Genomic DNA, 144,179 nt, shown 5'->3' on the forward strand with positions numbered 1-144,179 from the left:
CACGGCAGACGGAACGGTAAATGCCGAGCCAAAAGAAGCGATGTCGAACACGGTCACACGTCCTAGAGACTCCGAGGTGTCCTGCTATAGGAGTGTCATGTAGCTGTGTGAGGACAGTTTGACGCATGTGTGTAGGAATAACGAAGATCAGTTCAGGACCGTCAGGGTGCATGTTGTAACGGTACAAGACGCCATCCTGCAGCAAAAATGTACGCAGAGAAGGAGAAGGTGTCTCAGAAGTCAGCCGGAGAATGACGTCTCGCAAGTAGTTCTATTAACCACGGCGTTGCTTATCTCCGATGTTCCAAAATGCCGTAAGCGACAGCACGCAGGTATACTCGCAACTGTCGGGAAGTTCCGGTGGGTCAAATGGCTGGTGCGACAAGCAATCAGCATCTTCATGCAATCGGCCGCTCTCATGCACAACTGTGTATGAGTACTCTTGGAGTCGTAGCGCCCACCGACCAAGACGGCCAGTAGGATCCTTTAGGGATGAAAGCCAGCATAAGGCATGATGGTCTGTGATAACTCTGAACGGCCGGCCGTACAAGTAGGGCGAAATTTACCCACTGCCCGAACGAGGGCAAGGCATTCGCGTTAAGTAATGGAATATTTACGCTCCGCTTGGGACAAAAGACGGCTAGCGTACGCAATAACCCGGTCGCAACCTTGCTGTCGCTGAGCCAAAACAGCGCCGATTCCATGACCGCTGGCATCGGTTGGAACTTCCGCTGGAGCAGTCACTTCAGAATGGGCTAGAGCTGGCGGTGAAGTGAGCCGCACGGTAAGCTCAGCGAACGCAGAAGCTTCTTCCGGGCCCCAGACAAAAACCGCATCTTTCTTGAGAAGTTCCGTGAGAGGACGTGCAGCGTTAGCGAAATTGCGTACGAAAGGCGGAAGTATGAGCAGAGGCCCACTAAGCTTCGAACGTCGTTGGCACAGGTGAGCACGGGGAAATTCTTGACGGCGCGAACTTTTTCTGCATCGGGGCGGACGCCGGAGGAATCTACGAGGTGTCCGAGCACAGTCAGTTGCCGGCGGCCGAACTGGCGTTTTGATGAGTTAAGCTGAAGCCCAGCTTTGCGGAAAACAGAAAGAATTGTCGAAAGAGGCCCGAGGTGCGTGGCGAAAGTTAGTGAAAAGAAATTACGTCATCGAGGTAGCACAGGCAGATTGACCCCTTAAAACCGTGAAAGAGAGCGTCCTTCATACGTTCAAATGTAGCCTCGGCATTACATAACCCGAACGGCATCACTTTAAACTGATAGAGGCCATCAGGTGTATTAAAAGCGGTCTTTTCACGGTTCACGTCACCAACTGCAATCCGACAGTACCCGGAGCGATGGTCTATATATGAAGGATATTTTGCACCATGTAAACAATCAAGGGCGTCATCTATCCGCTGCAGGGGATACACGTCTTTTTTATTGTGATATCAATTATATGAACACTCAAAGATGATTTCTGCCGTCGGCGTCGTCGCCGTGAGGCTGCGTGTGACGTCAACGGCGATGAAATCGTCACCGCGCGCGGGACGCTGTATGTGCGAGTGAAAGGTCGCGAGGGACGCGCGCTTTCACGGGGAGCGAACGCACGGCGGAGAACAAACGCGCGTTCGGAGCCGTGCTCCCTGAAGGGCCGCAGAATTAGGCGTAGTAGTGATTTTATTGAAGAAGAAAGTGACGCTTATTTCTGCTGCCCAATAGGGAGCACGGTGCAGCGTCAGGGGAAGGGGAAAAAGGAGATAAAGATGTTGAAAGGAAGGGAAGAGAAGAAGAAGCAGCAAGAGTCTCATCCGATCATGGAGGAGGCTGGTGATGGAGGCGGTGGCCTGCTAGGGACGAGCGATTAGCGATGGGCGGAGATTCCGTTCGTCTCTTTCCTCCTTTACAATCAACATATATATATATATATATATAGAGAGAGAGAGAGAGAGAGAGAGGGAAGGAGAGCAAAGGCGACTTCTTCCATCGCGCGAAAGGCCGTGGGGGGACGGGAGGGAGGGAGGGGAGGCGACGTTTAGCTGCTGCACCAAATGCGTATTTATATAAAAAACATTGCGAGGCGAGAAGGTGGTAACGACTTCCGACCCTGCTTGACGAGTTTCCCGTTATGATCTCGTCGAAAACCTCCGAGCCGTCCCCAGAGGACCTGGCAACAGTCACCAACGCCGCGCGCGTTCTGCGTGAACGCGAGCAAAACGGCGACGGCATCGACAACAGTTCTGCGCGTTGCTGGTGCTGCTGCATGTCCAAGTTTATACACCTGATAAAACTACTCTTCTTACTCCGAATATCTCTCTACTAATTTGCTATCGCCATTGATGCTTCGCCGTTCGGGCGAAACTTTGTTGAGATGGCGACAGTCGACGCTGAAGCGCCAGCTGTGATCCTTCTTTCGCATGAGCACGACCGTAGAAGCCTAAGGGCTGCTAGATGGCTCAATGATATCTCGGGCAAGCTTCTTGTCGACTTCCTTCTGTATGACTCAGCGCTCAGTAGGGGAGACACGGTAGGGCCGTCGGTGTATCGCGCTAGCGTCGCCGGTGTGCGTCCGATGTTTCACAATGGACGTTTGACCTAGTGGCCGGTTATCGCGATCGAAAATGTTCCGGTACGAGGCGAGAAGGCATCGAAGTGCGTCCGCATGGTGGGCAGGGAGGTCAGGAGCGATCATTGTCGCGAAAGGTTCTAAAAATCTGGTTATAGGGCCAGAAACAGCAGAGGGAGTCGACGCAGTATCACCAGATAAGGCAGAAATATGGTAATCGGCAGCCGGGGCCAAGGTTGCAAGAGGTATGCCCTGAGGTAGCACTTGAGAATAGAGGCCAAAATTGACCACAGGAAGACAGATGGCATTATCTTTTATGCGGACAACTGTGTGGGAGAATGCGACGTTCTGCAATGGAAGGACGGTGGCTTTGGGCAACACGATGAAATGGCCGTCGGCGACATGTGGATCGGGTGAAACTGCAATATATGTAACGGCTCGGCGAGGTAGGCGAACGTAATCGGTGGAACATAGTCAACTGGGCATAGGATCAGGAGAGTCAACGGCATACGGTAGGGCGAGTTGGAAAACACCTGCAGAGCAGTCAATAACGGCCGAATGTGTCGACAGAAAATCATGGCCGAAGATGATTTTGTGTGGGCACTTCTCCAAGACATAAAATTGGTGTGGTTTAGCTTTGGTTAACCGTAGCTGATAGCGAAAGCTTCACTCCCCTCGCAAGGCCCATTGTCGATCTGTGGCCGAGGTGTGGTTTCGCAATAATGTACAGACATGTTTCCAATGAATACAGTGTTTATTCATAATATTTTATACCTATGAAGACACTGCGGTGATCAGTAAAGTAGTTAGACTTGGTTGCAACTCGCAGACGGGTCCAACTCTACCCTGGCAACGGCGGCAATGTCTCCTTTCAGGGTTCCGTAAAGGCTTTAGCAAGGTAGTGCGTTGGGCGAGTTGGTGCATAGCTAAACAAATGAGTTGTGGCGCAAGGAAAGAAGAAGGAAAACCAAGGGCAGACAGGATAGGGCACCAAACTAGTTTTATTCCCAGCACCATCACCCAAATATATACATTTCCAAAAATGCGCAAAGGGTGGTGCTTGGTTGAAAGTAAGAGGAGACAGGAAAGGGCCCACTGTAGAAGAAATATGCTTTAGCAAGGTTGTGCGTTGGGCGAGTTGCTGCATAGCTAAACAAATGAGTTGTGGCGCAAAAAGGGTGGTGCTTGGTTGAAAGGAAGAAATGGAAATAAGAAATTTTTTGGAAATGTATATATTTGGGTGATGTGCTGGGAATAAAACTAGTTGAAAGTTTGGCGACCTATCCTGTCTCCCCTTGGTTTTCCTTCTTCTTTCCTTGCGCCACAACTCATTTGTTTTTCCGTAAAGGCCTAAATATAGTCCGACGTTGCGTGAACGCGCGCACACGTTATGCATGTTGGCGACTACAACAACGGCTGTAGTTCGACTGATGGTTCGACGTACTGGCGCCGCCAATGTAACCGAGCGCGCGGGGAATGCGCTCCGATGCACCCGGCGTCTGATAATGCTCAGCCGCGTGCCGATAACGTCGGAGTAAAAAAAATACCGCATATCCACGGGGTGAATGATGATGAGTGGGCGAAGCTCCGGAGGGAATAATCGGTAAACCGTGAATCTTCCGCCTAATTCGCCCAGTCTCGCCGCACTAAATCGAACGATTGACTTCCACCAATGACACGCGCCATATGTGACGTCATTCCTATTTTATAACAGCGCCCTTCATTATAATTGCACCATCTCCCGCTTAAGGGGACGCTAGCACAAACGCGTTAGAAACGTGCAGTACTCTCTAGTAAGGGGGAGAGGCCACAGCGTCTTACGCAGCCGTTTACACATGCCGGAACGTGCACCGCGTTTGCCGACGCCATCACATGACTGCTGAGAGAGTATAACCCCCGTATTCATAAACGCTCCTCGACTTGAACTTGACTTGCCACTGCCTTCAACGCATTTCGAACGCGCTGCCCAAGGCGGTGGCAAGTTGGCGCTGAGCCGTGCTCCCTCAAGGGCTGCAGAAGATAGCGCCAACCTTTCCCTTTCCCTCAAGAACCACTTATCATCATCAGGCGGTGGCAAGTCAAGTTCAAGTCGAGGAGCGTTTATGAATACGGGGGTAAGGCGGAGAGGCCACATAGTCTTACACCAGCTTCTTACACGGGCCGTAACGCGCTAGCACAAACGCGTTAGAAACGCGCAGTCTTTCGTTAATGTTGGGTATTTACTGTCATCGTGGTGCGTGCGTTCATGTGCGCTTCGTGGCGTAGTGGTTAGCGCCGCGCGTTCGGAAGCGAGGGGTCCCTGGTTCGCTTCCGCGCTACGGACACAACTTTCGAAATTTTTTTTTCTCATAAGAGTAGACGTGGCTACCAACTACGACGACGACGACTACTACGACGACGACGACTTCTACTACTACTACTACATACTACAGAGGAGGGACAGACCCACACCCTAAGGAGCTTCGCCCCTAAAAGCGCCTTGATGCTCTCTTGTGGTTTGATCTCCAGCTCTCAAGGTGAGAACTGTTAAGTCGGCCACGGCTGCACGAGGTAGCGTAATGAAGCTTTCGCTTCAAAACAACAGACGTATGGTGTCTGGCTACAGTGACACGGGCGGCACACATCCCAGTGACAGCTGGAGTTCCGCCGTCGGCTACGTGGACGACGGCGAGCGGGGCAGGAGTTAGGAATTTCTTTAGGTACGTACGCAGGTTCGAGTTCATAACCGATATGTGAGCTCCTGTGCGAATAAGTGCTGGTTCACGTATACCATCCACGTCCACGTTGATGAGGTTATGATGGCCAGGCAGCGTAAGCACAGAAATTTCGGGTTGTGTCGTCATGGCAGGCTCACTACTCGGAGCTGCGCCCGTTAGTTTTCGGAGGAGCGGCGGGTGTAAGGAGGAGACGGAGAGCACCGAGCCAGAGGCGAGCGGGAAACACGTTGGCGTGGCGAAGGGAAACGGTTTAGTCGTGCGTGCAGAGATGTTGGCGCGTTGTCTTCCTCAATGTGTGTCGGCGGGCGGGGACTGCCAGGCGGGCGCCGGTTATTTCGACAGCTCGGCCAAGGCCGAGGCCAAGTTGCAAGAACGGCGACAGTGGCGAGAAATATGCGCGACGCGTCCACAGCAGAAACAGATAGGCCTGTCATCAAAGGTGCGCCATTCCTTCGGGTTTCGAGAAGGAGGACGAGCGTACGAACTTCGTGGTAGATCGGGTACGCCGGGTGAACGGTAGTCGGGCCTGTGGACTGGGCTAAGTGAGTGGAGTCCGACATTGGACAACTCTTGCCGTACAACAGTCTGAATGAGAGATATTGTAGCGTGGGAATCGTCTGGGGCGCGAATCTGGGAAAGAACTTGAGATGCTGCTTCAATCTGCCGGCGGACGATGCACACAATACTGTCGGATGCAGCCGGCACGGGTGGGAGACGGAGTTCCTCCCAGGTAGATGCTGCAGCCGTACTAGGAAGACGAGAAAAGGTGTGAGCAATATGACGGATTGTAGCTTCTGTGAAGCGCCGGAATTCAGCAATGATGCCATGTATTGTCGAGGAATTCTTGAAAACGAGTCCGCGATGCCTTTGAGGATGTGTTCAACCTTTTCCGCATCCGGCATCTTCTCGTCAACCTTGTGACAATGCGCGAGTACGTCCTGAATATAAGTCACATAGGACTCAGTGAAAGCTTGAACGCGGCAAGCAAGGTCTTTCTGCGTGGCACACCGGCGGCCAGCAGGCTTGCCAAACAAATCAATGAGCTTTTGCTTGCATAAGTCCCAGCTGGTGAGCTCCTCTTCGAGGGTCTCAAACAAGACCCGTGCCGTTTCTCCGAGGTAAAAGAGCAGGTTAGCGAGCATGACGGTCTGGTCCCAGAAATTGCTCGCGCTCAGCCATTCGTATAGTTGAAGCCAGTCTTCGACGTCGGTGTTATCCGTTCCAGAAAAGGTGCCAGGGTCGCGCGGCTGTGCCAGGATGACGGTGGGTGCGGGTGGCGACGAGCCCGAAGCATTCTCGCCTTGAGCTGCCATGGCCGATGCAGCCAAGGAGCGCCCGCTGCGTAAATCCGTTGTGCGTCTGTTATATCCCGCACCTTCCATCAAAATGTTATGGGGGAATAGAGGTTTAAACTATATTTCCAGAATATTTACAAAGCACACACGGCATACAAGGCATACAAGATGCAAAACCAGTCCACGCGACACCAGAGAGCGTCGCCGTCTTCTGTATTGTCCTCAGCGTTGTCTCGAACATTGCTTGGTAATAATATATTTATAGATTGTAGCGAAAGATCCGAAAACCATAGTGGGTCATGCTCTCCAACCCTTTCTGGAGGGTCGATCCCTCCTGCGCTCTCCTCGAGAAACGCCACTCGTGCTGAGAGCTCTGGCCCTGAACTAACGGTCGGTCCGAAAGGGCTGGTGCCTAATAAACGCCTTTACAAGTGGTGGAGAGTGCTTCGGCCTACAGCGTTAATCCTGGAGCTTCGATGCCGTACCCTTCGCTCAACTATGCATGAAGACGCATCCCCACAAGTGCCACCTACCCCATCCCTGCAAGTACCTCATCAGTCTGTCATGTGCTCTGGTGTGCCTCTTAGAAAAATTTCGTTCTTCTTTCGATGGCGAGCAATCTTCCCTAGGCCGAACATCAACTGTTACTCACTGCATCGACACTGGCTCGCAACCGTCATTGCGGCAAAGCCCGTATCGTGTATCTCCCGCAGAGCGTCGTGTAATCAACGAACAATATATATATATATATATATATATATATATATATATATATATATATATATATATATATTGTGAGCGCATTTTGCGCATATCGTCGTCGACATCTGTACAAACGACTCATCATCTTGTGTGAGCGCTATTTGTGCATATCGTCGTCGTCATCTGTACATCCGACTCATCATCATCTTTTGTCTCGTGCGGTGCTTCGTCTCTGACTCGGGCGACTGCTCGAAAATAAAGGCATCGCATCGGTCGACGTCTCACAAGTGATGGAGCGTGCTTCAATTCCCACGTCGTCTTACTTTCCCGATTCCTCTGGAGCTCCGGTCCGTTCGTCGTTTGCTCTCGCCTACCAGGGTGATGGCAGAAACCAACCCATCCACCAGTGCTGCTACCACCTCTGCTCAGCCAGCTGGGCCTACCTGGATGGTGAACACCACACACCGCGATCCTCCCGTCTTTGGCAGCCTCCGCGGCGACGACGTGGACGATTGGCTCGATCACTACAACAGAGCCAGCGACGCCAACCATTGGGACGACACGCACAAATTGCGGTATGTCACCTTTTATCTAACCGAGGTTGCGAAGACGTGGTTTTTTAACCACGAAAGTGACTTTTCGGACTGGCCATCGTTCATCCAGCAATTTCGCCAGATATTCGGCATGTCGTCTGGACGCTCCGAAATCGCGAAACAGAGGCTGGCAACGCGCATACAAGACCAGGACGAGTCCTATACATCCTACATTGAGGACATACTCGCTCTCTGCCGCCGCGCACAGAGTGACATGGCGGAAGCTGACCGCGTTCGCCACATACTGAAGGGCATCAACACAGTCGTCTTTAATGCTCTCGTCATGCAGAGCCCAAACTGCGTTAGTGATATTATCACAGCATGCCAACGTCTAGACACGCTCCAGTCTATTCGCCTGCCACGCGCCTCTTGCGACCATCGTCTCAACAGTGATGCTGAGTTGCGAGCCCTGATACGCACTCTCATCAGGGAGGAACTTCACGGACACCTTTCTGGACCTGCGACGCTTGCGACCGTTCGCCCCGCTCCTAGTGGACTGCGTGACATCATCAAGGACGAACTGGCGTCGATGATAAACGCCCAAATGGAAAAGTCTACTGGACCATTTCGTCCGCCAAGTTATGCCGAAATTGCCTCCCGGCCTCCCTCGACCGTTCAGCCTCCACCTGCCGAAGCTTACCGCAACCCCCTAGCTTCGCTGGCAGCGAATACTCCTGCACAGCCGTACGACTCTCCGTGGCGGTCATCGCGCCCGGTTTGTTTCTACTGCGGTATTCGCGGCCACATTTCTCGCTACTGCCGTCGGCGTCAGCAGGATGAAAGGCGGGGCTGTGCTACCTTTGAGCGACACAGCGCACCTAGGTTTGATTACTACGTTCCCGGGGTCACCCAGGTGAAAGGCGAGGCTACGCCAACTTTGAGCGAGATAGGACACCAGGGCCAGATTCCTACGTTCCCGGACCGTACACAACCTCCTCTGGTCGCTCTCCTTCACCTTCCCAGGACATGGCTCGAGCATCCCGCTCGCCCCGGCGTCGCTCTCCTTCACCTTACCGCCGTTCCTCATCGCCCTTGCGCGCTGCTTCCCATGTTATGGACACCCGCTCGGAAAACTAGAGGCTGCAGTTTTTGGAGGAGAAACTGCCAATTTGCTCTCGGTTTGTGTGGAAGATGTTCCGTCCACGCCCTTGTAGATACTGGAGCCGCTATTTCTGTTATACATCATGAACTGTGCTTTCGTCTGCGAAAAGTGCAAACGCCGTATGTTGGTCCTGGTCCTATGTGGTGCCAATGACGTTCCCATATTTCCTACCGGACAGTGCACAGCTCGTGTTCTGATAGACGGTATTCGTCATCATGTGCAACTTGCGGTGCTTTCGACGTGTGCTCATCAGATTATATTAGGATGGGACTTCCTGTCCGCTGCTTCTGCACTAATTTCGTGCGGCGACCCAAGGATTCACATCAGCGACACTGAGACTTATCCAGTTTTCGATTCCCCGTGTCCCAACCTTCTTGCAGCAGCGGATTTTCTTATCCCACCAGACGAATAACGTACTCTTACCGTTGGGTCAACAGACATTGCCGACGGAGACGCAGTGGTTGTACCTTCTCAGCGTTGCATTTCTCGAGGACTCGCGATCGCTTCTTGCTTGGTCCGGTTCTCGAGTGGCTATGCCAGCCTCACAGCCTTTAATACGACTCCTGAGCCACTACTACTGCCTAAAGGGTCTACTGTCGCCAAGCTCGCCGACGCTGCGCCGGTATGTGTCGTCAGTGTTTCGCCTGCCACATCCTCCGCGCATTGTACGCCCGCAGAAGGCGACACTAGTGCTATTAAGGCCACCTTGAGTGCAGATCTCAATCCGGCCCAGACCAATGCACTCGTCACCATTTTAATGAAGCATGAAGCTTGTTTCGACGTTTCTTCGTGAGGCCTGGGTCAGACCACTGTAACTACTCATCGAATTGAAACAGACGGCTCTCGCATCATTCGCCGTCGGCCGTACCGTGTGTCACCTTTGGAGCGAAATGTTATAGAAGAACAAGTGAACGACATGCTGACACGCAACATTATAAGGCCTTCAGCAAGCCCTTGGTCTTATCCTGTTGTGCTTGTTAAAAAAAGGATGCTTCTGTGCGCTTTTGCATTGATTATAGGGCGCTAAACAAAATTACCAGTAAGGATGTTTATCCAATGCCTCGTATTGACGATGCTTTGGATACCTTACAAGGTGCCGAGTATGTCTCGAGCCTCGACTTGCGCTCCGGATATTGGCAAATTCTCATGCATGAGCCAGATAAAGAAAAGACTGCGTTTGCTACACCTGATGGCCTTTTCGAATTTAACGTGATGCCTTTTGAACTGTGAAATGCACCAGCTACGTTTGAACGTATGATAGATACAGTACTCCGTGGCTCAAAATGGAAGACCTGCCTTTGTTACTTGGACGACATTGTCATCTTTTCGTCGAGTTTGTGGGTTCTTGGTGTCTCCCAGGAGACCAACCACCGCGGGTTCGAGCTTAGCGAGCCACAGGGCCGCGTCAGCCGTCGCCTCCAGCACCGCTCGTGCTCGAGCTCAGAGGCCGCAAGGGGCTACCGAGTGACGCACGCAAAAACACAGTAAAGCCCTGAGTTGACGGAAACCGTTTACTGAAACCGTCGGCACCAGCACTGTACAAACGCCCGCATGGAGGGGAGCCAAAGGGGTCCCGCACCAGGGCGAAAATACAATAACAGGCGCCTATAGCACGTCGCGGCGAGAGCACAGGCTCAAGCTGGGACACGCCGCTAGGAAAAGTCCCGGCGGCTATGCTACTTGCTCTGGCGATAACCAATGGGTCAACTCGCGAGAGCACGGGCAATATCCTTCGGCTTAGGCTTTCGGCAAGTGCGGCTCGGCGAGGTACAACCTCGCGCGAGCACTAATGGCACCGCTCGTCGGCTTAGCGTCGGGAAAGGAGCAGCACAAAGTACGCGCTCCCCGCACGGGCAAAGGCACCGTGCGCGAGCTCCAGTCCTAGTCACAAAGGTGTCGGCGGACGAGAGGAAAGCATGAACGTACCGTGCGCTGGTCCCGGAGAGAAGTCCACGCTTCCCCGCTAGCAGCCGACAACCGGCCGCGTAGTGACGTCAGCGCTCCGCCCTCACCGCCAACCGCCGCGTGCGCAGCGCCACCGCGGGAACCGGTTAGGCGGCGCGGGCGGAGAAGGAGGCCAGCGGGGAACGATGGCGAGGGATGGCAGAGCAGTGAAGCCCGATTGCCGGCGCAACCCTCAATCCCCACAAGTTTCTCCCAGCACCTACAACGTCTAGACCAAGTTCTCGCGTGTCTAGAAAAAAGCTGGTCTCCAACTCAATACTAAAAAGTGTCGCTTTGCAAGCCGAAGCATTAAAGTATTGGTCCACGTCGTCAGTAAGCATGGCATCCAGCCTGATCCCGATAAAATCGCTGCAGTACTGCAATTTCCGCCCCCAACCGCAGTTAAAGAACTCCGCAGCTTTCTAGGACTGGCCTCCTACTTCCGCCGCTCTGTCCGTGACTTCGCCACCATCGCCGCTCCTCTACACAAACTTCTGACTTTGAGCGCGTCCTTTGTGTGGTCGAACGACTGTGAAGGCGCCTTCCAGACCCTCAAACGAGTTCTCACGTCAGGGCCCGAGCTCCGTCATTTCGATGCAACGGCCCCGACTATTATACACACTGATGCCAGTGGGCATGTAATTGGCGCTGTCCTGCTGCAGCGGAATCAGACGTCCGAAGAGCAAGTCGTGGCTTATGCAAGTCGTGCTCTTTCTCCTGCTGAGCGCAACTACACGATTACAGAACAGGAATGCCTCGCCATCGTGAGGTCAATGCAAAAATTTCGTCCCGATCTCTACAGCCGCCATTTCACAGTTGTGACCGACCATCATGCTCTCTGTTGGTTGTCGTCCCTGAAAAACTTGTCTGGACGCCTCGGCCGTTGGGTACTGTGCTTACAAGAATATGACTTCACTGTCACGTATAGGTCCCGCTAACAACATCCAGATGCCGACGCTTTGTCGCGCTGCCCGCTGTCCCCAAACGCACATGCTTCACCTTCGGTGTGCACGTCACCATCTAGCCACACGTCTCAGCACAAGCCCAGTAGCCCGGGACAGTCAGTTGCCTCAGTTGACTTTCTCCCGTCTACTGACCTCGTCTCACTCCAACGTACTGACCCATACTGCCGTACGCTGATCAACCGACTTACTGGCTTGGCACGACCCCCCCAACAGTCGCTTAAGATGACAACTTTCGCGTTTTAAGCTTCAAGGTGGAGCATTATTTCGATCAATCTACCATCCTTCCGGTAACCGATGGGTACCAGTCATACCTCGCTCACTTCGACTCCAAGTATTAGAAGCATTTCACGACGACGCGACGGCTGGCCACATGGGCTTTCATAAGACCAACGACCGCATCAACACGCGTTGTTTCTGGCCGGGCCTTTCCACCTCTGTCGCCAAATACGTTGGATCCTGCGCGTCATGCCAGCACAGAAAACGCTCTACATCCCTTCCAGCCGGTCCTCTGCAGCCTCTACCATGTCCCGTCCACCCCCTTCGAAATTGTGGGCATAGACTTGTACGGGCCCCTCCCACTCACGCCCGCTGGTCACCGCTAGATCGTTACCGCAGTGGATCATCTAACGCGGTACGCTGAGACAGCTGCTCTTCGCTCTGGAGTCGCCAAGTTTTTCGTGCACAGTATCGGTTGGCGCCACGGCGCACCTCGTGTCCTCCTGAGTGACCGGGACAAGACGTTCCTATCGCATGTCCTACGTGATGTCCTGCAGACCTCGGACACCACCCATAAGACCACATCATCGTACCATCCGCAAACAAATGGTCTTACGGAGCGTTTTCATCGAACTTTGTCCGACATGATGTCAATGTATGTTCGACCCGATTACACCAACTGGAACACCATCTTACCTTTTGTGACCTTTGCGTATAATAGTGCCGTCCAACGTACAACCAATTGCAGTCCCTTCTTCCTTGTGTACGGTCGTGCGCCGGCTTTCGTCTTGGACACTACACTCCTTTCAGCACCTGTTGCTCCATCCGCGTCTCTTCCTGAAGAATTTGCCGCTCGCATCTCCCGGTGCCGTGAAATTGCCCGCGCCAACACCGCTACCATTCAGGACAAAAGGAAAATTCGCTATGATGCGACGCGTCGCGTTGCTTCGTTCCGCCCAGGCGACGAAGTTCTTTTGTGGACACCTGTTCGCGCACCGGGGCTCTGTGAAAAATTTCTACACAGATATCTAGGCCCCTACACCGTTTTGCAACGAACTTCGGCCATTAACTACCGCGTCACTCCTGTCAGCTCAGCTACTGACCGCCGCCACCATACTACGGAAATCGTTCACGTATCTCGCCTGAAACCCTACAGCGCCGTACCTACTTTCTAGCTTGCGGTCTTGCTGACCGCTTTCCTGAAAGGGGGAAGTTAGTATGAGCGCATTTTGCGCATGTCGTCGTCATCTGTACAAACGACTCGTCAGCTTGTGTGAGCGCTATTTGTGCATATCGTCGTCGTCATCTGTAGATACGACTCATCATCATCTTTTGTCTTGCGGTGCTTCGTCTCTGACTCGGGCGACTGCTCGAAAATAAAGGCATCGCATCGGTCGACTTCTCAAAAAAATATATATATATCTATATATATATATATTGCAAGGCCTGTAGTGGAACGGGAACAAAACCAGTCGGTCTCAGGCGAATTTCGTGAGGTGTTGTAGGGTCGTCCAGCAGAGGCAGGTCAAGACGCACAGTACTTGAAGAACAATCGATGAGCGCTGAATGGGCAGAGACGAAGTCGAGGCCTAGTATGAGGTCATGGGGGCATTGGTCAAGCACAGTGAAAAGCACGACAGTATGGCGGCCGGAAATGCTCACGCGTGCAGTACACAATCCGACCACGGCCACCATGCTGCCGTCGGCGATTCGTACGACCCGAGTAACGGCAGGCGTAACAATTTTCCTTAAATGGCGACGAAGGCGGCTGGTCATAATTGATATCTGTGCTCCGGTATCTATGAGTGCTGTGACGGGTGTGCCATCAACGTGGACGTCGAGAAGGTTACGTTTCGTAAACAGCGTCAAAGGAGGATTTTGCGGCGTATTCGACATTGCACCACTACCCCGAGGTGCCGCATTGCCTAGTTTTCCGGCTGGGATGGTCCTGGGTAGGTCGGCGAGGGCGAGCGGTGAAACTGGGGCGGACGTGGCTGGCGACGTTGAGGCGAGGGCGAGCGAGTATAGCGGCGAGGAGAGGTAGCGGCGTCGGAAGCGTCGTAGAAGCGACGGGGTGAAGAACTGCGGGGCGAACTTGTATTCCAGAACGTGTTTCGAGGCGGGGACGACCAACGGCTACGGCAGTGACGGGAAACGTGACCGATTCGGCCGCAGCAGAAACAGATCTGCCTGTCATCAGGTGTACGCCAGTCCGATGGATTCCGGGCACTGTAGGGATAACGGGCACTGGAGGGTGGAGCGCGATAGGACCGAGGCATAGCGGCAGGGCCGGGGTCAGGACGACTCAAGGAGCAGGCGCTGGGGAGACCCATATTAGCAATTTCCTGGCGAACCACAGGATTGAATCAGTGATATCATCTCAGGAGTGTTGGTCCAAGACGTCGGTTGAGGCGAGACAGGAAACGCAGCTTCGAGTTCGCGGCGCACAATGCGGGTCGCGTTTTCACTTGGTGGTGGACACGCTAGATTGGTCGGTTAGGTCAGCGCAAGAAGAGGTCGCTGCAGTATTTGGAAGCCGTGTAAACTGATTATGTATACGGTGGCTCTTCGCCTGCTCGAAACGGCGGCATTCCTTCATGATGGCGTCGATGGTCGATAAGTTTCTGAAGACCAGAAGGTTGAATGCGTCGTCCCCGATACCCTTGATAATGTGGCCAACCTTGTCCTCCTCTGGCATTGACGTGTCGATTTTATGACAGAGGGCGAGGACGTCCTGAATGTAGGAGACGTACGACTCGGTAGTAGTTTGGGCACGCGTTGCGAGTTGTTGCTTGGCGGCTAGCTGTCGACCGGTCGGATTGCCAAAAACGTCGGACAGCTTGTCTTTAAACAACTCCCAGCTGGTGAGCTCTTCCTCGTGTGTATAATACCACGTTCGCGGTGTTCCATCGAGGTAGAACACGACATTGGCCAGCATTATGGTAGGATCCCCCCTGTTCACCTTGCAGACGCGCTCGTACATCTTTAACCATTCTTCTACGTCAACACCATTGAGGTCGTTGAACTTGCCGGGGTCTTGCGGCTGAGGTAGAGCAATGTACTGGGTCTGCGTAGTCGGCGATGCAGCTGCAGACGCAGTGCCTGCCGCTGAATGCATGTTCTCGGGCTGGGTGAGACGTCCGCTGCGGAGCTCCGTGGCGAAGACGCGTACCCCGCACCTCCACCAAAATGTCACGGGTATAAACTATTTACAGAATGTATTTACAGGACATAGACAGCAGCTGAGAACACAGAGAGGCTGTTGCCACTTCGTCCTCTTCTCCTTCGTCGACCTTGTCTGTTTTCCTCACCTTAACAATATATATATATATATATATATATATATATGTGTGTGTGTGTGTGTGTGTGTGTTGTGAAGAAGAAGACGCACCTCCGCCCTGCGGCAGCGCCAACTCTCGGCCTGCTCTGCTCGCGCTGCTGGTCGATGCTGTCTTTGGAGACGGTGCCCCACGCTGCCCCGCCGTTCCTTGAACTCGTAGCGTCGTTGCCGGTCACCGCCACTAAACCTATTCTCAATTGGTGGAGGTTACTGTAATTCTCCTTCGCTTGCACCCGGGAGCTTCGAACTCGAACGCTTCCGCCCATCATGACAGACAACGCAGATCTGCCAGCGCCTGCGCCCCAGTCCGTCATCTGTACCGGGGTTCCTCTGCAACGTGATCCGAATGTCTTCAACGGTACAGATAACTCCATCGTGGAGGACTGGTTTACGTTGCATGAACGGGTGAGCTCGCATAATAAGTGGGACGATGCCGCGAAATGGACCAACGTCATGCTTTATCTTACCGGCGTTGCCCAACTCTGGTTCCATAACCACGAAGTCGACATCCCGACATGGTCAACTTCAGAGACGTCTTTCACTGAAGTGTTTGGTCGACCTGCTGTCCGAAAACTTCGCGCTGAACAGCGCTTGCGAGCCCATGCACAGCAGACTGGCGAAACTTTCGCGAGCTACGCTGAAGATGTCGTCGACCTTTGTAAACGTGTCTATGCTGCCATGCCCGACGCTGATAAACTTCAGCACATCCTTAAAGGCATTGATGACGGCGCATTCCAGACGCTTTTAGCCAGGAATCCGCGCACCGTTTCTAATGCGGCCACGTTATGTCGGAGCTAGGAAGAGTTGAAGAAGCAACGCACCCTGATTCAGCAGCCTCTGTCGAACGCCGACTCGCTCATGAGTCTCGCCGTTTCCGACCACTCTCCAGTGCTTGAGGAGATTGAAGACTTCGTGCGCGAGTAGGTTGCCCGTCAACTTTCCTTGGTTCACTTCACTCAGGAGCCGTCTTGTCGTCAGCCTACAACGCTCCGCACTCTCAATGCCGAAGAGGCCGCTCAAGCTGTTCCCGTCGCTCACCACCAGCCACCTGTGGCCGCGCCTCTTCCCTATGCGGAGACAGTGCAGCCTGTAGCCGGGCCTCTTACGTATGCGCACGCAGCGCACCCTGTAACCGCGCCTCTTACGTATGTGCAGGCCGTGCAGCCTGTTGCCGCGCCTCATATCTATGCGCAGATAGTGCGTAGGCCTCCACCAGCCGCCTTTCTCGATCCTGCAACAGTGTGCACCATCCGCCGCTCCTACTGCTTCTTGGGGCTGGCCGAAAGTCAGCAATCAATGGTTATGCCTGCTGCACGAGAGCACACGTCACTTACTACTGCCGCCGTCACCTTCAAGCTTCCTATGACGCTGCCCGGCCGTTCCCATATTGTAGTCAGCCCATGCACCAATCAGCCCCGGGTCTCTCCCAGCAGTATATTTCTGCTGACCTCCATGAATTTCCGTCGTGCAGCTCCCCATCTCCTCGTCGACGATCACACTCCCCAATCCGTCGCCGACCCGCACCCTCCGACCCGGAAAACTAAGCACCGCAGTTCACGAGGCCAGAACTGCGCCATCTTCGAACTACCCAAGCCCTCGCTCTTCTCCTAGCTGCTGACATGGTCGCAATATCCGTCGAAGATATTTACACTTTTGCGCTTGTGGACACCGGCGCCGCCCTTTCTGTTATAGCCGCCCAACTCTGCCGTTTGCTGCGCAAGGTGACCACGCCGCTCTCTGTACTATCGCTTACCACGGCAAACGCGCCGCACTTCACACCTCTCGCAGCCTGTACTGCCCGTGTGCTTTTAGGAAGGCGTTTTGTACATTGTCGAATTTATTGTTCTTCCTGCCAGGCATGCTTACGCGACCTCATCCTTGGGTGGCACTTCTTGTCCTATCATAATGCAGTCACCGACTGCGCACGAGCTGAAGTTGTTTTCACCGCTGTCGGACGCACCACCCCACGACGCTCTTCATGACATTCCTAAGCTGATCATGCGTGAGGAGACTGACACTCCGCCTGGCTCTTTTGCCCTTGTCCCAGTCGTTTGCGGTTGCCGTAACCGATGCTACGGTCTTGTTTATTGCGAGAGCAATTATATGGACACTCAAAGATGATTTCTGCCTGTCAGCGTCGTCGTCGCCTTGAGGTTCCGTATGACGTCAATAACGATGATGATGATGATGATGATGATGATGATGATAAGTGGTTCTTGAGGGAAAGGTTGGCGCTTTCCCTTTCCCTCAAGAACCACTTATCATCATCATCATCATCATCATCGTTATTGACGTCATACGGAACCTCAAGGCGACTGACGCCGCGCGCCGGAGGAGTGAAAGGGCGCGAGGGACGCGCGCTTTCACGGGGAGCGAACGCACGGCGGAGAACAAACGCGCGTTCTGCGCCTGTGCTCCCTGAAGGGCTGCAGAATGAAGCGTCTCTTTCCTCCTTTACAATCACCATATATATATATATATATATATATATATATATATATATATATATATATATATATAAAGCAAACGCGACTTCTTCCGCCGCGCGTAAGGCCGTGGGGAGACGGGAGGGAGGGAGGGAGGGGAGACAACGTTTAGCTGCGGCACCAAATGCGTATTTATATAAAAAGCAATGAATGCGATAGCAACACAGCAATGTCATACGAAGTAAGGTGAGCGGCTTTGGTAGCAACAACACGCAGAACTGTTGTCGACGCCATCGGCGTTTTGCCCGCGTTAGCTCAAAATGCGTGCGGCGTTGGTGACTGTTGCTGGAGCCTCTGATATAAATAGGCACTTGGTGCCGCAGCTAAACGTCGCCTCCCTTCCCTCCCCCTCCCCCACGGCCTCTCGCGCGTCCGAAGAAGGCGCGTTTGCTCTACATATATGGTGATTGTAAAGGAGGAAAGAGACGCCTACTTCTGCAGCCCTTAAGCAAGCACGGCGCGGAACGCGCGTTTGTTCTCCGCCGTGCGTTCACTCCCCGTGAAAGAGCGCGTCCCTCGCGCCCTTTCACTCGCACATACAGCGTTCGGCGCGCGGCGACGATTTCATCTCCAAATGACGTCATACGGAACCTCACGGCGACGGCGACGGCGACGGCGACGGCGACGCCGACGGCGACGGCGACGCCGACGGCGACGGCGACGCCGACGGCAGAAATCTGCTTTTGAGTGTCCATATAATTGCTATCGCAATAAAACGTTGCAAGGCGAGAATGTGGTAATGACTTCCGACGCTGCTTGACGAGCTTCCCGTTATGATCTCGTCGAAAACCTTCGAGCCGCCCCCAGAGGCCCTGGCAACAGTCACCAACGCCACGCGCGTTCGGTGCGAACGCGGGCAAAACGGCGACGGCGTCGGCAGCGGTTCTGCGCGTTGCTGATGCTGCTGCATGCAAGGTCGATCCACATAGGTCGCGAAGCTTTGGGCGAAAAGCCGTTCAGAACCAATCGTCACCGACATCAGCAAGGGTAGTTATGCGAGCAGCTATTGAAGCGCAACTATGTTTGGAGGGAATTAACACTGGGAAAGAAAACAAGCGTTTTTTAAGTTAAAGCGAGACGCAGTTAGATTCATTCAATAAAATTCCTAATCCATTTTACACACGCATGGCGAGAAAAGAAGATACAAGTCTATTTTACTTGATCATTATAAATAAATATCTTTTTTCAGCGCAACCGTGAGAGCGCCCATCGATAACGGCGGGCGTTGACGCCGCTATCACTTGCAATGCAATGCAGCTCTTGGAGTGCGTGGAAAGGCGCGCTCGTAAAGTTCAGCTGTTACAATACGCTCCCCTCACATGTTGTGTTGTTTTGCATGTTGACATTGGTCTGAATTAGGTGACGCGGGTAGTTTTATTGTTTCTTAACCTCTGCAGTCAAAAGTAGTGAGTTGCGACCGTCAGATACTTGTTTACTTTAGTTGTTTTCGTGCGACAGCGCTGAACGACGGGCTTGGCGTCCGACGAAAGGACGAGCACTCTACTTAATCTACGCCCAAAGCGTTCGTCGGCCTCTAAAGAAAGCATGTTCTGTGCAGCGAAGCGATTTCGACACCCGTATCAAGGTATATGTAAACTGGTAGCGAAGCTTCCATAGAAGCCCATAGGTTCAAAACATGGCGGCTTATCGGCGGTTCATGGGGCTTAGCGCCATCTGTGTGAGGAGGGAACACTTCCGGCGGAAGAAAAAATAATTTGACGTCATATTCGTTAAAAACAGAAGTGACGTCATTTTGTTCTCGTAGGCGCGAAATTTGTTTTCGGAGGCCTGCCATTAGAGCTGTACATTCAAATGCCCCTCCCTTCGACTTGATGGGCGTTCCGAGCTTTCAGCGCGGAAAGCGATGCAGGAAAAGGTCAGCCGTACGGGTGACAACATCGCATCGCTGCACAGAACATACTTTCTTTGGAGGCCGACGAACGCTTTGGGCGTAGATTGCGTAGAGTGCTCGTCCTTTCGTCGGACGCCAAGCCCGTCGGCCAGCGCTGTCGCACGAAAACAACTAAAGTAAACAAGTATCTGACGGTCGCAACTCACTGCTTTTGACTGTGCAGGTTAAGAAACAATAAAACTATCCGCGTCACCTAATTCATACAAACGTCGACATGCAAAACAACACAACATGTAAGGGGGGCGTATTGTAACAGGTGAACTTTACGAGCGTGCCTTTCCACGCACTTCCAATAGCTGCATTGCATTGCAAGTGATAGCGGCGTCAACGCCCGCCGCTATCGATGGGCGCTCTCACGGTGGGTGCTGAAAAAATGTATTTATTAATAATGATCAAGTAAAATAGAGTTGTATCTTCTCACCATGCGTATATAAAATGGATTAGGAATTTTATTCTTGTTGAATAAATATAACTGCGTGTCGATTTAATTAAAAAACGTATTTTTCTTTCCAGTGTTTATTCCCTCCAAACATAGTCGCGCTTCAATCGCTGCTCCCATAACCACCCTTGCTGATGTTGGTGACAATTGGTTCTGAACCGCTTTTTGCCCGAAGCTTCGCGACCTATGTGGATCGACCTTGCCCGTACGGCTGACCTTTTCCTGCATCGCTTTCCGCGCTGAAAACTCGGAACGCCCATCAAGTCGAATTGCCGGGTATATTAATATACAGCTCTAATGGCAGGCCTCCGAAAACAAGTTTCGCGCCTATGAGAACAAAATGACGTCACTTCTGTTTTTAGCGGATATGACGTCAAATTATTTTGTGTTCCACCGGAAGTGTTCCCTCCTCACACAGATGGCGCTAAGCCCCATGAACCGCCGATAAGCCGCCATGTTTTGAACGTATGGGCTTCCATGGAAGCTTCGCTACCAGGTGTAACCTTGCATCATGTCCAAGTTTATACCGCTGTTAAAACTACTATCCCTACTCCGAATAGATCTCTACTAATTTGCTATCGCAATCAATGCTTCGCGTTTTTACAACATCTGACATCTTTATGAGTTGCAAAGCAGTTCCACTGCCTTTTGCAACGCTTGGCATCGCCGCCGGCATCAGCAATATTTTTGTTTACAATGCACTTTCTTCGTCTCTTACGTTGCTCGTCTGCGAATGTCTCGGCCAGGTGGAACACCTTGACTCTTCGTTCGCTGTTAACGTGCCAGACGAGTCTTTCCATCTTGATTCCAACGAACTCCTCGCCGTTTCTACGCTTGAAGAGTCGTCGAGTGGCACTTTCTCCAGTTCAATCGACACTACACTAACCCCTGCCGAACACTCCAAGCTCCTTCATAGAAATTCTTTCGATGTTTCTCAGCCGCAACTGGGCCGAACGTCGCAAATGCAGCACTACATTGATACCGGCTTACTTCAGCCGTTGTGTCAACGACCGTACCGCGTCTCTGCCGATGAGCGTCGGGTCATTAACGACTAAGTCCACGATATGCTATGCCATGGCGTTATGCAACCATACCACAGTCCCTGGGCATTTCCTGTCGTTCTCGTTCGCAAGAAGGACGGGTCTATTTGCTTTTGCCTTGACTGCCGTCGATTAAATAAGGTCACGCGCAAGGACGTCTATCCTTTCACGCGCATCGACGACGCCCTTGGCAGCCTTCAGGGTGCAGAATTCTTTTCGTCCCTGGACTTGCGTTCTGGCTACAGGCAGGTTCCCATGGCTGAAGTCTATCGCCAGAAAACGGCATTTATTACCTCTCACGGCGTATAAGAATTCAACGTGTAGCCCTTTATACTTTGCAACGCACCTGCAACCTGCTGCGTGGCCTCAAGTGGTCTATGTATCTTTGTTACTTCGGCCATGTCGTGGTTTTCTCGCCTGATTTTCCGACCCACCTACTTCGCCTTAGACAAGTTTTGAAGTGTCGCACCAACGCTGGCCTGCAACTCAACCTCAATAAGTGCCGCTTCACTGCGCCGCAGCTGACAATCTTATGCCACACCGTGTCAAAGCAGGGCGTTCTACCGCACCCTGCGAAACTTGGTGCGGTTGCTGAGTTCCCGAGGCCTACTCACGTCAAATAAATTTGCAGTTTTGTGGACCTGTTCTCATATTTCCTGTGCTTTCTCCACAATTTTACATCAATCATGTCGCCCTTGACCCAGCCCCTACGCGGTGGCATGGACCTCTCCTCGAGGCCCCCTGCATGTGACGTCGCGTTTGGTACACTGCGTCATCTTACATTTCCACCTATTTTCGTCATTTCGACCAGACAGCTGCATCTGATGTAAATACAGACGCCAGCTGGGTCGGTCTTCGCGCCGTCCTCGCGCAACGAAAGCCCAGCTATTAAGAATGCGTGGTCGCCTATATGCGAGTCGTACGCTAACAAAAGCAGAGGCCAGTTACATCGTGACTGAAAAATAGTGCTTGGCTCTAGTATGGACGCTTGGTAAGTTCCACCCATACTTATACGGCCACCCATTTGACCTAGTAACGGATCATCACGAACTTTGTTGGCTCGCCACGTTGAAGGCTCCATTTGTCCACTTAGCACGCTGGGCACTCCGAATCCAGTAGTACGATATTCGCGTCGTCTACCACTGCGGTCGCAAGCACACTGACGCAAACGCCCTGCGGAACCACTTGCGCAGAACCCCACTCATCTCTTGACCTTGCCTCGATTGGCACCGAACAATGCCGCGACCCGTATATCAATTCTCTTTTCGCCTGTCTTTCTGGATCATCGAGCACCCCTGTATTCCTCTTTCTCCGACGCGAAGCTCTTAATTTGGCCATTCATGATCACCTGCTCCAGCAACGCAACCACGCACCCGAAGGCCGTAGATGGCTACTATTCATTCCCCGCAGCTTAACATCCCAATTGTCTTCCTCTTTTCACGACGATTCGCAATGTGGCCATGCTGGAGTATTTAAGACTTAAGGACGTATTCGCCATCACTACTACTTGCGGGGAGTGAAGACTTTTATACGAAAGTTCAGTGCTGCCTTAACTGTGAACGTCGCCAACTACTACTTTTACGTGCATCTGGCGCCTTGCAGCCGTTCCCGTGCCCTGCCAAAGCCTTCGATCGCGTCTGCATTGACCTCTACGGCCCCCTTCCCATGACGCCGGATGGCAATCGGTGGATCATAACTGCTGTCAACCATTTAACACGCTACGCCGAAACTACTGCTTTACCGAATGCTACAGCACTGCATATAGCCTCTTTCATCCTACATTCCTTCCTCCTTCGACATGGCGCACTTTGATAACTCCTCAGTGATAGAGTGCGCGCCTTCATCTTCGTAGTCGTCGAAACTCTGCTTTCAGAATGCCACATTATTGATCAAACGAGCACGGCATGCCACCCGCAAATTAACGGGCTCACAGAACGGTTTAACCGCACTCTCGGTGATATGCTAGCGATGTACGTGACAGCTTATCATGGGAACTGGGACCACGTACGTCGTTTTGTAACGTTCGCATGCAAGACCGCGATAGAAGTTCAAGTTACTACGGGAATTTCACCTCTCTTCCTCCTATACAGACGGAATCAATCCAGGGTGGACGGTATGCAAAGCACCCCTACGGGATTTTCACCTCTCTTCCTCCTAATACACGGGAGCAAACCACGGTGGATGGTATGCAAACCAGGGGTGCTTTGCATACCATTGACACTCTCCTTCATACCGTCCTGACGCTTCCGAGCGCCCAGCTGTGTACAAAACTGCCCGACAAGCTGAAGAATGCCGCCAGCTCGGGCGCACCTTTACATCACAAGAACAACAGCGACGAAACGAAGGCGGCGCCGAGTAATTTCCAAATCCCACGTACGCCCCAGGGTCTCTTGTATGACTGGTTGTTCATTGCCAAACTCCTGGGCTTTCCCCGAAACGCGTTCCAATGTACGGAGGGCCTTACCGCGTCTTGAACCGAACGGCCCTGGTGAATTTCCTCATAGAGCCACTTTCTCCATCTGAGGACATGCGCCAGCGTGGACGTGACTTCATCAACGTGGCGCGTCTCAAGCCCTACCGTGACCCTCTGCCTCCAACCTCTTAGGTCGCCAGGATGGCTCTTTTCCTGCGGGAGCGATTGTAAAGAAGATGCGCCTCCGTCCACCGACATCACCAACGCTCGGCCCGCTCTGCTCACGCTACTGGTCGCTGGTGTCTTTGAAGACGGTGCCCAGCGCTGCCTCGCCGTTTCTTGAACTTGTCGCGTCCTTGAAGGATACCGCCACTAAACCTATTCTCAATATATATATATATATATATATATATATATATATATATATATATTGTCACGGTTCTATTCCTCACGAGGAGCGTTGATGAAGAAGACGTTTTTGATCTGGCGCGCTCTCGCCCATATTGTTCAGTGCTTCATCGCCTTGAAAATATATCGTAAATATGTTTTTTGTTGCGTCTGCCTACCCGTAACATCTGGGTGGAAGTGCTGGGGGTCTAATGCAAGACGGAGCTCCACAGCGGCCGCCATATCGCCACGCTCGGCATCTCTACTGGCGGTGAAACTGCGTCACCGGCGGCCGCCATGCCAGCCATCACCCGGGCTCCACCCAGTGACCCTGAGACCTTTTCTGGCACTGATGGCGAGGACGTCAAGGAGTAGATTCGCCTCTATTAATGCCTCAGCGCACATTACAGGCGGGACCCGACCTTGACGCTGGCGAATGTCTTATTTTATCTGAAGGGAACTGCGAAGACCTGGTTTGATAACAATGAAGAGGTCATCATGAGTTGGAGCTTATGTAAGACTCAATTTCGGGAGTTGTTTGGCCAACCTGCAGGCTGCCAGCGTACCGCCGAAAAAGAACTTGCCTCGCGTCTGTAGACGTCTATCGAGTCGTATCTGACGTACATTCAGGATGTGCTGGCCCTTTGCCGAAAAGGTAACGCCAACATGACAGAAGCCGATAAGGTCGGGCACGTGCTGAAAGGGATCGCGGACGATGCGTTTCAGCTGATAGTGTTTAAAAACTCTTCGACAGTCACCGAGATTCTCATTGAATACCGATGCTTCGAAGAAGCTTAAGGCCGACGTATTGCCAACCACTTCGCCCACCTCCCGAACACGGCAGCGGCATCAACATTGGAGGACGTTCGTATGACGACTCAGCCTTCCACGTAGGTGACTACCACCCGAATCGTTCGACGCGAAATCGAAGTCGCATCACCTGCACATTTCATGCGAGCCCACCTGCACATTTAATGGGAGCCCAGTGATACCCAACCGACCATTTCACTTATACAATCCGTTGTTAGTCAAGAACTGGCGAACGTGGGCCTTCAAAACATCTGCTCTGTCAGCTGCCCTACCTTTACCCTTCGGCCAGCTTCAACCCTATCCAACGCCATTGTCCTACTCCAAATTATCGTCATGTGATTGCGTGGAGGGTGCCAGATGATAAGCCAATTTGCTTCCGATGTGGACGTGTTGGACACATTTCACGGTACTGCCGAAATCATTGACCCTGGCCTTCTCGAGCAAAGCTTCTCCAGCTTCCACTATCCACCCCGAAGTCAACTCTAGGTACCGTCCCAAGCTGAACCAGAAACATTTGCTGAGGACACTAGGAACGCCGCCCTGTACAGCCGTTTGCCCTCAACTCGACGCCGACCTTCTCCTTGACCTCCACCACGCCGTTCCCCGTGCCCGTACTACCCTTCGGAAAACTGACGGCTGCAGCTCCTGGAGGTGACGCTGCTGTTAGGACCTGTCCTCAAATTCCTCTGCTGACGCTCCCTACCATTCAGAACCTCATCGACGTTGATGTGGATGGCCTACCTGTTACAGCTTTGATTCACACCGGCGCCCTTATTTCTGTTATGAGCTCTCACCACCGTCAGCAGTGCAAGAAAGTTATGACCCCTGCCGCATCAACTGTTGTACGTGTGGCCGAAGGTGGTACGTCTCTCGTAGCTGGCCTCTGTACCGCACGTGTCAGCGTTACCGGCCGACAAACTTCTATTTTGTTCTCCGTCCTCGCCTGCTGTCCCAGTGACGTCATCCTCGGCCTTGAATATTTATCCGGCCACTTCGCCCTGATCGACTGTTCCGCTGGTACTGTCGATCTTGATCTACCAAGTGGAACTGATCAACCCGGACCAATCATAAGTCGCCTCTGTTCAGCTGAGCACGTATGTTTGCCAGCGCAAGCCGTGACTTGTGTTGCTTTGACGCTCTCTCCCCCAGTACCTGATGGTGACTATGTCCTCGCTCTCATCACTGCCTTTCTGTTGACGCCTAGTGTTGGTTTTCCTCACACTGTTATAACGCTACGGGACAATCTTACTTTTCTTCTTGTGGTGAATTTCGGGCTGTGATCACAAGCACTCCCACAATGCATTTCCCTCGCTTTGCTGACGCCCTCCTACGAGTACATTATCTCCTCCTTGTCACCACCTGATGTTGCTCGCTCGTATACCGCCGATGTCTCGTCTTCTTCACCAGATCTGTCTCCTACCGACCTGAACAAAATGATTGCTCCAGACATTTCGCCCCACCAAGCTGGCGATCTCCTTCACCTCCTCTCCTCTTATCGTGACGTCTTTGACCTTTGTGACCGTCCTCTGGTTCAAACCTGCGCTGTCAAGCACCACGTAAACACTGGCGATGCCCATACGATCCACAGACGACGATACCAAGTATCACCTGTTGAGCGCCACACTATTCAAAAGGAGGTCGACAAGATGCTCGCCAAAGATATAATCGAGCCACCCTGTATCCCTTGGGCTTCTCCTGAAAGACGACAGTTGGAGATTTCGCGTGGACTATCAGCATCTTAACAAGATCACCAAAAAAAGGCGTGTACCCGCTCCCACGCATAGACGACGCCCTGGATTGCCTTCACGGCACCACGTATTTTTCCTCAATCGACCTTCGGTCAGGGTACTGGCAGATAGTCGTCGATGACATGGACCGTGAAAAGACCGCTTTTGTTGCCCCTGACGGCCTTTATCAGTTGAAATTAATGCCCTTCGGCTTCTGCAACACACCGGCCACCTTCGAACGCATGATGGACACTCTCACACGGTTTTAAATGCTCCATTTGCCTCTGTTACCTTGATGACGTCACTGTATTCTCACCGACATTTGAATCGTATCTCGACCGACTTTCCTCTATCCTTTCTGTGTTTCGCAAAGCCAGCCTGCACCTTAATTCATCTAAATTCGGACGTCAGCAACTTATCATGCTGGGTCATCTCGTCGACTCAACCGGTGTTGGCCCCGAGCCTGACAAAGTTCGAGCCGTGCAGAAGTTCCCTATTCCAACTTGCACAAAGGAAGTTAGTAGCTTTCTGGGCCTATGCTCCTACTTCCGTCTTTTTTCCAAGCATTTCGTGGGAATCGCACGCCCTCTCACAAATTTACTGAAGAAAGGCGTCTCATTTTTTGGGGGAGCTGCACAGGCTACAACCTTCCCTACCCTCATCACGTAGCGCACTACACCGCCTGTCCTGGCTCATTTAGACTGCTCCGCTTCAACACAACTCCGCAACGATGCTAGCGGCCACGGAATCGGCGCTGCTTTGGTCCATTATCAAAATGGGCATCGCCGTGTTATCCCCTATGCCAGCCGTCTCCTTTCCCCAGCCGAACAGAACTACTCCACCACGGAACGGTAGTGTCTTGCTCTCGTTTGGGCATTGGGTAAATTCCGCCCTTACTTACATGGCTAGCATTTCACCGTCACTACCGTTCACCATGCACTTTGCTGGCTTTCGACCTTAAGGGGACACTAAAGACAAATACTAAGTCGACGTGTACTGTTTAAATAGCACTCTAGAAACCTCGCAGCGCTTCCTTCATGCAAAGAAAAGACTTAGTTTACGAGAAAATTGCATTTGAAGGGTACGAATACCTTTATGGCAATTCAAATCTCCCACCACTCCAACCGGGGTGTGGTGATGTTCAATACGCCATCACCGCTAATTGCTGTCGTAGGTGAGTAAAATGGCGCCCGACAGACGGCACTACGATGCGCTGTTGCAACTGCTTTTGGTGAAGCGGCGTGGATCGTTAAGGTAGTTCTTGCCACGGTGGTTCGGGCACCCCACGACATCACATTGAAGTGGAATTCTCTGCTACTTACAGTTCTTGCGAGGTTCGCGAGCCAGCAAAACCAGCGCAGCACTACGCGATGACGGAACTACTGAAACGCGGAAGTGCGGGCGGCGCATAGTCAGACGAAAACGAAACCTTTCGACCGCCCGCGTCGTTGTCAACGGTGTAATGTCAATGGGTTCTGTTTTCTAAAAATGAAATAGAACTGGTGAAATAGCATTTTATTTACTATTATAATACAATACAATGATGTTTTTATAACGAGTGGTTGAGTAATAAAGACAGAATTTAAATGAGGAGGGCCTTCGCCATCAGACAAGCACTTGAATGTCCCGGGGGAGTCTCTAATCGTGCCATACATTTACCTCAGTTTCTCGATGATTAAGGCTGTATTCGCTATAATATTGAAGCCTTAGAGATACTTAGCACTAATCCATCGCTTTAGCTTGACTTAGTATTTGCCTTTAGTGTCCCTTTGAAGATCCCACTGGGCGCCTTGGTCGCTGGGCGCTGCGGCTCCAAGAGTACACCTACTCTATTTATTACAAGTCTGGCCGATTGCACAGGGACGCTGACTGCTTGTTCCGCATTCCCGCGGATCCGCCTGAAGTCTCCAATGACACGCCTGCCTGTACCCTCTCGCTCTCCGCATTAAGCCACATCCGTGATGAACAGCTGCGTGATCCTATCTGACGTGAGCTTATTCAAAAGCTCGATTCCGCAGCACCCGATCCGTCTCTTCGCCTATTCGTGCCTAAAGATGGCTCATTATATCGCTACATCGTCTTTCCGGAGGGACGCGAGCTGTTGCTCGTGATTCCTACGCATCTGCGCTTAAGCGTTCTCGGCCAGCTCCTTGACGCCCCGAACGCTGGTCACCTTGGAGTTTCCCGGATCTACGACCGCGTTCGGCGTCGCTTCTTCTGGCCCGGTCTTTACCGCTCCGTTCGTCGCTACGTTGCTGCTTGCGAACGGTCCTTGACGTCCCGTGTGACCCCTTCCTCGGAGTTGGCCTTGACCTCCTCGGTTCTTTCCCTGCCTCTAGTTCTGGAAACAGTTGGATTGCCGTTGCTACTGACCACACCACCCGATGCGCAATTACACGCGCCCTCCCTACCAGTTGTGCTACGGACGTCGCCGATTTCCTGCTACACGATGTCACCTTACATCACGGAGCCCTTTGTCAACTCCTCACCGACCGTAACCACTACTGTCTCTCCAGAGTTATCGATGACTTGCGAACAAAACACAAATTTACGACGGCTTACCGCCCGCAAATCAACGGCTTGACAGAACGCTTCAACCGGACGCTAACTGAAATGCTTTCTATGTATGTCACTCTTCTGACCATCAAGACTGGGACGTTGCGTTGCCCTTCGTTACATTTGCCTACAATTCTTCCCGTCATGATACCGCTGGTTTTTCAACCTTTTATCTTTTGTTTGGCCGCGACCCGAAGTTACCTTTTGACACTATCATCCACAAAGCCGTTATTAATTTCCCCAATGAGTACGCCCGCGAAGCTGACGAGGCCCGCCAAATAGCTCGCCATCGCCTTACTACACCGCAAGGCCACCAAGAGCACCGCTATGACTACTGTCATCGCGACGTTATCTACACTCCGAATCACGAGTCTCTGACTCGTGACTCGGCGTGATGGACTCTCCGAAAAATTGCTTTCCCGGTACTCCGGACCCTACCGTGTCTTAAGGCGTGCAACCGACCACACTTACGAGATTGGACCTTTCGCGTTTTCCTCTCCCTCCGTCTCGCCACCTACAGACGTTGTCCACGTATCCCGCCTTGAACCTTAGCACTCGCCCACAACACACCAAGCACCGTGACGTTGCTTCAGCGGCCGGGGGTCATGTCACGGTACTATTCCTCAAGAGGAGCATTGATGAAGAAGACGTTTTTGATCTGGCGCACTCTCGCCCATATGGTTCAGCACTTCATCGCCTTGTAAATATATTGGAAATACGTTTTCCTGTTGTGCCTGTTTCCCCGTAACAATATATATATATATATATATATATATATATATATATATATATATATATATAAACAGGGTGTTTCAGCGAACACTTTCAAAATTTATTTAAGGTTGCCTGTGGCGGATAGCTCAATTCGAGTTAATGAGCTGGCCTACTCGAAGAGGCGGGCATTACTTGCACGAGAAATTGACATGCATAATGGACTAATTAACAAAAATCACTAATTAGGTTTTTAACTAATTACCTAATGGCCCATGTTGTAATTTACAAATTTTAGCCGTGGAGTTCGCAAGGCGGATCCACTTAGAATTAATTCTCAGGATGACACCAGTTTCGAGATATTAATTCCCGAACTTTGCGGAGAAATGCATTGGCGTTCCAGTTAATTTTGTGCTTCAATGCATAAAGCGACGTTTGCTTAAGAACCGAACTGGAACGCCAATGCATTTCTCCGCAAAGTTCGGGAATTAATATCTGGAAACTGGTGTCATCCCGAGAATTCTTTCCAAGTGTATCCGCGTTGCGAACTCCACGGCTACAATTTGTAAATTGCAATATGGGCCATCAAGTAATTAGTTTAAAACTTAATTAGTGAATTTTTGTTAATTAGTCGATTATGCAGTTCAATTTCTTGTGCAAGTAATGTCTGCCTCTTCGAGTAGACCAGCTCATGAACTAGAATTGTGCTATCTGCCACAGGCAACCTTTAAGAATTCTTGAAAGTGTTCGCTGAAACACCCTGTATATATATATATATATATATATATATATATATATATATATCCTGCCGGCTCGATTGGGACCACGTTTAATAGGTCCGGGAGGTCGTCAACGAACCGGCGCCGCACGTACGCGATGATCATGATCTCATATACAGGCGAAGAAGAGAATACCGAAAGTGTGAGGGTGATGACAATAATATACAGATGAAGAAGATGTGCGTAATAAACGCCCACACTAATCCACCTCACGTGAAAGCGGACATATTGGCCGGCCGTCAAGGTATCAAGGCACGCCGCGTGAAGGGCTTCATGCGCGAGAAGTGGACAACTTCGGTATTGCGGCAACGGCGGTCTGTGGGGACATCAAGAGTAGTTACGCGATAGTTTTGAGGTGAAGACTGTTCAAGGACTATGTACGGCCCGATGAACCGTGGCTGGCATTTCTGACACAAATAAGGGGTGCGAACAGGAGTCAGAAGCAGGACCTCGTCACCAGCTGGAAAAGATACAACGCAATGGCATTCGTCGTAAATACTTTTCCGGTATTGTTGTGTGGCCTCTGTGTTCAGGCGAGCACGCTGACAACTGTGGTCGAGTCGGGAAACGTACTCTTCGCACGATTATAGATATGAATTAGCCTTGGAGGTGAACAATGAAACGTCCAGAAACAAAGTAGGGGAGCGTTCATAAACGAGGTGAAATGGCGAGTAAGCAGTTGTGCGCTGCACGGCCGTATTATAGGCGAAAGTGTCGAATGGTAAAAGGGCATCCCAGTTTTTTTTTTGTCTCGTTGAATATGAACGGCGATCATGTCGGCAAGTGTGCGTTGAAACCACTCGGTCAGGCCATTAGTCTGAAGGTGATAGCTAGAAGCTGTCTTGTGGGCGGTGCCGGAGGCTCCAAGAACTTAATTTAGCAGTAGTGAAAGAAACGCCTTTCCATGGTCACTGAGCAATACACGATAAGTACCATATCGTAGAATTATGGCTTCAAGATTGAAGTGAGCAACTTGCGAAGCAGTCAGTAAGCACAAAAGCTGTCTCAGCGTAGCGCGTCAGATGGTCGACGGCAGTGGCTATCCATCGATTGCCAGCAGCAGTGACCGGAAGCGGCCCATAAGGGTCGATCCTAACAACCTCGAATGGGGCTGTGCGGCACAGAAGTGGCTGTAATTGACCGACAGGAACAGATGTTGGGAGCTGGAGACGCTGGCAGGGAGAGCAGGAACCGACGTATCTCACGACGCTAGCAGAATGGCCAAGCCAATAGAAACGACTTCGAATGCGGTTGTAGGCTTTGTGGAACCCAAGGTGGCCAGCTGTGAAGTCATCAGGAAAGGCGTTGAGGACGCAAAATCGCAGAGAGCGTGGTAGAACTGGCACCCAGCGCTGCCCGTCAGGATGATAAATGTAGCGAAACAGCACGCCATCTTCCAGTTTAAGGTGCGCGAATTGGTGACGGAGGCGCGTGTTAGGTGGACGAGAAGCCCCAGAGAGCTGAGCTATGAAGCGTTGACAGTACGGGTCAGCCAGCTGACGAGACGCGAGTGGCTGATCGTCATCTAAAGGCAGTTGATACATTGAGGCCAGGGAGGAAACCGCAGCAGTGTCGGTCGAACTGTTGACTTGCGAAGCGATTGCAGAGGCGTCGAGCGGGGCCGTAGGAAGTGGACAGCGAGAAAGAACGTCAGCGTCTTGGTGTTTATTTCCAGACTTTTAAATGATTTCGAAATCATACTCTTGGAGGCGTAAAATCCAACGCCCCAGGCGTCCAGACAAGTCCTTGAGTGTGGAAAGCCAGCATAAGGCGTGGTGGCCCGTAACGATGATGAAATGACAGCTGTGGAGATAAGGGCGAAACTTCTGTATCGACCAAACAACAGCCAGGCAATCTTGCTCAGGGATCGTATAATTCTTTTCGGAAGCGGCGAGTACACGGCTGGCGTATGCAGTGACTCTCTCCCGCGAAGAGTTGGCGCGTTGCAGAAGAACAGCAGCTGTACCGCGGCCGCTAGCGTCAGTGTGTATGACAGTCGGTGCGGACTCATCAAAATGGTGAAACACAGGTGCAGACGTGAGGGCGTCGTTCAAGCGTGCAAACACCAATTGGCCTTCCTGGGACCACAGAAAGGCTACAACGGAAGCTAGTAGTGTGTAATGGAGCTGCGATGGAAGCAAAGTTCTGTATAAAACGACGGAAATAAGAGGCAAGGCCAAGCAAACTGCGCAAGTCTTTGGGCCTGTCAGGACGAGGAAAGCGAAGGACTGCAGCAATCTTGTCAGGGTCCGGCTGAAGGCCATCCCTGTTAACGACATGACCCAGGATCTTAATGGCTTTGCTGGCGAAACGGTATTTCTTGGTGTTCAGCCGAAGACCAGCGCGGGCGAGGCGCGTCAAAGCTGTATCCAAGCGTTGTAGGTTCTGAGGAAATGTGGATGAAAAATGACATTGTCGTCCAGATACCAAAGGCAAGTCTACCATTTCAGGCCACGCAGCACGATGTCAATCATGCGTTCAAAGGTCGCGGGCGCGTTGCAGAGCCCGAAAGGCATTACGTTGAACTCGTACAGTCCAGCGGGGGTAGCGAACGCCGTTTGTAGGGGCGAAGCTCCTTAGGGTCGAGCCTTGTCGCTCATCGCGCCGTCGTAGCTACGCTAGCACTCGCCGCTCCTGCTAGAGGCGCAGCTGTGCTCTCTTTCTATCTCGTTCGCGACGCGCTCTCTCTCTCTCTCTCGTCCGTAGCTAGGGGCGCTGCGGTGCACAAGGGCGTTCGTTCCCGAAGCGCCCTCTCTCTCTCTCTCGTCCGTAGCTAGGGGCCCTGCGGTGCTCAAGAGCATTCGTTCCCGACGCGCTCTCTCTTTCTTTCTCGTCCGTAGCTCTGGCTTACCCGAATGATCCCCCGGTGCTTCGCCCACTCATCATCATTCACGTCGTGGATATGCGGTAATTTTTTTCTTTATCGTCTTCGTGCATGGAGATTTCCCTATAGCCGGAACGCCGATCTAGGTTCGAAAAGTATTCCGTTCCTTGGAGGGAAACAAGGACGTCGTCAATGCGCGGCATAGGCATCTTTTCGAGTTATCTTATTGAGCGCCCGGTAGTCGACGCAAAAGCGCACGGCGCCATCTTTTTTACGAACCAAGACAACAGGAGACGACCAAGAACTAGCGGAAGGGCGAATTACCTTGCGTTCCAGTACGTCGGCGACGTTGTCTTCGGTGATTTTCAGCTCGGCTAGAGACACGCGGTACGGGCGGTGCCGCACGATACACGTGTCATCTGTCAGAATGCGATGCTCTGCAACGGTTGTTTGGCCCAAGGTCGACGAATAGACGTCAAAAGAATGAGCGTGCTTTTTCAACAAAGCCAACAGCTGTTACGTCTGCGCGGGTTTGAAGTCAGTGCTGATGACTGCTGCAAGGGCGGTGGCCGACGAAGAATCACCATGAGATGGCTCCTCAGAGGAGACTGCAGGTGCAAGTGGCAAGACGCATACAGGCTCCACATCGGCGACGCATGGAACGGTTGTGCCTTGCAAAAATAGGATTTTTTCGGTTTTTTCGTTCGTGGTAGGGTCCAGTGCAGATACATGGTGGAATCGAACAACTCCTGAGGTAAATGCTATGCCTTTACTAAGGCAACAGGAAGAAGGGAACAGGAAGACGTCACCATGGTCAATGTCATTGGTCAATACATTTACCGAAAAGTAAGGGAACCGAGGGGCCCGATTTTTATTATTCATATCATAAAAAGCCAACAAACAATGACACCAAGGACAACATAGCGGAAATTACTCGTACTTACTAATTCAAATAAAGAAATGATAAATTAATGCTAATGAAAATGGATGAAGCAAATGCCGGCAGATCCCACGCCTTGTGGGAATGGATATTATGCGAAGCAGAGGTCAGATAGCCTACCAAGTTAACGAAACGACAATGATAGCACGAAGACATAGGCGGCTCTTTCATGACCTTCATGACACGCATGTTATGACATTCTTGAGTCGTGAGGAGTCCCTTTAGCTACACCTAGGATACCTTAAGGCGAAAGCCTAAGTCATGACTATGATTTCTAGCAGCATCCTTGTCTGTTTTCTTCACTTTGTGCCCACGTCCGAACCGATTCCAGTGGTTTTTGAGTGTTAATCTTTTTCCCTGAGGCATTGTCACTTTGCTGAGTCATGCTCATGACCATGCCTTCTACCAGCATCCTTTAGTGTTTGCTTCCCTTAATGCCCGTGCGAACCCATTTCAATGTTTTTTGAGTGCTATACTTTTTTCGCTGAGTCATTGTCATTTTGCTGAGTCATGCTCATGACTATGACTTCTACCAGAATCCTGTAGTGTTTCCTTCACTTAGTACGCACATCCGAACCCATTTCAGTGGTTTTTGAGTGCTACACTTTTTTCGCTGAGTCAATGTGATTTTGCTGAGTCATGTTCACGAATATGACTTCTACCAGCCTCCTGTAGTGTTTCCTTTACTTAGTACCCACGTCCGTGTTTCGTTACATATATATAACCAAACGTCGAAAGCACAGCGCATGCGAAGCTACCGGCTCTAGTTGCACTTTTTACACGTTGCAGATCGCTTTAAGGTGCGGCGCCCGCGAGGCCGCACCGTGAGCAGCAGCCGTCGGGGTAGAACGCACGCGGCAGAAGCGGCGAGCTCTCGCTCCAGCTTTCTTCCCCGCGCGCGCCAGATTGAGCAGCGATTCTCGCCTGACCCTCGCAAGCTTTTACTCCCACATAGAGCTCGCGGCGACTATGTTACAGTGTTTGGACTTTATACGCAATAAAAGCGTAGATAAAGAAACGTGATTGACAATGACGTGATTGCAGTTATATGTAGTTGCAATGATATATTTGTATATTAAGCCTTAAAGGAACCTATTATGTTAACCCCAACTGTATGGATGGGCGTGTCGACTTCTATTCGCTGAAACCGTAAAGCGGCTACGTCGACACCTTCATCGTCTGACAAATGTCACAGGTACTAACGTATCGTCTGAAGTCGCTATAGAGTTTGGACCAGTAGTACTTTTATCTCACGGCATCAAATGTTAGTCTGATGACCAAGTGACCACCGTATTTTTCTTCATGCATTTCGCGAAGTGTGTCAGCTTGTTTCTAGAAAGGCAGGTAGAGGAGAAATCTACTCTTAGACGGACCCTGATAAGACACTTTTTCTAAACGATATCACGTAGTGATTGAAAATACCCCATGTTGCCCTACGCGGACTTCGCTAGTGCCGTGCGTCTTGTCCTACGCACTAACATTGCGTTTAAATAGCGAAATAGAATACTTGAATAAGAAGACTGGTAATAATTAAAAAGAGGTGCCAATACAACCGCATTTACCGAGCAATTTTCCTAACTTACTTTCTTGTAACTTCCCTCTCGCGTACGTTCACCAAGACACCTTTATTAGCTAAAATTGCATGTTTAAAGAACTGCTCAAACGTCGTCTAAGGTAATGGTTTGAAGATTGTAATACGATGATAAAAGTGATTTTTTATCGTAATAGCAGAGAGTCCAATGGGTGATTTATTAAGGCTGTGTTCCCAAAGTTTTGATGTCATCAACAGCTTCAGTGAACACGAACCGGCCACGAAAGAAAAACCATCTGTTTAGGCTCTGTTAAAACACTACCAAGTGTCTGTTATTTTAACAGCGAAGCAGTTTAAGTCAGTGGTTGCGCCGTTAGGCGTACGCCGAAAAACCTGGCCGAGCGATTGCATCTCATGCGTCGCCTAGCAACACCTCGCACCAACTGCGCCGAGCCTCGCAACAGCTGCGGAAGCGGAACCATGACGTCCTCGCGCGCGCCGCATCGCTTCGCCATGACGGCATCACTCCGTGCGGATCGGTCGCTGCCGAGGCATCAGGGTCCCGCGGGGTATATATAACTCCGAGTCGCCGCTGCGTCAGCATCGCTGCGGAGGGGAATGGGGCTACTGAAGAAGATCGTCACTCCCTAGGACGAGGACGCGCGGCACGACAGACAGCGCGCCGCTACTCGAAAGCGGATGAGACGACTTTGGGCCGATCCAGACTATCGCGCCGGCGAAGCCATGACTAAACGACAGCGAATGGCAGAAGATCCAGAGTTTCGGGCCCGCGATTGGGAGCAAACCCGTTTCAGCAACCAGACTGGACTGGACTGGAAAAACTTTATTCAGGACCTGCAGAACGCTTCTGGCAACCAGAAGCGTTACTAAAACGATCCGGGCCTGCGAGTACTGGATAATTTCCAGCGGAAAGTACGAAGAGCCACGGGAGGTGTCGACTGACGGTTTGCCTGCGAGTTTCTGAACAGTGAGTTTGGACACAGTTGCCGAGTGCGCGATTGACTGTGGTTCGACATGAACTTGTTTGAAAGCCAACTGTAAAGGGCACGTCCTTGTCCTTGTGTCTCCTTTTCTTCGTCCCTGTTTGTTTGCGCACAGAAACTTAAGAAAATGAATCTGTTCCAACTAGGCCGACTCGCAGTTATGCTTCTGTAAAGGGCAGTTACGAATTTTTTTCTCAGTTCGAAGAGGCTGAAAGGGAAACAGAAACAAATGAACGCTTAGCTCCGTGCGCGACTGCGAAAAGCGAGGGACTGCGCTGCGGATCGTACGTGAAGCGTTTCCCAATGGATCTAGGTGTGGCCACCAGCTTCACTGTTTGCCCAGTTTTCCTCGGTGAAGGGGGCAAATTTCAGGGCTCAGTTGTTGTGTTTAGAAGTTCTCAGTCTTCGCGCCACTAGTGCGAAACGGCCAGAATTTTTTTCATGGCATTTCCCTTCAACGCCAGTTCGATATGCCGTTCTTCGACTCTTATAATGACAGAGCTCCGGCCGGTCACTGCATGGCTAACTTGCTTACGAGGACGGCGTTCATGTTTCGAGTTCCAAGTCAATTCAACTTTTTTGCTTTGACATCAGCCATACTGTAGAATATATTTCAGTCTCTGCATTACAGTGTGGCAAAAATAATATGAGCTGCGCCAATATCGATATACTCTTCAGTTCTTGTGCGTCATCACATGTTTTATCTCTCGCAGTGGCTTTCTCGTGGCTGATAAAGTAATAAGAGAAAGTTCACCATTCCTGTTGAAATCATCTGTGGTCAGTCAGAGAGTGACACTTTCGAAGTGTGATTACCAATGATAGCTTTATCTGGCCCTCACACTGAGAGCAGTTGCTGGCGCTATTAACTTGACCTGATGAAAGAACGGAGCAGGTCCTTGTTAGCTTAGATGGTAGAGCAACCTCCCCGTGAAGGTGTTGGTGCCGGATTCAGATCTGGACCAAGACGTACTTTACTTCAACTGCGAAACTTTCTTTCTCAAAAACTCGTACGGGTTTCCTTTTTATGTTCGTGCTAAGAGGCGGGTGGATGCCATTTCTTCCTTTGAGAAAACTTTCCTCCAACTTGTGGGCTTCTGCAGAACTGATAGACAGGAATTATTTTCTGGACTTCCAGGACAGCTGTATGAAGAAACATGTGAGAGCGAACTCGGAGGCCTTTTGCTTAAGTATGCTTGCCTGCTTCAATATATACAGCTATGGAACACTATTGGGCTTCGCCCAAGTAGACATCATTTAACGGAAGCGAAACTTGTGGATCCATGGGATCAATGTCCCCCATTTATATTGCGCTGGATTGGATGATGTTCTGCAGCGGTGTCCTGAGAAGAGGCTCGCTCTCTGTTTGGCACTCTGCAATGAGATTCTGACAGTGCTGAAAAAGCAAAGTAATCTTGTTGAGTGAGTGCAAAACATATCATAAAGCTCCAATAGGCCGCAGTGAAGTAGCTCATGATAACATGATAACTGAAGGCTGCTTCCTTGAAGAGAAGTCTACACCTTTGTCTAAAAAAATCATAGGTAACACATTGGGCAAAAATAGGAATGAGAACTTGGTGGTTCATGCCAACGCCCTGCTTTAAAGGGGACGCTCATACCATGCATCCAACCCTCGGTACAAATCTCAAATAATACTGCTGCGATTGAATATGTTTCTTGATGTCATATTTTAGAAATCTTTCAGCTTAGAAAGTACCTGTCGCATAGTAATGAATATAATCGTAAATAGCACAGCACATTTAAGGCTTTCATTGCTTTATTGTTTGTAACATTAGAGAAAGCAAGAAAAACATAATTTTTTTTATATTGTATGTAAACAAAAGTACCTGGTGATTGCCGTAAACCCTGTACATTTTTTTCAGCGCCGGGCATTCTTACCTTACAACCACCGCGTCTGCAACGTCTGGATAATTGATTTTATACATCTGCTTCTGCATGACACTTATTATACTTATGCCGTACGTGGAAATCTGCAGCGCCGCTGGACACTTCTAATGCTACTTGACCAAGGCGCTGCAACGCAGCACCTCCTTGATGCTTATGCTACTTGTATTTTATTTATTTCATGTACAATACTGCTGTGCCTAATTCGATACATAGCAGGAGTGGGTACAAGATTTTGGTCCAAACAAAAGAACAATCACTAAGATTATACAAACAGATTAACAGTCAATATGATTAGGCAATTGCTCAATGAACTCTTCAAAAGGCAATGCGAGTAGCGAACCGTCCAAGTTGTTACAAATTTCAACTGTGAGCGGAAAAAAGAAATGCGACTTAGCTCAGCTAACCCTTGATCTGCAAAGCGAAAGCTTGGTTTAGCCTGGTTAAGTCTTGGTTTCACTTGGTTAGCCTTTGATTTAGCTGTAATTATTACACTTAGGTATACACTCGTCGATATAAGCCAGGTATAAATTATAAGCCGACAAGTCCAAGCATGTGGCGAGCCGAACGGCTAGCTCTTCCTCAGTCTCCGACGCTAGCTTTGCGCGCTTGGCATTCCGGACCCTCTCCTGTGAAGCAGTTCGCCGGGCGAAAGACGTGTATCAGACGCCGCTTGCGGCGTTGTGAGACGCCGGTAAGACGCCGCGGGGTGGTCAGACCATAGAGAAAGAAACGTAGCCAGCTGCGGCGGTTGCTAGGCAACGGCTCAGCTCGCGGTGCTGCCACCGGCCACAGCGAAACGTCGAGAGTGCGGCCAGCGTAGCTTTGGCTACAAAAGAAATTTTAAAGCAGTCTATATGTGTCCTGAAAGGAACTATGTTTAGTGCGTGGCTATGTCGAGTTGCGCATGCGCTAGGATATTTGAAAGAGAAGGGTGCTTGAATGCCGGGTGACGTGTTAATGATCTTGTGAAGTGAATAAGACGGAGGTGAAGTAAGATGACCTGTTGCAGCAGGCAGAGGTGATGGTTTACAGAGTAATGCATTCAGTATAAATATCGGTGACAGCTGAGATGGCGCTCTTCCACGATAATTGTAGTGCTTGCATCTAGAATTTTAATATTCTTTCGAGAGGAACAATGTCACGTCATCCAATAAGAGAAGCTAAATGTATCGAACGTGCCCGTATTCTTGCTGAGCGTTTTATGAAGCAAAAGTGATTGTCGACAATCACAACATCAATAACCCGTTCTGCTGTTTGTAGCGGTGTTAAGCAACATGTCAAAGATGTTCAGTTTTCTTTAATGTTGTGTTTGTATATGTTTTAGTGCTTCGCAATGGAGCAGTCGTGGCACCAGGTGTACAGAAACTTCGAGGAAGACCCTTACTTGGGAGGCAAGACCAAGTGCATTAAAGGGACTCACACTGGAGATCTTGTCGGCGATTCAGCGGTGGTGATATTTGAGTACCCACCTGACGGAATCATGTAAGCCACAGTTTCTATTCCTTTGAAACGACGCCTTCCAAATTTATTTCAAGCTTATTTAGGATCTAAGTATTTAGCTATAGTTGTTACAGTATAGGAAAGCTCGAAACTATTATGTCGCTGTTGCTTTAAATCGCCATGCGGAACAGTGGCCGATGCAGTCAACGTGAAGTTACAAGGTGTCTTTGTTGCCACCTAAAAGTAGCACTTATAAATTCACATCTCGTTTTCTCCTGCCTCTATATTTAAGTGTGGTGTATGAGTGTCTCGCCAACTGTACTTTCTTTAACAACACCGGCGTTTTAATTTGCGCTCAATGGTGACGCTAGCTTCACAACAAAATTTTTCATTTTTGTTTAAAATTTGGGTTCAGCGCATGACAGCAAACATATTTTTTAATGAAGCTATCACGCTTGTCTGTGTGTTGTGAAAGAAAGCCTAGCAATCTCTGCTTTGTACGGCTAAAAAAGAATGTTTTGCTTGTCGAAACTGTGGCGCACCAGCTTTTAGCAGCGAAGATTTGACGCTATTTATTGTTTTCAGACTGAATCAAAATAAGAACACGCGTGTTAAAAATGAGTCAACTCCAAGACATCAAAAGCAATATTTTTCACAGTTACATTTTCTGAGGGCTGCTGTAGCGTTCCAATCCTTGGCAACTTATTTGTAGCCTATCCTGGCAGAGAGCGTTCCTGAGAGCTTAAATATACTAATGTACTTGGAATCTTCAGGTATGTCGACAATTATATCGTTATAATTAACTGTGACCAAGATTATTAGCATTCCGACTTTTTACAGCGAAGCTGTTTATGGCTAGGGCTTCGTGGATTATTCGTGTCCGTCAAAAAATGTGCGTGTGCAAAAACTGAGCAGCCGAATTTGATGGAAATTTTATTCTATTCAGATAATCTCGAGGCCGTGAGGCGTTACAGAGAGGAGTGGTAGTGTGAACAAAATAGAATATATACGAACTATATAGGAGAAGATACACTTGGTTTCAAGTTTTCTTCAGTTGCAGCTTTGAAGGAGGAGGCAGGTGATTCCAGTCGATGCTTGTTTTTAGAGCAAAGGATTCGTAATAACGTTTAGTACGGCAATTCGGCACCCTAGCTTTGAGATGATGGTCCACGCGCGATGATACAGAACGAGGGGCTGTGAACAGGAGTTCTTTCAAATTTTCATTGAAATAATAAATTTTGTGAAATACGCATAGTCGGGCTTGGCGGCGTTGTGCAGAAAGATAAAGAATATCTGAGGTGTTTTTCATCTGCAAAACAGTGGAATGGCGTGGATAGTTAGATTGTAGCGTGCAGAACGATTTTGAGGTGATTCTAGCGACGTGCTTAGTGATCTAATTGGGGGATCCCAGACAGATGAAGCATATTCTACCTTGGATCGGGCTAGGATCTTCTACACTGCCAATTTTAAGAATTTCTGGGGCTTTGGAAAAGTTCCGGCGAAGGAAACCAGGCATGCGATTGGTGTTGTTAAGTAATGTATTCGACGTACAAGTTCCACGAAAGATAATTAGTGATGTGAACACCTAGGTACTTGTACGAAGACACCGTAGTTAGAAGGGAACCATTAATAATATATGAACGGGGATTAGAATCGATAGCAGACCACGTTACTCTTATTGATTTACACTTGTTAGGATTAAGTTTCATTTGCCAAGTGTCGCACCAACGAGAAATGTTCTTGAGATCAAAGTGCAATATGTAGGCGTCAGTCTGGTTACTAATTTTCCTGTAATGTACGAAGTCATAAGCAGATAATCTGTGAGAGAGCTGAAGTGGAGAGATCGTTGAAGTAAATGAGGAAAAGAAGGGGCCCGATCACGGAACCCTGAGGAACTCCTGATACCACTGAAGAATAATGGGAATCATGTTCAATAGCTATCACATATTGTCTGCGATTGGGTAAAAAAACACTCTATTTAATAACATTGACATCAATATTAAGCGTGTTAAGTTTGAGGAACTGTAGTTTATGGGACACAGTGTCAAAGACTTTCGCAAAGTCTAAAAGAAATGCAATCTACATCTAGTGAGTCTAAAGCCGATAACAAGTCATAAGTAAACGCTATGGATTGTGTTTCACTAGAATGGTGTTCTCGGAAACCATGCTGAAAACAATAAAAAAGTGGTTATTCTCGACAAAGGTAACTAGATGGCAGTAAATGACGTGCTCTATATGTTTACAAGGCATTGATGTTATAGGTATGAGTTTGGTAGTTTAGGGGCAAAAGACGTCACCCGACTTGTGCACCAGAGTCTCCTTGCCCATGCACCGTCCAGTCACCCGGTATCATGTTGATGTGTAATGACTGAGTGAAAATGGAGGACAGTATAATAAAAGAATATGTTTCAGGGCAATTAAGAAATTTGTATTTAATACTATCAACACCAGCGGATGACGACACTTTTGCATGAGGAATAAACTTTCGTATCCCGACCCAGTCAACAGTATTACGCTTCATTTGAGGAAAAAATGGAGGAATTAACGGCGGAACGGTAGATGATACGTTATGATTAAATGGACAAAAAATTGTTGACAAGGTCACAGCACTCATGTTTTGGCACAAAGAACCACGGTCAGACTTCAGCCGCATATCGTCCACTTTGCGACACTCCAGAACTTGCGAGGGTTAGTATACAACAAATTTGAGAAAGTCCTGTGAAAAACTTGTCTTTAGCATCTCGAAGGGCTTGTTTATACTCTGAGGTGACAGCAAGATAAGCAGACCACCTGTGTGGGTCGATAACAGCTTGGGATTTGATCCCGCGACCTTGGGCTGCTAAGCACGAGGACGCGGGATCGAATCCCGGCCACTGCGGCTACATTTCGATGGGGGCGAAATGCGAAAACACCCGCGTACTTAGATTTAGGTGCACGTTAAAGAACCCCAGGTGATCCAAATTTCCGGTGTCCCCCACTACGGCGTGCGTCATAATCAGATCATGGTTTTGGCACGTAAAACCCCATAATTAAATTGAGAGCGGCTTTGCAACTGCGAAAAACGCGTTTTTTCTTGTTTAAAAGCCGTTTTAAAGATGCATTGAATCACGGCGTTTTCTTTACACTGGGTTTTCTACGAATGTGTATATGTTTGTTTGTAAGTTCGGATAGCGAATTTTTAAATAATAACCAGTTTTCCTCAACGGTTCTTTCCCAGAACCTTGGGAAATACGCGTCTGAAAAAGTTTCTAGCTCAATGTTAATTGTGTGGAAGTCCGCTCTGTTGTAGTTTCGAATAAACTTATATTGTTTGGATAGGCGGGGTGAACACGATGCCATAGTGAAATGTATCACTGAATGGTCACTTAACGCTGGTGAAATCGCTAGACAAGACGGCTTGCTGAGAGGTGGTTATTACTAGATCAAGTATATTAGCTGATGACGATGTAACACGAGTGTGTTTGTTGAGCATTGGGGTCATAATAAATGTGGCAGCCTAATCAACAAAAGCAGAACACTGTGAAAAACCTGTAGTACAAAGTAGTGTAGTAAGAAAAGAGCTGGACCATAAAATTCCAGCAAAATTAAAATCACCGTGAAGGAACAGTAGTGCATTTGAAAATTGATCATATATTTTGTTTAGGCAATCAAGCAAGTCATCGCAAAAAGTAGTAGAAGAGTTTGACGGTCGAGAACAAGCACATGAAATCGTATCTCTGTGATTGAGGCGAATAGGCGTACAGATCAGCTCAATGGCCGATTGCATGGGGATTACGTAAGAATCTAAATCGCGAGATACTGCTATCAAAATCCCGCCACCTGAACGATCACAACGGTCGTGCCTCTAAACTATATAATAATTTGCCCAAGTAAAGAGCTCGCAGCCGTTAATCTTCGCAGATAGCCAGGTTTCGGTCAAGACGACGACATCAGCGCAGGAAATGTTAATAAGTGAGCAAAGGGCGTCTCGTGTTTTTTTTTTTTTTTTTAGATGCGAGAGCAACTAATGCTCGGGGCAGTGTCCGTTCTGCGGCGTCCGCACCCATACTGCGCTTGCGCAACTCTCCCTCATTCTCCTCTCCTACGCAGGTGTGCGCTCTCCTCCTCCCCTCTCCCGCTCTCCGCTACAGGCGCGGCGCAGCAAATCATTGCATATAACCACGGTGGAAGAATATTTAGGTGTTGACACTGCGCGCGAGCGAGCGTCCAGATTATGTTCGGCCGTGCGCGGGCGCACCGAGTGCGCCAATCTGCGCGGGCGCACCAACCGCGCGGCCGCACCAATCTGCTACGAGCAGATAGATGGCGCCGCGGCCAGCGGACCCAGCTTAGCGGCGCCGGCGGCTTGGCATTCCTCTGCCTCCGCTAAATTTTCGTTCATAGTGGCGCCAGTAAAACTCAAAGCGCGAAGGAAATTCGTTATTTCAGATTAAGGTGATAAGTGTACCAGGCTGTATGCTTTGCTAACATGAACGTATATTGTGCAGGGCGTGAATGACGGGAACACGGATCGATCGGGCAGCATTCAACGCCCACTCACATTCCGCTCGCGCGCACATTTTGTTGCGGCCGATCTACTCATGCATACAAGCATAAAAAAATTAAAGCGTAAGCCCGCGTGCTACCCCTCGATCAGAAGAAAATAGTGACTGCATCGGAAAATTAAAACTCAGAAAACCGTTCAAACATCGTCACGCGAATTCAGTGCGGGCGCGATATAATTTAAGAAATGAAACGGCGCATGCTTGCGATATGCAACGCACTAGAGCAAAGTGGGTGTTCATGGCTAGAACCTATGATGAGAAAGCACATAGCTATGTAAAGAAATCTTTGAAAAGATAATTTATCAGGCGGGACGAAGGCAGGCGTTTTATCTTGGATTACAATATCACTAATACAGTTTACCTTGTGAAAATCTCTTTTATTTCAATTCCACTTAACATAGACTGTGTATATTATTCATTTGGCTTTCATCGCTTGGGGAGCGAGTGACTCTTGAAGGATCTAAGAGGTGACTTTATTTTTTCTTAAATTGCATATGAGAATGTGCCAATGTAAGCGTATTTGACAATGCATGCTACAGCCTGTCCACAAATACACTTATACCCAGCACACGATAATCTCAGACTTTTTATTTTTTATTTTGCAAACACAGAATAATTAAAAAATTGTGCATGAAGCAGCTTGATAATTTTAATAGAGGATAGCCTTCCCAGAAGCTTACGCTCTCATACACTCCCACAATGCAAAAATGTTGAATAAAAACATGCAAGCGTGTAATATACACCACACGCGCATTGTAAAAAACATTCAGTATCCAGGATGGCACAAATTTGAAAATCAGACACACATCTGCACAGAAAACAGCAGTATTTTACAGGGTGCACAAAGATTTAAAAACATGTAAATGTCACGTAGCTGAACAGAACCAAGGTAATGTTGTTTTCCGTCCCTTGGAGATACTGAGATTATATTTTTACATTTGGCCTAATTACATGATTAGTCCTAATTAATTAATGAACTTCTCAAATATTATAATTATATTAAAATTTTCAATGAGAAAATTGGAGAGCAACATGAAAGACTCCCGATACAGCTTTCTATTACTCAATACACGCTACGTAGAAGTATTTTTCCGAGCGTGAAAGAAGCCCTCGAATGCACGCAAAGTGCCTCGAGGCAATTTTGAGTCTATTCGCGGGTTTCTTTCACGCTCGGAAAACACTTTTATGTATCACGTATTGAGCAACAAAAAGCTGTATCGGGAATTTTTTATGTTGCTGTGCAATTCTCTCGTTCACACTTTTTCATCTAATTATAGCATTACAAAAGTTGATTAATCAGTTATGAACATAATTATGTAATAAGTCGGAATGCAAAAAATAATCTGAGTATCTCCAAGAGACGACAGAGAACATTGCCGTGGTACTGTCCAGCTATGTGACATTTTCATATTTTTAAACCTTGATGCATGATAGTTAAGACACCCAGTATATATCTTATACATGCAGCAAAATTTGCACAGACTGCTGTGGCACACAACAGTTTTTGTGGCACACAGGAGGTTATCTCTTCCGCAGCTGCTTTCGAGGTTTATTTGACCGTGTGAGGTTCTTTGGACCGTTCGGAAATAAGGTGGGAACTGTATTTGCAGACAGAACAGGGCTCTTTGGCGCGTCAAGTAGCACCATTTTATCGAGCTCCGCGTAATATGCCGTCGATATCATATCCTCTGAAAAATGCTTGGCGCAAACATGGTCGGTAGGCATTAGAGTTCGGTCTGCCCTCAGATTTACACGGCGCCACTGCTCTAGACGACCGCTGTCGGAAGGAACTTTAAATAGAGGCACACGCTCCGCACAAGTTCGGTATCCAGAATTGCTGTTCGTGACAAAGCACTTTCTACCCATTTCAAACTCTCAGAAGGCCGCTTCCACCTTGGTCGAGGGCCCGTGGCGATAATACACAAGCACAAGATGATGAAAGGCGCGTGAACAAAAAGTGTGCCTTCAAAACAGCACGGCCGCACATGCAAGCACAAGGCGCATAGACAGCGAAGCACGCGCCTTCCCGCCGAGGCTGGTGATGATGATGATGATTTATTAGCATCCCCTTTGAACGGGGCGGCGACAAATAGTCACCTAGCCTGCTTGATTTAATCAGGTATACTATACATGTTCTTTATCTAGCATTTTTGTATACCTCTCATTATTTTTCTTTTTCAAAAATTTACCTTGTACCGCTGCCTAGGATTTTAAGAGATCAGGTCGTATCCATCTTTTCCCTGCTTTTTCTCCACCAGTACTCTAATCGTCTCTTGCTGATCTCTACGGCTGATCTGTTTATGTTTCCTTCCACTTTAAACCCAAGCGCTTCTGGGAGTTGCACGTTACCTACGGTTCTCGCTGGGTGGATCCCGTCGCATTCCATTAGGATGTGCTGAGTAGTCTCTGGATCTTTACTGCAGCATACACATGTCTCATCTAGTTCCGAAGATTTGTTCCGATATGTTTTCGTCCTTAGGCAACCGGCTCGAGCCTCAAATAGCAAGGCACTGCCCTTTGTGTTATCGTACAGATTTTCCCTTCTAATTTCTTTCTTGTCATTCTTGTAAATCTCCATTGTCCTTGTCGTTTCAATTCTTTGCATCCAATTCACGGTCTCTATTTCTCTCACTTTCTTTCTGATGACCCCTGGTTGTCTATTTACAGTTTCGATTATCCTGTACTTGGTTCCCAACTTCCTTGACCTCTTCCTCCATTCTGTGTCCACGCTTTTCATGTAGAGATACTTGTGCACTTTAGCCGCCCATTTATTTTCATTCATGTTACTGAGCCTTTCTTCAAAACTAATTTTGCTTTGTGCTTATCTGACTTGAAAAGAGGCCCAACCCATGTCACCATGCACTGCCTCATTTGTCGTATTACCGTCTGCTCCTAAAGCCAACCGGCCTACTGATCTTTTGTTAACTTCGAAACCCGCCAATATATCCGATTTTAAGCATATAATGGCATTTGCGAATGTTAGCGCTGGCACCATTACTCCTTTCCAGATTACACGCACCACCTCATACTTATTGTGGCCCCACAGTGCTCTGTGTTTCATTATTGCTGCATTCCGCTTCCCCTTTATTTTCAGATTATCTTGGTGGTTGCTTGAGTAATTCTTTCCTTCGTTTATGTGTACGCCGAGGTACTTATATTGCTTCACTATGGGTATTACTTGCTGTTGAATTGACACCACGAAGTTACTCGTGTGTTCATTAAAGATCATAATCCCTGATTTCTCTGTTCTAAACTTAAGGTCTAGATTTGTCGCTGCGTTCCCACAGATATTCGCAAGTATCTGTAAATCTTTTTTATTGTCCGCTAGTAGCACAATGTCGTCTGCGTACATCAGTCCAGGGACCTTCTGTTGCACCATTTGTCCATTACGCATGTAGGATAAATAAAAACCTAATTCGCTGTTTTCCAGTCGTCTTTCTATGCCCTTGACGTAAAGCGTGAACAACAATGGTGACACAGGGCATCCTTGCTTCAATCCTTGGTGAATTCCCACCATTTCATTTCCTTTTCGGCCTTCCCATGCCACTTGTACTTGGTTGTCTCGATATATCTCCCTCAGCAGCTCCACGAAATCGTCATCTATGCCTTCGTATTGAAGAATATCCCACAACAATTCCTGGGACCGCATACCGCAGCGCCCTCTACGACGGCGCCGAACCAGCTGCAACCAAGCCGAACATAATCTGGACGCGAGGGAGCGGCGCTTTCGCGCGCGTTGTGGGGAGAGTGTCAGCACCTCTCCTTATTCTTACACCGTGCATATAACTCTCTCTCTCTCACTCTCTCCCTCTCTGTGTAAGGGTACGCCGGTAGGCGGCGCAAGTGTCGCGGCGCAGTATAAAGCGCGTTTCGCTGTGCTTCCCTCAATATCTCTCTGTGCAACGATGTGCGCTTATAATGCGAAACGCCATCAACAACGTCAACGTCGGCGCTAGTTGCAGCGGCAGCGCCACCGCCGCGGAGCAGAGGAAGGCCTCTGGAAGCCGGGGTTGTTGCGTTCGGAGCTTCGGGCACAGCTGCAACGTGTGCGACCGGCTTTGGTTCGACAACAACCTGAGCAAGGTCGGGAGCGTCCAGAACGAACGTCAGCGTCGGGGCAAGTCGTGAACGTTCTGATCGAACTGCAGGAACTCGTGCAATGACTACCCAGGAACGTTCCCGACGACGCGGCGTTCGACGTACATATCAAACGAAAACAACCCCGTACAAACGTCTCCTCTCTTCTCAATACATTCTCTCACTCTAACTTTCATTGGGTTGTGTTGCCAAGTGAAACGAAACGGAAACTCGATACGCAACCCCCGCGATGCTTTCGCATCTCGGGGGTTGCGCGATTTTTTTCCTGGAGTTACACCTCCTAGAACAACCTTCCACTGCTTGAATCAAAGAATAAAAATCATGAATAAACAGAACACAGGCCCTAAGCCGCTTCTAGTATCAAGATTAACGAACACAAACATTATTCGGTCGTGTGCTCTTTTGACTTCAGCTAGGCATTCTTGAGGCAAAGCGTAGAAATCGCCCTTTTCAATATTTTTCAGTGTGCCAAATGAAAAGGAAGCAGTCTTACAAGCATAGAAGCCATATATTTATCACATGTGTAGATCACGAAAGGTTTCACTAAGTTCTAACAGTGTTACTTAATGCCTATAAGGGCCTATGAGTAAAGTTACACCTTTACTGTGTTGTCGAAAAATACCGATGGAAGTACGCCTCTACTACCAAAGAGCTCCTCATTGGTGGTGGTTATAACATCTTTATTGAAAATCATGGCGGGGTTTTAGGGTGGCTCCTGATGGGGGCGTCTCGGACCCCCTCGTCTTAAGTGACGATATTAAGTTGTTACCCGAGATCGGCGGCAGTCCTAACTAAGGCCTCCCAGGTTAGTTTGGAGGGGGCTGGGAAGAGGGTATGTAGGGGAGGAACACCCCTACCTCCCCAGAGGTTGTGGTCTTGTGTTGCCAATTAGTCCATGTTACAATTTTGACATATGGGGTTAAATTCCACACTGGTGACAATCGCCAATCTGTGTGGACTGAGAAAAGAGTCTCTCTGAAGCTGGCGAAAGACGGTGGCCTGCGCTCTGGTAAGGTCCCGATGAGGCGCCGGGTAAGTGCGCCTCATTTCTTTATACAAGTTTGTGATTTCATTATATGTGGTCACCATCTCACCCTAAGAATCCGAGTCGGAGAGGCGCGCCTCCCGGCTTGTTAACCCTTGGGCGATGCGGTGCACCTCCTCGTTCCCAGGATTTCCGGAGTGGGCGGGGACCCATACTAGATTAATAACTCTCTCCGCTTTATAAAAAGTGTGGTAATAATTGTTTAAGATTTGCTGCATAGTTTTGTTAGCAGTGCCTTTACTGTAATTTAAGATCGCGCTTTTGCAATCGCTCACGATTGTATAAACGAGGTCGTTTGTGATGGCTAGAGCGATCCCTGTCTCCTCCACCTGAAGGGCGAAGAAGGCCTCCACCGTCGCCGCGTTTAAAATGCGGCCGCTCTCGGTCACTACGCCCAGAACGTATTTTCGGTTACCCTGCGCTGCCGTATCCACATATGCAACATGGTGGTCGTCCTTATACTTATCCCACAACTGCTTTGCCCTGGCCGTACGACGATTGTCGTGCCTTCCTGGAAGCATGTTTTTAAGAATAGGTGTAACGATGAGTTGTCGTCTTGTGATTTTCGGCGAGGGGGTTCGTCCCACAGAGGCGATTGTGCAATTCAGGCCCAGTTTGTCTAGAATGTACCTGCCCGCCCATGTACTGGACAGGCGGAACATCTGGGCCGATTTGTGCGCCACTGTTAGTTCTTCTATAGTGTTGGTTATTCCTAATCTCATTAGTTTGTCCGTATTGGTAATCTGGTTAGCACCAACGCTGTTTTGTATGCTAGACGGATTAAGGCGTTAATTTTGTCCCTATCTACTCGCCTTAGGTGGTAGTAAGGGAGTGAGTACACGATGCGACTTATCAAAAAGGCCTGCATCAGCCGACATAGGTCCTCCTCCCGTCTTGTTGCGATTCTTGTTATGAATCCGCACATTTGTCGGATCGCGGATTCCAGCCCGGTTAGCCTGTGCGTTGCGGGTATTGTGGTGTAGGAGCATTGCCAGCACCCGGATGGTCAGCACAGGCGTGCCCGGGCCAGATTCCATTCGAATACTTAGTGTGGATGCCTCATTACATACAGAAATTTGCCGCATAGGTAAAATTTGAGCAAAGAAACAAAACTCTGCAAAGACGCCGTAACAGTTATTAAAGGCTATACTACGTTACAATACAATGCTCAATGGACGACAGAAGTTCATCATGAAGCACAATAGAATAAGTCGGCATCTACTGAAAATCCATTACAAACCAAGGAAGTGCTTTTTTTAGAACTCAATGGCTTGTAAATAATTCTTGTACTGACAAACTCATCGTGACACTGTAGCTTATTTAGGGGTGTCAATAAAAAAATGTCTCTGCTTGCAGTCGTCAGGTGCCATTCTGAGTTAATGCCCTAACGACCTCTTTGATTTCACATCCTCATGCAAAAGAAACGGCAAAAAATATCGCAGTTTCGCACGAAAGGCGAAGCATCGATTGCGATAGCAAACTAGTAGACAACTATGCAAACTAAGAATAGTAGTTTTATCGAGCATAGAAACTTCTAAACATTCGCTTACTAACTAAATTAACAAGCACGCTGTAATGCGTGCACAGGCAAACATTAACACATCTCTCTCGATGACCGCAGAAACTCGCCGTCAAAACGCCGGAGTGAGGAGGCGCGCCACAGCAGCGAGCGAATTGACATTCGTTCCGTCTCTCGCTTCAACACGAACTAAACGTCGAAAGCACAGCGCATGCGAAGCTACCGGCTCAAGTTGCACTTTTTACACGTCGCAGATCGCTTTAAGTTGCGGCGCCCGCGAGGCCGCACCGTGAGCAGCAGCCGTCGGAGTAGAACGCACGCGACAGAAGCGGCGAGCTTTCGCTCCAGCTTTCTTCCCCGCGCGCACCAGATTGAGCAGCGTTTCTCGCCTGACCCACGCAAGCTTTTACTCCCACATAGAGCTTGCGGCGACTATGTTACAATGTTTCGGCTTTATACGAATACAAGCGTAGACAAAGAAACGTGATTGACAATAGTTGGAAGCGAAAATGATACAACTCTGCAACACAAAACTCTAAAATCATATAAGGATTTAGCTGCGAGAACTAACACGCGGTAAATTCTCCCATGTTTGTTGACAAATATTTTGTGCCAATTTTGAATGAACGTGTTAGATTCGTACATTGGCAAGCCCTAGCTATGGAAATACCAAGAACGCCTAGTTGGAACTGTACTATTCTTTCGCGCCGTACGACTTTCACAAACCCTGCGCACCCTGCTAGCCCTGCTCACCCTGAACCCTGTTAAGAAAAGAGAACGATTCACTCACACGTGGCTCGTCCGATACCACGGCGGCAACTGTCGTTTGCCGGCAATCGCGGTCTTCTCTTTTTAACTTGTGCACATTCTATCTGATAGCAGACTTCTCATTCTCTGCCTCTTTAACGGTAGTGACATCGCGACACACAATCTGCTAATCCCGTTCGAAAAGACAAAATTGTGAAGCAATTTTCTGAGTTGTCAAAATAGCGGACTGCTTAGCTGTATTTACAATAGATTTGCAACTAGCCCATCGCACACCTCGCTTCAGTATTTTTGTTAAGGCGGAAAAAAAAATGCTCACAAACATTATCTCTAAACATGCCCATGACATGTTTTAGAATGCCCTACAGAGCTGTCACATGCAATATTGATATTATTTCAAAAGTCACCTAAATATTATAATTTATTCGTATGTTTTTATGGGATGCTCCACGCAAAAAGAATACTCTTAGTTATGCAAGACAGGAATGAAGAAAATTGAAGAGAAACCATTCCCTTAGCATAATCTGCGTTTGGACAACTCGAAATAAGTTGTCTTGAAAGACCCTATGTACTTTATCTAATGCACAAAACAGGTGGAATCATCACAGACCTCATTTATCGCAGGTAGCATGACGGTACAAAGGATTCCTATTCTGTAGACAAAAAAGAAAAACGAAAAAAAATGGCGGGGGGGATCAATGACACGGGCATTGTATTTTCTAAAACAAACCAGTTAAGGTAAATTGATTTGTTTTCTGCTACAAAAGGTTTGGAATGCCTCCCACAGCCCTGGCGCATTTGTTTATTTTATTTTCCAGAAATACAATAATCAAGCTGATGTCTTCGCCTGGGTACACAGCAAAAAACGTTCTCAACGTGCAGCCCGTTGACCGTAAGGAATCTTTCATTGTACCATTTTGTGAATACTTGTGGGAAAACTAAGACGTTAAGCTATTTTTGAAATGTTTATATGCGAAGACATTCAAAAAATATTCCGCAAATTTTGGCGACTCCTTCCTAACCATCAATTCAATTACTGCGACAGTAGCTTGGTCAACGCTGTCTTTCTGAGCTACATTATCCATATAAGGCTGTAGTATAAGGCTGGTAGTCTGGCGGAAGATCCTCTGCAACCTGCTGCTGCATGGCCGAAGACAAAGAGTGGACATGCTCCCCGGTGAGAGGGAGCAGCGAGAGCTGGTGGCCCACCTCTTCACGAATAAAGGCTTTGATTTAATCCTATCTTCCTGAGTCATCATTCGGGTCACTCGGTTGCAGAGAACGATGACGCTCTCGATACAATTAGTGAACTTCTCGCCCGGCTGTTGTGCTCGTTGGCGAAGGCCCTGTTCGGCGCGAAGCATTCGCACGGCCGGACGGCTAAATTCCTCCACGAAGGCAGTCTTAAGCATTCCATGTCGCAATAGTTGCTTTATGGTTTCGGAACCAGAGGTTGACGACATCCGCAAGATAAAAAATAACGTTGGTGAACTTTGTCGGATCGTCCCATTTGTTGTGGTTGCTCACCCGTTCGTAGGATGGCAGCCAATCGTCGATGTCAGTATCAGCGGTGCCACTGAACACAGCTGGGTCTCGTCGACGAACGACACCGCAGGTGACTGGCCCAGTTGATGAAGTGGGCCGCGCAGCGCTGCCGTCTGACATGGTCTTGGGGGTAACGGTGACAGAGTGCGGCTACGGAGTTCCGGGGCTAGTCGTTAGGATACCCAGCACCTCCACTAAATGCTACTGGGTTTATTGGCACATAGCGGGAACCCCAGTCATGTCAGGTTTAGCGATGACAGCACTCAAGGAGTTCCAGCCAAGCGCCAGCGCGAGGAAAGCAGCGACAGCGATCCTTTGATCTTTATCTTCCTCACTTCAGCAGTGATGCGGCCGCAACGACGCTTGTGCTGTCTTCGTCATTACAATTTGAATAAATTATAATAAAAAGGGCACTTTAGCACATACGAATGCTAACATGTACAAGAGTAATAAATCGGAGAAAACAAGACCAACAAAAGTGAGTAAAAAAAAAAACGCTTAACCTTGCACTCGGCCGCGCCATGCTTGAAACAGCGTAGCTGGGCGATCGTAGCCCAGCATAATCCGGAAGTGCGCGCGAACTTTTCATCTTATTACTCATGATGATGATAATTTCTTTGCGCGTCTCGGACTTACGGCCGTCACTGGGCGTTGCATAGCGCAGCTTGCAACACGGACACCGCGTTCAAATGCCGCCACCGCGTTCCAGGAGGCCCGCTCCGTGAATGTGTCTGTCTCTCGCTCTCGTAGCGCGTAAAACCTCTTCAACTCGCAGAGCACAAGCGTATGGACGCGCCACCTGTGCACGAAGACGACGACGCTTCAGCGCAATCATATGGTTTGCATAAATGCATGCTCTGCAGGCGTGGCTGCATAGGCTAGTGGTTACGACGCTCGCTTTAAAACCGGGGGTACGAGGGTTAGAATGCCACCTCGGCAAGAAAGTTTATTTTATTGCGATAGCAATTATATGGACACTCCAAAGCAGATTTCTGCCGTCGGCGTCGCCGTCGCCGTCGCCGTGAGGTTCCGTATGACGTCAATGGAGATGAAATCGTCGCCGCGCGCCGCCGAACGCTGTATGTGCGAGTGAAAGGGCGCGAGGGACGCGCGCTTTCACGGGGAGTGAACGCACGGCGGAGAACAAACGCGCGTTCTGTGCCCTGCTCCCTTAAGGGCTGCAAAAGTAGGCGTCTCTTTCCTCCTTTACAATCACCATATATGTAGAGCAAACGCGCCTTCTTTTGACGCACGAAAGGCCGTTGGGGGGGGGGGGAGCAGGGAAGGGAGGCGACGTTTAGCTGCGGCACCAAGTGCCTATTTATATCAGAGGCTCCGGCAACAGTCACCAACGCCGCACGCATTTTGTGCGAACGCGGGAAAAACGCCGACGGCGTCGACAACAGTGCTGTGTGTTGCCGGTGCTGCTGCATGTCCAAGTTTGTACAGCGGATAAAACTACTATCCTTACTCCGTATAGCTCTCTACTAAGTTGCTATCGCAATTGATGCTTCGCCTTTCGTGTGAAACTGCGACAACTTTTCTTTTCTTTTCTTGGTTGTTTCTTGCTACGCACCACAAATTACGGCTGCCTTAAACTGCTTCGCTGCTAAGAGAAATATTTCACTTCTTTGAAAGCTGTCCTTTCAAGGCCACGGTGCTGCTAGTATGGTCCCAAGTGAGAACGCACGATTGCCCACCAACCCGAGTTTGAAGCTCTGCTGATGCATTTGCTGGGCCCATGTGGGGCACTACAGAGACAAATGCGCAGTATATCAGTACAGTAGTGCCACTCCCAAGTGCACATGGGCAATGCCAGTGGCAGCAGTGGTGGGGGCCGAACTTTCTATTTCTTCTCCTACGGTGAGGCTGAAGCTGAAGTTGAGCGGGTAGTATTACGAAAACTACGAATACTCGACAACGACCATCGTCGGGGCAATAGGAAAAACACATTTACACATAAAACAGAGCTTGGAGCTCTAAAGTGATGTCACAGTAAAAGGCGAGGAAAAGGCACACGAGAAAAGCATGCTGTCAGGCATCGCAGACACACGAAAAAACGACTCTATATGGTCACGTGTTGTGGATCTCAAAGAGGCGTATAGAAGACGAGGCCACGCGATCACGCGCCCATCGTCACACCTAATCAGCCAGTAAAATCACATGGTGGACATGTCATTTGTCTACGGGAAAATTGGTGGAGGGAATGGGTCAGACCCTGTCCAGCCGCCGGAACACGAACCCTACGCTCATGGATACCCCAGTGCATCGGATGATGATGACGATGGTGATTTATTGGCATCCCCTTTGAAACGGGGCGGCGACAAATAGTCACCTAGCATGCTTGATTTAATCCGGTAAACTATACATGTTCTTTATCTAGCATTTTTGTAAACCTCTCATTATTTTTATTTTTCAAAAATTTACCTATGATTTTAAGAGATCAGGTCGTATCCATGTTCTCCCTGCTTTTTTTCCACCAGTACTCTAATAGTATCTTGCTTATCTCTACGGCTGATCAGTTGATGTTTCCTTCCACTTTAAACCCATGCGCTTCTGGGAGTTGCACGTTACCTACGGTTCTCGCTGAGTGGATCCCGTCGCATTCCAATAGGATGTGCTGAGTGGTCTCTGGATCTTTACTGCAGCATACACATGCCTCATCTAGTTCCGAATATTTGTTCGGGTATGTTTTGGTCCTTAGGCATCCGGCTCGAGCCTCAAATAGCAAGGCACGGCCCTTTGTATTATCGTACAAATTTTCCCTTTTAATTTCTTTCTTCTCACAACCCCAGCAATTCCGGACATCGCCTTTAGTTCCCAGCTTTTACACCACGTGGCGTACGGACCTTTAAGATTCGAAATTCGCGCGATGACGCACGAAGTGTACTGGACGATAACAGAATACACGTTTTAACAATAAAATAAAAATAAAAAAGGACCACGCCAACAGCTTTCACCGTCGAGCATGGACGAGCGCGAATCAGGAACAACTGATCTGATAACCGCCGCGCGTATAAGACGAGCGGCCAGCTAGTCTACTGTGAATCAGCAGTTTTGCTGCTATTGATAGTCGTTTAGAGGCTCAGCCCCGCTTCAAGAAAGCGGGTGCAGAATCTTGAAAGAGCGGCCTCCGCCCCCCCCCCCCCCCCCTTCCGTCCATCTTTTCCTCGTCCAACTTTTTGTCCGATCGAATCAAAAAAGCAAAAATGCCCTTTTGTCGCTTCATTTCTCGAAAGCTGATGCTAAAATAATAATGTAAGCTTGCTAAATGGTCGCGATGGGCGCATGTTTCAGGATATGCATTCGCATGATTGACACCCTTAATCTCGGTTGGCCTCAGTTTACGAGTCCATTTGCGCATTTGCGTGCAGGTGCCTGGTCGAGTTATGTTCACTGCCACGGAATTTCTGTTTTTCGAAGGCGAAAGCCTTAGGTGCATGGCTATATTTTCGGTGCCATTGGCAGTGACCTTGGCGAAACTGCGCCATAACGAAAATGGCCGACACCGCAAAGAGTAAAATCACGTCAACAAAAGCTCGGATTGACGTCAGTTTTCTCAGGGAGGTTCCTGTGAACAAAGTAAATTGGTGGCTTTGTAAAGAAAATTTGGTACATTTCAGCCGAACACCTTTTCTAAGTTCTTGGTAAGCGACGGGTGTTAATGCAGAAAATCATCTGTAACTGGTCAGTGTTCGAAGACCTGCTTCCCTGCACAGTGGCATAGCCAGAAATTTTGTTCGGAGAGGGGGGGGCTCACGTTGCAGCGCGGCCTCCTCCTTATAGAATTGGTCGAGGGATCAAATATATCAATAATAACTGCATTGCCATTGCCAATGTCATTGTATATTAGAGGCTGCAAATGAACTACTGAGTGCTACCCACTGTCAAGTAAAATATGTATTTTTTCATAAAAGAATATATTTGTATGTCCCAAAAATTGTGGCAGAAATAACTGATATCAAAGCTTCCGCCTTTTTTGTCTATTTAATCAGTAAAGAAAATATCACACAAACTTTAGAACATCAGAATATCATAGAATTCCAAACCAGCAAAGCAGTGCATACAGCTGGTGCGAAAAACGTAAAGGACATGAAAAGAACAAGTTGGGCACAAATATTTTGATAAATCTTTGTCATTAAAGAACCTTGTTTACTTTTTTGTACAGTCGCGAGCAGAAGTTTGGAGACCATGGCATCAGCAAAAAAATTTAATATATTCAAGCGCAGCTCCACGGCCCCGAATTGGCTTAATACGCTGTATTGGTCCATCACGCGCACGTAGGCTTGCGCTCTTGATTTCAGCCGGAATGCCCAGGCTGCGAAGGAAAAAAAATAAAATCGTGGCAGCAGAGAGACTCGGCCTTTCTGTACCGACGTGGGAGCGGCCCGCTACGTGCTGACGCGCGTTCCGAGGGACCGTAATAAAGCTTTATCATACCATCATACCATACCTTTGGTCCACAAACTTTTGCTCGTGACTGTACATATGCAACGGCCAGGGAAAAACCTCAATGGCGCTGTCCTTCGTTGCAATAGATTGCGCATGAGCAGTTGTTACGGGTCGTGTATTGTAATTACACCGATAATATAGTCGCAGCAGTGAGTACATATAAGAAGCAGGAGTTCTGCAAGATGTAGATTAGAAATGCGAAAATAGAATGGAATATACAAGTGCGAAGATACAAGTTGATAAAGGGCACAAAAGTGTCACTGGTAACAAAATGCACTGTTTGTATACACAAAGCCTCGCAACAAGATGTTTAAATATATGTATAAGTATCCAATAAATTCACGTATTTAAGCAAACGTCACTGTATGTAATGCGTCAAACAAGACAAATAGACATGTTGCGCAGTCACACATAGTAGTAGCTTTACGCATAGAAAGACAGACGATCCCGGCAAGAACAAAACTACGATCGCAGAAATCGTGATATGTTCCAGAAGGACCGCCTGTTGGGCTAGTTGGTCTAACATAGTTACTTTCAGTTTGGCAGAACAGTTTGGTTCTCCTAGAAGCTGACAAGGAAGGTGGATTTGTTGTGATGCCGAAAGGCATGTTCAATGAAAAAGCCCAAGCGGCAGTGGACAAGAACTTTGTGGCTGTTTAAAAAAAGTGCAGTGAGGGTTAAGACTAAGTTCATCAAATTTTGTAAGGACTTGGAATTGAATGATCTTGCTAGTGCTATTAGAAATAGTAAGGGGAACAGTCTGAAGGTTTTCTTTTCTGCAAAAACACATAAGGCAGATGTCCCTTTGAGAACCATTGTGAGCGAAGGGGGGGCTTGGCAAAAGAAGGTTAGTCAGTTTTTACTGAAGAGCCTTATGTAACTCACGGTTGTTGATCCTTTCCGCGTGAGGAAATCTGAAGAAGTCGCTGAATATGTGAAACACAACGAGAGTATAGATTATGGCTTGTCAGTGGACGTTGAGGACTTGTTTTCTTCAGTACCTCAAGATGAGCTTTTAGTTGATGTTAGGAAGTGCATTGAACAGAGTGGCGAATGCGATTTCCAAAACTCCGCTTGCTTGTCGGTTCATAATTTAACGCTTTTAGAATTTTATCTTAGTGTAACATTTACTGTTTTTAACGAGCAGCCTTTTCTGCAACGTAGAGGAATGTGTATTAGGTCTTGCGTGGCTCCGATTCTATGCGACATATTTTTAGCTGATATTGACAGTGCGCTTGATTTGGCTTTTAATGGGGGGAAGGTATTCAAAGTGCTTCGGTACGTCGATGACTTTTTAATTCTTTTAAAGAAAGAGGACGGTTTCACTGCCCTTGGGAGTATTTTAGATGTTTTTATTCAAGCTGGGCAGGGCTTGAGTTTCACTCATGAATTGCTTGGAACTGAGGGGTTACAATTCCTGGATCTCAGGCTAAAATTTAGTGTAGGCCATGTTTGCTGAGAGTACCTCCCACGGGTTAAGAAGTGTCTCCTGCCTTTTGACTCTGCCCACGCTAAAATAGTAAAAAGGGGCATCGCATTACAATGTCTGGATGCTGCGCTCCGTAAGTCATGCCCGCATTCAATGCAGCATAGCTTTCCCAATCAGATTGGTCGCCTTTTAGCAGCGGGATTCCCTGAGTTGCTTGTTGTTCCGGTGGCCGAGTCTATCCTGCAGAGGGTAAAGAAGAGACCTGGAGCGGAAAGGGCTGCGACCCAGCGATGGATGGCTACACCCGTAGCCATGCCTTATATGCATCAGGTCTCGCACAACCTGAAGAAGGTCGCGAACAGGCATCGTATTCCTGTGGTCTTCACGGCTCCTAATAAGCTATCCAGGCTCTGCCATTGAATTTGCGGTGACCGGAAAGACGGTTGCCAAACAAGCCAAGATAGCCGCTTCGTGGGGTGTGCGACAGGAGTGGTATACTCCGTCCCCTTGTTGTGCGGGAAGGTGTACATCGGCCAAACCGAACGGTGCATAAACGACCGGCTCAGGGAGCATGCGCTAAAAGTTAAGGAAAAAGAGGACAAGTATGCACATATGGTTGCCCACATCATTACGTGTGGTTGCGAGGCACGATTTGATGAGACCACTATCTTAGGCAAATCAACAAACTACACGGCTCGAGTGGCTCTAGAAGCATTCTACATCCACAAGAACTCAGATATTTGTATAAGCGAAGCGTCAATTCTTTTGCACAGTGCCGAACTGAACTATTTGAACTCTGTTACCTGAGGGACATAGTACTGTTAACTTTTTTAGATTTCTTTTTGTCACCTCGCATGGGAAAGGGGCGTGACACTGGTGTACGTGGTTCACCTTATAAATCGGAGGGTTTGTTGACGGAAATAAACGGTGGGTAGTAGCGCTCGTCCGCGTCTGTCGTGTCTTCGTGTGTGTTGTGCGTACTTTTTTGCGCTATGTCTGAAAGTAACTCGTGATATGTACTTGGGCCATGCGGCGGTCGCGACAGCACCATATGGGTAGATAATAGAGGAATAATGCAAAAATCAGTACGAAAGTGTGTTATTTAACTGCCTGCAGAGCGGCGACAAATTTTCTGCACCCAAAATTAAGGAAGGGTATTGCTTCGGCTCAAAACAGAAGTAAAAGCGGGTAGCTAAAAAGGAAAGAAAAGACCAAACGAAAGCCACAGATGATGCGGCAAGTTAAACTACCCAATATCCGAGTGTGTTTGTTGGGAAGCGCCGCGAGGGCCGGCTTACAATAAAAAGGTCGGTAAAAATTGGTTATTGATGTCCTCGTAATTTTCGTTTTCACACGATAGCTTTGATCATGGTGCTACCTGTTTGAATAAACGGCGATAATTTCTGCGGTTTTACAAACTAATGAACAGTCATACGTTTTCATAATTACGCGTTTATGGACCTGAAGGAACAGAACCTTTACTTGCATTGATTTTTGCCGCTTCCCAGCTAAAGGACAAACTTCACTCGGCGGGGAAGTTTAGTGAAGCGGTCAATGACTTCGGACACGTTGATGCCGACGTCTCTGTGGACGTCGGCATCCTTGTCGAGCCAGACCTTGTCGTCCGCAAAAAAGAACCACCTCAAAAATAGGCCGTTAACTTTCTTCTGTTTTCTCTTATTTTACTTTGCCTGCCTAACCATGTGTTCCTCAGACATTGTAGAGCGCAAGTAGTTTTTCTAATCTCATGTTAAAAATATACTATCTGCGCTTGAAGTGGTCACTGGAACGGTGGCTAGAATCTGAAGCCGTTTCTACACATTTACATAGAACCTGCAGTCGCAATGAGAGAGGGCATCTTTTCCGGTGCTAAAACCTAAAAGTACTCCTTCGATGTCGTTGGCATCCTTGTTTAGGTACCTTGCACGAACAGTGAACTGTTGGATACCGGAAATATCCGTCGTTTCGTCAGCAAATATGGAGAAGCGGCCTGCACCATTTACTTTTGCATCTAGGCTTTCTTTGATAATTTCACCACAAATTTCTATAATTTGGTTTTGTACATCTGGGCTCAAATGCGAGGTATTACTGGGGCAACATCCAAATGGTTTTTCAGATATGTAGCTCCACAATCAGCTCGCAAATGAAGAAGCGCTCTGAAAATACCAATATTTTCAGAGGGGATTTGCTTACATCTATAGGACCACTGTCCCTATGGCCACGGAGAGCCAGACCTTGTCGTCCGCAAAAAAGAACCGCCTCAAAAATAGGCCGTTAACTTTCTTCTGTTTTCTCTTATTTTACTTTGCCTGCCCTGGTCCAGCTGATTGATCACATCGGGCGCCCTTCCTGAAAATGTTTGGAGAAAATTATCAGCTGCCAGCTGGCAGTCACGGTCATATTTAGTATTTTCGTGTGTGTGGAAGATTGCGAGCGCGGCCTTCCATTTCTGAAACGGCTTGGACACGAGGGCTCCAGTGCGCGCATGTTAGCTCAAGTTTATAAGAACATTAAACCCATAAAGTTCCAGAATTGAAAATCTAAAGCACGCCTTTGGAAATGTCAGTGCACCTTTCGCGTCATAAGTTTATGAGAACTTTATACCCATAAAGTTTCGGAATTGAATTCCATGCGCTCCGTAGATTCCGCGGCCGCTGCGAAATGCCGCAACGCGCCCGCTCGCTATCGAAAAACCATTGACAGTTTGTGCTGGGATGGGGCTCCTTGCGTTATGCGAGTCCAAGTGCCAAGGGCGTTGCGACGAAATCCAGCCCGAGTTCGCAATGTGCGTGCCGAAATCTGTTTTCGAGCGTGAAAAGGACATTGTGGACAAAATCCAGAATTATTCCCGGCGCCGGTGGTTGTTCTGGTCGGCGGTTCATGCCAGCACGAAATAATTTCGGGGGGGGGGGGGGGGGGTCTGAAGTCCCATCAGTGCTACTACTGCTACTACTACCCCTACTGCTACTACTATTACATTATTAATAAATTATTATTATAGAGGAAGTACAACAACAATGAAAGCTTTACATGAGATCCAACGCAGTGTTTTAGCATAAGTGATGCGAATGTTCCATTGCGATTATAGAAAAGTTTTCATGTGTTAAATTTGTCGATTTGATGCAGATTGACAGTGGAATCAACATTCTTTGGCTTACTTATCGTGATTATTTTTTTTTCATTTACCATAAACCACATCTCCACTATTAAATCTCTTAAGCAAACTTTAGTGGACTCTGGGCTTGGGCTCCCGTGTACTGGTGAGGGATAGTGCCCCTGTATACGCAGGGCCTCTCTTTTCCTCGCGCCACCGGCACCGCCGTTGGCCGAGCGTCGTCACGCCGTGACAAGTAATATAAGTCGTTCTACTCGGCACAGAACAGAGAACATGGCGGAAACAGCGCCGGTATACCACTTGCTTCAGCTCTTGTGCCATCCGTATCGGCAAAGGCGCGTTCCCACCACGGCGTCAGGAAGAACATCTGGCCGCTTAGGCCGGAGCAGCGGTCTCACTCCTATCGCGTGCACTCGAGCAGTATACACGCTCCCCCTCGTCGCCGCGCAACAACTATCTGCAGCAACTCTGAGCATGACGGGACGCTGCGCACCGGGGCTGCGCAAATCGCAATGAAAGTGGGAAAGCTGTTTACTCTGCGCCGTACAGACGGACCGTTGTCGTCTACAGTAGTCATTAATGCGAAAGCATTACATGAGCCATGAGGCAGAAAAGCCGGCGTCATCCACAACGAGTGGTATCAAAAGTCAATGTGACTTCATCAGCGTCTTGAATGAAATCAGTAGTAATAGAGAAGATAGTAAGTGGTATGACGACGTTAATTAGTAGTAATTATGGGTAGTTATTGTGAATTAAGGTGAATTACAGTGAAGTGAAATAAAGTTACAAGTTAGAGAAGGGTGACTTAAGGTGGAGTCAAGTGAATTAAGGTGAAGTAAACTAAATTACAATGAATTAAATTTGGTTAAGGTGGATTAAAGTCGATCACCATATCAACTCGTAGCTACTTGGCGATGAGTTCTGAATGGTTGTGGTCTGGTGATTAATGAACGCAGAGAAAAGAAAGCGAAGGAAGGATCGCAAACAGGTTGTAATACTTAAGAAGTCTTTATTGGTAATGACTAAGAGGAGTCATAATGCTTTCGCATTCAAATCACGTAAGCATACTTAAGGTACAATTTTTTTTGCCCATGGGCCACCACAGGGCTATCGCTTTAAACCCCACCGCGCCTCTGCCCGCCATATAACGCTTTGCAGTAAACCTTCTCTGTGATAGCGTTCATGATCCACCAATAAAACCCGCCATGTTTGGCTACGTCATAGTGCACACCTGTCGCTTTAATATCAACAATCTTTTTAATCTTCGGCGCGAACGTCCGTCACATCCAATTATCCTCGCGTTGCAACGGCAGCCCCTGCCACATCCGAGTTTCACCCCACCGCCCGTATATTTCGGCCGGCAGCATGCTGCACTGTCAATGTTTGAAGGGGTCTGCTGCGTCACGGCGGGAAGCTCCCCTCAGTAGAAACCGGCGAAGTTTCTGCGCGCGCTAAGAGTGCATGTTTATTTCCCCTTAAACACTACGATTAGCTACATCTAAGTTTTAAAATTTTAATTAAATTATCGGCTTTTACATGCCAAAACCACGATCTGATTATCAGGCACGCAGTAGTTAGGGACTCCGGAATAATTTGGACCACCTGGGGTTCTTTACCGTGCACCTATATCTAAGTACACGGGTGTTTTCACATTTCGCCCCCATCGAAATGCGGCCGCCGTGGCCGGGATTCGATCCCGCGACCTCGTGCTCAGCAACCCAACACCATAGCCACTCAGAAACCACGGCGGGTCGGAACAGATAGGAAATTGAAATGAATCACATGCATCAAAGTTTGCATTGCGAGTATTATGAAGTACAGTTTTAGTTTTTTTCTTGCAATTTATGATATATGACAGTCTTTGTGATGACTTCAATTTCCTGTTTTACGTTTAGGCTACTGACACTGCACAAACTATATTTTTTGTCATAATACAGAATACAGGCACCAGAGTGCGGCTCATAAACACATCGGTATAATGAGGTGTAATTTGTGGATACATTTCTCGCTATGGGTAATATAGGAGCTCCTTTCTCGCAAATATGTGTCTTGGGTCAGAGCGCTTATGCTGAAAGTGGACTGATTTTCCGCGTTTTCCGTGGAGCTACCGAAGTGACTGTGAAAGCCTTTCGCTGTTTAAAGGTGTAAGCCTTTCGATGCCAGGCGCCTGAATTATACACAAAGAACGCGCTCGTCCGGAACCAGAAAAGTCGCAAGCATCATGCCAAAGTCGGGATTACCCTTCTACGGGTTAGTCGCGTCCTTGACAAAAAAAAAGAAAAACCGGGGAGTGACAAGTCATTTTTAACGACGGGTGGTCGTTCTTATCGTGATCACACATGACAACTTGCGCCAACGTACCGCGTTTTGTCGGGAAGCTGTGATGGTTCATTCTTTAGAAAGGGTATTTATTTTTTCCGCAACGTAACTAACGTCATCGGGGCAGATTTAAAAATATAAAGGTCACGAGTCAGGCAGTGGTACCCTAGGTGAAATGAACGCCCGAGAAAGATGGACTTGTTGTCGCTTTCTTTTGGAAACGCTGATAACGTTGCAGTTTAAACCACAATTGAACTTCGTACAGAGTATTTTTACCAACAGCTTAACAGAAGGCTATTCAGTCGTGATATTAAACTTATAACTTTTTAGCAGAGACACTCTCACATGACTTCAACATATATACAATAAAGGGCTCTGTAATTTCCACCGTGACTTAACCTAGGTACGTTGGCGTACTTCATGTAATCCCGTCAGCCTACTCACATATACCGCATTACTAATCACATCTACCATGGCCTCGGCTACATCCCAAGAAGCAATTGCCTACCTCTTCTCATTGCTAAAGATTCGGTAGGCGTAAGACAGGCCAAAATTAGAATATGAATGCCCTGTATGGAATTAGCATGGAACCTTCAGTGATATAGAACGTATGCATTACACTCGAGTCTGTCCAGAAACGGGCAGTAACATTAATTTACTCTGACTATTCATTTATCATCAGTGTTAATAAACAAAAATCATGCTGAGCTTCTATCGCTAGGTTTGCGTCGTGAAGTCACCTGACCTTGCACAAGTTCTACAATTCTACGCTCTAATATTCCATCATCAAGAGCTCGGCGCTTGTCATCACGTATAAGCTAAAAAGCAGCCTGGCCTTCAGAACGTATAGTCAGCGTCCAAAGCTTTCGCACGCCTCAAGCTGAAAAAATATTATATTTCTACGCCTGAGGCACGCATCGTGGCATTCGGATTTACAGCGTATACTAGTCTAGAGTAAACAAAAGTTTTGCATACTTTTACTGGCTGTGGGCGTAGCTGCGTTGAAAATGAACTTATTCGCAGAATCTCGGCCGCGTAAACTTTTGACGGTGACTGTGCCATTGAACACCTGTATTTTCTTTATTCTGCATATATTTTTTAATGAATGGCCTTCCAAGCAACGTCATGCAATGCTTACACCTGGTTAATTTTCAGGACAGCCATCTCAGACATGATGTATTAAGTATAAGAACTGAACTACTATGTAGTGTCATTATTATCACCAATGAGGTGTAATAAATTTGTAAACAAATAAAGGATAATAAGATTGCCTATGAAATTTTACTAAAATCTCAGGACTACTTCAAAATTTCGCCTGTTCGTCTTGTGTACCTCCCTATGCTTTCTAGGAAACTGAAAGGGCGAAAATCAAGTGTGAAATTGACATGTCCTGTGGCACCATGGCAGAAAAGGGAAGGTTTGGCTTAGTAGGACCATGTGAAAGGTTCAGCTGCCATTGTGCTACTCACACACAAGGAATGACACTTTTGTATTTTATTTATAGGCAGTAGACAAATGATAAATGATGCTCAGTGCACGCTGGCGTGATCATGACAAAACGACCGTACCGATATGGGTCATAAACGATTATAATAAAGGAACATTTCTGCAAACCGTCACGGTCCTTTCTCATGTTTCTTCAATTATTCAAACATGTTAAATTTAGGGTAGGAGAATATTCGCACATAATTACTAAAGAATTGCACCAGTAATCATATCATGGTGCTGTGACCTGATTCAGCAATAGAGTTAGTCAAGAACAGAACAGCAGAATGCTATATGGCAACTTCGGTAATTGTAGCCGAAAACAGTGCACAACTTTGTGGGCATAATTCAAAAAAGGTGTGGTCTGTGATTGGAGTCGTTCTCTATTTTTACACGACAGGCTACATTAACACGTCCCAGAGTCTTTTCGCATAATTTCCAATACTCCTCTGCGTAAGTTGTGGTAAAAGGGTAAAAGGATATGAAGACTTTTAGTATTTCTGGAATTTTGTGAAGGTATATGGGAATGGTTCAAATGATAGGACACGTGCGCTGCATATTGAGGGTAGAATGTTTATGTTTCGAGGTACTGGTTTGTACTAAGCAAACACGCTTGTGCAATAATTCGGATATCCTTCATTTGCACTGAAGGTCAGGTATACGCAAAAATTCTGCTTTGATATAATGCAAATACACTCAGTCAAATAGCTTCAACTGTATTCCTTTGTAAAAATACTACGTCTGGGGCTGCAGCCAACTTTTCTACTTCTGTGTCTTTTAATTGCACACACTGGGCGCTATTTATTTTTGTGGCACGTTTCAAGCCGCACAAGAGTTGCACAAAACACGCCTTTCCCAAGACGTAGCTGAAAAGGCAAAATATTTCTTAGTAATGTCTTCATAAATATCCACCTTAAGAAAGAAATGTACTTTCAAAACACGTTACCTGGGTTTATTTTCCAAAATACAATATACCTAAAGTGCAAAAGATGATTGGAAACACGTTCGCATGTTCTCGAAACCAGCCAGCTATTTTTTTAGGAAGACGTTGGTACAGTAGAAAGAAACTAAACGAGAACCGTAACCAAATGTCCTGCATTTCGGAATATGCCATCGGGTGGAAAACTGCCAAACTAAGCAGCGACAAAGTGATAAGAAGAAGCGCGGCACAGCTGGCTTCGAACCTGCGAACTCACGATCGTGGTTATCAGTGATCTTGATCTGTGGTCGCTCAACACGCTCGGCTACCGCTTCGAAGCGCTGCTGTTGGCGAAAACTAGGTTTATATATGTACCACAATAAATTCCGCGACCTTGTTATGAAAACTGCGATTTTGGAACGACTTCTTTGCCATTTCAAGAGCTGCTGCTGCAACTAGCTGAAAGCTGATTCATTGAAGTTGATAAATCATTGAAGTTGATAAATCCCTAGGAATACGTCAGTCAATGCAATAGGTTCATCGCAAATTGCTGTTTACTGGCCAAAAAAGCCTCCAAAATTTTGGTTTTTGAATAGACTCCCATAATTGAAACTTCGCCCCCAATTTGGAACGAGTTTTCTGCCGTAAGTAATGGTACCACTTGCATGTTATTTCGGGCTAAGCGCCAAGAGCCTATTTCCACGGGAATATTTTAAAACATGGCTTCTGTGATTAGTTATTTGGAAAAAAACGACGCTCTCCCGTAGAAAACGCGTATGTTTTCAGAGGCGGCCGGTAGAGGCGCTGTTCGGCGATGTCCGAAATTCCTGGTAATGTATAACAATTTTACACGCCTTTAATTTCAAAATCTTTTTCTTTTAGGCTCATGGTAACTACTGTATGCTACATACTGGGGCCGGATTCACAAAAACGTTCTCACGCTAAAACTGTTCGCAGAAGCAGGTGTCAGCCAATCGTGGTGCAGCACTTACGATCGAAAAGCTTTGTGAATTCGGCCCCTGGTGCTTTGTTACTCTGTTTTAGATCTTGTTTGGTTTGGGTATCACTTCTTATAATGTTACCTTGAAAAAAGTTTTAATGCGTGTATACATGCTACCCGCTATAATCCTCCTCGAGCGAATATGGGACTGTGTGATAAATAAATGAAAGGCTGTTCCAGTGACTGAATCGTCCTGGTTCTGTTTTCAAGAAGGCTTAAATGTGCGTGCGATGAGGCGAAATTTAGTCACGGTGTTACGCAGGCTAATAACGAAATTGGGCCATGCAGCAATAAAACATATACGTACCGCCGCAAATATACACAGGCTTCAAGCGTTGAGTTGTACGAACAATGCTGAAAATGTGTTTTTATAATAAAGTTTTACCGCATGGCCTGCATATTGGTTCTTGGTTCACTAAAGTCATGTTGTTCTATTGATGGTCTAGTCGTATGCACGCCGTCATATGCAACAGTTGTCGCCTTGCGTCACCCTTGAATCACCTGTTAACAATAAGATTGTCGAACTTAGTGTGTCCTAGTGGTTTTTCCCACATTCCTTTGGTGCGAGATATCATTTTGTAGTTGGATTCATGATCTGTCTCGTTAGCGAATTTATTGTAAGGATAAGACCATGCCGCGTGCAGTTGGGCCTCTTCTCTGTGCTCTATTATGTCTGACTAGCGGCATTTTCAAGCTTAGTACATTAAATAAAAGAAGCAAAACAATGCAGCACTTACACCATAGAACATTCATTTGAAGAGCACAAATTTTTCATGTGCCAAGAAAATGACAACGTAAGGGTGTGTAAATGGTGTCATGCCACCCAAAAAGCGTTTAGCATTTAACGAGAGTGCAGCAATCAGCTGCTCAATATCGTATTTGACCGTTTTTTCTCCCGAATCTCTACACAACGCCGCCACACACGTCGCACTGCGGTAGAAGACGAATACTGTCGAAAATGTTAACTTCCTATTGAGAATGCTTATTGTAACCAGAAAAAAAAATTCTGCCGACTTTTTTCTAGGGCAGTATGGGCTTGAAAGAAAACAAGTGCTAAGATCCAAAGACAAAGAGTTGATAGACTGTCACTATACGCTTTCAAAAGCACAAAGCCAATTTGTCTTGTTTGTGGTAAGGTTATGACTGTTATTTGACCGACTAGGGGGTTGGGACGTTTTTTTGGCGAGAAAACAAAAGTAGTAGCCCTGGCATTGTCCGATAAATGACCATACTCTGACAGTCCACGTCTCGGCCGCACGAGAGTGGAGCCACGTGTGCAACTTTCAATAAAAAACGACTACAGCTCAAAAGCTTGTAATACTCGCCTTCGCGCACTACCGTTAAATGTCGCACGTTTAATAAAAGGAAAAGAAAGATGAAGTAGCACTGTGCTTTTTGATCACCTCGGAAGGGGACTACTTCCAAGAACGCCGAACGCAGATGACTCTACCTACTGCAAAAATGTTTAGGTGTTTCCGTCGAACGAGACAGTGACCTTATGTTAATGTATTGAGACGCTGCCCAAAACAAACAGGAAGAAAACAACAAGAGACGGGAAAGAGCGCACACTACCTAATACCACCATTTTTGGGCACTTGTACTTTGGATTCACTTTTAAAGCAACGGCTTGCGCGAGAGAATATATCCATTTTTCCAACAAGGAATCGACCCACCACCCGAAATTCTCTTTCTGCGTGCTGATATGCGCCATCCAATAGAAAACCGGATTTACAACATGTCTATGCCATCGTATCCGCAGTGGCAGACACCAAGCTGCTTTTTGTAAACGACACGCTGAGCCCCATTTGCTCGAAAAAAATTATCGGCACTCAGTCGCAAGAAGACAGAACTGCGCCTGTATTCGAAACTTGTATGTGTATTGCGCCTGGCTTGAGCGTAATAAGTAATAATAATATTAACTACAATAATATTAACAATAAGGTCAATTTCGCCCGACAGGCGAATCACTGATTGCGACAGAAATTTATTAGACAGCTGTGCAAACTAAGGTTAGTCGTTTTATCAGCTGCATAAACGGCTGTAAACATTCGCTTACTAACTAAATTAACCAAGTAAGGCTAAGCACTACCAAGTCATTCCCAGCATTTTCCGGAATTTATTGATCATTTATCGATTATCGATTAGCTGCTGGTTGACTATCGATTGTCTATCGATGAGAGACTAAGCTTAAGTAGTCCCAACCATGCTTAGCTAGACTTAACCAGGCTCAGCTTCGCCAGTTCACAGAGGTATGTGTCATTGCGCTTGGACCCTTTCTGCACTACCGCCAGGATCGGCCTACAATTTCTGTCCGCAGGTTACGGACTAACGCTCGGTTTAAACAGCTCCGCTGTTAAAAAACCGCGAGAGCTACTCACTCTTATATGACGTGTGCACACTAATTATGCATGTGAGACCGAACAACAGAAAAATATTATTTTTCGATTCTATGCCTTTTTACCATCAGCCATCCGCAATTGGTCAAAAGTTTTCGGGCTGCGTCCACTTCGCCTGTCTGTCACCTGACGTCCAAAAACCGTGAAAAATCACTGCGTCAAGGTGGCTTGTACGCATTAAAGATGCATTATTACGCCGATCAAAACTTAATTTTCTTTTTAATAGCCGGACACTGCCCCGTTCCGACATCAATAGAAGGTGGGTACCCGCCGATCGCTCTGGCACTGGCTAGTCGGAGCTGCCGTGGAGAATGGATTTATTTGCCTATATTAAAAATTTTGCGTGACATTATATGGTTGTCGAGTCCTTTCAGCACGAAAACGACATCGCTATGTCAAATTTTCTTCACTGAAGATTCGTTTTAGCTGCATTGTTACGTTTCCGTTGCACGCCGACGTAATTTTATAGCAGACACCGAAAGCTAAGTAAGAAGAAGCAGGGCAAACGCAGACGCCGGCAACACCCTGCTCATCAGGTTATCTACTTTCACTGCGCTAGCCCGGCCCCACGTTACCCCCTCCACTTCTGCGTGCTCATCGCCCTTGGTCAGCCAATCAGGTAAGAAATATATGTTAAGTTAGGCAATGCTATTCCTTTTGAAAGCAAACAACATGTGACCTCCTACAAAATAGGAGAGCGTTTCAATAGCCTTCTCAAACAATGCTGCGAGTCACCGCCCGATGCTTGCGTTGGCGGTTACGTAAATTGGACATCAGGTGATTAGAAGGAAAACAGATTGGAATAGTTTTACGTTATAGGGTCCCAGCCATCGGCCCGCCTAGACTTTGTACCCAGCGCAGATCGCTTTCTAGATCGGGGCCGCGCGGCCGCGCTCAGCCGCGCCATACGTAGCCGCCACGGGAGTAAAACGTCCCCCACTTTCACTGCGGCCTTGTGCGCGATGGAAGACGGAGCGCTTTTTCCCCGCCTTCCTCCCTTGCGCACGCGAGACTGAGCAACCATTCTTTGCTCACCCTCTCATGCTTTCACTTTACCCATACCATACGGCGCGCAGCCACGATGTTATCGCACTTGGACATTATACGAAACATCACGTCGACGACGACGGCGGAAATGTGCCTGGAGTGTCCATATATTTGCAATCGCAATAAAATTATGTGGATCCGACTCAGTGTGGTAAGCAGAGTAAGCGAAGCTTTCTCTGCTGTTTGCTTTGACTGACGATAGTACGCGGTGATCTTAACAGTGAATGTTTAATTTCTTCAGCATTTAGTGCAACCCGAGAGTGGTGAGTTGATGTTCTGCGTGCACCTGTTTGTCCGTGTAATACACACAATACCCAGCGAGACGTGCTTGCTTGAGGCATTGTTGTGCGCCGTTTTTCATAACCTTCGAGATTGAGCCACCAGGCTTCTAAGATGAATCTGGCACGCTTCCACTCGCACCGGCAACATACGGCATCCGGCCGCGATGTTATCGCAGTCGGACTTCACACGGAACATCGCGGCGACAGCGAAGGCGACGCGGATGACGTCGGCGTAAATGCGCCTGGAGTGTAATAAAAAAAAAAAAAAGTTGTGTACGGGAAATACCGCTGCCATAAACTAGAAGCTTGTTTCCCCACAGTACGACTGAGTTTGTGGAGAAACAAACGCATTGTATGTTTCCTTCGTATTTCCAAGCGATTTGGTGCGACTGCATTTAAAAGCCCGGAATCAGGTTAGTCATGTCCGAACGATCGTCAGACCAGTGTTTTGTTGCGCTACGAGGACATTGTAAGAGTCACCTTACGAGAGGAAATATTCCCGACAAAGCGGGGCTCCGAGAAGTATTCTCAAGAGATTACCAATTTGCTCAGCTAAGCAATCGTGTGGCTCACAGCAGGCCCTACAACAATTGACCCGGTGTAGTTCAGCGGTTGCGGCTCCACTTTCTCAAACCTTCACAACCTTACCTTCGCGTATAACGTGCGAGATTTGCGTACACTTAACAGGCACGCATGATTTTAGTTATACTTCCGAACTGAAAAACGAAATCGCGCAGAACCTCCTCTGGGAGTTGCCTAAGTATGCACAAGCATTGTGCCGCTTGCTAATCCCCACGCTGCCCGGTGTCATCATCAATGTTATGAAACTTGATTCGACCAGCATAAACCCTTATAAACCCTCATCGGTCGTTATCAACCTTATCGAACACGATCCGACCCTTACGAACTATTATCGGTCCTTATCAACCTGGATGTCCAGCTAAGCTGTTACAAAACCACCACTACAATTGCTGAGGGAGCATGCAATGTTTATTCATGGTTCGGATGCTTGTTTTGCACTTGTTCTTTGTTGAAACGTGTGCTGTTCTGTGTATTGTATGGGTGATCTGAATGAATGTATGCGCTGTTCGCTTCACTTCGCTGAGCGCTTGTAGCCTCTGCCTTACGTGGTTATGAGCCACGTAAGGCAGAGTTACGAGTTATGACGGACGGAGAAATTTCTCATTTGGTAGGCATAGAAATGCTTATGCATTTAAAACTAAAACGGGATGGTTTATTAAACGAGACGAAGCTGCTGATTTTCGCTGTAACACGGGGACTATCTTTTCCTCTTTATTTCGTTCCGTCACGCGCACTATAGATCATGAGTTTTTCCTTTCAATTTGTTTTTACACTGATAATATTCAAACCTTCGCATTGTCGGCACATTGCACTAAACACACGTAACACACGTAACAAATTAAGTAAACACCTAACAAGTAACACGTAAACACACGTAACAAGTGCTCTATTTGGCGATGTCCTTTTGTGTCAAAAATTTGCCTAATACTAAATCTGTCTAAGCACCTTATCTTTCTAAATACCAAATGAAACACTTTACCATGCACCGAAACTTGAGAAAAAGGGGGGCGCGCAACCAGGCTTCGCGCTTCGATGGCACTCCATAAAGCCATTTGGCCCGCTCCTTCTTGCAGAATCTAATACCATCATCTTTCTTTATACGTCATGGCGCAAATATGCATCACAGCTGCACATTCGTGTCCATTTTTGACATGGTCCGCAAGCTCTTTCCCATCAATTCCACGGCAAACGAATATTTTGCCCCTGTAGAGATGCTTTGCCGCATAGTAGCCAAACAAAAGCGCCCCAGGAAAAAAATTCAGCCAGCGGATTAAAACCAAACTGGACCTACATATATAGAGAGACCTAACGTATGTGCCACTAGAGTGCAATTAGCGGATGAGTTTTTACTGTGCTGCAAACTACATCTTAAAAATCACCCCATGCATTTTCAATGGGTCTACAAAAGTGCCCCAGGAAAAAAATCCAGCCAGTGGAATTCGACTACACTCTACATATAGCGTGAGAACGTTGTCGGGATTTAGTGCCTAAAGTGCAAATCGCGAAAAATGAGTCATTGCTCAGTAATCGATTTTTAAAAAATGCTTCCCCTAGAGTTACGCCAACCGCATCGCCCCAGGGTCGGCTTCGCCGCATTAGTCGATGTCCCAGATTGCTGAACTTGTTCTTGTAAATCTCCATTGTCCTTTTTCTTTCGATCCTTTGCATCCAATTCACGGTCTCTATTTCTCTCACTTTCTTTCTAATGACTCCTGGTTGTCTATTTACAGTTTCGATTATCCTGTACTTGGTTGCCAACTTCCTTGACCTCTTCCTCCATTCTGCGTCCACGCTTTTCATGTAGAGATACTTGTGCACTTCACCCATTTATTTTCATCGATGTTCCTGAGCCTTTCTTTAAACCTAATTTTGCTCGGTACTTCCCTGACTTCAAAAGAAGTCCAACCCATGTCGCCCTGCACTGCCTCATTTGTGGTATTACCGTGGGCTCCCAAAGCCAACCGGCCTACTGTTCTTTGGTTAACTTCCAAACCCGACAAGATATCCGATTTTAAGCATATAATGGCATTCACCAATGTTAGCGCTGGCACCATTACTCCTTTCCAGATTCCACGCAGCACCTCAACTTATTGTGGCCCCACAGTGCTCTGTGTTTCATTATTGCTGCATTCCGCTTCCCCTTTATTTTCAGATTATCTTGGTGGTTGCTTGAGTAATTCTTTCCTTCGTTTATGTGTACGCCGAGGTACTTATATTGCTTTACTATGGGTATTGCTGTTGAATTGATACCACGAAGTCACTCGTCTCTTCATTAAAGATAATAATTCCTGATTTCTCTGTGCTAAACTTAGATTTGTCGCTGCATTCCCACAGATATTCGCAAGTATCTGTAAATCTTTTTTAGTGTCCGCTAGAAGCACAATGTCGTCTGTGTACATCAGTCCAGGGACCTTCTGTTGCACTATTTGTCAATTACGCATGTAGGATAAATCAAACCTAATTCACTGTTTTCCAGTTGTCTTTCTATACCCTTGACGTAAAGCGTGAACAACAATGGTGACAGAGGGCATACTTTCTTCAATCCTTGGTGAGTTCCCACCATTTCATTTCCTTTTCGACCTTCCCATACCACTTGTACTTGGTTGTCTCTATATATCTCCCTCAGCAGCTCCACGAAATCGTCATCTATGCCTTCGTATTGAAGAATATCCCACAACGATTCCCTGTCTACGTTGTCATAAGCTCCTTTAATATCTAAAAATGCTATTCATAAAGGTCTTTTCTGAGCTACTGAAATCTCTATGCACTGAGTTAGTACAAATATCTTCTAAACGTCTGCCTGGCCTGAACCCATTCTGTAGTTCCCCCAAAACATCGTTTTTCTCCACCCACTTCGACAGTTCTAATTTTATGGCTTGCATTGCCACTCTAGATATCACCGACGTTACTGTAACTGGCCTGTACGAGATCGTATTATCCTTATCTCTTTTGCCTTTATCTCCTTTGCCAGAATCGGAACTCGCGTTTTCCATTAAGTTGCCTAGTCCTAAAGTTTACCAGAGGCCAAGGGAATGCGAAGATTGTCTCGCGCAGCAACGTATACCAGTTTGACGACATCAGTCGCGATAACCTTCTGCCAGACGATCCTAAACTATTCGCCCACGTTTCGAGGTGATGGAAAAGGGGCGATGGCGAAGCACTCGTCGGGAAAACTGAAGCTAGCGGTATCATGAGGCGAGGTAACCTAAACTTGAAGTATAAGAGACGTGGCATTTCAGTGTGCACGAAGTGACGAAGATTAATAAAGACAGCAGGATATAAACGTTATGAAGACAACACATCCCCGCTTCAGTGCATTGACAAAGAATCACAGGCTTCCACATATGAAGTTGGTGACCGGTTCTCGTATAATATACCTTTGGTGATAGACTTTGCTGATGTGAGTGCTTTTGCTTATACGGGTGCGGATTATTCTAATATAAGCTGGAAACTGGCCGTGGTATTTAAAAGTCATTACGCCGTCATTGGAACGCGCACTCCTACAGCTGGTGATTACATCGTTAACCCTCTGGGTTGCTGCACCGCCAGAATCATAATTCGTGCGCCGACATTCGTAATCACCTGCGTCATGTTCTGCGATTGTTCTCATCAACTCATTCTCGGTATGGACTGTCGCGCGGAGTACGGCGTGATTATTAATCGTCGTGCGCGCATGGTGGCCTTGTCAACAGAACGTACCACAGAGCGAGAAGTTGACAGCAAGCGTAAGGCTGCGTTGCGTATTTCGAATGATATCTTGACGCTACCTCCCAGAGCGAATATCCTGGTTGAGGGCACTTACGAAGGACCTCAAGACGGCGACGCGGTTGCTGAAAGCAGTGTCTCGCTTTTAAGGCTACAAGGGGAATGCGCAGCTCGAAGTATAGTACCGGTTCGTGAGGGGTGTTCGCGGATACTCGTTGCGAATTTCAACTATGAACACCGGCAGCTTTTATACGCACTACCGTGGCTTACTGAGATACCGTAGCCGACATCACCAAATGCTTCGTATCTGAGGTAGTGCTGACTGCTCAGACTTCTGGCCACATCGACGTGAACTTGAAGTTTTGGGATGAACGGAAGGCTGCACTACACGACCATTAAATGGAATGCCAGTCCTGACTCACCTCTTCCTCCAATATCTGCCAAACGCTTCTCACCAAACATCGATTAACGACGATGAAGCCCGCCCTATTTGACAACAGCCTCACCGCGTTTCAGTAAATAACGCGAGGCTACCCCGACACATGTAAAGGATATGCTGAAAGATGGTGTCATTCAACCATATAACACTTGATTGTTCTCGCCAGTCATTCCAGTTAAAAACAATGATGTAACACTGCTCATCTATGTGGATTACAGGAAGCTATCGTCGTCGATTCATTGGCAAAGTTCCATGATCGCCGAACTCCTGACTCGGCTCACCAGAGAGATGTGCCCTTCGTCTGAACCACAAAGCAAGGGACTGCTTGCATATAGGTGCGACAACGCTAGCATAGAGCACCTGTCCTTGCCCAAACCGAAAAGGAGGCGGGTACAGGGGTCTACACAGACGCTAGCAGCGTCCGACATGGTGCTGTTTTTGTACAATGACATGGTGGGGTTGAACGTATCATACACTACACCAGTGACACTCTCTCACGAGCTGACTCCAACAATTCTGCTTCAGAAACGCGTGACTCACTGTCATGTGGAGAACGACAAATTTCTGGCCTCACCTATAAGAACACCCCAAAAAGGCAGCGACAGAACACCACTCAATGTGCTGGCTGACCAATCTGAGATATCTATCTAGCCGTCTATCTCATTGGAGCCTGCGATTGCAAGAATTTAGCATCATGACTGTTTACAGTCTGGGAGCAAGCATAAAGACGCCGACGTGCTTTCGTGCGCACCCGTAGAACCTTCCACTCCGGACTTTGAGGAGGACATTGGTTTTCTCGTAGTCGTTACTGATCCTGACTTGATGTGATGGCAGCGATCGGACGAAGAGCTGGGGCCACTTATTGGTCAACTAGAGGGCCGAAAATATAAGCTTCCTCAGCAGATTGCTCGTGAACTGTCCTGCTTTTGTCTGAGGAGAAGTGTCGTTTATAAGAAAAACGCCTGTGGCATTGGCAAAGCCTATCTTCTCGTCATATCTACTGATCTCCACGATGGCATCCTTTTTGCGTGCCACGGCGAGCTTACGTCGGGGCGCTTGGGCTTGTCGAAGACTCTCACACGAGTGCTCCAGGAGCACTACTGGATTATGGATGAATGTGCACCGCTAGTGAAATGCTGTCGTTCGTGTCGGCATCGCAAGTTACTTTCTATGAAGCCCGCAGAGTTCCTTCAAGCGATTGAGCCACTCAAGAGACTGCTTGACCTCTTGGGCACGTACCTTCTCAGAGCCTTCCCTTGGTCGTCCACGGGAAACAAATGTATTGCAGTGGCAACGAAGTGCTTGACTCGTTAGGCAGACACCGAGGGCTCACTTCGTGCAACGACTATTGAAGTAGCCCAGTTCTTCATACGACACACAGTTCTACGACACGGCACCCCGTCACACGTAATCACAGATAGAGGAATGGCATTTACAGCGCCCATGATGGAAGACGTTTTCAAGCTGAGTTGTACCAGCCGCAGCGAAACAACCACCTACCATCCCCAAAGAAATGGGCTGACAGAAAGAACAAATGACATTATTCAAAACATGCTATCTATATACAATATGTCCAGCACAGTACCTGCTACAAGATTTTTCTCCACATCACGTTTGCATACGACCCTGCAATGCCGAAAACAACGGACGCCATTCTACCTGGTCTACAGGCACAACGTGCAAACCATGCTCGAAGCTATGATGCCGCACGACACGATGGTTACCTTGGTCCAGGTGTCACAAAATAGGTTCAGCGCGCAGAATAAGCCCATCGGCTGGCCCGCATTCACATATGCTGGCAGCAAGATGCAGATACGCAACGTTACAGCCTCATCCGGTAGATGTCGTTTGTCAACCGCGAGACTGAGTCTAGGTTTGGACACCTATCCGACGCCCAGGCTTGCGCGTGAAACTTCTAGGCCGCTACTTTTGATCATTTAAGCTTTTGAGACGCCTCACGGACGTCACATACGAGGTCTTTCCGGTCGATGTGTTGCCTCCGCGTCGACAGCCTCGAACCGAAACTGCCGTACACCTGCAGTGATAGTTCACGCAGTAGCGTGCACGCGTTCGCGCTACTTCATGTGTGTGACGGTGGGGTAGTTGAGCTCTCTTTAACTCCTCCTACAGTTTTGCATACCTGGATATGTGAGCGCGCATGTTCCTCTACTATTCGGTATTTGCTCTTTTCTCTCTCTCTTTCTTTCCTGGGGACACCCATCATTCCTCGTACCGGACCATGGCAAAAATATTGTCGATGCTTCTAAAAAAATACTTGGTGTTGGTCTTAAAGCGGCGTACAGAAGACGATACAGTAGAGGAACTGGTTCGCGCGCCATCCCTATAGCAAAACCCAGTATCCAGTGCCCAGAGCCATGCCTGATTATGGGCCCAGTGTCGCGCAGCTGGATACTGGGACGCTGGCAAGGCGCGGCATACTGGGAGGCGCTGGGCGCGGGGTATTAGTGCGAAATGCAGCTCTAGAGCGAGAAATACGTGGTGCCTGGCTACCGTATATATTTTTTCGAATACAGAAAGAAACAGAGAACGTAGTAATGCAGTAAAAAAAAAAAAAGTAAAAAAAAACCCGCGAGGATTCGAACCTCCGCCCTACAGATCCCAATCCCAGTATCTTACCACTACGCCACGCCGATCTATGATTTCCGGTTCATATTTTGCAGACAAGACACAGTTGTAGCTTTGCACAGACGCCTCGCACAGACATGGTAGATGCGATATCGCCTTCAACTAAAACTTACGCCTCTATCAGAACGAAAAAGTTGTTGTCCGTATTGCATAGTATGCCTGGAAGTGCTGCACCACTGATTTGCTTTTGCGATGGGTATATTAACAACGAAAAAATCCTTAAATCAACCGCCGACCCGCAATGTTGTACGGGCCGTTACTGCCGATTTTGACAGCCGTTTCTTATTCTTCGCGCAAAGGTAATGCAACATTTCCATAGCTCGACAATGCTTTTCAATCGACACATATGTTTAGGCACATATCTCCGTAAGAGAAGCGGTCGGTTAATGCTGCTGACAGCCTTCGGCGACAGCACATATAGGTATGTTTATAACGTCATATCGGCGCTCATCGCTTGTTATGCTGACACTGTACACACGAAAGAATGGTCTGTTTAAAAACACCGATGAGAAAGGTGAACTACAGAGTGATTTATCCTCGTTAGACTTGTTGATTCCTCAGTCCAGACGGGCCGATAGAGTGTAGACGAACTCGGCGGGTACGTACGGTAGGCTTAAGCTTCGGTTGAAACGAACGATCTCGGTGTGGGTACCGGGCGGATGCGAAAATATTTGTACTTGAGTTTCAGAACCTTTTAACTATTATTTTTAGTACAGCAGGGAAAGTGGAAGCGCACGAATCACCGGGTCACAGCTTTGTTGTCGGTGCGATAATATCAATCAGCGGCATTCTTTCTGAGGTCCCTTCGAACGCGTCTGAACGGCTGCTCGGCTTCGTGTCGACTGTGCAACACTGCGACAACTCGCAGTCATCGATTGCGTACAAACTACTAGAAAACGAGGCGTTATCTGCGTTTGCGTGAATTCGTTCACGAATACAGCTATCCGCACAGTCAAAAGGGAAATGTACAAAGAGAAAGTGATCTGAAGTGTCGCATATGCATGGGCTAGCATCACGCACCTTTATTCCAAGCTGCAACACCACCGACACGAAATAGACATTTATGATTCCAACTTATTGCGCTACATTTAGGACAGGAGATGCCCATAAAATTGTATCAAGCATTTAATATTCAACAGCGCCTATACTCCGGCAGTGCGGCACAAACGAAACCAGTGCAGTCTCCATTACGAGCCAGCGAACTCCAGCGCGTGTACAGCGCACACCAGTGCGTCCCAGCGTCATAGCAGTAAAACCAGTGTCTCGTCCAGTGTGACCCAGCACTTCTCCAGCGATCTCACCAGCGTCGCAGTGACTCCCAGTGACTCCCAGCGTGCGCCAGCGTCCCCAGTGCCACCCAGTGTCAAAAAACGCGCTGGTTTCACACTGGAAGGCACTGGAAGACGCTGGTTTTTGCAATAGGGATCGCATGACCTGAGCAATCAGTAAAAGCTCCCGGCGGACCATTTCTCATTCGTCTACGTAACAATATATAATTACCGTGCACACTTGCTTCGTGAGTAGGCCTCGAATATCACGGTGATTTTGCAGGAACTTGTTTCCGCAGTTCTCATTTAGCAACAGACACCAAGCTTAGTCTGACTACACTGATATTTCATTCCGTTTCAGAGCCTGGATCCAGCGTAAATCTGACAATATCCTATCAAGACTGCCACTCATGCAAAGTGATCCGACACAGCTATATTAATGAAGGTATGCTTCCGTATTCTGCTCATACGTAAGTGTCAGCTCCGCCCCCTCAAATTGCATGACATAGCCAAGCAGGAAAAACTAAATGATGTTCATTGATTGATTCATCCAAGCAATTATGTAACTATAAGAGATGCCATAGTGGAGGACTCGCAATAAATTTACATCACGTCGGGTTCTCTGACGTGCAGCTTAATCAAATCGCATGAGCGTTTTTGCATTTCATTCCCATTGAAATGCGGCCGCTGCATCCCGGAATCAAACCTGCGATCACGTGCTCGGCAAGAGGACGCCATAACCACTCATCCACCTTGGCGGGTGAAGTATGTGATTTTGAAGCTGCGTTAATGTGTATGCACACTATATGTTCGATTTTATGATGTCGTCTTTAAGGGAACTGCTATCACTTGTGCTGTCGCACTATGCTCATATTTTACCTAGTTCTACAACGTTCCCTATTCCTCATTCACAGGCAGTGGCATTCGAAAAAGAAAGAAATTATGGTTCACATCTCTTTCATATGAATTGGTAGAACACGAAAGTGAAACGTGTCTTCACAGAAGCTGTTGCATGTTAGCTTCATGAACTCACGGTCCGCTGCAGCTAAGGGCGCAGGATTTGCGGGACGGCGACCGTGTTCCATGTTTGCTTCTCGCACCGCGTCCTGTTGGCGTTGGCGAGTGGCTTTGAAATGTGCCAGGCGTCTCAACGCGCTGACTTGCCCACGAGAAATTGATGAGGGCGTTCTGAAGCGCGCGTCTGTGTATGCGTACGTGGCGTAATAAAGAAGAAAAAAGAACCGTCCGTGGCGTAATGGTTTGAATGTAGGGCATGTGTACTAAAGGTGCTGGGCCCGAATCCTGCCGTAGGGCACTTTTAATAATGTTTATTTTACTATTTGTTACACAGCACTTCATTGAACATGACGAGTTTACGAAGTCAGGAAGCCAAACGTTTACACTTCGTTCTTTATTCTATGGCTACACCACGTTGGAGTCTCCGCTGCGCTGTGACTACCGAAGCGCTCCCTGTCGGTGCTCCTTAGTGTCACGATGCAGTACTTCGCCTCACCGCTCCTAGATGGCGGTGCCGGAGCCACCATCACGTTCACATCCGCTACATCCGTTGCCGGAAATCATTCGTGAAACCCGGCTTAAAAAACTTTTGTGTAAAAAAAATCGCGCATTCACTTATACTGTGAGGGTTAATGGTGCGTGTAGTCTACCTGGAATGCAAAGATGACACATTCCTAAGAGTGCCACAGAACTTCTTAGCGAGTTTCAGATTGTCCGTAAACATGTTACGGTTTGCAGAATACCGGGTTACCAGAAATGTGTGCGCGAGCAACAACGCTGTTAGCAACATGTAGTGACACCAACTTTAACCTGAAGGCGCAGAAAGATCAACAGCAACCTATTATATTCTAGGTTAGTGCTGGTGTAATGTGCTGACACCGCCATAATCGTTCACATACGAATATTTAGCGACACTGTCCTTTTACAACTTCCCTTCATGTAAAAGGCTCACGCAACACAAAAAATCACAGCATATCCACGGAGTGAATGATGATGAGTGGGGCGAAGCTCCGGGGGATCATTCGGGTAAACCACAGCTACGGACGAGAGATAAAGAGAGCGCGCGTCGGGAACGAGAGAGAAAAAAGAGCGCGCGTCGGGAACGAACGCCCTTGTGCAATGCAGCGCCCCTAACTACGGACGAGAAGGAGAGCGCGCGTCGGGAACGAACGCCCTTGTGCACCGCAGCGCCCCTAGCTACGGACAAGAAAGAGAGCGCGTGTCGGGAACGAGAGAAAGAGAACGCGCGTCGGGAACGAACGCCTTTGTGCAACGCAGCGCACCTAGCTACGGACGAGAAAAACGCCGGAAGCGTTCTCCGGAAGCCGGAAGCGGAACCGGAAGTGGAACCGGAAGCGGAAGTCGGCTTCCGGTTATACTATAATATAGATATATATGTATATATGCGTATACATACATATAGGAACACACAACGCCATCTATTGAGCAATTCATAAACTAGCGGTGGCTACATACTACTACTACTACTACTACTACTACTACTACTACTACTACTACTACTACTACTACTACAGAGGAGGGAATGACCCACACCCTAAGGAGCTTCGCCCCTAAAATTGTTTGAAAAGTTGCACCAAACGTCCCGACACGCTGCTACTAACTTTGCTAGTGCCATCCACGGCTCCCCTCACTCGGTAATCCGTAAGCGGTAAGATGTTTATGGGCAATCTAATAACCTATACTCTTCGCATCCTTTTCAGCATCTGCTTGGTACTCTCCTCGCCATCGATGCAATGAGGGGAGTGCGGGGTGCTTGCTAGGCATTTGACCGACCATGCTTGGCGTTGTTGGGCTGCATCTTTGAATTTGCAACCCTGCGGAGAAGGCAGTTGTCGATTTTTGCAGCCATAATGCCTTCTTTGACTAGGTGGCTCACTGCGCAGGAAATAACGAAGTAACGCCGAGAAGCCAAAAACGGTCCACCAGAAGGGGCATTTGTTCTGCCCACTATTATGTTTGTGCGGGGTGCCCGTCATTATGGCTTGCTGGTCGATGAGCATTCTTCGTGGAAAAAGCGCTACAAATACGGAGACTTATCGTGATGAGCATTCAGACTTCGCATTTAGCCCATTTGGACTTTTAGGCCTCGGTGGTGCCCTTGACAGCTTCCGCGTCAGCTTCTTTGTAGTTCTGGAAAAAAAGTCGACTAATTTTCACATAGGCGGAATATCACTTCAAAGCGTATCAGTTAATATCTTTCTGAGAACGTCATTTTATCGGGAAATCGGCACCTGGTGTCAACTCAGCTGGTAAATAACGCCACTAGGATGTGTAGAAGACGGATTCAATATCCCAAATCTTTCTGCGAAGACATTAGGCAATATTAAAGTCACCAATCGTCGATGGCACAGTTTCAGTCCTTCAGCTGGTCTATTCGAAGAGGTGGCCATTACTTGTACGAAAATGCAAATTTATAATCGACAAATGAAAAGAATAACAAAATTTGGTTTTAACTAATTAATTTGAGGCACATAGTGTAATTTACAAATTGTAGCAGGCGAGACTGCAAGGCTCATGTACTTTAAAAAACATTCTGTCGAAGGCGCTATTTTCTAGATATATGTGCCATAAAACTTGCCGTAAAAAATTCACTGCACTACCGAGGGTGGATGACCAGCCGAGCTGTGGATGTGCTGATTAACCGTTGCTGCAGTAAAACGTTCCAAGTTTGCGATGTCGAGGCCACGTGGACGGTTCGCATTTCCTTTCGCCTCGCTGTCCTGGCGGACGGCGAACTTACGCTTGACGTCCGCCGCCCGCTCATCGTCGGTGGTATCCTTCCGCCGCCGCCGCCGCGCCAATTCGCATTTATCGCGACAGGTTCAAGCGCCCCGTGTCGCAGAACATCCGAAAATGTGTTTAGCATCGGCGCCTGGCGGAAATAATCATGCCGATCCCCATCATCCCGAACCACCCCGGCCTTACAGGACCCCACGCATGGCGCAAGGCGTTAGTGAAAAATAATTGAAATTCTCAAAGTAAAATCCGTCATAAAAATAGTCATGTACAATTTAACCACAACCTACAGGCGGGATAGCGTCGGACTGTAATTTGAATATACGAGAAAAAGCCTGATAAGCAGCCAAGGACCATTGAATGCTATCGCGTTCCACTCTTAACGGTGAAGCTTAACCGTCCTCCAATTCTGACGGCGTTTGGCTGTACTTTGGTTCTGGGCAACATTGAGGGGAATGTTGAAGACTGAGCATTTCTAAATTTTGGACGTGCGCGCCTCGGGGCAACAGCACACAATTAATGAAAAAAATAAAAAAGGTCCTAGGGCCTTCACAGTTTCATATAAGACGGGTGAAATTGCTCCTGTAGAAGTGTCTTCCCAGCAGTGCAATTGTGTTTAAAAGTGAAGCCGACTTTTAGGGGATCAGTGTAAGCTTGGTCTTTTAAGCTGGCTTTCCCACCTTGTCTGTTGCCGTGAAGCCTACTCATAAGGAAAATGTGATGCGAACGGAGCCCGATAACGCTATCGCGTTCCGCTCTTAAAGGTGAAGCTTAATCGTCCTCCAATTTTTCTGTTCACGCCGTCGTTCTTGGTAGGCACATTGTTGTTCTTCAGACGGTACAACACGCGGCTTATCCATTTCACAGTCAGAGCCGAACTGAGGAAAGGAGCCTACGTAGCCCATGATGTCAGGGGACAAAAGCCACTCAGGTGGTAGGCACTAGTTTGAATGTGCAGGATGTCGTACACGTGTTTGGTGGGAATGTGGACATGGCCGAGGCGGGTGGAAGTAGGCCTCGGCCTACTTCGTCCCGCCTGCAACCCATTCTGTATCTGTTCTTATCAGCTTAATATTGACGTGTACACTATCTAGACGTTTAAACGACGATGACAGTATGTGCTTTAACTGACTCCGAGTAGTAGGACAGGCTAATTCGAAGACGAAGATGTCTTTGTGCTGGTGATTCTTAAGCTGTTCCACCGTCTTGTTCAACGTGTTGCCTCTTGTTCGCGTTGACTCGTGACACTGGTGGAAGTGCCGGGTACATAACCCCGCTTGATGATCCGCACTCCTCCCGGAAGCCGTTCATCCAGCCCATCTCCAATAACTCCTGTGCATCGCTTCAGTCGGCGGTTGCTAGGCCTTGCTCCCGAGCTCAACCCCTTGCAAGAACGCTCGTCCGAGCCCTGTCTACCTCTGTCAATGGCGACCACCAGCCCGCCACAGGTTCCACGAGTTCCGAAAGACAGCTCTACTCGCAGTCCGTCCCAGGTAACCCTTCTGCAACCACTGGTTCCCGATCGCTTTCATGGTGGCGCACATGAAGACGTTGAAGACTGGCTTGACCACTACGAACGTGTTGCCAAGGTCCATGGGTGGACTGTTCAACAAAAGCTCTCCCATGTCTATTTCTCCCGTGACGGTAGTGCTCGCACGTGGTTTGAGAACCGTGAAGCCAACATCGTCACTTTCCAACATCAGCTCACTGAAACATTTGCGAGTGTTGATCGACGGGACCGTGCCCAGCAACTCTTCGCCGTAAAAGAACTCTTCGCAGGGCTTGTGTGCAATCCACCGAATACCGTGGCTGATTTTATAAAGGAAGCCACTGGTATTGAACGCGCACTCCATCTAAGAGGCAGGCAGTATGATCGCTTGCCCACCAGCACTCCTATCAACTCCGCCGCAGTGACCATTACCAGTCAGAACTCCCTCCGTGATCTAATTCGGGAGATTCTTCGTGAAGAACTTCAGAAGCTCTGGACACCGGCAGTGGGCCCACCCATGGCATCAGTCGCTGAAATCGTCCGTGATGAAGTTAGGCAAGCGTTTTCAGCAGGCGATCCTGCTCACGAGCAGCGCCCCCTAAGTTCCACATTCTCGACAGGCGATCCTGTTCACGAGCAGCACCCCCTCAGTTACGCCGACGTTGTCCGACGTCAACCAGCTATGACGCCCATGCGGTCGCACCATCAGCCACCGAGGGCTACACCATGGTCATCACAAACAGAGGAACCTTTGAGACATTCGCCCGTTGTGCCGATCCCGTCCTACCACTAGCCGCCGTCAGCTGCATTTTGGTCACCGCCACAAGACGAGCCTTCGAGGCGGCCGCAAATTCGAAGAACGGACGTATGGCGCACTGTCACTAGGCACCCCCTCTGCTATCACTGCGGAGGCATCGGCCAAGTCTCCCGCCATTGCTGGTACCGCGATGCCTCATTTCGACCTTATCAATCTTGGTCTGACGCTCGACGCACCAGTGACGACTACATGCTACGCCGCGACGACGCTACTTTTCAAGGTGCTCCCGCAACGCGCACTCTGAACGACGACTCTCAGCCCAACCACCAGACCGATTTTGGCCGGCGGTCACGCTCTCCGTCCCCTGCTCATTCATCTGCACCGAGTGGACGTAGTTTTGCTGACCTCCGGGGAAGAAGGTCGCCCAGTCCACGCCGGGGAAAGTAACGGCGGCGACCTCTGGGGCTATGATTGCGGGCCGACAAGACGATGAAAAACCCCCAATGATCCCGCCACAGGACGCCGCGAAGCCGACAAGCTCTAACACCGACGAAATTGTGAGCGCCGATATTATTGTTTCATTTGACGGACTGTAAGCGACAGCGCTAGTCGACACTGGTGCCGATTATTCGATAATGAGTCAAGCTCTAGCCGTTCGCCTTAAGAAAGTAAAAACGCCCTAGACCGGACCTCATATAAGGACTGCGGGCGGTCAACTGCTCACGCCTGCTGGAAGCTGTACGGCGAGAGTCACCATAGGAGGTTCGTCCTTCGTGGCAACTTTTGTCGTTCTTGCAACATGCTGTAAAGATTTAATCATAGGCATGGATTTTCTACGGGAATAGGACGCCATAATCAACATCCCGGACCGCTTGGTTACGTTTCACAGGACTCCGGATTTAATTCCCTGGATTTAAACACGTCGCCTGTCGTCTAATCGAAAACGACGTGGTCGTCCCACCTCGCTCTTGTATCCTTGTTTCGGTCGCATGTGACGTACCGTTTGATTGTGAAGGAGTTGCAGACCAAGTAACCTCCTTGTTATTTACTCACGGTATCACCGTTGCACGAGGCATCGTAAATGTCACCGATGGGCGCACGAATCTGTTGTTGACCAATTTTAGCACAGAGCGACGGCACCTACCAAAGGACACGGCTGTCGCCTATTTTGACGATGTCGCTGATGTTCGTGGGTGCTTTTCAGTACTAGAATAAGCGCATGCGCATGACCCAGCACCTGTGCTTGACGTAAACACTACATTACCGCAACGCGAGCGAGAACGACTTCTTGCGCTACTGGCTGAGTTCCACGACTGCCTTGCGACGACGTCGAGAGTTGGTCGAACGCCCCTAACCAAGCACCACATAATCACAGAGGGCGAAGCGAGACCCATTCACCAAAACCCTTATCGTGTGGCCCCAAAAGAACGTGAAGCGATACAGCAGCAGATAAACCAAATGCTTAAAGACGATGTGATTCAGCCTTCCAAGAGCCCCTGGGCATCACCTGTAGTTTTGGTAAAGAAGAAGGACGGCAGCCTGCGTTTTTGTGTGGATTATCGAAAGCTAAATCAGGTGACAAAAAAAGACGTGTATCCGCTTCCCCGCATAGACGATTCACTTGATAGGCTTCGAAACGCTCCTTATTTCTCTTCAATGGACTTAAAAAGCAGGTATTGGCAAATTGAAGTAGACCCGAGAGACCCTGAGAAAACCGCTTTTGTCACGCCAGATGGACTGTACGAATTTAAGGTCTTACCTTTCGGCTTGTGCTCTGCACCTGCTACTCTTCAACGGCTTATGGATACCGTGCTTTCGGGGATGAAGTGGAAAACCTACTTAGTCTATCTCGACGACAGGCATAGTGTTTTGCCGCAACGTTTAAGGAGCACCTCGAACGGCTTGAAGCAGTTCTACAGTCTATACGGTCCGCCGGCCTCACCCTAAAGCCTGAGAAATGCCACTTTTGCTCTGAGGAGCTAGAGTTCCTTGGTCATGTCGTCAGCCACGCGGGAGTCCACCTGGATCCTAAAAAAATTGCCGCTGTCGCACAGTTCCCTGTTCCTTCAGATAAAAAGGCTGTGAGGCGCCTTCTCGACCTTTGTGCATATTATCGGCGGTTTATTGCAGACTTTGCTCGCATTGCGTCGCCGTTAACAAGCCTCACGACAGATGACGTTGCCTTTATATGAGGCGACGAACAGCAAGCTGCATTTCATGATTTGCGGAACCGGTTACAAACGCCCCCTGTGCTTGCCCACTTTGACGAGACAGCTCCGACAATGATTCACACAGATGCCAGCAATGTTGGTCTCGGAGCTGTGCTTGTGCAGTGCCAGGAGGACACGGAAAGAGTGATCGCTTATGCAAGCAGAACGCTCTCACGCGCAGAAGCAAATTACTCTGCAACTGAGTGTGTCTCGCCGTGCTATGGGCGGTTACAAAATTTCGCCTTTATTTGTACGGTTTCCACTTCAAGGTTATCAGCGACCATCATTCGCTTTGCTGGCTCACCAATCTGAAAGATCCTCCTGGGCGATTAGCACGTTGGAGCCTGAGACTGCAAGAGTTTGATATGACGGTCCTGCACAAGTCGGGGAAACGGCATACCGACGCTGACTGCCTGTCTCGGTCACCCAATGAGTCAGCTCCTTTGACCGACGAAGAGGAAACAGCATTCGTTGGTCTTCTCGACACGTCTACCATTGCACAACAACAACGTGACGACCCTGAGTTGCTTGACCTGATTAATTTCTTGGACGGAGGAACCAAGACACCACCTAAAGCTTTCGCAAGAGGGTTATCATTGTTTTGCTTAAGGAACAAAGCCCTATACAAAATGAACTTCTCATCGAGCGGATCAAGCTATTTGCTCGTCGTTCCTACTGCTCTTCGTAGTGAAGTACTGGAAGCATGCCACGAGGTCACTTCTGGGCATCTAGGATATACGCGGAACTGAAGAGAGTGTGACAAAGATATTATTGGCCAGGACTGCCCGTTGCGGTGAAACATCACGTTCGGACCTGCCTAGATTGTCAGCGGCGCAAGTCACCTCCAACGAAACCAGCCGGTTTGCTACAACCCGTTCAAGTACCGCAGACGCCATTTGACCAGATCGGTATGGACCTCTTGGGTCCGCTTCCTACCTCTACTAGTGGTAACCGCTGGGTTAGTGTAGCAACTGACTATCTTACTCGCTACGCCGAAACAAAAGCTATCCAGAGAGGCACAGCAGCAGAGGTGGCCCGATTTATCATAGAGAATGTTGTGCTGAGACTTGGCGCACCAACCATCGTCATAACAGACCGAGGCACCGCATTCACAGCCGCGCTTTTAGATAACGTCTTGATGCTCAGTGGCACAAGTCACTGAAAGACAACAGCCTTCCATCCACAAACAAACAAACAGAGTGCCTGAACAAAACACTTGAAGACATGCTTTCCATGTACGTGAATATAGAGCACAACGATTGGGACGAGATTCTGCCTTATATCACGTTTGCTTATAACACGGCTAAACAAGAAACTACACGGATGACTCCATTCAGTCTTGTCCACGGACGTGAAGTAAGGACGATGCTCGATGCCTTACTACCACAGGCACCTGATGGGATTGAGACGGATGCCGATGCGTTTACGCAACGTGCAGAAGAAGCCAGGCAGCTCGCACACGTGCGAATACACCAGCAGCAAGCATACGATGCAGGTCGCTATAATGCCCATCATAGGCCTGTAACTTACGAAACCGGTGACAGAGTACGGACGCCTATACGAAAACGGGTCTGGACACCTATACGAAAACGGGGACTATCCGAGAAGCTGCTGAGGCGATATTTCGGACCCTATTAAGTGCTGCGTCGGCTAAGTGACGTCACATAGGAGGTCGTTCTAGATAGCCCTTACTGCACAAGGCGCCGCCAACACCGTTCTGAACTTGTGCACGTAGTGCGGATGAAGCCCTACGTCATCGAGTGACTCTACGAGCGACTTTCATTTTCACCAAGCGAACTTCATTGTCTAGCATCGGGGCGATGCTCTTTGAGAGAGAGAGCAAATGACGGGTACTCTATCTAGACGTTTAAACGACGATGACAGTATGTGCTTTAACTGACTTCGAGTAGTAGGACAGGCTAATTCGAAGACGAAGAAGATGTCTTTGTGCTGGTGATTCCTAAGCTGTTCCGCCGTCTTGTTCAACATGTTGCCTCTTGTTCCCGTTGGCTCGTGACAATGTCTAATACGGGTTGTATTTGCACCGAGATATCAAACTTAATTGTGCAAGTTGGCGGAGTGCTTGAAGATTCCCACAATCTTCGGGATCGGTCCACGTTTTTGATCTACGGCCATCGATCCGCTGGAAACTAGCCATGTAGAGCTTCGCTTTAAAATGCGATTGTGCTCTACTTACTTAAGGCCTATATTTCTTGAACTTGACGGTTAGATAGGGTTTTTTTTTCTTTTCGTAATTCCGTAGAGACCAGAGCCTGCAATCGGCACATCTGCAGGGGAAGTACACATGGATGCTTGTATACGCCGACTCTGTATATGTGTGCTGCCCTGTATTGAGTCATGTCGTGCGATGTCATTGTTTCCGTGGAAAGGAAGCCTACGGGCGAGTTCGAGAAAAAGAATTTCAGCGGTAAACACACTAGAACGGTGCGGGTGGTTCCAGGTAATGTTCCAGCTTGTTTCGATTGCCTTAAGTTTGTTAGATATGCGAGGAAGAGACAAAAGCTCTCCTACAGTAGAAGTGCTGTTTACTTCGAGTCACTGCGATGTTAACTTCTAGAGGTCAAATGCCTACTGACAGCTAACATAGACATCCACAAGCACCTGCTAAATATTAAAGCCATCAATGCCTTTATCGACATCGTCTTGACATGATTACATTTGTTCGGTTGTTTCTAAGTTAATCGCCAACACAATAGCTCTCTACTTCCGTCATTCACGGAAGCGTCAGTGGCTATTATGTTAATTATGTGTACGTGTGCAAGGTAATCTTTCAACATATAATTTAATAATCTGACTGAATGAAACTTAGGGTTCTGTGGGAAAATTTCATTGGATTCAATCTTTCAATTCTGATTTAAGTCATATGATGGAATAATGTCTCGAATTTTTGCACTTAAATTATCTAATTGTTTTTTACAAAAATAATCTTTGGGGTGTGAAAACTAGGCCAATGAGCAAGAAAGAAGGAGTTTGGATCATTCATAAATACATATTCAGATCGTCTAACTGGAAAACTGGAAAATTTTAGAAATGTTTGTATCGTTAAGATGCGAAATCTGCAGGGCAATGTTGGTAATAGGCGTGCTTCCTGATAAAGAACATTGTTTGCTACAAACCTAGGGAGTCCAAGGCACAGGCGCGGGGCTTCACGTTCCAAAAGAACCAGAGGCTTAGTTTTATAAGCAGGGCTTCCCAAGAACAATATACAGCCGAATTCCAATATTGGACGCATGTAAATTTTGTATATCATTATGATAGCGTCCCTGCGTCGCCCATATTTTCGGTTGCTCAGTCTGCGTAGCAAACCTAAAGCACGCTGTGCCTTAGATGCTACATTTTCTATATGTGGACTCCAGTGGAGTTTTCTGTCATAAAGGATACCTAAATATTTAAGAGACTCAACCTGGGGAATGGGTTCTTTATTGTAAAATATAGAGATTGAAACCGAATCTGTTAGTGGGAACACCAATATTGCGCTTTTACTTAAATTTAATGACATGCAAATTGATTGAAGCATACTCATGTATCTCTGCAATTTTTGGTAGAACGAAGATATGTCGTTGTCGGCCGCGAATCATCCAATATCATTTGCATAAACGTAAACTTGCACGTCCTGACTGGCTGCAATCGAGCTCATTATTATGATCAATAATATTGGAGATAGGGCTGCTCCCTGGGGGACACCGCGAGTCTGTTTGAATTTAGACTAAGAGCAGCCATCCTTAAAGCAATAAAATTCTGTTGATCTCGAACATTTTGCCAGCCACGCAATAATATATTTTGGGACAATATGATTGCGCAAGATATTCAGTAAAACTGTATGTTCCACGGAGTCATATGCTTTAGCTATGTCTAATATCACTAAAGCGGCATATTGTCTTCTTTTTCTAGCGAGTTGCATGCGACTCTCTAAATCAGCATGGGCACACCATACCGAGCAGTCAGCTCTGAAACCTATTTGATTTGAATTAATTATTAAATTATCCGACATCCAGACAGTAATTCTATAATGTACAACCTTCTCTATGAGTTTGACCATATTAGAAGTAAGAATGATAGGTCTGATATTTTCTATGGTGTAACCTAATCCTTGTTTTTGTAAGTATCGGGATTACTTTAGCTAGTTTCCAATCGCATGGTATGCAGGCGTTGTTTAGAGAATAGTTTATAATGCTTAGGAGGTCACAAGGAGATAGTTCGAATAAATTTGTCATCATATGCACTGTAATTCCGTCAGCACCAGGAGCTGGGTAAGTTTCGATTTACTTGAGCTAATTCAGGCACAGTAACTTCATTAAAGTCTGACGTTAGGGCTGGTTTTTACATGTTAAGTGACATAGACGACATGAATCTACACTCAAGGCCTTTTGCAATCTGTTCTAGTCATTTTGTCATTTCATCAGATGATAGAGTTACATAATCAATATTAATTGGTGATGGCAGAATTTTGCAATTTCGCATATATCTAAACAGCGCTTTTTTGTTTTTTTTTATTTGGAAGGGAATCATAGTGTTTGCTATCATAATCTTCTTTAGATTGAGCGACCGTGCGTTTAAATACAGCGGCGTAAAAGTTGTAATCAGCCCAATTTTGGGGGGACTGGTTATGAATCAGTTGCTTCCAAGCTGCTTTTCTTCGTCTGTAGTCTCATGTACAGTCTGGATCCCACCAAGGACTATGAGAGGCTCTCAGGGCAGATTCAACAATAAATTCAGCTTCTGTGTATGATCGTTTGATTACAGCACAAATTTTCATAGTTTTTGTTTCTTCGCGCTCTTCAGAATGGTGAGCCAATTGTGCTTTTAAATAATTTTTAAATTTATTGTAGTTTGCGAATACTCGGATCCGAGAGCACGATGGTATTAACGGGCAAGCAATTGCAAATATTATTGGACAGTGATCACTGTTTGTGGCACAGTCGAAGGCTGCCCAAGATGAACTAGTGAGAGACGAACTTATGAAACTTAAATCTAAGGCTGAGCGCGACCGATTGCAAGTAAATGTAGGAATTCTAGTGTTGAGACAAGTCATATGGTTATCTATTGACCAATCCCACAAGCGTTTGCCACATTGATCTGTTCGAGAACCCCAACACGTGTGATGGGAGCTGAAATCTTCAACAAGGATTTTATCCTTGCACAATGACGTCACCGCGGAATCCAAACATCGAGTGTCCTGCACACCTGCAGGAAAGTATACATTTGCTAATGAGAATGGTAGGCAGCTCGATAAGGTTACATGTAAGGCAAAAATTTCACTTTCAGGAGACATGTTTATATTACATCTTCACCTTGAGACTACTACCTCTATTAATAATAACGAATGCTAGCCTCCGCCTTTCGATGGACGGTCCAATCGGAAAGATCGGAAGTTATTTATATGAAAAGATTGATGTGTTGAAAGCCATGCTTCTTGCAGTGCAATAATATCCAGGGAGAATTTCGATGCCAAATACAATAAATCTGTCACGGCAGAGTGAATGGTTCGGCAATTCCAATGAAGAATTTTGAGGAATCGGTCCAATCGGAAAGATCGGAAGTTATTTATTTGAAAAGATTGATGTGTTGAAAGCCATGCTTCTTGTAGTGCAATAATATCCAGGGAGAATTTCGATGCCAAATACAATAAATCTGTCACGGCAGAGTGAATGGTTCGGCAATTCCAATGAAGAATTTTGAGGAATCCTATGGTTGCGAAAGCATTGACTCAGTAAGTGCCTTGCTTAAAATGCTGTTTTAAAAAAACATTCTTTGGAAGGTTGTCTTTCAGGTATTTTTTGGTCTTTGAGTAAATAAGTGTAGTGGCTGTTTTCGACAAAGGGGACTTAGATAGTTTTAGCAATCGGGGTCCATGTCCATTTCATCTGAGCTTTGTGCATCCTCATTGATGCCTTCACTGTGATTCTTGTTTACATCAGCAAGTGGACCAGCAATTTGATCATCTTGGGACGTGAGTTTAGGAGCTACCTCTTCATTTGATGGTCGTGGACACTCAGTAGTTTGCGAAGTTGTGCTAATAGCTGCTGTTGTGCCGAATATCTGTGCCATCTGATTAGTTAGGATTTGTGACAAGGACTCGCAAAACATTCCACCTAGGCGCTCCATGGCCTTCTCCGTTGCCCTTTCGACAGCATCAGCAATAGAAATTGAAAGAGACGCTTCCGTGGCCATTGTATGCCGGGCGGTGACAGCTTCGTATCCCTATGTTCTACCTGCATTTCAGATATGGCTTCTTGACGAGAACAACGTCTTCGTTCAACGATTTCTATAATTTGTATTTCTTGTGCCCTTGCCGGGCAATTCAAATAATCAGTAGAATGGCCTTCATTGCAGAGGCAGCACTTTTCTTCCTTGCTGGTGCACTCGCTGAAATTGGGTTCCTAGCCACAAACTCGGCACCTAGGAGCAGACCTACATCCTCTCATAGTGTGTCCGTAGCGCCAACACTTAACACATTGGAGAGGGCGAGAGGATAGAGGTTCCACTCGAGGAACCAGAGAGGTGGTTGCCACTTCTTTGTCATCTCCGTCGTCGACATTGTACTCTTCACCGTAACAATATATACAGGGTGTTTCAGCTAACTTGTCCCATGTATTAAAAAAACATAGACGCTACCCATGTCGAATTGGCACATTAGTGTTCAGGGCCGTGTAGAGCACGTCATATGTTTTCCAATCCGCCAAGCTGGGTATTTAACAAAGATTGCTTAATTGACTTTTTAAATAGGAACACTAGCGAAAATATTGTTGCAGCGCTTGTTCAGAAACATCGTAATATTTCATGTATGCTGAGATGTCTGCCCTGTTTAGTTTTTTTCTGCTCTATTTTAAAGTGCGCGAAACTTTAAAAAATACCATGTGATTGACGGCTAACGCGCCGTGCTTTTAGTGCCCTCAAATATAAGTTCAACGACTTAGCAAAGGCTGCTCCGCGCACAGAGGTTGATTGAACAGGCTGTCGGTGACTTCTATGGACGATAATGGCAAAAAAGGCGTACCCCCTTTCCACTATACTTCTCTGCTGGTGTAAATTTTCGGCAGCAACACGATTACGCCACTGCCGAAAATTTACACCAAAAGCGAAGTAGAAGACACTTGATTACTGTAACATTAGCTGTTTTTGTCTGTTCGAGCTCTGCGCCACGAGGTGGCAGCCCCATACAGGCCGCTCACGGCAACATCTACGGTAACATCTACGAAGGAGACGAGGCGCTGCGGTACATCACAGACGTTATTAGCGATAACTTCGGCACGAGAAAAAGCGTAGTTCAGACAACAGATCCAGCAACAGCAGAGAGGCCAGAGAGATCAAAATTTATCATAGAAAGCTTTTATTGGAAAAAGGCAGCATAAAATGTCCCTATAACAACACGGCAGCAGGACCCGGTGAAATCCAAATACAGCTAATAAAAACCTCGGTCCAAAAAGCAAGGCAGTGCTGACTAATGCCATAGAGCAAGTGATTAGAACAAAGAAAATTCCCGTTGGATGGCGTGAAAGCAAAATTAATCTCATCTAGAAAGGCAAATGAGATAAGGATAAGACGAGCTCATATAGGCCAGTTACAGTAACATCGGTGATATATAGAATGGCAATGCAAGCCATAAAATTAGGACTGTCGAAGTGGGTGGAGAAAAACGATGTATCGGGGAACTACAGAATGGGTTCAGGCCAGGCAGACGCTTAGAGGATACTATGTTTGTACTAACTCAGTGCATAGAGATTTCAGTAGCTCAGAGGAGACCTTTATGGATAGCATTTCTAGATATTAAAGGAGCTTATGACAACGTAGACAGGGAATTGTGGTGGGATATTCTTCAACATGAAGGCATTGATGACGATTCTGCGGAGCTGCTGAGGAAGATATATAGCGACAACCAAGAACAAGTTGTGTGGGAAGGTCGAAAAGGAAATGAAATGGTGGGAATTCACCAAGGATTGAAGCAAGGATTCCCTCTGTCACCATTGTTGTTCACGCTTTACGTCAAGGGTATAGAAAGACAACTGGAAAACAGTGAATTAGGTTCGATTTATCCTACATGCGTAATGGACAAATAGTGCAACAGAAGGTCCCTGGACTGATGTACGCAGACGACATTGTGCTACTAGCGGACAATAAAAAATATTTACAGATACTTGCGAATATCTGTGGGAATGCAGTGGGAAATCTAGGCCTTAAGTTTAGCACAGAGAATTCAGGAATTATGATCTTTAATGAAGAGGCTAGTAACTTCGTGGTGTCAGTTCAATAGCAATTAATACCCATAGTGAAGCAATATAAGTACCTCGGCGTACACATAAACGAAGGAAAGAATTACTCAAGCAACCACCAATATAATCTGAAAATAAAGGGGAAGCGAAATGCAGCAATAATGAAACACAGAGCACTGTGGGGCCGCAATAAGTATGAGGTGGTGCGTGGAATCTGGAAAGGAGTAATGGTGCCAGCGCTAACATTCGCAAATGCCATTATATGTTAAAAAGCGGATATCTTGTCGGGTTTGGAAGTTAACCAAAGAACAGTAGGCCGGTTGGCTTTGGGAGCCCAAGGTAATACCACAAATGAGGCAGTGCAGAGTGACATGGGTTGGGCCTCTTTTGAAGTCAGAGAAGCACAGAGCAAAATTAGTTTTGAAGAAAGGCTCAGGAACATGGATGAAAATAAATGGGCGGCTAAAGTGCACAATATCTCTACATGAAAAGCGTGGACACAGAATGGAGGAAGAGGTCAAGGGAGTTGACAACCAAGTGCAGGATAATCGAAACTGTAAATAGACAACCAGGAGTCATCAGAAAGAAAGTGAGAGAAATAGAGATCGTGAATTGCATGCAAAGAATGGAAACAAAAAGGACAATGGAGATTTACAAGAATGAGAGGAAAGAAATTAGAAGGGAAAATCTGTACGATAACACAAAGGGCGGTGCCTTCCTATTTCAAGCTCCAGCCGGTTGCCTAAGGACCAAAACATACGGGAACAAACATTCGGAACTAGATGAGGCATGTGTATGCTGTAGAAAAGATCCAGAGACCACTCAGCACAACCTAATGGAATGCGACGAGAGCCACCCAACGAGAACCGTAGGTAACGTGCAACTCCCAGAAGCTCTTGGGTTTAAAGTGAAAGGCAACATCATCAGATCAGCCGTAGAGATAAGCAAGAGTTGATTAGAGTACTGGTGGAAAAAGAGCAGGGAAAAGATGGATACGACCTGATCTCTTAAAATCATAAGTAGCGGTACACGGGAAATTTTTTAAAAAGAAAAAGAATAATGAGAGGTATACAAAATTGCTAGATAAAGCACATGTATAGTATACCTGATTAAATCAAGCAGGCTAGGTGACTATTTGTCGCCTCCCCGTTTCAAAGAGGATGCCAATAAATCATCATCATCATCTCACGTTTACGGTTTCACCACAACGCCCGGTCCGCCCGCGTTTACCCGATTACCGGACCAGCTAAACCTCTCTACTATTCAATGAAAAAGCAGCTGCCACGTGCGAATGCGATACGGGACCGGAGGCAGCATTTGACACTGCGCAGGCATTTTTAAAGCGAAGGTTTATATCTCTAGGTGAGATCATATATCGCTAGGTGAAATTGCCTGTGTGTAGAATACTATCATCATCAGCATTAGCTCGAGCATCGTCGTCTTCTTCCGCAGCTGGCTCGTTGGGGCCCCTCGGATTGTGCTCGTGCTCGTGCTTGGAACGCGCTCGTGCCACTGCTGCCGCGTTCGTAGGCGTCGTCTTCTACCACAGCTGGCTGCGTTGCCGCTCACCATTCCAGCGTAGAATTTCACTTCTCTTCTGTGGCCGTAATGGGGAGGCCGCGTTTACGGTGGTATGGGCCATTGCTTAAGGGAGTATGATCCATTAATTGTCTTACGTAAAGAACACATTTAATTTTGAAGCAATTAATTTTGAAGAATCGCAAGCGGCAATGGCGGGCGAATGTTTCTAACCATGCCGCTGAGAAAACTCGATACATCGAACGCAAGCGACAATGGCGGACTGTGGGCATACGTCAGTGACGTTGTTCTCTCCGTGGCAGCCGAACGTGTGTGTACCCTCATAATTGAGAAATACTTTAATGAACCCTCGGGATTGGCCCAGTGATAAACACCGGGGCCGCATGTTTCAGCTTCGCTGGTTAACCATCTTCACGAAGTGGAAGTGCTGACAATATTTTTTTCTTTTCGGACCAATGAAGAAACGCGATGGACAGGGCGAGGGCTACAATGTGATGAAGGACGGAGATAAAAACCATGATCGCAGTCACCAACAATTTGTTCAATCGACCTCTGTGCGCGGTGCAGCCTTTGTTAATTCATTCAACTTACATTTGAGTGCACTAAAAGCACCGCGCGTTAGCCGGCAGTCACGTGGTACATTTTAATTTTGCGCACTTTAAAGAAAGGCTACAAAAAATTTATGGGGCACTTATCTCAGCATAGATGAAATTATCCGATGATGTTTCTGAACAAGCGCAATAACTTTTGTATTGAATATTGTTGGCTAGATTACTATTAAAAATTAATTAAGCAGTCTTTGTTCATTACGCAGCTTGGGGGATTGGAAAAAAAGTACCATGACGTGCTCCACACGGCTCTGAACAGTACTGTGCCAATTCTACACGCGTAGCACCTATGGGTTTTTTTTTGTACCTGGCCCAAGTTACCTGAAACACCCCGTATAGTGTTTCCTTTCCAACGCCGAATTTATGTAGTTCTATTTGGACCCAAGTTATTAAACTCGTTTTTGGAAGTTTGCGGAATGCTTCAAGGCTGCTTCACCTCCACCGCGGGTCGGCCCGGTATTGCATTGTTACCAGGATCAGCCCATGCATTCCTGTCGGCGCCGTGATACGGACGTAAGCCGGCCAGGGAACATCGCTGGTTACATACACGGACTAGAGGTAAATAGCGTTGCTGTAAAAATGCATTTACGTACCCTATGGTAGGGTTGAATCTCATTTCGTTGTTCTTAGGTATATGCCGCCTGCTCCGTTCACTTCTTCAACCACATCATGTTCCTGCGTATCTGCAAAGAACACAGGAGGCTAACACTCTGAGCACTAAGGCTGTTTCACATGCTGCGACTGGTCGACAAAATTCAGTGCAGTCGCACGCGCCGCAATGCGATTTTTAGAGGGGTCATTTCATACGATTGCGATTTCAACAATGAGGGTGGTGCGAAGTCCAGGGTTGTTTGCTGCGAACTTTTGTGGCATACGTCGCATAATCTTTCAAATGTAATGAACAAACTTGTGCTTTACAAAATCATTGACCCGTCTTTAATAGGAGAAAATAATAAGCGTGTTTTGTGATTTAAAAACCCTTCAAAGTTTCATTTGTTTTGGAGTGCGCAACAGCGGTTTATGAATTTCAATGCGTGGAGAAATGGCGGACGTAAACAGCTGTTCGCAGCTGGCCGTTCAGCGCTGTGTGCAGCCTCGGGTGTCTTTTATGTCCGTGTCGTTCTACCTGCGATACAACAAATTGCAAGAGAACCTATCAACAAGCCCATATTGCTGTTGTCATCGCATATGCAGTATTCGTAATTCGGCTGCAGCGAAGTCATAATGTGAACACAGACACCCTCGCGCTACCCGTGCTTAACGTCAGCTTCTAAAGAAAGTATGTGTGTATATTGCTCGTAATTGCGCATAAGCGGTTCCTGCTCCTAGCAATATTCTTGCATCAACCCGAAAGCTCGCATCTGCCCCTGAAGAAAGCCGCAAATGATCTGTGTGTAATTGCTGAACGTGCAGTTAAATTTGTGTTGTGAACGTTATGCGTAGCGTCAACCTGGTACTTCCGTCGCGGCGCGTGTGCTGTAATTACGCATACAAGTCCTCTTTGAATATTTAGAAAGGCTTAAAACCCGACACCAGATTTTTTTAGCAGTTTCAGTCACTTGTGTACCTAGTATCCTAGCATTCTAACAGACATGGGCGTCTTCTACTTTCTCCTCCTGTGTCTCGCGCTGTTAGTGTGCTGTGAATCTGTATCAAGAAGGTTAAGTTAATATGCTGCAGTACGTAGCGCAGCTATGTAACCCAACTGCAAACATTATATACCTTGTTAGGAGTACGTTTGTTTGTTTAATAACAAATAGAACGCTAAAGTTTTTATTCGTAGTGGCAAGCGTAAAGTAAGAAGCTATCGAAACTACCTGCCAATGGCATGCGTATGCAATGACATATGCAACTGCAGCAGGTGCTATGCTTCCTTTCCAGGAAATGAAAGCCAGCATCCCAATCTGTTAAGCTAGTTATATACTTCACCTGTATTAAACATATTTTAGAGCATGCGAATAGGAGCCATTTAAGACTAGAGTATTTGACCGAAATAGGAAAGTGCAAGGAAAGTGTCAAGGTACCATCTAATCGGGTATTCCCGAAGGGACTGTATTATCAAAACGTTATGGCTTCCTGAATTGCCTGCATTAACCCAGTGATGAAAACAGGGGAAGCATGTTCCCTTTATTGCTGTTAAAAAAGCTCCTTGAATGTCAATAACATCCTACATATGTTCTGACGGAAAGTGAGGGGCCCTGACAATATCTCGAAGCTTTTGTATGAGATTTCTTCATGAAGAAGAATGGAATAAAACTATTTACCTTTGCAAGTCTTAGAACCCAAACATTGCCAAATTTTTGAGGCGACCTAATAGAATTTTTAAACATTAGACAATAAAAAGTCTGCCTAAGTACAAGTAGACAGAACAAACTTGAGTTGTTGAGTGGCCAGCTGCGGAATACAACAGGGTCCATACCTGGCATGAGGAATGATTATGCCTGGTACGATTGCAGGGTTGGCCAGTGGTTTTCCTTTTTAACAGCGAAGCTGTTTAAGCCAGCCGTAATTTGTGGTGCGTAGAAACTATCAAGAAAAGAAAATAATCTTTCTTCCAAAGTGGGATTTGAACCCGCGTACCCATGTTCACAAGGCGAGCGTCGTAACCACTAGGCTATGCAGCCGTGCTTTCAGAGCATGCATTTATGAGATTGATTGATTGATTGATTGAAAACTTTATTATTCCACCGAGCTGGGGTGCCCGCCTCTTAACCTACACATAGGTAGAGGGGAGGACGAAGCAGTCCCCGCGTGGTGAGGACGGTGAGTCTTCACGGCCTCAACGGCCAGGCGGATTGCTGGACCCTGGTCGTCTTCAGCCTGGCTCAGGAGCAAGTCCTCCCAGGCTTCTCTACTGTCAGTGTTTTCCTTGGCCCCTGGGGAGCCAGCACACTCCCATATTACATGGTCTAAGCTACCTTTGTTCTTACAAATTTTGCAGAGGGCGTCGTTATAGTCCCTCGTATGAGTTAAATAGATCCAATATGGTGATGTATAATTGTTTCCCTGGAGGCGCCGCCAAATGCGAGCGTGCTCCAGAGAGAGAGACCGATGCGGAGGCTGAAAGATTCTTCTTTCGGCTTTGTAATGATTTACAATTTCCCTGTACGTGATGATGTTGTCTTTGATCCCTGGAACTGGCTGCTGTAGAGTTGCCCGTTGGTATACGTACCGCTTGAGCAATCCACGGCGCTAATTGAGTGAAGACTCAATTAGTTGCACTGTTCGAGGTTTGTTGAGCCAACATTTATAGACAAAGTAAGTATCTGTAAACGTTGTGTTTATGACATTAAACGTTTACATTACCAACCGGTTGGTCGCAGCCGGAAATCGCGGGGTTGGCACTGCGACTGCAATTTTCGTCGCACGCCACGGAAATCGCACTTCTGGTGCGATGAAAATTGCGTCATGTGAAACAGCCTTTAGGCCAAATAACACGAATGCGTTGGCGCTTCAACAGTGCCAACTAGCTCTTTGAGATGATCGCCGCGTGTGTCAGATTGCGTACCAAAGGTGCGCTGCGAGCGTGAGCACCATTTGCGCACGCTAGTTTCCTTTTGGCCGAAGACGTGGGAATGCAATGGCCAGATATATAGCAATTGATTAACTGCTTCAGCAACGCTTCGCTTCACGTGGATTCCAAGATGTGCGTTGGATCCTAATGATGTTTTTGAATACATAACTTTTTGAATTTGTCAGAAGTGTACGGCTGATTGGCATTTTATGGATTTATTAATATTCCTATTTCTATGTTTTTTCGAGTTGTCCTAAGCAGAATAGAGAAGATTGAAAAAATAATGAGTTTTACGTGCGAAAACCACAATCTGATTATGAGGCACACCGTAGCCCGGGATTTCAGAATAATTTGTACCACCTGGGGTTCCTTTACGTGCACCTAAATCTAAGTACGCGGGTGTTTTGGTATTTCGACCACATATAAATGCGGCCGCCACGGCCGGAACTCGATCCCGCGACCACGTGCTTAGCAACCCAACACTCTAGCCAATAAGCAACCACGGCGAGTAGAGAAGTGTTTGTGTTTGTCTGCATTGCTTTGTGCCTACATAAATGGGTTACATTGTGGTTCTCCTATTGCCCTACAATGTTATTGTAAATGTCGCAACAGGTACTTCAAATAAATAAATAAAAAACTTCCGAAGGCTCCTAAGCACTTCTTATGAGTTGTGAATACGAAGGCATTAATGTCCATTGGAACGCTGCTGAGCGGCCCTTCGAGTTTTGCGCTGCGAGTAATGTACCATAGCTGTACGTGCAGCCTGATTCAGCAAGGAGCAGCAGCCTGCGGGGTCAACGCCGCATGCCACCGGCGTCCTGCGAGACGAGAAATCGAAGAAGCAGCAGTGGCCATCAAGGCCTGCAGGCGATAGCTGTTAGTGCTTCCCGAGCCAGCAAGCAGCAGCAGCGGGCGGTGCTGCTGGCTCGTGCACCGCACGCCGGATTCCGAGAGCTAGGGTGACGTGCCGTCGCGGTGATGCCCTCTCCTCTAACGCGATACCTGGCGCGCTATCTCTTCTATGCTCCGTCGAGGCGCACTCTTGACGTGGCGTCGCAGCCAACGGAAATTTATCGAGGCACTGCTCGTGACGTAGCGTCGCAGCCTATGGGATTTTAGGTGCCGTTTCGATGATGCAGACTAAAGACGCCGGCCTGTTCACTCATTGGTCCATTTGAAAAAATAGATAAATAAATAAATACCCTTAGAAACCAACTTGTATAATCAATTCGATGTGTGAGGGCTCGCTTGCAATAACTTGTGTGAATCATTCAATTTCCAATCGGAAGTAATGGGATCATTGGAATAGGCGCGCGTACACTGTAACAACGCCTAGAATACAAGAAATATTCGAATTTAGATGGGCCAGGTAAGAATGTTAAAGAAAAATGTGGCTTCAAGTACCGAAGGATGGTGCACGCAGCAGAAGTGCTGGAATATTTTTAAGACGCTTTAATGGCCGATCTGGGTGCGTCGTGACGCTGCTATAATGATGAGACACGTGTGAATGAGCATATACCGAATGAGCCCTTATTCTTGTAATACGATGCCTTCGCGCTGTAACATTTGTGTCATCATTGCTCAAAATATTATTGTGTCTCATCTCAGTATCTTATTGCTACAATTTTATGCAGGCAAAGGATGCAGCTTGTGGGTGACTGGTGCTGGACTTGGCCAGCCCCATACATGTTGCGATTACATCTTTGAACTATTGTGTGGACTTCACCCTGCCTACAAGATCTACGATCACAGCTGCCAATAAAGAATGCTCGCAGCGATTTGAAAAATTACTGCGTAATATGGAACATTCGAACACCACAAGACAGTACTTTCTTTCTGTCTCAAAGAGTGTAAAGGTGTTTATTGCAGCCGCCTAAAAAAAAAAAGCAGTCAGCCAGACTGCTCACCTTTGAGAGCAAATAGCATGTAACTGTGATTGCCGAAGTGAACCAACTTTTCCTCTCATGATTGTATTTACAAAAATTACTTGCACATGCATTCTCACATTTACTTACAAATTCCTTATTGAACTAATACGAGTAGTTAGGTAACGTGATTGTAACAAGAGAAAATCAGTGGAAAAAAGTTGCAGCGGCTTAGCTCGGCTATGCCAGTTAGCAAAGGTTCAGCTGATTATTCTTAGCTTTGCTGGTTGTCTAGATTGTCAAGGATTAGCTTGATTGTCATGCTTACTGCTGCTCCAATGACACACACGCGGTATACGTATTATGTGGCACATGTATATTTATTTTTGCTCAACATCACGTTGCTTACTCTATTGCCACAAAGACGGCTCGGTGATCAGTGAAGTAACACGCTGCCGTCTCTATGGCCCCAGCACAGTATTTGGAGTTGTCTGTCGTCGTCATCGACGGCGTTTTGTTGTTGCTGCAGGGGTGGTCGGGCACGTCGCTCAGCCTCCTGGCGACGCCGCTTTGCTAGACGTTCGTCCCTTTGCTCCAGTGTCTCCGCAGCACGTTTAGCCTTCTTCTGTTCATTCCTCCTACGCTCAACCGCTAATTGCCAGTCAACTACTTCGGGATCCGATGAGTCAAGCTTCTCCGTTCTTCTGCGCTGTTGAGCAGCATTTGCGCTCTCCTTCTCCATGGCTATACCACACTGGCAAACGCCAGTCAGAAGCGCAGCGGCTCCAGCGCAGTGTCAGACGGCGACTGCACAGCGAGCGCGCGCCGGCGCCAGTGCGTCTACCACGGCTACGACGTCACTCCTCTGGAATGCGCAGACCGGCGGCGGTGAGTCGCGCGCGGCGGCGGCGGAGTGCGCGAGAGGTGCCGGCTCCGGAGGCTCCGGTGCGCAAGCCGTGTGACATCACTGATCCTTGCGCATGCGCAGCACGGCTCTTGATATGCCGCGCGAAACGGGCTTGGCTAGGCCAGTGTAGCTAACGCTACAAAACAACAATTCACATATTGAACGGTTGCCAGGTTCATTGCACCATAAAATGAAATGACTGCATAAATGTGACTTTTGAGTTCTTGCATTTATGCCAGCTATAATGTTAAAAAAACACTTCATTTCATTTCCTGAAATACATGAGCAAAGCAAGCGTGGAAAAACGCCTGCCAAGGACGCATTAAACAATCTAAAGATGAAGAAACGCTGCACGTAAATTTTAGCACACTGGCAATGAGTTGCCAGAGAGCGTTAGCCAGAGAGCGCTATTCTACATTCCCACAATAATTCTCTGATCATCGACTTCATCATCATCATCATCCTATCTTTATGTCCACTGCAGGACGAAGGACTCTCCCTGCGATCTCCAATTACGCCTGTTTTGCGCTAGCTGCTTCCAACTTGCGCCTGCAAATTTCCTAACTTCATCACTCCACCTCCAAGTTTCAGCCCCTTATGTTAGCAGCGGTAGAATGCAATGATTGTATGCTTTACTTTTCAACGACAGTGGTAATCTCCCAGTCAGGATTTGGTAACGCCTGCCGTATGCACTCCAGCCCAATTTTATTCTTCCATAAATTTCTCCCTCATGATCAGGGTCCCCTGTGAGTAATTGACCGATAGTCGGGTACAACTTTAGAAGACAGGTGAGGCCCCGCTCAGATGACCGAAGCGCAGCAGCCAACTGCCTCCGCGACTAAAGAAATAATCCCGCTCAAACAATTGTAACTGCTTCTAAAGCGCGTATTTCTCGGTATAAATAAGATTTGTGCATCTTGATGAGTGGTTTGGTAAAAATATCATGATGGAACTGGCTACAGCACATGCCGGATTGCGAGAGAAAAATAACTCTGTGCCTTCTACAGCGCTGTGCGTCGTCTGCTACGGAGCGAGATCGACGGCACATGGCAAAGCTGTCGCGGACTTAATAGCATAAGATTGTTATATACTTTTTGTGTGTTTACACAAGCTTATTTATTTAATGTGTTAGGCTTATTTTTTCATTATGATTTTTTTTCTTGCGGTTGGGAACCTGCAATCTCGTGAGTTCGCGCACGTTCGCGCACGGCATTCCGTGCCAGTTTTCCGCCATTGAGCCCAGTGAGGTGAGATCGGAACGCGATCCTTTGTTGCCGAACGAGCCTAGTGTCACCTTAATGACCACACCACCAAGGAGCCTCGGTAAGAACAAGAGCGGCCACAACCTGAACAGCGATTCACGCAACATGATCTTCTACTGCTACATGTTTTGGTGTAACAGGGAGCCTGAACGCAGCGTTGAGTACACGAGCAAGTTTGTCGCCGACATGCTCGGTGTCAGCGAAAAGACTGTGTTCCTGGTGAGGGAAGAAGTTAAAGTTTCGCATTTTTCGGGTGGCAAACTGACGACACCCTTGCGAAAGCGCCAACGCAATGCGGAGAAGAGAAGACGCAGCACGAAGTTTCACAGCTTCACGTTGTGCGCGCTGAGGTCATGCGTGCACTATTTCTTTTGCCGCAATGAGATACCGACGGTCGAGAAGATAACTACCGAGTTCTCAGAGCGTATGGAATTCCCATCACTAAGGCGCCGCACTGTGCGTCGCCTGCTTGCCGAGATCGGCTTCGAGGACGAAAAGAGAAGCCGCAACTCGCTGGTTATCGACCGGGATGACAACACTGATTGGCGGAATCGCTACCTCCATGACGTGGAGCGCTACCGGGCCGAAGGCCGAAAGATCTTCTACGTGGACGAGGACATGGGTGACGGCGGGACACACTCGGTCGATCATGTGGACAGACACCGTGGTGCAGAAGCGCGGACGCCTGTTCGCTCGTTCAAATGGCCTGACGACGGGTCCAAAACAACCTTCTGGGAAAGGTCAGCGCCTCATCGTGACGCACATCGGCAGCGAGGATGGCTTCGAAGACGGCTGCTTGGATGTATTCAGAGGCCAAAAGACAGGTGACTACCACGAGGAAATGGACGGCAATGGCTTTGAGGGCTGGTTCAATGACGTTCTGTAGAAGTTGCCAGCTGGTAGCGTCACTGTTTTAGATAATGCACCTTACCATAGCCGGGGAGAAGAGAAATTGCCGACGACGGCCTGGAAGAAGGAAAAAATACAGGAGTGGCTCACAAGCAAGAACATCACCTACGGTGAAAGATGATAAAGAAGCAGCTGCTTGAGCTGGTGGCATCTGTAAAGTCCCGCTTTCTGAGCTACATCGTAGACAACACAGCTGTAAGGGCCGGTTGCATTGTTCCCAGGCTCCCGCCGTACCACTGCGAATTTAATTCTATTGAGGTTGTGTGGCCCAAGGTCAAAAATGGCATCGCTGCGGACAACAGAGACTTAAAACTGTCCACGGTCGACGCCACCTTGAGGGAGAAAACAAAGCAGGTAACGGCGGAGGACTGGAGGAAGAGCATTGAGCATGTGGTGGACTTGGAGGCAAAGTTCAGACTTGACACGTCTGGGAGTGAGCACATTCAACCCATCATCATCCATCTGGGTGAAGATGACACTGAAGAAAGCGACTCCGACTGCGAGCTGTCTGGTATTGAGCCACTCGATGAAGCGTAACGGCTTCTTATTAACGAATAAACAGCCCTTATTAGGGCTACCAAAATTTTGCCGGTAGGTTCGGAACAGCCAACCATCCATTATGTGACCTCTCAAATAAATAAGCACTTCCATTTATGGCATATTCCTTGTATAGAAGCTCAATTCTGACAAGCAACGTCCTGCACATACATTGTCCTCGATTTAAGAAGTGGCATAGAAACACATTTAAGTGCTGGCATATCTGAATTGAAACACTTGTTAGCCCTGATTATCGTTGGCAGGCTCAAAATGCTCATTCGGCAAGCCACCGTCGAGTTTGACGCGCCCCATAGTGAAATAGCAGTAGTCAGAGCACGCTTTATGGCTCTGTTAGCAGTCTCTACTAGAAATCACAGTCATGTCATAGCCCGTGCTGGTGAAATAGCAGAAGTCAACATGAAACAGACAGCCACTGACAGCAGCTTGCACGCCAAACCACATTAATGTACTTGAATTGTTTATTTTGATTATCTGGCTAACACAAGTAATGCGAATAGGAGAACAAATCTAAAACATCATTGGCTTAGTAAGGCCCAAAATGCTCATTCAGACAGCCACCATCGAGTTTGACGCGCCCCATGGTGAAATAGCAGTAGGAGGAGCACGCTTTATGGCTTTGTTAGCAGTCTGCCCTGGAAATCACAGTCATGTCATAGCAAGTGCTGGTGAAATAGCAGAAGTCAACACGAAACTGACAGCCACTGTTAGCAGCTTGCACGCCAAAGCACATTCATGTGGTTCCATTGTTTACTTTGGTTATCTGGCTCACACAAGTATTGCGAATAAGAGAACAAATATAAAACATCATTAGCTTAGTGAGGCCCAAAATGCTCATTCAGGCAGCCACCGTCGAGTTTGACACTCCCCCTAGTGTAATAGCAGAAGTCGGAGCACGCTTTATGGCTCCGTTAGCAGCATGCACTGAAAATTGCAGTGTTGTAATAGCCAATTTTTATTTATATCTGACTCGGCCAAGTAACGCGAATGCAAGCACAACTATTAACGTGAATAACTTTGCTAGCATTTTTTGTTATATTTACGTACCGGAAAAATGCTCAGCAATGTTGAACGTGTTTTAGTGAGACGCTTTGTTCATTACAAGCTGTAGGCAAAGTGGTGGCCAGATTCAGACAGTGATATTGGTGAAGTAATAAATGGTGAAAGTTACAAAAGCTCTCACAGCACTGCTTTGGTGGACTCCGTTCATTAGAAAACTGCGTTTGTAATGATGAAAGCTGCGAGACACAATGCGCCCACATATAGCACACATGTTATATATGTGTACCACCACATGTGACGGGCAGCGAAACCATCTGTTTATTAAAACTGAAAGCAACAACATAGCAAGGTGCTGTTACACAATATGGCACCCTTTCATGTCCACATTTGGCAGGCTACCGTATGCACTGATGCATAAACACATTTTATTTACTTTATTTATTTAACAATACTGCCGATCTCACAAGAGATCATAGCAGGGAGGGCATACATATGAATTCGAAAGAAGTACAATCAAGTCATTTGTACAATGCAGAACGCTGAAGTAATCACTACATGAAGATCAGGAGTAACAATACGACAAGTAGCAATGCGACAAATCACGACATAGCTACAAATTAGGACAATTACAATGGTAGCGTGTGCAATGATGCAATCAGGTTATTGAAACACAAAGTCCGGGTACAGGTTATAAAAAAAATACAGAAATTTCTCAGCCTGTACATCTATTTCCACCATAGTTAAGAACATATCTAAAGATGAAGCGTTAGTAATGCAAGGACTAAGTTGGTTCCATTCCCTTATGGTTTGAGGGAAGTATGAATATTTGAAGCAATTTGAGTTGGAAGTGTATTCATTAAGTGTTTGAGAGTGCCTGTAACGTGTTGATCTAGAACGATTGTATGAAATTAGTCTAGACGTGTCAATGTTTATGTCACCATGGATTAACTGAAACAAAAACTTTAGTCTTGCTAGTTTTGCCCGACTTTGCAGTGTTAATAACCCAGCTTTCTTTAGTAATTGAGTCGGAGAATCCGTTACCTTGGATTTATTATATATGAACCTTACTGCCTTCCTCTGCACCCCCTCCATTTTTGCTATAAGTTCCTTTGTGTAGGGGAACCAACAATATTGGCGTATTCTAGCACTGGTCTAACAAGCATTTTGTAGGCCAACAGCTTCGTATCTGGGGGTGCGAGGCGAAGGCGTCTTCTCAAAAAGAAAAGCCGCTTTAATGCACTTGAAGTTACATTGTTAACGTGGGTTTCCCATCGAAGATCATGCTTTAAAGTGACGCCTAAATACTTATGCTCAAATACACGTGTGAGAGGTGTGTCGTTAGTAACGTAAATAAAATAAGATATTTGTTTCTTTCTAGTTACGGTAAGTGTTACAGATTTTTTAGCATTTAGGATCATCTGCCACTCCTGACACCAAGAGAAGACAGATTCTAGGGCATTGTTTAGTATATGGTGGTCATCATCGGAATTAATTTCACGGTATAAAATACAATCGTCAGCGAATAGACGGATGTTAACATGTAATCTGGAAGGCAAATCGTTTATGTATATAAGAAATAAAACAGGGCCCAATACACTGCCCTGGGGCACTCCCGATGTAACAGGTGCAAAAGTGGAATCTTCGTTATGATAATGGACAAACTGCGAACGGTCAGTCAGATAGTTTTCTATCCATTTAACAATTGGGCTTTCTCCTAGTGTACACTGAAGCTTCCTAATTAGTTTTTTGTGTGGTACACGATCAAAAGCCTTGGAGTAGTCCAATAAAATTAAGTCTGTTTGTCTTCTATTATCTAGACATTGTGATATGTCGTGTGTTAGTTCTAGTAGCTGAGTGACTGTTGAGAGACCGCGCCGGAAACCGTGTTGATATGCAGAAAGAATAAGTTCCTGTTCTAGGTATGTGTTTATGTGTTTAAGTACTGCGTGTTCGAGAAGTTTGCATATGGTCGAGGTTAAGGAAATGGGCCTGAAATTAGATACCTCTGATGTGCTACCAGATTTATGAACGGGGATGATTTTAGCAGTTTTCCACTCGGCAGGAAGTGAGCACGTTATTAATGATTTATTAAAGATGTGGCATAGATATTTAGCATTCCACTCAGCATATCTCTTAAGAAATAGATTAGGTATATTATCGGGTCCAATCGCTTTCTTCGTGTCAATATTTAGCAAAAGGTTTAACAGGCCTGGTTCTGTGATTGTGAGCGGCTCGATAGGCGTTCGGCTACTTGGTACTACGCGCGGAAGTTTTCCATCATCGAGGTTAAATACTGACTGAAAATAACTGTTAAAGGAATTTGCGGAGTTTCCATTATCACTGGAAGCGGCGGGGCTGTCATGGTGTTTAGGGTTAAGGTAATGCCAAAATTTATGTGGCGCGCTTTTCAAAAAGTTAGGAAGAGTTTTAGAAAAATAGGTTTCCTTAGCTGCCTTAATTTTTGATTTCATATTTGTAATTGATGCGTTAAGCGTATGTCTGTTTACGTGCATAGGCTTTAGCTTGAGGGCTTTACGTAGCCGTTTTACTTTTCGTTTAGCTTGGATTATTTCGCGTGTTATCCATGGATTTGTAATTTTTCTTTTTTTCGTCTTGATTGGCACGTAATTTTGTAGGCTGAAAAATGCAATGTCTGTGTATTTTTTCCACAAAGCGTCTATATCTATTGAAACGTCCATAGTAAGCTCTTGAAAGGTAGCATATTCAAAACTGAGATGGCCGATAATACTGACGTCATCAGCATTTGAAAAATCATAAAACGTACTACACTTTTCAACGACATGAATAGGGGCTTCTGTGTGGACGGTGCAATGTGTTATTTCGTGGTCCAATATGCCCTGCAGAATTTGTAACTTTATGTTTTCAAGTGGAAAGTGATGACTGAGAAATGTCAGATCAAGAATATTTGATGTAGTTCCCTTAGTGCGTGTGGGCTGGGTGACTACCTGATGCAGGTTAAAATGCAACATCATATCACTGATTATTTCAGAGGACATCGATGGAAAGTGCATGGCTTTCCAATCAATATCGGGTAAGTTGAAGTCGCCCACTAAGATTAGCCGGCCACATGACACATGACGTTGTGGAAAGTCATATAGTGAACGGGTGACGCTACAGTCAGATGTGGGACTGCGGTAAACGCACCCCACCCTAACCGCGCGCTGGGCCAACGTTAGTTTGCAAAAAATTGCTTCAACATTTTCTACATCAGGGAGCCTTGAAAAAGGGATATCTTTCTTTATAAATATGGCAACGCCCCCGCCACGTGTCTGTCTGTCTTTTCGTACTACTGAATAGTTTGGTGGGGCCAATTCAACGTCCAGGACATCGTGTGTCAGCCATGTTTCTGTCACGGCAACAAAATCCGGTTCTAGACTAATTAAGACCGACTCCGGTGAATCTACTTTATTAACAATGCTACGTGCATTTAAGTTTACGAAACTTATTTCGAATGATGCTGGAGTCGGCGTGGACGCAGCGACTTTGGTTCGCCTTGCTGTTTTTTTTTTCGAGCTAAGGATGGTCGACTGTCTATTTAATGGTACCACATCATTTTGACTCTCATCCCAACAGTACAGCTCACCGTTAATTCTCAGTTTCTCATAAGTTAAAGAAACGCTCTCTCCAGCTTCCTTTTTTGTTTTGCCGTAGTTCCAGAGTTTTTTTCCAATTTCTCGAATACGGACTGAGAAATGTTCACTTATTGAATAATTGGTCCCTTTCAGCCTGCGACAGCTCTTCATTACCCTTGTTTTATCTCGAAAGTCGGCAAGTTTCATGATTACCGGCCATGTTTTTTTGGCTGCAAGGTTTTCCCATTCGGTGGATTCTTTCGATAGTAACAGGCTCCATTTTCAGAATGCTTTTAACGATTGTTTCATTTACAACTGATTCAAGGGAGTCGTCACTTTCTTTTTCATTCTCAGGGACACCATAAATGATAAGATTACACCTTCTGGAACGATTTTCCAGATCGTCAACCTTAAGCTCGAGGGCCATGTATAGTTTTCTCTAAACTAGCCAATTCATTCATACAAGTCATTACTTTACCATCTAATGCCATCAGCAGTTCCAGCTTGGAATCAATTGCGGTTAATCGTTATTGCTTGATTTCCTTCAGGTCCTCAGCAATCAGTTGCAGTTGCTTCATTATAGTAGCGGTATCGGGACCGGGGTTACTCTCAATGTCACCACATAATAACAATAGTGTTTTTTTAAATGAAACACCAACGCATTCACACAGCAGCTCAGCAAGCAGCCTCGGGCACGGCAGCACAACCAAAAACACATTGTTTGAACGATAACATTTGTGATAGCGTTTTCTCACCTGCGTAAAGAAGGTGAACGGATTAGGCGGATGCATTCTGGTGGTCCTGCCGTGCCCTTCGTGCGAGCGGCCTTCGTATGCGCCTTTTATATGCCACGATGCCAACTTTGCCACCAGGGAGCCGTTGACTTCAGCCTCATTATTGGCTGCTGCTGTCACAAAGCGCGCAGCGCTAGTGACGTCGCTCTGTATCTGTGGCCTCGATGACACGTGGAATTTCCCGTAGTCGAGTATCTGCCTCATGCTGCCGTGTGCATCGGAAGCTGGCTCGTCGCAGCCCGTCGACTGTAGTAGCAGAACGACCAATAACTGCGTAAAGAAGGTGAACGGATTAGGCGGATGCATTCTGGTGGTCCTGCCGTGCCCTTCGTGCGAGCGGCCTTCGTATGCGCCTTTTATATGCCACGATGCCAACTTTGCCACCAGGGAGCCGTTGACTTCAGCCTCATTATTGGCTGCTGCTGTCACAAAGCGCGCAGCGCTAGTGACGTCGCTCTGTATCTGTGGCCTCGATGACACGTGGAATTTCCCGTAGTCGAGTATCTGCCTCATGCTGCCGTGTGCATCGGAAGCTGGCTCGTCGCAGCCCGTCGACTGTAGTAGCAGAACGACCAATAACTGCGTAAAGAAGGTGAACGGATTAGGCGGATGCATTCTGGTGGTCCTGCCGTGCCCTTCGTGCGAGCGGCCTTCGTATGCGCCTTTTATATGCCACGATGCCAACTTTGCCACCAGGGAGCCGTTGACTTCAGCCTCAGTATTGGCTGCTGCTGTCACAAAGCGCGCAGCGCTAGGTGACGTCGCTCTGTATCTGTGGCCTCGATGACACGTGGAATTTCCCGTAGTCGAGTATCTGCCTCATGCTGCCGTGTGCATCGGAAGCTGGCTCGTCGCAGCCCGTCGACTGTAGTAGCAGAACGACCAATAACTGCGTAAAGAAGGTGAACGGATTAGGCGGATGCATTCTGGTGGTCCTGCCGTGCCCTTCGTGCGAGCGGCCTTCGTATGCGCCTTTTATATGCCACGATGCCAACTTTGCCACCAGGGAGCCGTTGACTTCAGCCTCAGTATTGGCTGCTGCTGTCACAAAGCGCGCAGCGCTGGTGACGTCGCTCTGTATCTGTGGCCTCGATGACACGTGGAATTTCCCGTAGTCGAGTATCTGCCTCATGCTGCCGTGTGCATCGGAAGCTGGCTCGTCGCAGCCCGTCGACTGTAGTAGCAGAACGACCAATAACTGCGTAAAGAAGGTGAACGGATTAGGCGGATGCATTCTGGTGGTCCTGCCGTGCCCTTCGTGCGAGCGGCCTTCGTATGCGCCTTTTATATGCCACGATGCCAACTTTGCCACCAGGGAGCCGTTGACTTCAGCCTCAGTATTGGCTGCTGCTGTCACAAAGCGCGCAGCGCTGGTGACGTCGCTCTGTATCTGTGGCCTCGATGACACGTGGGAATTTCCCGTAGTCGAGTATCTGCCTCATGCTGCCGTGTGCATCGGAAGCTGGCTCGTCGCAGCCCGTCGACTGTAGTAGCAGAACGACCAATAACTGCGTAAAGAAGGTGAACGGATTAGGCGGATGCATTCTGGTGGTCCTGCCGTGCCCTTCGTGCGAGCGGCCTTCGTATGCGCCTTTTATATGCCACGATGCCAACCTTTGCCACCAGGGAGCCGTTGACTTCAGCCTCAGTATTGGCTGCTGCTGTCACAAAGCGCGCAGCGCTGGTGACGTCGCTCTGTATCTGTGGCCTCGATGACACGTGGAATTTCCTGTAGTCGAGTATCTGCCTCATGCTGCCGTGTGCATCGGAAGCTGGCTCGTCGCAGCCCGTCGACTGTAGTAGCAGAACGACCAATAACTGCGTAAAGAAGGTGAACGGATTAGGCGGATGCATTCTGGTGGTCCTGCCGTGCCCTTCGTGCGAGCGGCCTTCGTATGCGCCTTTTATATGCCACGATGCCAACCTTGCCACCAGGGAGCCGTTGACTTCAGCCTCAGTATTGGCTGCTGCTGTCACAAAGCGCGCAGCGCTGGTGACGTCGCTCTGTATCTGTGGCCTCAATGACACGTGGAATTTCCCGTAGTCGAGTATCTGCCTCATGCTGCCGTGTGCATCGGAAGCTGGCTCGTCGCAGCCCGTCGACTGTAGTAGCAGAACGACCAATAACTGCGTAAAGAAGGTGAACGGATTAGGCGGATGCATTCTGGTGGTCCTGCCGTGCCCTTCGTAACAGGGCTAAGATACAAAGTTACTGTGCAAGCCACGTGATGCTTTTAACATGTTGTATCTGTCAATGTTTCTGTTGTCACAGCTGATAGAACTTTCTTTAGTGCAAGTTGGTTAATCACGTTGCGGCAACAGCACAAGAAGCAAGGTCAGAATAGTAGGAGAAAACACAGCAAGATGGCTGACCGAGGAGGCAAGGTAGACGAGAGAGAAAGGCTTTAACGACATCGAAGAGGCCAGCCCTGTTATTCACAGGACTTGGTGCTTTGAATGAGATGAGTTAAAGAAATTGTAAAGGAAGACGCGGCTGCAGCATGCTTACAAGAACAAACGCAAAAATAGAAGGACACAAGTAGGAATAAACACATACACTCATGGAAGCCCTCATATTCACACACATGCACACAAAGGCGAGCGCGAAAACTAAGATCTAAAATAAAAAAGGGGAAAATAACAAATATGCACAAACACGCAAGAAAACACGCACACACATTTAACGCAGACGCGAGTAGAGGTATTAGGAGCCAGTTCACAAGCAGCTGTGCCTACATTGTCGTAGTTTTTTAAATGTACATATTGGCTCTGTTGCCTTCACTGTCATACAGTTTTTTTAGTAGCAACATATCACGACAATCAAAAGCTGCGCAATGCTTTGTTGTGGTAAAGCAAGTCGAGTGCAGGCAGCACAACTTATGCGTGACTGTGTCACAGCAGGCATTCTACAGCTGGCGCGTGCAGTGAGCGAAGAGTTCTAAGCCACACAGCGACGCGAATTCATGCCAAGCTCCCCTGTAAGGGTACCAGTGTATCAGTCATAATTTATTTTAGTACTGAGGCTGACATTAAGGAAAGAAACACTGCTTCCAAACGCCTGACCGTTAATCTAATGAAATTCGCTCAAGCAGCGCGTGTTAGTCACTGATTGTTAGCATTGGTGGAAAGCAATCAATCGACGGTGCTACACAACATTCGAACAACGCTGCTAGACGCTTGGCTATCTCATCACACTGCTGCCAACGATCGATCGTTTGCGCGCTGAGCTGGCAGCAAAGAATCTTTGCGGTGGAGGTTGCTTTCGCAAATGTTTTCTGTTGGGAAACTCGTAGGTTGGTTTCATCCTTGCAGGCTTTTCTCATTTATCCTGATAATGGTTTTGCTCCATCACTTCGCTACGTCCGACGAGAAACGAAGACGCACAGTACACAAACACACCCGCCGCTCACAGTAGGTACCAGACTTTGGCAAACTCTCCTCATCGTAACTTCACTTAGGAGCGAAACAAAACACCATGGAACAAACCCGCCGATGTTTGTTTGCAGTGGTATGTCACCGCGGGATCCTGTTTCCAGACGAAGCGCAGCGCAGCGTCACCGATGTTCGCTGCAATCTTTCTTCGCATGCTGACGGCTCAGAACAAACGCCAGCGGCACAAATTGTGAATCATAAGCTCGTACTAATATTTCCGGCATGACAGACCGCCACACACAATTCGAATTCACTCTGACGAAGGGAGACGCACACAGCTGACGCGACTCGGCCCAGTTCGAAGCGAGGGCGGCCATGTTAGGCATGTTCTCCGTCGGTGGGGTCACCGGCCGTCCGGCTCATGACGTCGCCTCAAGTGCGCGCCTATTGGTGGAGGCTCGTGTGCATCCGCCTTTGAGGGGCAAATGCCGCTGCCTTCTAAAGTTGTACCCGACTATAGATGAACGTACTCCTTTACAGAGTCTAGAGGCTGACTGGTGATCCTGAATTCTTGTTCGCTTGCCAAGCTATTGAACCTTACGTTTGTCTTCTGTATATTAATCTTCAACCCTACTCTTACACTTTCTTGGTTAAGGTCCTCAATCACTTGCTGTAATTTGTCCCCATTGTTGCTGAATAGGACAATGTCTTCTGCAAGCCAAGGTTGCCGCGATATTCGCTGTTGATTCTCACTCCTAAGCCTTCCAAGTCTAAGAGCTTGAATACTTCTAAGCATGCAGTGAATAGCATTGGAGAGATTGTGTCTCCTTGCCTGACCCCTTTCTTGATAGGTAAGTTTCTACTTTTCTTGTGGAGAACCACGGTTGCTGTGCAATTCTGGTAGATGGATCGATGGATGTAAAACTGTAATGAAAGCCCAGAGGCACGCGACTCAGCGCGCAGCGGGCCGTTCCCACGTTGGGACAGTCAGGACATGCCCGACCGCCGCATCGTGGGCCCTCTGGACAGCCCTAGTTGCGCCCCGGCATCGGGGCTTTTGATCGTGGAGAGCCACTTGTCCTTATTGATTTGTTCCATGCCTCGCAACGAGGGGCAACGTACGAGCATAAGGTCTAGGCTAGCGAAGTCATTGCAGTGCCTGCAAGAACTACTGGCATAAGTGTCGGGATAAAGCTTGTGTAAAAAGCCGGGCTGGCATACGAGCCTGTTTGCAATAATCTGAGGGTCAATGCCTCCGCTCTATTTAATTTCTTCTGAGGAAGGGGAAAGTCTCTCCTCCCGAGAGAAAAGTGCTGCGTAATTTCGTGTTATATGTGGTCGGTTGATCTCTGTTCTCCACCACTGCGGGCCGGCCGGGGAGTTCTCCATGGTCGCGGTAAGCGAGACCTCGCGCCTTGGAGTGGGCCAGCTCGTTGAGGTTTCTGGGGCCTCCCATGATGGATCCCATGTGAGCGGGGAACCACGTGAGAGTGTGGGCGGCGATGCTTTTGCCGTCGAGGATGCGACAGGCTTCCTTACACACGGCGCCAACGCTGAAGGCGCGGATGGCTGCCCTAGAGTCGCTAAAGATATTGGCATGTTTTCCGTCCAGGAGGAGCAAGGCAATGGTCACTTGCTCGGCCGCACATGACGTCATGCTTCGTACCGAATCTGCGTTAATGGACCAACCCTTCTCGTTGATCGACACTCCTGTGAAATTCTTGTAGATATTTTCCAATATATCCACGTATGATCCTGTACTCCTTGGTTACCTAATTCCTCCGTGACTGCTGGTATCTATACTGAAGCAAATGCTTTTTCATCATCTATGAAAGCCATATAGAGAAGTTGATTGTACTCCGCAGATTTCCCTATTACCTGGCTGATGACATGGATATGATCCATCGTAGAATATCCTTTCCTAAAGCCAGCCTGTTCTTTTGGTTGGCTGAAGTCAAGTGTTGCCCTGATTCTATTTGAAAATACCTTGGTGAATATTTTATAAAATACTGAGAGCAAGCTAATGGGTCTATAATTCTCCAATTCTTTAACGTCTCCCTTCTTACTGATGAGTATAATGTTGGCGTTCTTCCAGCATACTGGTACACTTGAAGTCGTGAGGCATTGCGTATAAAGGACCGCAAGCTTTTCATGTATGATCTCCTCCCTCCTTGATTAAATTGACTGTTATTCCATCTGCTACAGATGCTTTTCCCCCAGTCATGTCTTTCAAGGCCGTTCTAACTTCATCGCTAGTTATAGAAGGCGCCTCTGTATCCTGTTCATCACTACTTCGAATGAAAGTAGCTTGGCTACTCTGGGAACTGTGCAGGTCATCATAGAATTCTTCCGCTGCTTTTACTATTTCATCAAAAATTGCTGATGATATTACCCTGCTTATCTTTCAGTGCATACATTTTGCTTTGTCCTATGCCTAGTTTGCTTCTCAGTGATTTCATGCTGCGTCCATATTTTACTGCTACCTCAATCTTTTCCACGTTATAATTTGGGATATCCCTTACATTCTTCTTGTTGATCGGTTACGATAGTTCAGCGAATTCTATCTGACCTCTCGAGTTTGACACTTTTGTGTTTTGATGGTTTTTTATTAGGTCCTTTGTTTCTTGGGAGAGCTTACCTACTGGTTGCCTTGGTGCCTTACCTCCCACTTCAATTACTGCTTCTGAAATCAACCTAGTTACGGTTTCATTCGTTACCTCTATGTTGTCTTTACCTTCCTGTTCTAAAGCTCCATATTTTTTGGCGAGCACCAGACTGAATTTGTCTGCTTTTACCCTTACTCCGTCTAGATTGGCCTGTTTCTTCGTGAGTAACTTTATTCTTTCTCACTTCAAATTGAGAGAAATCCTAGACCTCACTAACCTATGGTCACTGCACATTATCCTACCTAACACTTCTACATCCTGCACTATGTTGGACTCGGCAGAGAGTATGAAATCTATTTCATTCCTTGTTTTTCCATTAGGGCTTTCCCAGGTCCACTTCCTGTTGCTGCGCTTCCTGAAGAAGATATTCATTATTCGGAGCCTATTCCTTTCCGCGAATTCAAACCACATCTTTCCTCTAGTTTTCCTAGAATTGATGCCATAGTTGCCATTTGCTTGCTCGAAAGCCTGCTTTTACTCACTTTTGCATTGAAGTCGCCCATGACTACAGTAGACTGAGTTTGCACCTTTCTCATTGCTAATTCAACATCTTCCTAAAACTGTGTTATTTCTTCATTATCGTGACTGGAGGTTAGGCTATAGGCTTGTACAACCTTCATTCTATGCTTCCTATTGAGCTTTATTACGGCGAACACTACCCTCTCATTAATGCTGTAGAATTCATCAATGTTGCCCGCTATGTCCTTATGGACTAGATGTCCTACTCTGAATTCTCTCCTATCTGGAAGACCTCTGTAGCAGAGGACGTGGCCGTTAGTCACCACTGTATAAGCCTCACCAGTTCTTCTCTCCTGCGAAGGCCAATAATATCCCAGGCAATACCTGATAATTCTTCAAATATCCCTGCTAAGCTAGCCTCGCTCGATAGAGTGCGCGTGTTGAACGTTACCAGGTTCAGTTTCCCTTGGCGGCCTGTCCGGACCAAGCGATTCTTAGCATCCTCTACCGCGTAGCAGGTCTGACCGCCGCCTTGGTCAGGTGCTCCGCAGCCGCTGGGGACTGAGGGCCATGGGTTAAATGCAGGAGTCATTAGGGATGTAGCGGCCGAATTCTGCACTAGGGAGGCCAATTCCTGTTCTGGTGAGGGAGTGACTGTGTTGAAACTTAGTGGGCCTTCCTAATTTGGTTGCACCTTGACTAGGATAGCCCCAATAGCTCTCAGCAATTTTCTTGACGGTGTCAGGCGCCACTGCATGCCTGAAAATGTAGTGCACTGGAAGAAGATTCGGACTTACGACCTTAAACTTACTCTACTAAAAAAAAACCGGACAGAACATTAGGCGTCTAGGTATACCCTATATAATTGATAACTGAAATGTCATATGCGGCACAAACGCCATGAACTGTCTGTTCGTACTCTACATTCGTTATTAACGCACGTAATAGTGGCGCTGAGAGCTTCGTTGACTTCACGTATGTACTATCAGACTGGCTCTCACTTGGCGGTCAAAACTATTGCGTGTGACTCACGCATTAAAAAAAACTTGCGCATATAAAACCTTCAGGACTACAAGAAGATTCGCGCGTATTTATAAGTACTTCCACGCACTAAATGAAACTCAAATACTGCCGTCTAATTCTCTATAAGATAACAAACAGAACTAGTCCCTCTGCTTTAAATCCGTCCTAGAAGCTGCTTATTCAAATAATTACAATTGGAGACTTAGCCCTCTTGTTAGTCCTCGAAGCTCGGTGTTAATGTTGACATGACCGGTACTCAGCCAACATCATTCGATGTTGGTCCGCTGTAACAAATAATCAGTGTTGACAGAGCATAGAATTAGGTCCCTGGGCGGGTCAGCCTGAATCGCTACCACTACTGGGGTGGAGGGGGTAGATTTGCACGCGAAGGACTACGTGAGTGCTGGCCGATGCTTGAACTGAGTACTGCCATTCTTTCTTTGTTCTTAGGCGTAGCCAGCCTACTCCGTTCACTTCTCCGACCACGTCATATTCCCGCCTATCTGCAACCATGTCGCGTCGCTTTCGCTCGCGCATTTCTTTAAAAGCGAAGCTGCATGTGTCTAGAGTTGCGTGTATTTTAGAGCGCTGCTCGTAAGCGCCCGTTCCAGCGGTGAGAGTTCGAGTGTCTCGGCGTCCCTCGTAACGGAGCGAACGAGCACAGCGAAAGATAAAAGCGAACGCGGAGCGAAGCGGTAGAAGAAAGAGCGCGTGAGGAGGGAAGTGGAAGTGGAGTGGAGGGTATGAGCCTGCGCATGCGCTGAGTTGCCGGCGTCTAAGGCATCCGCATATGCGTGGGCGATCTCATCTGTGCTTCCGAGGGGGGAAGGGGGATAGGGTGGCGTGAGGTGGCGAGCGCTACGCCATTCCGCCAGGGGCCGGACACTTCGACTAGTTTCGGTATCTGAAATAAAGCGTCCGCCATTGTTTTGGTAGGAAGCGAAAATTCAGCAACTTTTGCATGTGTGGCCCTACCTTTCCAACCTACGCATGAATAAAGTTAAGTTATGCAATTATGTGTTGAAAAAAATATGTCCTTGGCCATTTTCGTTTTTTTAACACCCTATATATTTATCCAGACTCGGCCTTCGTTGCGCCGAAGGGCGGCGCTCTCGCTCTTATCTCGTCTGCTGCCATTCCGTTCGTCTGCTCCAGCCCTTTTCGCTGTCCACGTGTGAAACTTTTTAGAATTGCAGGAAAGCGACAATTTTGGTGTTTGTGAGTGCGAACATCTGAAAATGTCGGCGAAACTAGGCACAGGACACAAGGTGTGTTATGCTGCTCTTTGGTGCCGCAACTCGGGAAGGAACAGCGCAGCCAAATTTTTCCGCTTCCCAGCGGACGAAAGGTAAGCACACTTTTTTTGGTACGAAGAATCATGTGCTGTGCTTATCAAAATGGCCACAGAGCGAACCGAAACATTTCTGCCCTTGCTTTACAGTCATTCTTTTTCCTGGCACTGCGCATTTTTCAGTAACGTTGTAAGCATGTAAAGCTACTTGTGGACAGTTTCTGGTGAGCCGGTTGATGCCAGCTGACGCTCAAACGGAAATTTCGCTTCGGTATTGGTTTTTTTAGCGGTGGACCTGCATTTTTTTTCTTCGCGAAGAAATCTTGCAAAGTATATATATGTTCGCCGAACGCGCTTATTCGACGAACTGGCTCGGCTTCAGAGCATTCCGACGAGCAGTTCCTTGGGGTGACATTACCACATTTGAATGTTTAAGAAAGAAGCCCCCAAAATAATTACGTACGAGCGACTGCTTACATTCCGTGTCACGAGAAGTTCATGTTACCTGCGCTAAGGGCGAGCTTCGCTTCACTTTTGAACTCGTGACATAATTTCTCGCTTTTTAGCACTCTATATATTAGTGTCGCTTTTATGTGTTGTTTATTGATATTCATGGTGGTACCTGTTTCATTTTCTAGGTGTGACGTATGGCGGAATTACGCCCAAAGAGCAGATCTTGAGGGACTCGCACGGGAGCAAATGTACAACGGCTACCGCCTCTGCTCGGACCACTTCGCTGAAAATGCCTACGCCGACCCTGCCAAAACACGACTCCTGTGGACGGCTGTTCCCACTGCTGCAGTGGAAGTGGGGTCCCCGATCGACGAGGGTAAGAAAAACAATTTATTAGCGGTTGCGAATGTGTGCGCATTTGTAGTTCGTTTTCACGCGCCTTATCGCTTGATACATAATTCACGTTCCATATTTAAGCATGAGTTCAAGGTGTGTCCTTTACATTGGATTTCATGCAACCAGCTTAATGTACAACTGCCTTCCTTCGCTACCTCCTTAACCGAGACCGATTTCTACCCTATCTTCCAGGACCCTCCCGGGCAGAAGCCACAGAAGCCACGGCTGTAGGTATGCAAAGGTTGTAGGTATGCAGGTTGTAGGTATGCAAAGGCCGACTTGTTGATTTTGGGCATTAAGGCAGGCGGCGTGCATTCTTGCTTTGTGTAGAACTAGTATGCAAGATACGGCGCAAAAGTGAACAGCACGGAGCGCTTCTTTCTTTTTTCATGTCGTCTGCTACGGCTTCGTGTGACGTTACGCCGCGAAATTTGTTGCGCGTGCTCCAGGGAATTGCGTTCTTTTCGTTTTTACTTAATATTCGATGATCATGCGTGGTAAAGGGTGTTCTAAACTGCTGGTGTAGCTAACGCTGCGAATATTTTCCAGCTTCCTGACGCAGCGAAAGATGCGAATATCTTCTTTTCACAACGACAGAATTCACGCTCGTAAGAAGACGCAGCCCACTTGGCCTTGCTGTAAGCGGCATATCTGTCGCCCGCCGTTGTCGCTTATCGGACATGGCGTTACACTTTGAAACACGAGGTCGCAGAAATAAATTGAGTTTCGATAGGGCCGAAGTTAACGCACGCCGCCGATGGTCGAAATATTTCGCAGTCGGTTATTACGGCGTGTCTCGTAATAACCGACTGCGATGTATCGTGGTACGTAAAATCGCACAATTCAATACGACGAAGCTAAGTCTTGGGTACACGCTGCAACGATCTCCATAATTTTCGTTGTATAGTAGAAATTTTACAGGAGCAGGTGTGCGCGTGCCGGCGCAGAGCAGCTTTTAAATTATTTTGACTTAATTACCTCTTGTGGGCTGTGTAGGCAATGGTAAAGCGAAAGTAAATTTAAAAAATAAACTGCAATACTACAATGTTCCTAGCCAGCTAATGAGACAACACCAATGCTAAACATGTTACGTAATTGTACAATAGCAATGCAACTTTGAGCAAAGCTTAATGTCTCTTAGAGGAATATTTTTAGTTGAAGTCATGCAAAGATACACAATCGAAGCTGACCCGCATAAGTTCGAAGCGCCATTTTGCGAAAAAAGTGCTGAGACTTGTTTAAAACATGTGACCTAAAATGCTGCTCATTTCCCCCTTATTCCCAGAAGATGGAAAAAGAAAAAGGAGCTGGCAATGTTGGGCTCAACGTCCTCGTCACCTGCTCTGCATGATCAGTTCATTATTCACGAACGTGTTACTATGAACCTTCGTTTATGGTGAATTGTACTGTGTACAGCCAATGAACATGGTGACCCCTGCAGCGATAATCTATATACGATGAATTGTGTGAAGACTTCTCTTATGTTTGTGTAACCAATACAGATGCCAACATTTGTATTTACTGTACGAATTACACAGCTCTGTGCTATTGTGGTATGTATTGAGTTGTATCGTTTGCAATACGTTGCTAATAAAATCAGTGAATACACCACATTTTCTGACTACTCAATTTTCTTGCTCAAACAAAATTGTCACGCTTCGAGCTTGCTAGCTCGCGTGCATTTTAACTGAGAAATATTTCCTAACAAATGTTTCGTGGACGTGCTCAACGTCCGAGAAAATTAGCGACCGAAAGCTGTAGAAAACAGTATATGCAGCAGCAACACAATCTAAAAAAGATGCAAGCGGTGCTCTTTTCCGCTTGCGGCTCACAAAGCGGTCGCGCGCTCGTCGAGCGCATAGCAGACGACAAGCAGCTCGGCGTTTCCTCCTCTCTCATCAACAAAAGCGTTGCCATAGCAGCATCAGCAATTTTTTTATTGTTTATTGGTTTCACAGTTTGGCCTACCAAACACCAGGGGACAAATTGGCGCTAGTGACGCAAACATCGTTTACCCGGGGGTATACCAGCTGACCTAGCCCTGATTCCGCGGTGTCAGCTGCTGAGGTCAGTCAGTGGTACCAGTCAGCGTGAATTACGGGAATCGCTGCTCCTGCAAGGGGCGATGGCAAGCAGCTACGGGTAAGGCTTGATGTGACGCTCTCTTGGTTTTTGTTGCCGCTGACAGTAGTGACACGATTTCCCCACGACGAAGGGCTGCTGTTGTCTTTGGCGGAGCGGAATGCTCAAAAGAAAAACGTAGGGGCACGGAATACGGGCTGTGCGGCGACGATGGCTACGATATGGCGCCCGAGTACCGCGCGTCGTCTGTATGGAAACAAAGCGCGCTACTCAGAGCTCTCTCTTTCTAATATAAGCCGTGTACCTATACAACTACAATACAAAATATTTACACGCGAAATGAAAACACATATCCAGCTGCGCTCAAAATAAATTTCGCCTGGGGGCGCACCGTAATCGTCGTAGATTTTTTTTGTGTGTGTGCTCCGTCGACAAAAAAAAAACCAAAACAAAGTGCGCCCTCTATTTGTCCGCGAACTAATCACGTGCGTGGCTAATTTACTCCGGCTCCTCGTGGTGGCGGTAGTCGTCTACGTTGGAGCACAATATTAAAACAAGCAGCTGCCGAGCAGTGCATTTAATTTGTGTTCTGCAGTTGCTATGGGAAGGGCACGCATAATTAGGCCGCCCGAAGAGCAAGGTGCCTTCGAGGAAAGATGAAGTAAACATCAACGGGAATGTCAACGGCGGCGGCGGCGGCGTGCGGGAAACACCACCGAAGATCGCGCTGATCGCGCTCAGCGGAGGTGTACCGCAAGCGGCGATCTATGCAAGTCGACGAACGTCGCGAAGGGCACAACGTAGCCAGATGCAGGTATCATGGCACTAAAGGCAAACCTTAAAGGAGCATACGCTAACTTTCAACGGGTCTTTCTGGGCAGACATTTTGGATTCAGTTGGAGGGGGGGCGGGGTCGGGGGGTCGGCTATGTTCGGACAATGACTTGTACAAGATCGGAAATGCCAGAGATTCAGCGAAGCGGAACCGTGCAATCGAAGTGTTGCCACAGTGTTCTTGTTCTTGTGTAGATGCACTGTCGCGTAATGGGCCTATTGATGTCTTTGACAGAAGTGTTGCCGATTCCCCTTACGTGCGAGAGAAACCAAGTACACTCATGGTGACACAAGGTGACGTTAACTTTATGCGGAAATTCTAGCGACATTGTCACTAAAGGTCCACCTAATGAGGCAAATCTGTCAATTAGTTTATTGGTCTGACACACAGTGATTCTGAATAGCGCTAAAAAGACAAGGATAGGCATAAGAACGAATATGGCAGGATACTATCTTTAAAACTGCTTATTTCGGCAAATGAATTTTTTACATGGATCTCTTGCTCACGTCACCTGGCACCTGACATAACGGGAAAGGCGGTTACATTCACGACCCAATCCTTTTGGTGATAGTGATATTGAAACGGTGCTAACGCACGTGGCTGATGATTGTTTTTGTGGGGACGTCTTCGATTAACTTACATTTCCGCTGCTCTGTGTGCCAGATTCGACAAAATCTACATGATATGGTCGGTCCGTGTTTGGCGCTTAGTAAAGTTAACTACAAGAAATGTACTTCTTTTAAATTCTCATCAATTAAATGCTTAGGTTAAGCAATTGATTTACGAGATCTCTTTGCCAAGACGAGGCAAAAGGGCTGCTATTAGCATTTAATTGTAATTCAAATGTTCCATAATAAGCATCAAAGGCACCCAGAATGCCATTTACTCTATATATAGGCTTAAGTTCTGAGTAACCGCGGAGAGCAAGGCAGATATCAGCTACGAATGACACATGTGTCAGTTCACTGGAGATATGCAGAGTCTCATTTACGTACGCTTAAAGAGCTAATAAGCCTTAGAAGCAGCCCTGTGGATCTCTGTTAGATCATACACACATTTAGTTTTCGCAAAAAACAAAATACACCTAATTTGGTGGTTTAGATGCGAACCGAAGTGGTGGAAAGATGTCCTGGACGTAATAATGATGAATCCTAGAAATTATTACATCATGACTGAACTAGTTAAACCATTTCGTAAAGTTCACAAATATTCGCAGTGTAGGTTTTTATTGCGATAGCATGTTACATGAACAACGCAAGCGAATTTTCGCCATTGCCATCGATGTTTTCCGTGAAGCTCCGCATATATTTAAGTATAGATGCCACGCCATAATATGTGACGTAATGTGCATGCTGTGCATATTGTCACTCTGTTCTATCAGTAAAGCTGCTCCTACCATGTCTTATATTCTTCCCAAAATTCTTACTCTGACTTTTGAGAATGACAGCCCACAAAGAAACTGTCATGAAACATAACTCTGACAGCGCATGTCTTTTATAATAAATATTACAAGTGCAAAACAATATCACAACTCAAACCTAAAAAAATCACCGCATAGCCACGAAGTGAATGATGATGAGTGGGCGATGCACCGGGGGATCATTCGGGTAACCGTGAATCTCCCGTATATATATATATATATATATATATATATATATATATATATGCAGAAAAATTATGTAACTTTACAGCTCTTTTTAGGTTGCATTGTCTCTAGGATTGGCCCAAGCAAGAGGTTTGAAACATGCCGCATAAAAAAAAGGGCTGCTAAGTTGCTAAGAATGACTTTGTCTTTATACAATAAACACAAATGAAATTTTCCGACGGCAGGATTCGAACCGAGGACCCCTTCTACAAACACTCAATCATCTAACCATTAAATAAAGAAAAAAATTCACAGCATATCCACGGGGTGAATGATGATGAGTGGGCGAAGCTCCGGAGGGAATCATCGGATCTCCCGCTTAAGGGGACGCTAGCACAAACGCTTTAGAAACGTGCAGTACTCTCTAGTAAGGGGGAGCGGCCACAGCGTCTTACGCAGCGATTTACACATGCCGGAACGTGCACCGCGTTTGCCGACGCCATCACATGACTGCCGAGAGAGTATACCCCCCGTATTCATAAACGCTCCTCGACTTGAACTTGACTTGCCACCGCTTTGGGCAGCGCGTTCGAAACGCGTTGAAGGTAAGGCGGAGAGGCCACAGCGTCTTACACCAGCTTCTTACACGGGCCGTAACGCGCTAGCACAAACGCGTTAGAAACGCGCTAGAAACGCGGCCTTTCGTTAATGTTGGGTATTTATTGCCATCGTGGTGCGTGTGTCCATGTCCGCTTTGTGGCGTAGTGGGCTAACGCCGCGCGCTCGGAAGCGAGGGGTCCCTGGTTCGATTCCGCGCTACGGACACAACTTCGGAATTTTTTTTCTCAGACTGGTTACACACTACTACTACTACGACGACGACGGGGACGAACGGGTACCGCTATAAGGAGCTTCGCCCCTAAAATATCAACAGCTCTACCCATGTCGAGAAGAAAGGGGGTGCGCGAAGCTTGTCGTGTGTGCACCTGACCTACTACTTGTCCTTCCCTTTCATTCTACTTTTTCTTCCCTTTCGTGCAACTTTTCCTTCCGTTGCGTTGTATGATTCTCTGCTTGTCGCGGTTGTCACTTGCGTTCGATGTCTCGAGATTGCTCGGCGGCGTGGCTAGCAGCATTCACCCGCCATTGCCGCGTGCGATTAATCAAAACAAATTGCTTCAAAATTAAATCTGTCTGTCACTTAAGACAATGAATGGCCCATACCCCCTTAAATGATGGCTCATATCCCCGTAAGCGCGGCCTCCACATTACCACGACAAAAGAGAAGTGAGCGCTGGAATGATGAACGGGAACGGCGTCAGCTGTGGCAGTTGACGACGACGAGAAACGCGGGAGCAGTGGCGCGAGCACGAGCGCAACCCGAGGGTCGCCAATGAGCCAGCTACGGAAGAAGACGACGCTCGAGCCAATGCTGATGATACCGGCAGTTGGAAGTTACTTACACCAGACTACACTGTCGCATCCCGCAATTGAATTTTTATTTACTTATAGCTGGTCTCACGATGTTCCCTCTATGTCACAACTGTAAGGAAATTGAATCAATAGAACACTACCTTTTATCATGTAGACGATATTCACACCAGAGAAAGTTATTACTGGAAGCTCCACTCTACAAAATTGGATTAGGTCTAAACATACCAGCATTGTTATCATTTGGGGCCTCAGCACTGGACTATAGTCACAGAGACGTGTGTTGCGCAGTATTTCATTTTTTTAACTGAAACAAAACGATTACCCTGCTAATTATTGTATTTGTAGTCTACGCATCACATGGATTCACATCACCTAAATTGGTTTCTACAAATTGTTTTTTTAATATTACCTCCCCCTAGTTGTAACAGCTTTTCACTTTCACCTTTTCAGTTAGTCTGACTGATCACTCGCATGGTAATCTAGTTATTGTAATATCTGCCTTTTTTTCTTTTACTTTGCGTTTCTTGTTTTCAAATCTGAATTTCCTCTAGCATACTCACTGGCCCCCGAGTCTTGGCCTTTCCCTCTCAGTGGGTGCGAGCCATGACAGAGGTTCATCATCATCATCATTATCATGATATCGCGTACACCGACCCCGACACAAAAAGCTTCGCTTAAAAAAAAATTGGCCACGGGTTCATGCCTCTTCAGTAGCCAGAATAAAATTTCCTTAAGAAATTCCCGCGTGCAAGTTAACGCTGTAAGACGCTTGGCACGTTTTATGAACATTCCAGGCGATTTTTCGCGGTCAGCAATAATTACGGCAGAACTCAACTCACGGTGACTGTAGACAATAATGCGAATAGCAATAGAGCAGTGTAGCGATAGACCATATTCCTGAAGTCCGGTTTATTTAACGTGTATAGTGGTAGCTCTGATATTTTCGTTGATTCGGCTATATGCAACATGCTGCGATGTCATCCCACTTTGCAATGGTACTCGCTTGCCAAGGTCACCCATGAGTATGGAGGCGATACAATGACTGACGAAGTGACGTTGAAATGAGAAAGGAGTAAAATAGCTGGAATGACAAAGGCGTATAACGACGGCGTGACGAAAACCAGATGCCGGTTCCTAAAATATGACTGTGGTATAACGACGAGTATCTGACCACGATGACATGATGACAATGAGATGACGACAATGGTGTGGCCCCAAACGTATGACGAGAACCAGATAAAGTGATTAATTTTTTTAGTTATGGTGGTTTACGTGCCAAAACCGCGATCTGATTATGAGACACGCCTAGTGGGGGACTCGGAAATACTTTGGACCAACTGGTGTTCTTTAACGTGCACCTAAATCTAAGTACACGGGTGTTTTCGCTTTTCGCCCTCATTGATAGGCGGCCGCCATTGCCGGGATTCGATCTCGCGACCTCGTGCTTAGCAGCCCAACACCATAGCCACTAAGCAACTACGGTGGGTCCAGATGAAGTGAGAATGACGACGATCGCACGATTAAGACGGCATTGCAACGACGGTATAAGAATGGATGCATGATAGCGTGTATGTGACGACGACGCAATGGAGACGATGCCTAGAATAACGACAGTATGATTAGGTTAGAATGGTGAAGGAGGAATGATGTTGATGTATCGACGAAGACGGTATGATGACGATGGCAAGACGATAATGGCATGAAGATGCTGAAGTGATGACGATGGTGAAAGGACAGCGTGAGGACGATGCCATTACGACAGCAGTACGCCGACGAATGCATTACGGCGACTATATGACGACGATGCTGTGACGACGGTGGGAAGACAACAGTATGAGGAGCATGGCACGACGAAAAGTGTATGATGACAATGGCGTGACGATGACTGTATCACGAAACCTATATGCCAACGATGGCTTGACGATGACAGCATTACGAGAGGCGGGAGACATAGCTGGAGTGGCGATGACAGCACGACTACGATGGTATCACGACGACGGTCTGACAATGGGCGCACGACAGCCTCTGACGAGCACAGCGTGACAAGGGCGTCATAACCTCGATTGATTAATGACAGTATGGTTGCATTACACTGACGAAGAAGATGGTCATCTATGGAGCAACGATTAAAGGATGACAACGATGACATGAGGACAATATGATGACGTTACTGAAGTGATCACAATGATAAAATGACAGCATGACGACGACATGAAGATGACTTTGTAATGACGATGGAGTGATGGCGATGGCATGGCGAGAGGCGGATGACAAAGGAGAAATGACGACGATGCAATGATCACGACGGTATCACAACCCCGAACTCATACCTATTACCCAAGATATTTGAACACCTTGGTCGAAGCAGAAGGCGTGATAACGACAGCAGGACGAGGCATGCATGGCAGCATGATACACGAAGCTGGAATGACGACGATTGAACAAGCACGATGGTATTACTAGGGTGGTGCGACAACGAATGAATGACGACTGTATGACGACGACGGCATGTCGAGTGTCCAATTACAAAGCTGGAATGGCGGAAATGGAAGGACCACGACGGCGTCACGACCCCAAGTTCATACCTACTGGACGAAGCTATTAAACAACTGGGGGAATGGGTCGGGGTAGAAGGAATGACAACGACGGCATGACGATAGTAAGATCACGAAGCTAATATTACGATAATGGAACGACCACGACGGCATCACGACCACTAACACATGCCTTGCAGCCCAAGGAGGTAGACAACTTGTACCACTGGATAGTCCTAAGAGGCAAGATAGATCGATAGATAAATAGATAGACAGTCTCAAAACGGCTGAAGTGGGCAAAACTGCTATTCAATTGAATAATTATACACGAAAATACTTATTTCAGTTTCATTATGTTTCCTCAAGAAAATTACTCCCAATAACTGCACAAGTTCCCTTTGGGTCAGAATTTAAACGCCAGGTGATGAAAAATGTTTACGCGTGTTCGTGTTCTAAACGCAGAGGCTGGTGCACAGCAGACGCACTAAGACGTCAGGTTAGGCGACTCTGCTGGCTGGAACAAATTGTAAAACAGCCTCCGCAGCATCTACAGACCATGCAGACCCTGGCGGCTTGTTTTGCACAGATTTCCCGTCGTTTTCCAATCCATAGTAGCCAAGCTACGGTGGCTAGAATAGTACCTGATGATGCGTGGTTTCCCCACCAAAGCAACGCATCCATCACATAGCGCAGACACGTCCCCGCGTGTTGACAGAACGCCGGCCCAGAAACTCAAGTAAAACGCTAATCGCAATGAAGGCGGGCCCGCAACACGCTACATCTGACACGTTACTTCTGATGCAGAGACACTTCATACCTTACATATGATGAAGAAAGAATGGGCTACTTTGTGTGCGGCACAGGCTGCAGCTACACGCCGGAGGTGCCCAGACGTGGAGCTGCGGTAGCAGCACGCAGACGCTTAGCTTACTCCGATTACACAGAGCGCGTTCGAGGATTTGGCTACGAATCCCTAATCTCCGTTCTTACTAGATGTGTACCTGGTGCCTCAAATTCTTTAATTCATCACATTGTCTCCAACTTTATTCCAACAAGCGACTGTGGCGTCCTAGAAGCCAACAGCACTGATCATTACCCTGTTTTTTGCCGATTCGAATGTGTCATGCCGAAGCACTTGAGCGCGTTTCAGAAAGCAATATTCGATAAAACAAATCTTGTCAAGTTTATTGAAGCCATAGACTGGTCCTAACTAAAACTTCTGTGACCCAGAAGCTGCTTTTAACTGTTTTTCATCTGTCGTGAAGAAGTGTGCAGATGATTCTACTACCCTAGACGTTGGTTAAAAATCCCCGAGTATAAGCTAACGCGTCCACACTTCGTGGTCGTTTCATTATCGTAATATTGGCCTCGTGTTATTACGTTCGTCATGCCTTCTACCCCAACCCAAACCCCAAGTTGTATAACAGCTTCGGCCAGTATACTGGCCGAAGCTGTTATACAAATTGGGGTTGCATACCAAGTGCATACCTATAGGTATGCACTTGGGGTCATGATTCCAACGTGGTTCTTGCATCTCTGCCATACCAGCTTTGTCATCCGACACTCGATATGCCGTCGTCGTCGTCATGCAATCGTCGTCATACAGTCGTCATTCATTCGTTCTCACAGCACCTGCAAAAATTGCAGGGCGGGTAAGCTTCGCCTTTAAGAGTGGAACGCGACAGCGTTATCGGGCCCCGTTCGTATCGCATTTTTCTGTGCGTAGGCTTCACTGCAACCCAGAACGTGGGAAAGCCAGCTTACAAAGACCAAGCTTACACCGATTCCCTTAAAGCCTGCTTCACTTTTAAACAGAAATGCAAATCTGGGAAATCGTTTTTCCCGGGGCAATATAAGTCGTCTTATATTAAAAAGTGAAAGCCCCAGAACCTTTTTATTATTTTAATAATTGTTTGCTATTGCCTGACGCGCGCGCATTTCCTAAACACATTAGGCCGGCAAAGTCCCTATTTGACCTGCCGAGGATGCGAGCGCCGTCTGGATCTGAATTTCGCAACCATCCTATCCGAGCGCGCGGTTATTGGTGTGGTCGAAATGCTGGAAAGGGGTTTGTGTTGGAGTTTCCTCGTAACAGAATTATGTTTTATCCTAGATTCAAATTACAATCCGACGCCACCATGTCTGTAGGTTATGGTTACGTCGTACTTTACCATTTTTCTGAAGGATTTCACTGTGGGAACTTCAATTTTTGTTCACTAACACCTTGCGCCATGCGGAGGGCCTGCGCGGTCGGGGCAGTTGGGGATGATTTTCTCCTTCCCTAACACCTTGCGTCACGTGGGAGGCCTCCGCGGTCGGGCGTTGGGGTGGTTGGGGATGATTTTCTCAGCCACAGACGCCGACATCCACGCCAACGTCGGAGTTTCTGCGACACGGGGCCCTTAACGCTTTCGCGTTAAAAAGAGAGCAGTTTGTACAAAAAGGTCCAAAAGCATGCTTTGAATGCTGCCCTTCAATCTCGCTATAAAAATACTGCAGTATTCTTTATAAACTCCTAAAGGAACCAAAAAGAAATTATTATGTAATAGGATACTTAATGCTGGCGGCAAGGAACAGTCAAAAATCATTAAACGGTACGGACACAAAAGTTGGCGGGTGGTTTCTTGCGTCGGAACAAAATCTGAACTGTTGAAAATGACGAATGCAACAAGCTGCTTTGAAAAAAAAATAAGGAGAAACATCTTTTTTTTGCTATTTTCTGTTGCACCTTGCCTCCAAACGGCCACCGGCAGAAGCTGAAATTTGACTTCCACGGCCGGGCTCGACTGGCGCGCGCGCCACTGTTGCCAGTTCGGATGAGGCAGTGTAGCCCAAAGCTAGAGAAATTGTAGCCCAAATGTAGCCAAACAGAAAAAATAGCAAAAGATTTCGTAGCCAAATATACCCATTTTTATTTCCAGTTTTATCTGTGTAAACATTTTCACATTCGACTACGGCAATCCTTTTTTTTTGCACAACCCATTGCAACAAAATGTACGTGCCGCCATGGCGGTCCACCCTTGACCTCAACAACAGCGACATCATGCTTGCACACCGAACGCTCTTTGGTTGGCCCCTGAAGCTTTTAAATCCCAGCAAATCGCTGTAGAGGGCGAAATCACAGTGCTTTTATTTTATGGCAGATAGTACTAACGATCCTCCTCGTAACGAGCCTAGCATCCAGAAAGACCCATTGTGCACCTTTCACGAGATCGTCTCACACTACCGCTTGGAAAGGAGGTGGTTCTCTCCTCCTCACCCAAAACTAAATAAACCACAAGCTAGCACGCTCAGAATGTTACAAACCCGCATGTACCCCACTCCGCGGTCCCTTGGGAGGATAGACCCGCACTTCTCGCAGTCGTGCCCCAAATGCGGAGCCGACTCATGCTCTTTCGATCACATGCTCTGGCTGTGCCCAGCCATAGAAAACTCTATACTTGCCACAAAGGAACAGTGGGAGGAGTTCCTAAGAAGCGACCACCACGACATCCAACTCCAGGCAGTCCAGAGGGCCCACGACATCGCAACGGGATTTCGCCTCCCGGTGCCATCATGGGCGGAGCCACCGACTTGACCTGAGGGAGCCTTCGGCTCCTCCTGGCCAGTTTCTCAGGACCAATAAAAGTTCTTGTCACTGTCACTGTCAGTACTAAGTGGTTATTTTTAGTTATTTGCAATAATATTAACTACCAACTCTCCGTTTAGCTGTCGTGAACGCAAAATAATGTTCAGCACCATCTCAAGTGACCTCTGCCTAACGCGTAGAACAAGTTCAGCTGTCCAGCGGTCTGCGACGGCGACGCGCCCCCGGCTTTTTTTTGAGCCAAAACCAGTCGTTCGCGCTATGATATCTCGCGCTATGATATCTCGCGTTATTTGTCTCATCGTCCTATCTTATTGTCAAGACGTTTTTTAACGCGACAGCGTTAAGGGCCCCGTGTCGCAGAAAATCCGGCGCCGGGGTCGGCGACGGTGTCCGTGGCGGAGAAAAATCAGCCCCAACTACCCCGACCCTGCAGGCCCTCCGCGTGGCGCAATGTGTTAGCGAACACAAATTAAATTTCTCACAGCAAAACCCGTAAGGAAATGGTAAACTACGACTGAACCACAACCTACAGACATAGTGGCGTCGGACTATAATTTGAATGTACGAGAAAACATAATTGTGTTTCGAGAAACACAAACCCCTTTTCCAGCATTTCTACCATACCAACATTGGCGCGCTCGGGTAGGGTACTTGCGAAAATCATATCCAGATGGCGCTGGCATCTTTAGCAGGTCAAATTGGGACTTAGCCTTGCTTAGCCTGCCTAATGCGTTTTGGACACGCCCGCGCGTCGCGGCAATACTAAACAATTATTAAACTATTGAAAAAAGGTCGTATGGCCTTCACATTCCAATATAAGATGACTTATACTGCCCTTGGAAAAACGCCTTGCCAGCAATGCATTTCAGTTTAAAGTGAAGTCGACTTTAAGGGGATCGGTGTAAGCTTGGTCTTTGTAAGCTGGCTTATCGCGTTCCACTCTTAAAGGTGGAGGTTATGCGTCCTCCACATTTTTTCAATTAGCTGGGCCCGGGTTAGCTGGTGCATGCTCTATATAGTGTCCATTTACATCAACCTGGCCGCCATCTTAGGTCTCTAGCGCGGCAAGAAAATGCGTTAAAAATTAGAGAAAACAGATGCTACTCACTGTCTCAATCGGCGTAAGCGAAGCTTTAGATGATTACTGCGCAAAACTGCACACCAGTATAAGAAGCGGGCAGTCGCTTTCGGTGACGAGCACGTCCCGAACGTAACTCGCTCGAAATGGTAAAAGCCGCGACGGTGCACAAAGATCAAAGGTTAGCCACAAATTGATAACAGTGGTAATCCTGTGAAAATTGGCCACTGTGACAAAGCAAACTATGTTGATGTGCTAATAATAATTGCTGGGGGTCTAGGTGCGAAGCCACGATATGATTGGGAGGCATGATGCAGTGGGGAACTCTGGATTAATTTTGAACATCTGGGGTTCCTTAACGTGCACCTAAATCTAAGTACACGGGTGTTCCTGCATTTCGTCTCGATCGAAATGTGGCCGCCGCGGCCGGGAATCAAACCCGTGTCTTCGAGCCAGCAGCCTGACACCTCACCTGCTAAGCTAACACGGTGGGTGATGTTCAAGTGACGTGGTGCACTAATGTCATCGTGGCAAACATGTTTCGATAATAGCACAATGAGTATCTGCATCGGTGACATTACGGGCAAGCCATCTATAAGTAAAAGTACCAGGACCCACCTTTGAGCTCCGGGTCTTGCTCCCATTCTTTTTTATACTTTCTCGCATATTTTGCTCACTTCCCCCTGGTTCGATTCTCCTCTCCGAGAAGGATCCGATCTTAAGTCCAACCTATCGAAATGAATCTCGAATGTAAGCTCGAACACAAATTCATCTCGCAGGAAAAGGAAAATAGCAGTAAAGCTTAGCGTGAGAAACGTGTAGCAGGTCGAAAGCTGTGCCCCGCTCGTATTTAACTCAGAAGCCATGTATACACTGCAGCGTGTTTTGTCCCGTGCTTTGCTTCCGTCATGTCGGCGCCACGACTGCCCGACCGCATTTTGTTGCTGTTCCTTTCTGTGCATAGCCATGTTAGTACAGTGTACTGTGAAATGCCCTCTACTCCCAGGCTCATCCCTATGCCCGAGGATTGGGTGCCTGACGATGCAGCGTGGTGTAAGTTTAAGTGCACCAAAGATCAAAGCCACCGGCTCGGACAACGGCGCAGAGAGGGAGGGGGCATTTCGCGCACGCGCACATGCACAACCGTGCTGCCTACTAAAACATAGCCTTCGAGATTTCTTTCTACTCGATCAGAGCCACCTCTGGAGCGTGGATTAGGGCACCACTTATAGCCCAAACCAAGCCAAGTCGAAGATTTTCTGTAGACCAAATATAGCCACATAGCCAAATCGTCCAAGCCGACGCCAATTTTTTTTTCTGTGTAGCCCAATTTGGCTACATATAGCCAAACCTGACAACACTGGCGCGCACTCGCTTACGGCCTTCGCGTCGGGGCTAGTTCTTGCCTACCGCCGCTGCTTGGTGGGGGGCGCTGCGACCTCAAGCTGCTCAGCTGTTCCGAGCCGATCTGTGCTGCGCGCGCAACGCTGAAAGATGGGGTCGGGCGCGCTTCTTACCTCACCGTGCATTCAAGAACAAGTGGCCTAATTGTAGAGGACGCGTAAATGGGTCATCTAGGCTTCTTATAAATGCATGAAGTGTAACCGTATTAGCACATCGAGTTCACTGGGGAACATGGAGATGCTTGCGCCGGGAGAACAGCTCTCCACCATCAAACGCATATGCATTTTGAGGAATGAAAATAAATATTTATTGCTCGTATGGACATATACCCCTGTCACACGGCACATGTAATGTCATTTGCAGTAAATTTCCGAATGTCATTGCGGTCTTGTGTTCCCAGTCTACACGGGTAAACAAAATGGCATTGGCAATTGATGGAAATGTTTTTCCGCAGACTGCTATGATAACGAGACCTTACAAATCGTGCGTCTTGTTTACATATTTTGACTATATTGTTAGCAATACAATGGTAAACATTGGATGGTTATTTGAAAATCTGTTACACTTCCTTTTCACTTATCCATTTTGTAATTTTTTGCCAAGCCCCTTTCGTCGAGATTACACAAGTTGCGCAATGAGCGAACGCCATTAGCTATGATTGTCATTCACTATGCCAGTGTAGAAGCAACAAAAATGGCATTAACACTTAATCTCATTCGCTGCGAATTACATTACACGTGCCGTGTGACAAGGGCATTGCAATGGTTCCCATACTTTGAAGCGAAAACTCCTGCGGACACAGTAGCTCACAAATGTGTCTTATTCACAATTACCACCTAAAGTGTTTCTTCGGCGGCTTGTGCACATAGGCCGAAGGCTTGTCGTTTTCGTCAGTCAGTTGGTTTGAGTGATTTACAAGGAGTATTCTCAGAAACTTCTCGACAATTAGACTTGCGGATAGTCTCGCATGGCTGTCGTCGACACCTTCAGGGATGCTCAAGATGGGAACGCGTTGTAAGCGGGGCTGGACTGCTCTTCCTGCGTGGCAGGTGTTCGGAGGCTTTATCGAAAAAAAAACACTATCTTGCCAAAAAGCGCTAGACAATGAGATGACACGCCTCATTATTGAGGCCCACTGCATCACAACTTTAAAAGATAAGTGTGTTAGCATGGCATCTATCACCTTATCAGCTAAGGAAATAGCGTATTTGAATAGCACGTCACGCGCGTGTTGACTTTTTTGTGTCGGTGTGGTTCCGACCTTGGTGTCATGCGCTGTACTGCCTGTGGCAAGGTATAAAAAAGGTCATGTTCTTCTCGCAATAAACTGTTGATAGTTTGAGCTTCGTGTGCGTTATACGTGTTCCCTCTTTTGTTCATGTTGTTGGCGCGCAATGATACACGGTCCGAAGTGAAGTATTGCCTGAGGGGGGTTACAAGGGAGGAGGAGGAGGAGGAGAGAAAGAGAAGGCAGGGATGTTAACCAGAAATGCGTCTGGTTGGCTACCCTACTCTGGGGGACGGGAAAGAGGGAATAGAAAGATGAGGTAGAGAGAGGAGGGGGGGAGGAAGGACACGGTGAGCTCGCGCACACTCGAGGAGGGCCTGAGCAATTCAAAGGCGTTCACATAGGCCAGTTGTCTTCAAGTAAGACAACAGTGCGGGGGGTTACAAAAGGTTAAACAATGAAAAGGAGGCAAAAATATTGTTATACATGAATTCACCAAAATAGAACTTATACAATAGTTAGCGATAAAGATCATTTCCAATTTATACAATTCAGGCTGGAGTAAGAAATTTGTAAATATACAGGTAATTCAATTTAAAACACGTTCCCATGACATATTCGCAAAATTAGTTCGAAATCAGCATTTAAAGCAAAAGGCGTAGTGCATCAGACACAGGACACAAGAGGAAGAACACAGACAACACACAAGTTTGGCGCTGTGTCTGATGCGCTACGCCTTTTCCCTTCATCATGTTATACCAACAAGCCCAGCGTGCAACGTTAGTCAACTTCAGCATTTAAAATTGACACTTAACTCTTGTCTAAAAATCACGGAATATTAGCTATTGTGTCAGGAAGGTCATTCCAATATTTAATACACTATGGCAGGGCGGATGAATTAAACGCGTTAGTTTTGCCAAAGAGGCGTTGAAAATTATATTCATTATGCAGTACGTCTTGATGAACGTAATGGACGAGTTAAGGTTAAGGAAAACGAATGTTCACTGTGAACTATTTCGTGCAATAAGCAAAGTAGCGAAATAGTTCGACGTTTTTCTAAATGCGGGAGTGTCAGTGCTATCTTGATGCTTGTTACGCTAGAATGTATGCTATAATCTCTGATGATTAAATGAGTGGCACGGTTCTGAATATCTTCAAGATCATTGATTAGATAAGTTTGGTAAGGTGACCAAATGAGCGCAGCGTATTCAAGTTGAGGGCGCACAAATGTTTGTTATGCTAGCTTGCGAGTAGTTTGAGGAGCTTCATAAAGATTACGCTTCAGATAGCCGGGTGTACGTGATGCTTTTGCTGTAATTGTGGTGATATGAGTTGACCATGAAAGGGCTGGTGTAACATGGACGCCTAGATTCTTATACGAGGATGTGCTGGAAAGAGAACGGTTGTTAAGCGTGTAGTTAAATGACGAATTCATACGTTTACGAGTAAAGGTAACCAACTTGCATTTTTCTGTATTTAAAGTCATTTGCCATGAGGAACACCAATGGGAGGTTCGATCAATGTCTTGTGGAAGAGTGATGTGGTCATGATGCGCATGAATTTGTCTGTATACGACGCAGTCATCCGCATACAACCAAATTGTCGATGAAATACCGGAAGGAATGTCATTTATTAGAATGAGAAATAAACGTGGACCTAGCACGCTACCCTGAGGTACACCGGACGTAACATTAGACGTATCAGAAGAGTAGTTGTCGATGACTGTGAACTCTTTACGAAATGACAAGTTACGAAGCCATGAGACGGTAAGGGAGTCGAGGTTAATGCAATACAGTTTGGCAAACAGACAACTGTGCACAACACTGTCAAAGGCCTTCGAAAAATGTATGAATACAGAGTCAGTCTCGAAATTATCATCCATGCTTACATTAAGGTCATTAGTATACCAAGTGATTGTGTTTCACACGAAAAACCTTTCCTAAATCCGTGTTGGTTAGGAAAGAAGAAACCGTTTTTTTTCTAAGTGTTGTGCAATGTTACATACAATTATGTGTTCAAGAAGCTTACCAGGGACACTAGTTAGAGGTATAGGACGGTAGTTGTTAACTGAACTTTGTTACCGGATTTAAATACAGGAATTACTTTACCCAGCTTCCAATGATATGGTACTTCGCCTGACGACAATGATTGCTGAAAATGTGGCAAAGGATAGCACTAGAAGGAATGACAGTGTGCTTCAAAATCTTAGAGTTGATACCATCTACACCAGCGGGCGTGGATACCTTAAGAGTGCTAATTATTCTGGAAATACCGTCAGGGGATATCGTGATTGGCTCCACAAAAGGGTAATCTACCTCTGTCGGTGAAGGCATATTGGAATGATCTTCCTGGGTAAACATAGCGGAAAAGTGATTGTTAAAAACATTTGCGCAGTCCTCTCGATTGACGGCGATGCCGGAATCGTCTTGCAGGGATCTACTAGAAGTAGCACTACTTCTAGTATATATAGTATACTAGAAGTAGTACTACTTGGACATCATAACAAGCGCCTAGGAACGCGAACACAAAGAAGAGACACATAGACTAGTGTCTGTCCAATCTGTGTGTCTCTTTGGGTTCACGTTCCCTTGTGCTTGTTATGGTGTTCAAGTTCCATAATTTTGGGCTATAATGAGTTTTTTGCAACACAGGAATGAACCAACATTTTTTACAGTACGTCGCAATGTGCGGATGAGAGTTGTTGGGCACGAACAACTCCATTCACTCCAATCTCAAATTAATACAGTGTCTGTCTGCACAATGTAGGCATGACCAGATGGCCATGGCGGAGTGTACACAACCTCCGTTGCAGAGTGCACAGCCTCCTTCGAATTGGGCCACACGCAACAACCAAATTGTTTTCCTGGCTGCAGTACTTTTTTCTCAAATCATAGCAAATCTGTGTTAACAAGCCTCCTACAGAAAAAAAAAGCCTATAGGGACAAGCTGCGCTATTGTCCATGAAAAAGCACAAAAGCATACAAAACCACTGCTACCATTTTTTAGTTCACTCATCTCATTCATTATATTCCATCGCCAGGCCTAATTTAGTTGTGTGAATCATTTTTTTAACAGGCCCTTGTTAGGATGGTTTTTTGCTGTGACAAAAAAAGGCAGAAGTAAAAAAAATGAAGAAGGTTGGTTGTGGCTTGCAGCATAATATGCGTCCGGCAAAATAGGCCACAAGCGTTGTGTACAGTCTGCCGCCCTCAAAAGGTCGTGCCTACATTTGACAGATGGGATGCTGTATTAATACGAGATTAAGGGGAGCATGAGTCATCTGTGTGAAACAACCTACCCTGCATTAGTAACAACTTGATGAGGGCTAGTTGGTTCATGTTGAACGAAGGTATGAAGTAACAGCGCGTAATGAACAAAGACGAGAAAGGAACGAAGACCACAGGACAAGCGCTGACTGCCAACTGAATGTTTAATACAAGAAAACCAGCCTTTTTATACATACATACATACATTTTATACATACAGCCTTTTTATACATAAGTATGGTGTACTCAATGGCTAATGAAACTGAACGTAAACTAATGCAAAGTAATGAGAGTATGTCGTAACAGTAACGCTCCTACCCTTTATCCTTACTTTCTCAATAATGCTATCTTAGAAACCGTTAGCTCATATAAATACCTTGGCGTTCATATATCTAATACCTTGACATGGCAAACTCACATAGATTTCGTGGCTAACAATGCTAATCGCATGTTAGGTTTCCTTCGCCGAAACTTTTCATTGGCACCTATCTCTTTAAAACAGTTATTGTATAAAGCACTTGTAAGGTCGAAACTTGAATATGCCGCCTGTATCTGGGATCCTCACTCTGCCTCGCTTACCTCCTCGCTTGAAGCTATTCAAAACCGAGCCGCCCGTTTCATCCTTTCTAATTACTCTCGCACCGCAAATGTTACAGCTATGAAAATTTTCCTGGACCTCCCTGACCTTGCGACACGAAGAAAAATGGCGCGGCTTGGGCTATTCCACAAAATATACTATACCAATCATCACCTCAAGAATACACTACTCGCTGCTTGTCACCTTTACTTGGGAGTGCGGAGAGTTGCGAGCATGCGCTACTCTCGATGGAGGAGAGACACGACCGGCGGCACGGCAAACAACGATTTAATATATACAGGAGAGGTAGAAGCACGCGGCACACGAAACTGAAACTGAAACTCAAAACTAACGGTACGGAAAACTAAATACATCACTCCACGAAAAAACGTACTTAATAGAGAATTCAAAACTAAATACAGCACTACTGGAAAAACAACTATCTCATTTCCGGAGCCTAGCTCCGCCTTAACGTCTCTAGGTCAGTCCTAGTCTTCGCCCTTAAAAGTCTGACCACCTTGGCCCCGGCCTAACTGCGTCGATATCAAAATGTGGGCTCTTACGGTCCGCCGACTTGACGTTCCTCACGTCGGGTCCAAGTAGTTCGGGTGTCGTTACTGCCGTAGGAGCCGACGACTCACGTTGTCTCTTTTCCGGCGGTGAGCTCGTCGGTTCGTCGGTGATAAGCTCGTCCGCCCGTCAGCGATGGCGTTCGCCGTAGCTTAGGCCCAGCTGCCTAGGCCTAGCGTCGGGATGCGTCGCAACTTCTTCAGGACTGCCGACGTGGCGTCCCGAGGAGAATCAAACGTGCCGGTCTGCCGCAGAAGGGGGATCCTCTCTGGGGTGCCTGGTCCTGCCGTGAGAAGCTGCAGCTCGTCCAGGAGCCTCGCCCGAACTTGCCGAGGTCGACGGCCACACCTTGGACGGCCAGCGTCGCGGACTCATACAGACCCCCAAGTCTCCCGTCGCCAG

At 47.3% G+C, this 144,179-nt stretch overlaps 1 protein-coding gene across 1 annotated transcript; it reads left to right on the forward strand.

The window, feature by feature from the left end:
- Positions 1 to 17,329: 17,329 nt before the first annotated feature.
- On the forward strand, positions 17,330 to 104,811 carry LOC125944217 (uncharacterized). The gene is made up of 5 exons (XM_049664539.1): positions 17,330 to 17,473; positions 40,213 to 40,370; positions 53,118 to 53,191; positions 81,289 to 81,372; positions 104,684 to 104,811. Exons 1-5 carry the CDS (start codon positions 17,330 to 17,332, stop codon positions 104,809 to 104,811), a joined length of 588 nt encoding a protein of 195 aa, XP_049520496.1.
- The last annotated feature ends 39,368 nt before the right edge of the window (positions 104,812 to 144,179 follow it).

Source organism: Dermacentor silvarum, chromosome 3, assembly GCF_013339745.2.
Source record: "Dermacentor silvarum isolate Dsil-2018 chromosome 3, BIME_Dsil_1.4, whole genome shotgun sequence".
NCBI lineage: Eukaryota > Metazoa > Arthropoda > Arachnida > Ixodida > Ixodidae > Dermacentor > Dermacentor silvarum.

What these genes read in the sequence shown, in the direction of transcription:
- LOC125944217 (XM_049664539.1), top strand. Translation starts at nt 17,330, where the DNA reads ATGCAGTCACCGACTGCGCACGAGCTGAAGTTGTTTTCACCGCTGTCG. An exon ending in CAACGTGCAGCCCGTTGACC is followed by an intron (nt 53,192 to 81,288) that starts GTAAGGAATCTT and finishes ATTCCGTTTCAG; the next exon opens with AGCCTGGATCCAGCGTAAAT. An exon ending in ACACAGCTATATTAATGAAG is followed by an intron (nt 81,373 to 104,683) that starts GTATGCTTCCGT and finishes AATTTTATGCAG; the next exon opens with GCAAAGGATGCAGCTTGTGG.